At 40.1% G+C, this 144,179-nt stretch overlaps 2 protein-coding genes, 2 long non-coding RNA genes, 1 other non-coding gene and 1 pseudogene across 9 annotated transcripts; 2 read left to right on the top strand and 4 right to left on the bottom strand.

Annotated features, from left to right (window-relative positions):
* Window positions 1–3,482: 3,482 nt before the first annotated feature.
* On the bottom strand, window positions 3,483–5,350 carry LOC144583336 (uncharacterized). The gene is made up of 3 exons (XR_013537076.1): window positions 5,249–5,350; window positions 3,749–3,804; window positions 3,483–3,556 (listed from the first exon to the last, which is right to left on the bottom strand). It is a non-coding gene; the product is annotated as an uncharacterized LOC144583336 (long non-coding RNA).
* A 219-nt stretch (window positions 5,351–5,569) lies between these two features.
* Window positions 5,570–95,298, top strand: CNOT2 (CCR4-NOT transcription complex subunit 2). Of its 5 annotated transcripts, none has more exons than XM_020786002.3 (16): window positions 7,513–7,626; window positions 41,817–41,886; window positions 57,102–57,224; window positions 62,354–62,420; window positions 73,513–73,660; window positions 74,544–74,726; window positions 78,649–78,728; window positions 80,854–80,979; window positions 82,588–82,712; window positions 84,144–84,264; window positions 84,372–84,528; window positions 86,661–86,722; window positions 86,830–86,879; window positions 88,348–88,448; window positions 90,643–90,787; window positions 94,155–95,298. In XM_020786002.3, the coding sequence occupies exons 3-16, from the start codon at window positions 57,114–57,116 to the stop codon at window positions 94,239–94,241; spliced, it is 1,563 nt and encodes a 520-aa protein (XP_020641661.1). In that variant the 5' UTR covers window positions 7,513–7,626; window positions 41,817–41,886; window positions 57,102–57,113; the 3' UTR covers window positions 94,242–95,298. The 5 variants fall into 5 exon arrangements, with proteins under 5 accessions (XP_020641659.2, XP_020641661.1, XP_078233047.1 ...); XM_078376921.1 differs by lacking the exon at window positions 41,817–41,886 and adding an exon at window positions 12,012–12,108 and having other exon boundaries at window positions 7,563–7,626; XM_020786004.3 differs by lacking the exon at window positions 7,513–7,626 and adding an exon at window positions 8,139–8,231.
* LOC140707915 (U6 spliceosomal RNA) lies at window positions 10,085–10,187 on the bottom strand. Its single transcript, XR_012088047.2, has one exon. It is a non-coding gene; the product is annotated as a U6 spliceosomal RNA (small nuclear RNA).
* On the bottom strand, window positions 29,860–30,014 carry LOC140707833 (U1 spliceosomal RNA; annotated as a pseudogene).
* Window positions 95,299–102,813: 7,515 nt separating the features above from the next.
* LOC144583337 (uncharacterized) lies at window positions 102,814–106,130 on the bottom strand. The gene is made up of 2 exons (XR_013537077.1): window positions 106,084–106,130; window positions 102,814–103,004 (listed from the first exon to the last, which is right to left on the bottom strand). It is a non-coding gene; the product is annotated as an uncharacterized LOC144583337 (long non-coding RNA).
* A 10,355-nt stretch (window positions 106,131–116,485) lies between these two features.
* Window positions 116,486–143,317, top strand: KCNMB4 (potassium calcium-activated channel subfamily M regulatory beta subunit 4). Its single transcript, XM_020786063.3, has 3 exons — window positions 116,486–116,928; window positions 138,020–138,147; window positions 142,713–143,317. Exons 1-3 carry the CDS (start codon window positions 116,575–116,577, stop codon window positions 142,879–142,881), a joined length of 651 nt encoding a protein of 216 aa, XP_020641722.1. The 5' UTR covers window positions 116,486–116,574; the 3' UTR covers window positions 142,882–143,317.
* The last annotated feature ends 862 nt before the right edge of the window (window positions 143,318–144,179 follow it).

Consider the following 144,179-nt stretch of genomic DNA (forward strand, 5'->3'; position numbering starts at 1 on the left):
ATTGCAGCTGCTAATAGCCATTGAGACCTGTGCTTCATGATTTAAGACTAATCCTCTTTCAAAGACATTTAGGTTAGAGGCTGTCACACATCTTGTGGTGATTTCGTAACTTAAACGTGTGACATATGGAAAAAAATTAGTTACTTTTGTTTGTCCTCAATCCATTTCATGGGATAAGCCAAAATTCTATTGGTTTTAGGGATAAAGTACAGTTTGTTAAGGTTATTTTAGTTACACAATGGTGGAACTTCTTTATCCATACCATAATCTTGTTCATATGGGGTGATTATAATTGCTCAGCCTCCTACGTGTGGGTGTGCTATAGATTTCTATAATGGCATTGTGTGTTTTAGATTAAACCCCTTTCCAAATAATTTGGAACAATTTTCCTTATAAAATGCCACACCAACCTAAGGTGTAATTTTAACTCTCCATTTTAATGCAATTTTAAAACAATAGCTCTGACCACATCAGCACATACATATATTTAAGGCACATATCATTATTTGGCCAGTTGTCTTGCAGGTGTGTGTTATTTGCTCCTCTGTTTTTTTATTATCACATATTAAGATAACGGAGAATACTCCTTTTACAATTTGTCTGTATATTCCATATTATTAGGAACCAAGGTTGTTTTCAAGGTATTCCTGCAGGCAACGTCTCAGCAATGGCTCTTTCTGGAGCAGGGGTGAGCACCCTTTTTTCCCTTTCCCATCAGCCTCACTGCTGGCTGTGCTAGCTAGTATTAATGGAAAATGCAGTCCAGCATCTATCTGAAAGGCATTTGATGACTGAAAACTATGAGTTCAACTTGCACATATGAACCAAAATCAGTTTGAACATTTTTTAGAAATGTCATGGCATTCTTGTGATTGTGGATAGTGACTGGGATTTCATGATAAAGTATTTTGTTGTGCATTTTAAAATAATTTCCTTAATATTAGTGATCCTGAGTTCACCAGATAAGTTGGATATGGAAAAAATAATTGCTTCTGAACTACAGTATTAACACCAGAACTGTGTAAGAATCTTGATTTATCTTGTCTGGCAACGCTAGTAACAAGCATCAAAAGCCTCCTCAGCCCTATACTGAATTAAATAGAAAAATAAGGTTTGTAAAGGGAACAAATTCTGCTTGTTCTCTTAGCCTCTTTTACACACATTTTTCATTGGCAGAGTTAGCTTTGAAGTTTTAGAGTTACTCACCATATTACAAAAACCCAACCCTTCCTGAATCCCAGTCTCTCTGAGACATTTGGTAATGAATTCTACTGTCCATTATACAGTATAAACACTTTGTGATCAAGCATCTCATTTTATCAGTTTCTGAATGTATATTCATAATCTCCGATACAGTATTTTGTATTGCATATTAAATATGGTTTTTCTCCCTCTTCAAAATATGAATTACCTTATAATGTATGTGTGTTCTATTTCTGGTTTTGTATATTTTCTATATTTAATGAGTTCTGATATCTTTCCCACTGTTTGTAGCAGTAATACTTGTTCTTAACCTTCTTTGTCTCTTCTGATGAATCAGGAAAGTTAATTTCTTAAAAGAAAAATGCTGACACGAAAGTACTGCAGATTATCTTGCAGTTACAACTGTTGGACTACAATATGGTTGCTATTATGTCAGTATACAAAAAGCTGCCAGCACAGTGTATTTATGACAACATAGTGATATTATCAGTTTGAAGAGAAACTCAGATGGAATTTGAAGGCATGACAAAAATCGAGTAGGGCACAGTTAAAACTGTTCACTCAGTGAAGAACCCAACATCCATCTTTATAAACACATTTAGATTTATACTAGATCCTTGAGCTATCCTAAAGCTACCCTTTCAATATATTCTCTTTCTGCATAACCAGCCGGTCCTTTTCTCAGGAGTCATATTTACATGACACAGAGTAAATCTAACTTTGGACATACCTGGACTAGGCATACAAAAATAAATAGGGTTTGTTGGTCCTTCAACAAAAAAATTAGGTCCCATTGATTTCAACGGTTATACTCTAGATAGGTCAATTGAGGCATTCAGTCTATACTATCATTTTTCCTACTAGTTTTTACATCTTCATATTTGGCTGAGTGATTTTTTTATTCTGTGCATCACTCTATTTCTTTTTTTTTTTTGTATCTCAAATATTTCTTTCTCAATGCAACTTATTTATCCAGAGCAGCAGTTAACATGCTGTCCATTTCCTTTTCAAAGATCACATGTGAGAGACACATTTCTGCTACCGAGGAATAAAGGAAGCAAAAATGACCTAGTGTTGTAAAGAGACATGAGGCAGACCAAGACTAATATATGGGGAAAGATAGAGCAAAGAGCCAGAAGACTATATATGTAGATGAACAGTAACTCATTGCAGTTGATATTGTTTATCAGTCATTCTGAAACTATAACATATTTTGACTTCACTGAACATCATAGGTCAGGACTTCAGAAGTGTAATGGGCAACCATAGCTAGTTGTTTCTCTACTGGGCAGCTGAGGAACTATTCCATAATGGAAAAACAGGAAAAGAAACACAACCATATGATCCATACACAAAACCCAGAATCAGGGGAGGACGATGCTGTTTTTTGACCAGTAAAATATCTTAGAGAAAATATCATATTTTCACCAGGCTAGGTGTGGAGGAACAGAAAAGATCAAAAGCCACCTGGCTTCAGGTTGTAGCCACAGGCTGCAGAGTTAAACTGAAGTTCCAAGACAGAGACTACAAACTTGAAGAAACAGGTTAAGGTATATTGGTATCAAATTTTATCTCAGGGAATGTAAAATCAATTGTTGTTCTCTGTATCCATAGACAAAAAGGCACTCAATATGCTCTCCACTGCCTTCTGTCAAAGCATAATGCTCCTGGCTGCAAGCAGAAGCAGCAAGAAATATGGCCATCCCCATATCAAGAAAACTGGAGATAAATTTGAGACGGCACAGCAGGCAAAAGTTCAACTGAAAAAATTCAACTGAAGCAAAATGATGAATATTACATACAGGGTCAAAGCATACGGAGTCTGCAGTGTGGTGCAGTTCTTCTTTAGTGATGGTTAAGTCTCTCTGTGCTAGTGACAGATGTTGCCCTGAGATAGATACTCATGGTAATTTCCACAGCAAAACACAAAAAGAAAAATGTAAACATGTGCTCCATAAGCAAAATCCAAAATAGGGTTGGGCAATATCTCTACTGGTCCACTAAAATATCCGATAATCATATTCCACAGTGAAAGCTGAGTACAAGAAATCACAGATGAGAGGAATAACATTCAACTACTGGAAATGCCTTTTGCCACTGCCGTTGAGCCAAGAGAAAAACTGACAAGCGGGTTGCAGATCCTCTGCCACATGGGATAAAAGCTGTGAAGAAACCATGCCGACCTCCATTGTGTGGCCCAACCTGAAGGCTTCTGAGATGAGTAACATCTGGGTGAAAGGGAGTTGACATCAGAAGAAGAGATATAGAGTCACAACTTTTATTGATCAGCTACTATGGCATCCCAGAAGAAAAGAGGTTGCTACCTTTTCAGAATTCGTCATGTCTCCAAAAGCTGCATAAGAGACAGCAGAATAATATGTTTTTGTAACCACTACAATCTGTTAGAAAATTATGGGTGGAGCATTACTTCCAATGGGTCACTAAAATGTTATAAACATAACCAGTGTTCTTATTCTCCATAACTCTTCTTTGGGCGAAGACCTTATAAATCTGTGACAACTGCAAAAGAAGCAAAGACTCCCACCTGGTCAGATGTAATGGTTATTGTTTTTCCAGGTAGATTGACTTGCAAAATCAAATCTGTAGATTCGGTGAGAAACAATGTGTCAAGGGCAACAGCTTAGAGGCTCTACATTCCTCTCTGTAGACCACTAAGCAAGCCTGGAGTGTTTGAAGACTTTTTAGATTTTCCAGGACCATACTTGCACGGGGACATAGCTGAAGTGGGACAGTATGGTCAAACTGGTTAATTATTTTTGAATAGTTAAATAATAATTTTCATAAAGATAATGTGATTAATTTACTATAATTTTATAAATTTTAACTGTAAGTTAAAAGTTTAAGTTTTTTGTAAAGTGTCATTAAGTTTTCAAATTTTATTAATGATTATATTAATATGGTGGTTAACTAGGGCTTCTTGGTTTCTTCAGGAGCTCTGCATCAGCTTTCCAGTCATCTCTGCAGCTTCCTCACTTCTATTAGTGTTAAGTAAACTTATTTACTTATTAAAAAGAACTTAAACTTTTATTTTGTCTAAAATTATTTGTCTTAGTAATTTTAATTGAACATGGAAGCCTTTAATCACTTCTCTGCTGAGTGGACCATAATTTCTTTTAACAATTTTGCTAGTTAGATTGGTTAGGCATTAGGCAACCACAGCGATTTTCTGATGCTTAATTAATTTCTAACCACGATTACTGTTAAAGTTGAAAATTAACCAAAGTGACAAGGTGCTTGTGTGTTTTGGATGCATGTTTACGTGACTGAGATGCATTCCAGCACTTTCTCAATTAGCCACAATTAGCCATAGCAAGTTATACAAACTTCACACAAACATCAACAGAATTCCAGTCATAAGTTCAAAAAACCCAAAAAGTTAAACAATAAAATTGATCAAATACAACAAATACAAAATAAAGCGTAACAGCAATAAATTCACTATCATTGAAAGAAATGGATCTCCATTCCCTAGATGTCCATCCTTCAGCCTAAACCCAATATTTCACTAATGCTGGAAGCTTGTTCCCCACTCCAGCCTTCTGGTAAAGTTTTTGCCAAGACACAGAGAATTGCTGGTCAGACTATCCTCCCATTCCAAGAGCAGTAACTGGTCCATCAGCAAATCAACCCTGTGGTCCTGGCCTTTATGTCTCAACTGAGCTGTTTTCACATGCACAGTTGATCCCCATAACTGTTTCAACAGCAGTACAGATTAGCAACACGAGTGATTTCCAAATTGTTATTTTTGTTTTCCATCTTGAACCTAACATACTGAAGAGATCTGAAAGCCATAAAATCTAGTTCCCTCACTCAAAACAGCCCATCAATATAGAATCTGAAAAATCAACTTATGCCAGTGCCACCGTCCCACTTCATGCAGTCCCAAGCATATAAAATATGTAAACACAAAAATTAACATTGGTCTGCAAACCTAGATTTATAAGCCAAACATGGAAAAGTAATTTAATTATTTACTTCTGTATTATCCTATGTATAGGCTTTTGGATACAATTCTTTCCTTTACCTTTTACTCACAGTTTAACAGTGCTCATTACTTTTTACTTTAAATCCTGCAACAAGAGAGATCCGAAGCAGCACCAGCTCCATCAGCTGTTGAAACCTAGATCTTATGTAAGTTGAAAAGAATGATATAGCATACTTAATATACTTAAATAAAAATTTTGAAATTAGTCAATAAGAATATTAATATCAAAACTTCAATGAAATTTTATGATGAGCTGTTGTACAAAAGCTGTCATTAGACATGGAAAAAAAATCTAATGCCAAAATATTTCTAATGGCACAGGCCAGACATTCTTAAAATGGTGTGAGTTATTGGTGGGGAGAGATAGCTACAATTATGACACAGTCCTATTCTAGATTCCTTTAAGTAGTGGAAATGTTATTACACATCATCTTTCCAAGTACTATATGAGGAACTGCATCACATTTTACAGTCTAGAAACTGTTGCTACCTTATCTACAGGTTGCCATGGTACTTCCACTCTGATAGGTCACACCAGGCCACGCCAATTACTTGTTTTGTGGAACTCTATAATGCCTTCAAAATATAATAAGGCCTCACACTACATGCACAGCAGGAAAGCCACTCCTTAACAACAACTGTAATTGCCTACAGTAGTTACATGAAGCCTTCCTGCTGAAGAAATGTCTGTATCAGCATGAAGGTCTCTATGTGGTATAAACCTTGTTTTAAATAATTTCATTAATAAAAATTGCCATTACTAATATAGTACACATCTTAAGCAACAGAAGAAAAATGTTGTAACTGAAATGATGGCAGTATTCTGGGTAACAAGTTAGCTAAACCCTATGCCCTCAATAGGGAATTCGAGAGCATGATCACTACTTCTGCGCTCCCCCCCCCCCTTTCATGGGGTGAAACTTTTCTCTTACATTGGCATATATTGGGCCATATATGTATAATTTTTGTTAGCATCTTTCCTTTAATATTATATTAACAAAAGTACCGTATTTTTTCTGTAGGAAAATGACAACATTGAATTTTATTTTTCCTTGACTATAGCTATATATCCCTTTCACAGGGAAAGGTCCCCCAGTTTAAGCATGCTGGCATTCATATACATAGCTGCAAACAGCTGGAGTCTCATTTAAACTGGGTCACCTCATCTGTGTCTAGTGTCACTGTACTATGAACCCACAGCCCAGAGAGCTGTTTTATGGGGATGCTATCATCATAGCATGCGATCTAAGGGGAGGCTCCCCTCCCCATGGACACTGTCTCCCCATGTCTCTTTCAATGGGAAAAAAACAGTTTCACTTTCCTGAAACTTTGAAATGCAAAGTTGGTGCGTCTATGGTGACCAAGTTAAGAACATAAGAGCCCTGCTGGATCAGGGCAAGGGCTCATCTAGTCCAGCTTCCTGTATCTCACAGTGGCCTCACCAGATGCCTCTGGGAGCACATGAGACAACTAGATACGTGTCTCCTGATACCCCTCCCCTGCATCCGACATTTTGATGCCTGGAGAGTATATATCCCCATCATGGCTTGTAACCTGAGATAGACTGTTCCTCCAGGAATCTGTCCAATCCCCTTTTCAGGGCATCTATGTGCCATCACCACATCTTGTGGCAAGGAGTTCCACAGCAGCTCATAGTTCCAAAGTAGTTAATCTTCTCAGAAATGTTTCACATCCCAAGGTACCGGATATATACTGGGAAGCTATTAACCTTGCGTCATAGAAATGGCCAGAAAAACAATCACACTCAACAACGGGCAGGCGAGCGGCTATGAGGATAAAACTTTCCATTCCCGTGTAGGCAAACCCTTAACTTCTGTGGCAGAATAACTGCATACTATAAGGTTTTCCGGCGGCGGGGAGTGGGGAAAGGATGCCTTCCGAGCTTCCAGTTAAAGACTGCCGAAGCCAGAGCTCCCCTTGCTTTGCTCTCTCTCTCAATGGTCCGCGTGTGTAAAAGGTCCCTCCTTCCCACCGGCTAAGAAAAGCCCCCTCCCTCCTTTCCCCGGATGTCTCAGAGTCTCCTCGCTGCTCCCACAAGGCCGCTCTCTCGCAGGCTGAGGCCCGAGGTCCTCAGAGCGCTGACGGCAGAGGCCTCGCCACCTCCTTCGGCCCTCTCGGCACGGGCGAAGCGCTTTAAAAGCGAGGCCCGAGTCCGACTGCGAGAGAAGGAGAAAGGCCGCCGCCACCGCCACCACAGCCAGCGGGGGAGGCCGGCCTACCGCGTCTCTGTGCTCTTGCTTGTCCCGCAGTTCCTACTGACCGACGACGGCGGCGACGGCGTCGTTGAGGTCACGACGACGGCAGCGGCGGGGTCAGAGGGTAAAGGTCGCTCCCCCAGCATCCTTCGTGCGGGGTGCTCAGCCATCTTGGATCCTCGGGACAAGAAAATTCATGCGGTGAGTTCGGCCCTATTATTCTTCCCCACCCACCTTCCTCCTGTTTGCAGCCCAGCGGAGAATCTCCTGGGGGACTCCGCGGGGACCCGAGGGAGGCTTTCCGCCGGGTCCGGTCCGGTTCGAGCTTGCCGAGGCTGGCCTCATCCCGCTCGGTTTCCGTTTGCTTTTGTCTCTCTGAGGAGGAGAAGGAAGGGGGGGGAGATGTGTGAGGGAAAGAGGAGGGGGAGGAAGACGACGACACGGCGGCGGCGGCGGCGCTGCGCCTGAGACCAGAGTGCGAGAGTCCCGAGGCCCGGCCTGTTTCCCCGCTCGCCATCCCTTTCCCCGGACCCGGAGCCAGGGCAGAAGCCCCGCCGCGGGAGGCGGCACAGAGGAGGCCGCGTTCGCCAGTGCCACCGTCCCGCTTCTCCGGCAGCTCCTCCCCTCCGTCCCGCAGCTTCCTTTCCCGCCGTCGGCCGGTTGCTAGCGGCTCTTTCCCCCCCATTCCTGTTCCGGGGCCGACGTCTCGCTTGGCCTTGTTACAGTCGGGCTTGCCCTTAATGCCGCTGGAGTGCGAGCGCAATTCGGGGCCGGTTGCCGCGTCTCCCCGATGCCTGGGGCTCTGGGTAAGAAACTGGCTCAAAGGAAATTGCCCCCCCCCTCGTCGTTTCGTGGTCATTCGGGAAGGGGTCCTGTTAGGCGGGAAACGGTTTTTTGCGGCCTGTTTGCAGGAGCTTTCGACAAGGAAGGCCCGGAATGAAATGGGTCTCCCTGGTTTGCCTGTTGCCTGAGGAGGTCGGGCGCCGCAGCCTTCCGACCTCCAGTGGTGTTGACGGAACAAACTTCCGAAGGAGCGACTGCACTCTATAAAGCGAGGTCTTGCTTGCGTTCGTGTTTTTGTTTTTGTTTTGAAAGCTTTCGCTCAGTACTGTGTACATCCACAGTTCGCCGGCGATAAGCTAGTAACGGGGTATGCATAAATACCGAAACGGCACGTTTTTCTTTCCCGAGGAAGATGCATTCACTGCAATCCTTTGTTTCCTTTGAAGTTGCGTGTATGTACTAATGTGCGCAGGCTTGTCACGCTTTACTTAGCAAAACCCGGACTTTGGTGAAATAGATTACTTGGCCCGTCAAGGCAGTAAAACATTGTAGTGAAATTCTGTTGCATGTGTCGTTTTTGTAAACTTCCGAGGTGATTTGGGTAAGCTCATCCTTGCACCTTATAACTTGTAATGATCTTCTCATAGTAGGACACTGTGGATTTGTTTTCAGTTTCTTTCGCATACTCTCTGACTTTTAAAATAATGCTATGGTTATTTCTTTGAGTGCTAGAAATAACATGTCATTAGTAATGGTGATGTGGCATTCTAGAGTACCGTTTTCTTGATTTTGAACAGTTGAAGTGTTTAGGCAGCAGGTTATTTAGGTCTACTGTGATCTGCTGTTATGCTGAGCCTTCAGACATGGGTGTTAGACTCTAAGAGTTTGTGGTCTCTTTATCTTCCCTAGGGAACATATGGCATAAGTAACACTGAGCATGTACTGTTTTGAACTTGTGAAATGTTCTGCAAAATATTTAGGGAGAGGAACTAAAAGCATTTTCTATTTGGCAGGTAGTTTTAAAGGATCATGTTGAGAAACTCTGAAACCAGCCAGGTGTGCAGGTGAAGTTTCTGGTCATGGGTTTTGGAACTTTTATGTTTCTTTTAAAGCACTCCCAAGTTGTGTAATGCCCAGCCTGATGAAGACTCACATAGAGTCTAAAGCTAGCTAACATTTGTGACTTTCTAATGGTCTAATAAAAGGTATTGGTCACTCTTATCTTCATGTTGTGTACAAGGACCACATAGCGTTTTTTTCTGGGGTAGAAAAGGTTTCCGTAAGATGCGAAACCAAAAATTCCTGATACCAGGCCATGAGTTTCTTAATCTCTCACCACTTTATTTATTCTTTGATAAAAGACAACATGGTTTAATGTTTCTGAAATAGGTATTTGATACTAAATTTGAAAACACTGCTTAAGGATTTCTTTTGAGTATACTGCTTAAGAAGAATCTATTTCAAAATAAAGTTATAGGTACTTAACAGTAATACTTTCCTAGTGACATTATTGAGAGAGAGCTGATTTATGAAGCTGTTTACTACCATCACCAGCTTTATAATGTCAATTGAATCTTGAAGTGAGCTGTTTTCTGTCAAAAACATGTTTTTCTTTTTGTAATTTGTTCTTGGAGTCTGCATAGAATTTGGAGAAATTCATTCAGTGAATATCCCAAATGCTAAAAATGCAGTTGCTATTTGAGAGTTTGAGCTTTTATTTAAAAACATATTTTAATAGTATAATGCCTCTTCTGTCACTTGGTAAAATGTGGGCTTGGGTAGTTTTTTCTTATTTTTAAATATGACAATAAATATCTGTATTGGTTGTTGTGGGTTTTTCGGGCTTCTTGGCTGTGTTCTGAAAGTGGTTCTTCCTAAAAATATGGAACGCTTCACGAATTTGCGTGTCATCCTTGCGCAGGGGCCATGCTAATCTTCTCTGTATGGTTCCAATTTTAGTATATGTGCTGCCGAAGCGTTCTGTTAATCTAAAAGCGTTAATTCGTGAAGCGTTCCATATTTTTAGGAAGAACCACTTTCGGAGCACGGCCAAGAAGCCCGAAAAACTCACGACAACCATTAGATCCTGGCCCTGCACGCCTTTGCGAATACAAATATCTGTATTGTTTATCAACCTAGCACTGCAGAAATTTTTGTCTGGATGCTTCATTAGTCTGTTACTCCACTTAGTATTGTGTTTTCAAGCATTACCAAAGTACTCATGAAGCAAAAGGAAAGCTTACTTAAAAAACAGGTGAAGTTTGTGTGTGGATTGTGTGCATATAAACAACATTTTGAGCTCATTTACTTAAACTTAAAAGTTGAATACAGTTTTTATCAAAATTATGTGGAGGATATGATAGTAATTCCACTAAATACTCAAAAACAGTATAGTATTTATGATGTACTAATGTTAGTATTCATAAGTACATGTGGTTGGATTCAGATTTGAAGTTTGAGAAAACTACTGTAGTATAGTGGAGGCTGCTACAAGAGGAAGTTGGGAGGCAATTTTCACTGTGCAGCCCTCAGTGCCATTTCCTAAGTGATATCATATGCATGTTTAGTCAAAATTAAGGCCTACTCTGTTCAACACAGACAGACAGACAGACAGACAGACAGACAGACACACACACACACACACACACACAAAGTGGTCTTCTTGTTTCCTCCCCAAGTTTTGTGATAGTTTCTAAGGTGCTCTACTTTTTGTTATTTGGAAGCTACATACCGAAAGTAAAGGTTGACTGTATTGACAAAAAGAAAAATTTCAAAAGAACAATCTACATAAGTATAATACGTTTACTGGGCAAACTTGTAGATCACACAGCATTCTAGTTCTTCAGAACACTTTATCATGCTAAAGAATAAACAAAGAAGGTAACAATGAAAAAATAGCTAATGCTGAAACCAGGAAGACAACATCTGATGATGATAGTGATGGTAATTGTCTGCCATCCAGTCACCTCTGACTTATGGCAACTCTTTTCAGGGTTTTCTAGGTAAAGAATACTCAGAAGTCGTTTATCATCCTTATCTTCTGGGGGCATTCTGGGACTGTGCTGCTTGCCCATGATTGCACAGACTGGGCCTTCTGGGATGCACAATAGGGAACTGGGTTCCCACCCTCTGGCTGCACAACCAGATACCTATCTCACTGAGCTAATCAGACAGCTCTGCATCTAATAGCAATCATAAAATAGAAAATAGGAGGGCACTGCAGACATTCATGTCAGTTTTTCCCAGTTTTGGCATGCGTTTTTGGTCCCTCCTAAGTGTTTCTGGGAAAGAGAACTAAGTGATACTGGATTTTCTGTTTTCGAAAATCCAACTTTTTTCAGTTGAATTGCTTGTTGGCAGAAAACATGTAGATATTGACAATAGTTGGAGATAATTTCAGAAGGTGTACTTACCTGTTAATCTAAAAGTAAATACCATTGAATTTAGTTGGATTTATTGCTGAGTGAATGTGTATAGGAATTATCAATGATGCAAGCTATGAGTTCATTTCAATAATTTGGAATAGAATTCTCAAATTTTTCACATTATGGCCACCGCTGTTGTTTATGTGGCCAGCACTGTTTTTTTCTAGACATGTTCAATCATAACAGTAATGTAAAGAATTCTTGCTGGACATGTTAGTATACATAGTTCATTCACACATCTCTGTGTCTGACATTTGACACTTGGATTAAGTGTACTCAGACATGCCAGGATTTGTAAACCAACAACAGTCCTAGATTACAACTGTTGTATGATCCTGCCTTGTTTGGATGCCTTTAATTATAATCTCTTTTTTTCAGACATCATGCAAAATTCACCTTCATGAATAGTCAAGACTGCTTACCTAATAGGATGAGGAAAGAGGAGTTCATCACATAATACCCTGTTTTCCCAAAAGTAAGACCTAACCTGAAAATAAGCCCTAGTATGATTTTTCAGGATGCTCATACAGTAATATAAACCCTAGTTAAGTGAAACTCAACCCTCCACCATTGTGCAGCCACCAGAAGAAGATGACATGACTGTATTTGAATAAATGTAGATTGTTGTGCATCAAAAAACTAAAACATCCCTTGAAAATAAGCCCTAATGTGTTTTTGGAGCAAAAATTAATATAAGACCCTATTTTGGGGGAAACACAGTAGTTTATTAAGCTTGGACTCCTGGTTTAATGTTGCATGAAAATGTTCCTATTATGTTACTTCAAAAAATCATTTATTTCCAACTGTCAGATTTCTGAAGCTTCTCCTCTTGATCTGTGTGCAGTCCATATTCTAACATAGGAGCAATGACATTTGAGGGTTAATGAGGTATAATTGTATATATATATATTGAGATTTCAGAAAATGAGGGGATAACATTAGAATTACATAGAGGGGACTCGTTAACTGGGAAGTACATTCTGATGATTCTAATAGCTTCCATAGAACAGGTCAGTGTACAGATATCAGTGTTTAACGAGTCTCAAGGACCTTGGTATCGTTGTTCCAGCTTCTCAAGTGGTAGTCTCTCTATGGGGGTTCTAGTTTTTCTGTAACTGCAAACTTGCCTTTTCTATACTGTAACATTTTGGTTGATAATATTTTTGTATACTATGTAATCTAAATCAGGGTTTCAGAAAGCTAAACGTCCAGATTTAATCACTTTTTAAAAAAAGAAAAAGCCCCATTGCTATCTGGAAGTTCTTCTTTTAGAAAGTTTAACTTCATGTATTCAGATTTTTAAAAAACTGGGGATGTGCATTTTGATTACTTAAAATACTGAAGCTGTTTATAAGGGTGCAGTGAAGATAGCCCAATGTTCTGATCTGAAAAAGAAAATTTTCTGAATGTGTTCTTATGGAAGCATAAATGGAGAGATGGGCTTCTGTTAAAAAATATGTATATTAGGATTCCTTTTCACAGTGTTATTTTTTAAAACTGTAGAATTTGAATACAACACAGAGATTGATTTGTTAGGTTGCTCTGTCATTGCTGAGACAATGGTCCAGTGCTGTGTTTCTGTTGGATCCCCTTGATTCTACCAGAATCAAGCTCTCCATTTCCTTTTGTACTTCTGAGTAAGGTAAAGGTAAAGGTTCCCCTTGACAAATGTCCATTTGTGTCCTACTCTAGGGAGCACTGCTCATCCCTGTTTCCAAGCCCTAGAGCCAGCGTTTGTAGACAGTTTCTGTGGGTCATGTGGCCAGCATGACTAGACACGGAATGCTGTTACCTTCCCACCATGGTGTTACCTATTTATCTACCCGCATTTTTACATGCTTTAAAATTGCTAGGTTGGCAGGAGCTGGGACAAGCAACTGGAGCTCACTCTGCTGCATAGATTCGAACTGCTGATCTTTCAGTCTTGCAGCCAAGAGGCTTCTGCGGTTTAACCCACAGCGCCAGTTCTGGGTACAAACATGCAAAACCTGTTCTGGAGCTCTTGAAGCCCTTTGGGACAGGCTTTTTGGTGCAACAGAGGGCTGCAGGAGGAGGAAGATCAGAAATTCCTAATTCTGTTGATATTGAATGTTATGTTGTATTTTAGCTGATGACTGTAATTTTTTTTGAAAACTGTTCGCATTGTGGTACTTAAAAATATTAGATGACTCCTTTTATCTTTCTGTTAAAAGTAGCATCTATTTCTAGAACTGAACTGCTGAAAAAGTCTGGCCTATTTTCTAGGCATCTGGCTGTAGAGCCTGAGGTTGGGAATTCAATTCTCCACTGTGCCTCTCTGAGAAGAGGCTGGACTTGATGGTCTGTAGGGTCTCTCTCTTCCAGCTCTGCAGTTCTATGATGATGATGATGATATAAAGATATCAGTAAAGAAAGCTTCTCAAATCATAAGAGATAAGTACTGTCACCTACTGATGTTTTGCACATCAAACTTGCTTTTTAGAAAGAAGTGAGCTCCACATGGATGTATTAGGTAATCCCTTTGTAAGGAAGTATGGAATTCAAATATGTATGGAAATATTTATGTAAAAATAATTGATGGCATTTTATTCTGCCATAAGTTGAACTTCAGATTGCATCTGTGGAATACTATAAACTACAAAAAAGCACAGTTAACATTAATTTTCCAAAACTTTTTCCAGAAAATTAGTGCTGTCCTCTGAAAATGCCGGCCACAGAGACTGGTGAAACATTAGGAAGAACAACCTTCAGAACATGGCCAAAGAGCCCGAAAAACCTACAACAACCGTTAAATCCCGGCTGTGAAAGCCTTCACGAATACAATTTTCCAAAAAATTGCTCTTTAAAGTGATAGTTGAAATCTTGTCGCTCAGTTCTGCATGTGCAGTTCTGATGGTGGCAAATTTTTGCTGATTAAAGACTTCCTTTGGGATTTTAAAGTTGCACATGGCTTTATTGCATTGTGTACAAATCATTTGCACCCAGAAACTACTTATAATCAGCAATGATTTGCCATTGATGTCATCTCTATTGTAGACACAGGGTTTCAGCTAATGTTTTTAAAATTATACGTTGTTACATTGCCTGTTCACATTATTGCAGATCTCTTAGCCATGCAGTAATGAAATGCAAGGAGTGATAGTGTTATTATTTGGCTGTATGAATAAACAAGCAACTCTCTTAGAATTTGATGCTGGGAAAAGTACTACTTTCTGTGTTGCGTAGTGCACACATCTTTGGCTGTTTGATGTAGCGGTACAATCTGGGAATCTGCTGACTTTGCTGTTGCAGTAGCAAGACATTTTTATATACTGTAGCACATCTTCTAGATTCCTCAGGTTTTTCACCTGCCTTGGATTCCTTTGTCATCTGCATTAGGTGAAGAAACTAAACATTTAAAAATAACATGAAAAGCAAACTACTGGATAAAAAAAGAACTGAGGAACTGGTGTCAGTTATTTTTAAAATGTTTTTTGAAGACTGAAGCTTTTTACTGAAGTTCAACATGGGAAGCTAGCAACATTGAATCTCTTTGGAGAAATAAACCTGAGCTGCATGGTTGTATTAACAATAGCATATTATTTCTAGTCTGGAACAGGATATAAATAAGATTTGCTATCTATTTCCAGTTGGCATGACATTTGGTTTGGAGAATAACAGTAAGTTCTGTTATGGGGTGTAACTGAACATTTAGATTTATCAGTACTATTAGTTACATTGTGATAATAGTTTTAAAAGGTTTTTTCCCCAAAAATATGAGTTACCGTATTTTTCTGTTTATAAGACAACCCAATATATAAGACAACCCCCCCTTTTCTTACCCCCAAATTTGAAAATTTGCATGCTCGCACCCCTTTGGTCCTAAAGCCTTTTCATGGCTGCCTCAGGATCAGGGTTGTGATCCTGCTGCCCTTTCATGGCTGTGTTACCCACTTCCTAAGCCCCGCAGGGCTTACAAAGTGGGTAACAGTGGATAACACAGTTGTGAAAGGGCGGCAGGATCGCAGCCCTTTGATGCTAATGCCCTTTCATGGCTGCTTCAGGATCAAAGGGCTGCAAGGGTGCCGCCCTTTCATGGCTGCTTTACCCTGTGGCTTTGCAAAAGGCAGGGAAAGTGGCTGCCTTCCTTGTATAAAATGATCCCCAATTTTTTGTCTAATTATTTAAGTAAAAAGTGTTCTTTTATACAGGAAAAATACGGTAAACGTAAAACTAAACATTTGCACAGTGTTTCTCAGGGTGGATTATATCACTTTCCTATTTCAGTGTTGATTTTCTTTTTCATTTCCCTTTATTTTTCCAATTGGAAAAGATTACTGAAGACTTCATGGTGATATGGCAGTTCTCAGCTAATACTTATTTTAAATAGTTGAGTAATGAAAACAATCATGAATCATAAATATACACAAAGCAAATGAGTTTTTGTTTCCTGTAGTATATAATAAGTTAGATCCAGTCTTAGGATGGTTTATATTTTGTTAATTCTAAATCTGTTTTTAGTAATGCTTTTACCTAACCTTTAAAATATATTATTCATTATTTTTCAGTATTTGAATAATTACTGATTTTGTTTTTAATATTGTGTTTTTAATGATGTAGGACATCTTGGGTTCTATTTTAGGAGAAAGGTCTGGTAAAATATTTCAGTTTAATAAATACATCAGGAAAATGTGTGATGAAGAAGACAACATAACCTACTGATAGGGCTATTGAACACATGTGTATACATTTTACTAGTGGAATTTTTACCTAAAAGAAGTTCTTGGATATATTAGAAAAATAGCTATTGCTACACTTAGTTGGATTGGGATCAATGATTTGTTTCTCTATATGCCATCTTCTTAGTTTCTGACAATCATGGTAGGATGTTTAAAAGACTTTAGAATTAAAAATCACCTGTGGTATGTCAGTACAATTGCATGTACACCAGATAAGTATTTATATGTGAAGAATGAGAGGAAGAAAAAAGACTGTAGGGTGTTCTATAACTAAAGACACTGATCCTAACTGTTTGTGTACTAGTTCTCCTTGCAAAAAATAGACAGTCATCCTTTTCTTGTCGTAATACATATTACGTATCTTTAAAACTTCCAATGTTGTTGAGTTATATGGGAATGTATAGCTTTTATCTTCACATGGAAAATACAAATATTAGATCATTGGTTTCATTCGCAACAAATAGTGGCACAAAGCAGCCTGCATTGTGCCCATCTCAGGAACTGTATCAACCTATCTTGCCTGATTTTCTTAACTTGACTCCAGGGTGCATGTGATTTAAATCAAATCAATTGAGTTTTTTTAAAAAAAAAACTCAGATATTTGATGATTTAAATAAACCATTGCTTTTTAATTTAAATTGTGATTTAAATCAGTTTTTTAAAAATAACTGATTTTTATCCACCCTGCTTGATTTCATATTGAAGCTCTTTTGTTTGCATTTTCTAATCCAGCAATTTGTAGTGCTGATTGAAAAAAGCTAACTTAGGCTTATGTTCTAAGATTTAAATTGAAAGTTTGCCTTTTCAACCTGGAAGATTCAAAGATACATCTGTTTCTGCAACTGTCATCTACTTTTTCAAATACTAAGTAGTATAGCCCTGTACAGGCCTACTGTGTGGTAAGGCCCATTGAGTCCGGGTATATCTTATTCACAGGGAAGAGTGCATTGAATTGCAGTCTTGAAAGCACATGAATAGATTTGTATGTTCCCGTGTACAACAGTTTAAATAATGGAAAACATCAGCATAGAGTTGTCATAAAGCATAGAGTTGTCATCTGTTAGGGTTTTGTACATTCAGTGGAACTATAGATACTCTTTGCAATCTATTCTTTGAAGTCCTTGATATGACTTCACATTGCATTCATTCTGTTTCATTCTCATTAATCTAGGGCAGTGATGGTGAATGTAAGGCATGCGTGCCACAGCTGGCATGCAGAGACCTCTCCCTGGGCATGCGAGTGGAGCACTACCCCACTCCCCTCCACTTCCCCTCACCCCCACAGCTGAACCTCAAATTGCATGATTGTAAGCCAACTATCCCTGCTACCTTCCTTGGTTGCGGCATTTGTAAATCAGTTCTTTTAGAGATTGACTATAAGTCTGCTTTATTGTTTACTGCTATAGAACAGCCCGGGGCAGTCAATCCAGCTTGTGAATGACTACTTCCACTGGAGTGACCGCAAGCAGGAGGGAAAGCTCCAGTTAAGGCGGGAAGGAAGGGACGGGTGGATTCATTAACTTGTTTAAATGTAATAAGAAGAAACAGGGATATACTGAACTCATGGAAATGATTGCTGAAAATTGAGGGAGGGAGGGAGGATGTGTGTATGAGAAACTGATTCTTTCATAAAACCATAAAAAAGGAACCTTCCAGAGTAGGGGTGTGTGTGTGTGTGTGTGTGTGTGTGTGTGTGTGTGTGTGTGTGTGTGTGTGAGAGAGAGAGAGAGAGAGAGAGAGAGAGAGAGAGAGAGAGAGACAGACTTGACTCATAAAACTAAAATTAAAAAGATATCACAAGCTAATCACAATTGGTGGATTGCAGTGCATTCAAAAGTACCCAGTAAAGGATTTCGGTAAGATTGTATTATGGTACACACTTGATTTTTTTCTGGCCAGCCTTACAGATTGCTTTCTGTTGGACAGAGTGGAAGGTTGAAGTAATTTTAAGGCATTTTCCACATAGTTCTATTTTTAATCCAAAATATGGCCCTGCAGTGTCTTTTTCTGGTAAGTAGGGAAATTAACAAAAGAAGCCTAAACATGTTTGTTTTAAAACAGCCTTTGATGAAAAGATTTTTCTGCCCTCTGCATCATTTGAAATATTTAAATATCTAATATTTTATTGTGTGATTATTTAATTGTCGTTATAATTTATGATTTATATGTTGAATTTATTTTGTACTTGTAATTATTTTTTGTTTGATTGTGTTGTGAACTACCCAAGATAGCCTGGCTAGGTGGGTAGCATAAGAAAGAAAGAAAGATTGAAAGAAAGATTGATTGATTGATTTTAACTTGGCAGCATTAATTATAGAAATTATAATAATTATAGAACTATATCAGAAATATATCATTAGAGTTTCACCATATATTATGGGATGGAGCTCTGCAATCCTGTGATGTAACACTTCTAAAATGCAATGCTATCCATGTTTATACAAGCGTAAGTCTCTTGTAGTCAATGGTGCTTATTCCCAGGGTGTTTATAGGAAGACAGGCTTGATAAATGATTATTCATTAATCTTTCTGGATTTTTAAAGGATGACGTAACAGTATGAGTACTTAATCCATTCATTGGTTAAGTATAACATTCAGAATGCCTCCACCTATCTTTAATTGAATTCAGTTATGCCATTTCTCAGGTTCCTTAGGTGATCTTCGTTAAGACACTGGTTAGATCCCGATCATCTGAGGCTTCAGCAAAGTCCCCAGACTCTGTTTTTGATTTCCAGGGTCCCCAAACTGGGAACATTGAGAAACAATGCCATGATAGATGTGACCAGTCACAGGATACTCTGCAAAGCAAACTGGTGAAGTGAAAACAAAAGTAGCTTTTATAAGAAATGCATACAACAGAGATGGGGGTTGAGCTTTAAAAAACACTACTCTTCAGGGAGGCTTTTCAATTCAACCCTGTCTGAGTGCCTCCCATCTGGTCCTCTTTATTGTGAAAATGTGTTGGCGCCATTGGCTTTTATAGTTTTGATTTGTCATTGCTATTTCTGTTACATTTTAGTGTCCATAGTTTGTCCTGGTTTGTAATTGTCTGTAATCCGCCCAGAATAGTGCCTTGGGATTAATGGGGTGGCATATAAATGAAATATAAATAAATATAAATAAAAGTATGAAAAAAATGAACCTTCCAAAGTTCATCTCCACTGCATTTAGCTCTGCAATTTTTGCTGAGAACAGCAAGTACAGTATTTCAAGATTCTGTTTAGACTCTAAATTGAACTGGGCAGAACTGGAATATTTAGCAGAGTCTCACTAACGGCAAACACCTAGTAAAAGACAACCAACACACCTGGGACTATATTTCTGAAGTGTGTAGCAAGCATGTTTCTCTGTTTCTCATCCCCAAAGCAGACAAAAGTATCATAGTTTATTCCCCAAATCTGAATCCCAGTCTCTCTCTGCTCCTGGTCGTGCTTTGACTGCAACCCGAAACAAAAGGTCTTACAAACAAAAGACTGTGGGTTTCTTTATTGAGTCAATCCATCTCATGTGCAGTCTTCCTCTTTTCCTACTGCATTGCACTTTTTCCTGCATTGCTGCCTTTTCCAGTGAGCTTGTCTTCTCATGATGCCACTGCAGTACAATACCCTTTGCTTGGTTATTTTAGCTTCTAGTGAAAGTCCACACTTAATTTGCGTTACTTATCTTTCTGACAAGTCATGATATCTGTAAATCTCTTCTCCAACACTACATTTCAAATGTGTGTATACACTATGTAGTGTATAACATGTAGGTATACACTTTAAAAAATTGCACTCCTATATACAGTATAGCTGTTTTTCTGAGGGTGGTTTAAGTTGGAGGAAACAAGTTCAGGATTTCAATGTACTTAATACAGTAAGCTTTTTAAATAGGGTGTATTTAATTCAGTGTAGCATTTTGCACTTGACTTTTTTCTAAAAGAGCTATCAGTTGGGGGAATCAATAAAGAACCAGACAGACAAAATGTGTAAATAACATTAATTGTTTTTTCTAAACTAAAACCTCAGTATTCAGGTTTAATTGCAGTCTTGGCACTTTAAAATAAATAATTTGGTTTTGTGTTGCCATTTGGACACTCGGGCTCAAATAGGTTCACCATCACTGATCTAGGGGAAAGGAAGGCGCTTAGACACCAGCATAATGCATCTGACATCTTCTGACAGCAAGGGAAATTCATAAGATATTAATCTTGCATCCCTGGTATATCAGCACTAGAGTGATTTTAAAAAATGTGGACAGTTTGGGGAGTAAAATATTTGCTTTCATAGATTGTACAGGAAGTTGTGCTGGGGATCTGTGGGTGGCTTTTAGTGTCTATGAGAAAATGAAGAAAGAAGGAAAACCTTTGTTGACATGTTAGAACTACAGCTCTTTTGATACCCAGTTATGGAATGTCTAACACTTTATGTGCTCATTGTTTATACGAGAACAAGTATTGTACTTAAATCATTAATAAATTTAGGTGGGATTATTCCTAATCATTTTTCTTATTGTTGATGTGAAATGTTTGCAGATTCTTTTTTCTTTATATATAAAATAATGACAGTTAAATTTAACTTTGAGAAAAACGTGCAACTGATTTTTTCTTCTTCTGAAAATACTTTGCTTATTATAAAACACCTGTACAGATGGGTTCCCTTAATGCTGTTAAAAGAAAGCTTGTTGTTTATTTAATATTTTAGTGGTCAAATAAAACCTATTCTTCCATTTGTTAAAAGACCTAGCACTAATTTGTCTAATAGAAAATGTTCTGTAAACACCTGAAAGGTTAGGAGCATAATTCTGCTATAGTAGATTGTCTGTCTTGTTCTTCTGTTTGCTTCTTCTGCTGTTTTTAATGAACCATACAAATCAGTTGTGTAGAAATCAGAATATCTTGCACAAGGGAACTAAAATTACATTTTAGTTTGTGCTTTTCTGAAAGTAAGGACATAAATATTTTTGTCTTTGTGCTGTTCCACATAGTAATTCAAAATAGAACCAGTTAGACTAGTTGGTTTGGTATTGTTTTCATGTGCTTTCTCGCACTTTAAGATATTTCAGTCCTTGATTGTCTTTGTCATAAAAGAGCAAATGTTGTTTACTTGCAGGAAACCACACTAGTCCTTTGGGTATGCCTTGGAATATCTCAAAGCAACTGAGCTTTTTTTATTGCAGGCACCAGCTTGAGAAGTACACATTCAGAAATATTTTCAGTACACGGCCATTGTACATGGAACCTAGATCCCAGTTAACACAACACAAACAGTACCGGAAGGGGGAACAAATGTTGACATTTTGTTCTTTGAATTTTGCCTAACTATAAGTGAAACAACTTTAAACTTTCACATGCTGGTTTCAAATTAATACTATTATACCATTTGCCAAAATCCTCTTGAGTAAAGTTATGTCCGTTAAGACTGACAATGTCATTAGCAGTGGGCTTTTATTGCTTATAAAAAATTTCCTATATCACTTGCTGCTACCTAGGTTTTGAGGCTCCCATGGGACCTCTTTTGACCCAGGGAAGCCTTTGGGAGTTTTAAGATTGAAAATTGCCACCAACAGCCTCAGTCCTTTTGGCAGGGCCGTTGGTAGCAATTTTCAGGTATTAAAGGCTCCTCCCCCACCTTGAGGCTCACATACCTCCGTATTTGGCAATACGTGAAACAAAAAAACGTTGGGAAAACAGCAAAAGCAGAGAATCCCAATAATGGTTAGTAAATCAGGCTGAAACTGGTGTTGGTAAAATAAAAATGCGCTTATCTTTTTTGATGTGAAGTATTTTTGTTCTAAGGAGCAAAACCCTAAAAAGGAGATGGCCTCTTTTCCCTGCTCCCTAAACCTCTAAATAAAAATGTTGTTTTTCACTCATATTTCCTAATTTTCTTTTGATATTTGGATTATTGTGGTACATAAGAACCATTTTTCATAGATATGAGTATGCTCCTGATTCTTACTTTTTTGCCTTGTAATCTATGGACAGTATTCTGAATTGGATTATATAATTTTTGGTTCAGTATATACTTTGTCCTTAGACATGTTGAAAACAGTATATCATGTTTCCCCTTCTGCCATTTATAAATGTGCTATTGTGTTAGGACAATATGGGCATGGGACAGTTACACAGCTGTATTGTTCTCCATTTCTAAAACAGAATTTTTATTGGGTGATCATCGATAATCAGATTTTAAACTATACATTCACAATGGTGTGGAGTCCCAGTCTATAGTTATCCTTGGATATGCAGATGTTCCAAAGGGATAGCAAGTAATTATAATGGATGGCACCCTTTGATCTATTGTCTAGTTACTTGCTTGGTTCACCTTGGAGCTCTGGCTAGAAAAAACAAACAAACCTCAGCTTAGTTTTATGTTTGCCCTGATAAAAATAATGTCACTTACAACTGGAAGTTTTAAAATTGTTCATATTCAGGATTAGGTATGGGTATAATGTCAAAAAGTGTGCATTTACAATAGGTATTAAAGCACTTTTTCATATTGTGGAGTCCATAGTCTTGTACAGATTTCTGCAAGTGCCATAGTTAAGCTGATATTAGCAGCTAGGAATTACTGCCAGATACCCAGCAGACTAATTTTGATATAACATGACACCATCCTCTCAGAGGTGGGTATTATGTGCACATTTCAAAATTTGGAGAAGGGAATGAAAGTTTTACTTAGTAAGAAGGCAGGCTGTTTATTTGTTGACATCCACAGATGACTGAAAGAAAAGTTCAGTTCTCAGTTTGCACTAGGGTTTGCAGGTGAAGAATTCTGTTCCTGTTTCAACTGATGAAGTATAAGGAATGAAGGAGTTTCTTTTGTGCTGTGTTTTGAAAACCATCAGAGACACTGAGGATTATTGCAAGTGCTAAAAGCAGAAAAATCTCTATGTGCTAGAGAAGGCAGATATGAACACAACTAATGCCCTGACCAGTCATAATTCTGTGGGACACCTGGCTTGTAATATATGTAGTGAGTTGAATGAACAGGAATATTTTGTCAGCTTCAGTAATATTTGGCAGATTGCCTTAGTTTTTACTTAATTGCGAAAACTCTTGTAGACCTTTACATTTTTCTTGCTTCTCTCCCCTTAACTTTGATGCCTCCCCTCTGATCTCTTTAAACCAGCCACAGTTTTGTGCTATACAGCAGTGGTTCTTAACCTTTTTGAAAGAAACGCCCCCTTGAGCCATTGAGGAAGTTATCATCGCCCCCCTCCCCGCGGTGATGATATCTTATTTGTTTGTTTGTTTGTTTGTTTATTTAAGACACTTAAATCCAATGACCCCTGAAAACAAAATTAAATTCCAAGAAAATGAAATGCCCCCCAAAAAGTAACATTTAATGATTTAGTTGCAAGTGAATTTTAAGACGCAAAAAGAAATATAAAAAGGGCATAAAAACAAATGCAGGAACTAAAAATTTCAAGACAAAAAGTCTGAAACTAAATTAAAATTGGAGGAAAATATATATTCATGCACACTGTAAAAAGGCTGCAGCCATCTTCACAGGTTTGGCTTGCTCCAGCGCCCCCCTACTGCCCCCTTCTGCTCCAGCGCCCCCACGCCGCCCCTTTTCGTTCTACCGCCCCCCTGAAAAATGAAAATGCCCCCTGGGGGGCATTATCGCCCACGTTAAGAACCACTGCTATACAGTATCTAAAAACAGGATCATGGTTAAATGTTGGTTTTTCAGCTAGGATGTGAAACCAACACCAAGTTTGTTTCATATTTTGATTAGTAAAGCAATGGGTTCACTGTTAGAAGTAAGACTGGTTTAGAGAAATGAGGATCAAGTGCTGAAATTCAAGCAGGGGAAGTATCTGGCCCTTACACTTAAATTTGGGAGACTGTTAGGAGTGTTGTGTATATTTTAACTTTTTTTGTAGTGGTGTTGTCCAGTTCTACCTTGGGGAAGAGCACCTCATTTCGTTGCACCCACTTGTGAGTGCAATGACAAATAAATATCTTATCTTATCATATCTAAACTGACAGTATAGAATATATAAATTATAAGTGTAAAAATACTGTTTTATGAGTCATGGTAGAAGTTGCTTTGTCATTCAGCAGCAGCATTAATTAAAATATCCTCATAAGCAGCATCAATTAAAATATGTAAACCCTGTAGTGAACTCTTTAATATACAGTAGAAACATAAGCATGTCTAGATTTTTTAGTCAATGGAGAACCACAGATTGTTTCCACCCATCACAGTATACTGTCTCAAATAAAAATCCAACAACTTTTATTGTCAATACTCTCTTGTCATTTTAAATTACTTTGTTCTTTGTTGTGTCAGAATACTTGTAATAATACAGTTTTGATTTCCCAATCAGGTGCATGAGTATCAAAGTGACAGTAAAGGTGACAGCAAGCTGTAAATACCCCCCTAGGCTGATTATTTTAAGCTTGCTTGCTGATTCCAGCATCATAGGCAGTTTTAAAAATTAGGTTAGCCATTTGGCAAGCTGATTACAGATCCACGCTAACATTCTTCCTCAAGGATCACTTATTGTGTCTGTGTGTCTAATGCCATTCTTATAATTTAAGCTACCCTAGATGATCTCAGGATGGAAAAAAATTGAATGTCTTGAAAATGTTACTTTTAATATGTACCGCATATACATTATGTAGTATTCTTTTTTTAATTTTTGTTTTGTAGTTGATTTACTGCCAGTGCTGCCTCTAATTTTTCATGGGTACTGAGTGGAAGCCCTGTGCTGCACATGCAAAGTTTTGGCCACAAGCAGAACCAAATGAGCAGCAACACTAACTGCGGGTATGCTGCACCAATATTTTGCTGTGCAGCCATGCACCTACACAGCTTAGAGTGAATGTTGTTTACCCCATATACTCTAGAATTAGGAATTATTTAAATATGAATGCAAAGAAATCTCTGCCTCTAGAATGTAATTTGTTTCCATTTAGTTCCTGGGTGTAAAAAGCTAGCTGGAAATTAGTGTTTCTTCTCCATATGCATGGAATGTTTGATTCTTTCCACCTTCTAACTGTGCCTTGTATTATTGAAATGTATCAACATTCAGCATATCTGTGACTTAAATGATAATTTTGTTTATACTTATATTGTCTGTTATATATTATATATGCTGCTATTAGCAGAATCAAGGTGGCTCACAATTAGTTAGAACAGCACAATTTGTTGTTTAGTTAAGTCATGTCCAACTCTTCATGACCCCATAGACCAGAGCACGCCAGGCCCTCCTGTTTTCCACTACCTCCCAGAGTTTGGTCAAATTCATGTTGCTGGCTTCGATGACACCGTCCATCCATCTCGTCCTCTGTTGTCCCCTTCTCTTGCCTTCACACTTTCCCAACATCAGGGTCTTTTCCAGGACAGCACAATAGTCACAAGTAAAAGCACAAAAAAGCAAAGTGTGGTGCTTATATACTGCCCCATAGTGCTTAAAGGTCTCTGTGGGTGGTTTACACAATTTAATTATGCTGGCTACCCATTGCCCCTCTAGCAAGCTGGGCACTCAGTGAACTGCCTCAGAAGGATGGAAGGCTGAGTCAATCCTGAGCTGGCTATTTAAGCCCAGGATCAAACTCAGGTCATGGGCAGAATCTTCACTGCAGTACTACTGTTTAACCACTGCGCCACAAGAGTCTTACAGTAACGTTGTGTGTGTGTGTGTGTGTGTGTGTGTACACATGTTTTAAAGAGTTTTTAATGATGGTTTTTAATACTGCTATATCTATCTATATAGATATATATAAGTATTAAAAACTCTTTAAAACATGTATCAAAATGGCAGAATTCAGCAAATGCATCCACTTAGCCAAACAATTTAAAACTTTTCCTGGAAATGAAGGTATTTACCTCCCACAAGCTAGACAAGAAGGAAGCTTCTCGTGGAAGTACATTGTCAGCAGCTATGAAAAAAGCTCGCTCTTGCATCCTCGTAAAATGAGCTTCTGAGGGTGGTGTAACTGAGAGAAAGGCCTCCCTGAAAGATCTTAGAAGCCAAAAAGGCACATATGGAGTAATACAGGCCAGCTGGGTCTGAATACTTTTAATCCCCATGCACCAAGATTTAAGAAGAAAAACTTGTTTTGAATTTGGGGATATTTTATATTCCAGTATACTGATGGTGAGCATTCGGATTAGAGTTGTGTTTAGGGTTCCAAGTACATGTCTTCTATTTCTCAAACCCAGTGAGAATTCCAGTGTCTTTTTCAAATAGGACCATCCTGCTTATAAAGAGAGTAAGTCGCTCTGGCTTATTAGGATGATAGTTTACAGAAGAATGGCATGGGACACATTTTGGGGCAATAACAAAACATTAAGTGTGTTAGGATAAGTTTTCCTGGCTGTTCTTTTAGTTTGTGCATTTGCAGCTGTTCAAATGGTGATTTTGCGTAATGCACAATGGTAGGTTTGATTTTACAGTGAAATGTTGTGACTACTGGAGGGGGTGCCCCATTAATCTTCCCCTTTCCAACTTCTTCAAAGAAAAGTTGCTTTCCACAAACATAGTACTTCTACCCATATAAAACCTGTGTATTGTGTACACATATGTTTAGTAATAGAAGAGATTTCTAGGCATCATCTTAACCATTGTGCACCTATTACCAGTTTTGCTTCTTTCACTCCTACAAGTGTAGGATGAGAGAGATGCACATTTGGGTACATCCTTCCCTGCATAGCAGGGTGGATAAAGATCAATGATTTTTAAAAATCCAAATTGATTTAAATCATGATTTAAATTTAAAAAATAGATTTTTAAAATGTAAATTGTCAAAAAGCTAAGTTTTTAAAACGCTAGCTGTGTAGTATTGATACATTGTTATCCCATCTACAGCAGTTAGTGAGCTTTTTTGCATTAATGTTGGGAAAGTTCTGGCTCTTTATTTCATGCTTATTTGCTTGCAGGAAACATCTTGTTGGGCTCTGGGGAACAGATAGATAGACTTTAATTTGTTTATTTGATGCCCCTCTGTTCTTCCAATAGAGACACGCAAGGTAGCTCACAATTCATTTTAAAAGAAAGGTAAAACAATTGAAAATAAATTACAGTATTTTTAACAACAGAAAGAAATGTCAAATATTTATCCAGTCCTGGAACACCAAAGGATCTTAAAATCCTAGAAGACTCGTATGGTCTATCAGATAGCCTGGAGCCAAGTTGTCTTTATAGGTCAAAACCAACACTTTTCATTGAGTCCTGAAATGGGTCACTGGCTAGTGAAGGTGCTGTTTACAAGGTATTTCTGTAGTTTCAAATTAAATGAATTTTTTCTATGATCTGGTTATAAGCAATTTAAATAGACAATTAATTTGCATAAATAATTGTTAATGATGGACCAGGCTTTGGGATATCTTCTCTACTTTGCCATTCTATCTGAATGTATTTTATGCTTATGAATGCCAGCAACTCACAGTTGGTAATCACTTGGCCTTTATTTTGTGGATACAATATAACTGAAAGTTCAGATGGATTCAACCATTGAAGGTCACATGAACAAGAAATCCTAGAAAATTACTGATAGGCAAGTGCTTGAAGTAAATAAGCTGTTTCAGTATGTATAACAAGAATGACAAAACTCTCACGATGCCTTTAATGCTAACAAATTTATTGTGTGATCCTTCATGGATTGCAGTCCCATGTCTTGAAACTGAAACTGTAGAATCTGGTCCATGAAAGCTCACTGCAACAGACTTTTTTTGACTGAAAGGTATCATAACACTTTCCCTTTCTTTTTAGTTTGTTGTGTTCTGTTTTCTTTTGTTATTCACACTTCTGTGTTGGGGAAGAGGCAAGAAGCAAAGTTATTTCCTGGTTGCCATGCTAGACTTTTGTTTATAACATCAAAGCTCTGTGTTGTAGGTAATCAGTGGACAGTTCTAGCTTAATATTAAAGAAATTGGCCAGTATCCTGGTGAACAATTCCACAGTTGTGGTGGGAATTACATTACCAACAGCAGTGAGTTGCCCCAAATTACAGTGGGCCCTCGACCTATGGAATTAATCCGTATTGGAACAGTGTCTGTAGGTTGAAACGTCCATAGGTTGAAAATGCATTTCCCATAGGAACGCATTGAAAACTATTTAATCCGTAACCAGCCCAAGAACACCCCCCCCTACAAAAAATGAAAATAACTACCTTACCTTTCTGATGCCTTCCAGGGGTCCTCCACTGCTGCCATTGCTGCTGCCAGAGGCCTTGAAGGGCTTCCCCACCGCTGCCCGAAGCTTCTTGGAAGTCCCTCGCTGCCGCCATCGCTGCTGCCCGAGGCCTCTGAGGGCTTCGCCGCCGCTGACGGAGGCCTCTCTGTGGTCCCCCACCCCCACTGACGTAGGCTTTCCCAGGCTTTCCTAGGGGGTAAACGAAGCCTACTGGGGGAAGCTCTCCCCTGGTAGGCCCGGTTTACCAGGCTTTCCTGGGGAGTAGATCAGGCCTACCGGGAGAAGCCCTCCCCTGGTAGACCCGGTCCACCCTGGGAAAGCCTGTGTTGGCGGGTTTGGGCGGCCTCCAAGAGGCCTCCCATGGCAGCGAGGACGGCCTGCGGAGGTCCCTCTTGCCGCCGATTGTGCTTTGGAGGCTCGATCGGCGGGGGGACCTCCGAGAGGCCTCCCATGGCGGTGGAGAAGCCCTGGAAGGCATCTGGAGGCACGGTGGCCTGTGGACTAGAAAGGGGAGGTGGGGAAAGTGCCACATTTGAATTTAGCATTTTCCCCGCCTCCCCCTTCCGGTCCATAGGTCAGTTCTCCGGCCGCAAGTCTATTGGAAATCTTGCAGCCGGAGAAGTCCGTGCCTCGGAAAGTACGCACGTTAGCCGTATGTACATCAAGGGTCCACAGTAAAGTGTTCCTTCTCCATTTTCACAGTTCTGTGCAACACAGAATTGAACAGGAACTCTTTAGTTAGTGGCAGTCTGCCACTGCTGGTGATGTCATTCCCAGTGTGCTTGCAGAGTTATGCAACGGGATTTTGGATACTGAGTCTTTGGTTTGACAGCATTTTTAAGGGGATAGGCACAATTTGGCTAGGCTTTTGTGATCTCACTATACCGTACATATTTAATGAATGGCTCTGTGAATATGGATTGGGCACAGTGTGACCCATTCAGAATTTCTAGTTTATTTTATGTATTTACTTGTCATACCTTCTGCTGCTGGGTGCTACGTGCCATGGACCATCATTACCAGCATCTGTTCTCTCCCCATTGCAGGAGTGTGGCCTGGTATGATGAGGCATTGACTTGGAAGTTCTATTACCGTATTTTTTTGCTCAATAAGATGCACTCCCCCCTCAAATAGTGGGGGAGAAAGTATGTGCGTCTTATGGAACGAATATAGCAAAAAGGGGGTTCAACCACCACCACCCAGAAGCCCCCCACTACTATGCTGGGAGGCCTCTGAACTAGCACCAGAGACTGCTTGCTGTTTGGAACTCACCATTCTGCACTGCTGGCTTTCTAGTATCTGCTTCCTGGAGCCCACCTGGAAAACCAGCAAGGCCAACAGGCCTATGGCAGCAGGCAGTGAAAACAGCCAAGGACAAAGAGTAATTCTAGAAAAATCAGGGGAAACCACAAACACTGTCCCCCAATTAGGCAGTTGATTTCCCCACATTTAGGGAAATCACAGAGGTCAGCACATCCAAAGTGCAATAGATGAGCCTCACCCTGGGAAAACCACTTTAATGATCACGGTATCTCCCCTGCTAGGTATGAGTTGGAAAGGCCTCTGAACCTCCTGCCCCTTTCTGTGCCCTATCCCCCAAAGGCATGGTGACCCCCTGGCTGCACCTCCTGATCAGAACAGGGCTGTGCAGCCCCAGTCCCGAAAGAGGCCAAGAGAGCTACTCAGTGTTTTGGGGTGCCCCACAGGACCCCCATCAGGGGCTGGATGTTCCTCCCACAATCCTCCAGTGCACAGATATTAGCATACCTAATATGGAGGGAAAGCGGGGAAATTCAAACTTTCAGTTAGTGAAGAGGCTGCTTGTCTGCTTCCTTGCTAGTCCAAGCAGTTAGAGAGCTGGGAGAGAGACCTGGGACTGCCTGGTATTGTCATTTTAAAATGTAAAATTTAGTTTAAAAGCTGTTTGTTTGGGGTTAGTGCTTGGGTGAAAAGGTGCTCCGTTTGAGTTGAAACCTGCTTGTGTAGAAACGTGCATACTTGCTTTAAAAGCTGCCTAGGAAGTGTTCAGACCAGCACCGATCAGCTGTTAGGTGGGGAGGGGAGGGGAAAGGAGCAGGAGCAGAGAAGAGCACAAAATGGCTGCCGGCTGCCTGCTGGCTTTTAGCTGTTTGGGGCTCTTTTTTTGCTGTTTTGGGGTCTACCAAGGCACTGTGAAGAGCAAGGCTCAGTCTACAGTACCTGGTAAGTGACTTTGTTTACTTTCTTTAAAGTTTCTGACCTTTTCCCCCCTATAAAAATGCATTAATTAATTTTCAATGCATTTCTATGGGAAATCTGGATTCAACTTGCAAACTTTTCAATTAGTTTTGGCATCTAATAGAGAATGTATTTCCAAAGGGTGTTGCAGCAAGGAAACTAACTGTGCCTCGTGACTTCTAACTGGATTACAGTACCTGCTTCCTGATTTCAGCTGCTATAGTTTGTATTCAGTGTTTTTGGCTCATCAAGAACATTGTTCATGTCTTTGTGTGGCCTAACCTGTTGTGCCTTGCATGCTATAAATATTCAATTGTGTCAGAAAATGGAGATTTGGTCTTATGCTGAGCATGTGCTACTCCTGGTGAATGGGATCAGGTTAAGCTTTGTGTTGCTGTTCTTTTGCATAGCCTAAAGTAAATAAGGAAAACCAGCTGTTAAATAGTTTAATTCCACTATTTATCCTCCACACAACTAAAAGGGACCCCTCAATGCAGTGCCAGATCAGACAAACCATTTCTAACAATATAGGCTTGAGCTGTAACTGGGCAGAGTTGCACAACAATCTCATCTGTCATTGAGACATTTCTCTAAGCATGGGGAGGAGGTGGATGAAAGGAAATGTAAAATATAGGTAGAGTGGTATAGGTCTTATCACTGGCTGATAATGGTCTATATTAATGCCACTGTTGACTGCTGTTCACTTTACATGGTTCAAATGTTATTCTGTTATAGTTTATTAAATATTTTATTACACTATTTGGTTCAGAATATATTTTCCCTGTGTTCCACCTCTAAAAATTAAGTGCGTCTTAAGGTAAGGTGCGTCTTATGGAGCAAAAAATACGGTATATCATTTTCCTTCCCTGTGGAATACAACTGCTGCTAAAGTACCACAGTATCCAGCTCACTTCCTGTTACTGCATGGTGAGGTTGAGGAAGCTATACTTTTGACGGCAATTTACTCTCTTACAAGAACTCTCAGAAACAATGCTGTGTTTAAGAAGCAACATGTGCTTTGAATTGTGTCCAGCTTTGGTAGTAGATTGAATTATTGCATTTGTATCCAGAAATCAGTTCTGTCTGCTGCTGCTTAGGGAAGCCCCACTACCATAATTTCTCATATTGTAATGATAAGATTCTGTATCCAGTAGAAGAGAGGGATTGCACATGGGGCTGCTTATGACATTTTTGCTATTGCAAAAAATTAATCCTCTTCAGTACCATTGATCAATAGCATTTAAATTGCTTGAAATTGAAATATTGCAACTTAGTGGGCATTTTGAGCGAAAGATGTAATTACACTTTGGTGGGTAACTAAGAATTGTTAAAGCTGCAGTCCAGTTCATAATTAATATGGGAATGTCCTAATGAATTTACTAATACATACATGCAATTTGTATCTTTCTTTCAAGTAGATTTTGAGTATTGGAACTCTACATCGGATTGTGGTCTTTTTCTGTGCAATGTTAACTTGCATGTTCCTCACCTGACTAGGATGTGTTAGGCCCTGTGTGTGCTGTCAAAGAATGACAGATTAAAGAAAGAAATCTGGGTCACTTGCTTATAATAAAAGAAGGCTCAACCCTGTAGCAGCTGGACTGAGTCAAGAGAGTTATTCTCACTTGTGAGAAAACGTCATTTCCTGTGAACTGTTAAATTAAGAATGTATTTCACCTTTCATTTCATTTAATATTATTTCCTTTGTGTATGCCCTTGTCAGGCAGGGTGAAGTTTTTAAGGCAAGCAAGGAACCCTGTAACACCTTTCAATATCCACTGTCACCCCACAATGAGACTATTAATTACTTCTCTTAGATGTTGAAATCATAGTCTTTGTTGTCAAATAGTGAGTGAGAGTTATAGCTGTACAAGAATCCATCTATGATATTGTGCAGTAGAGCAAATAATTCTATAAGGCAATTCTGAAAATGGGAGCAGACCAAAAGAAAATGTGTATCTTTGACACTGGGCTTTGGATTAGCACCAAATTTTCCATAGTTCTAGCAAAAACTATTTTCTTTAATGTGTGCCAAAATTGGGAAAGTCTGGACAAAGGATTTTTGCATGGTGTTTTTTTTAAACATAAAACTGTTCCCCTGTTCAGAAATAGGTGACCCCAAATGACCCCATAATTTTAAAAAAATCACATAAATTGAAATGACCCATATTCCTTATCTTATAAGAGAATGGTTGGCCCACCTGCTTTTTTGATTTGGAAAAGGTCCAATCTACAGGAGCTGAAATGTTGATCCTCAAAAGGGCCTTTCAAAAGAGAAAAAACAGTGTGTTTGTTATAAACCTGAGCATGCATGGTAGAGGCTTCCCAGGAAGAGCTTTGTGAAATGATACATTGTATACATTTCTGGGGGGAAGGGATATATTTGGGGAGCTGCAAGACAAGTAAATGCTACAGAAACAGTTTAAAATGTTTTCTTTAAAGAGTAAAAACAACAACCCATAAAATAATAGATTGACAGTCTTCTAGAAAGCGGGACATTAAGCCATTTATCTTCACAGACTTAGCAATTTTGTAAGGCATATTCAAAGTATATTCCCTTACCTTAGAAAAACAGACAGCAATTGTGCTTTACTTTCAGCAAACATTCTCTCAGGATTTCTGAGATCAAGGTCTCCTCGCATAGGTTTTCAAAGGGGAAATTTGTTCTAGGTGGGAGGGGGAGTAATTTGAACGTTTGACCCTGTCAGCCTAATTATCTGACTCTATCTTTTTTTTTTTAAAGCTTTTTAACCGCTTCCTGGCCAAACAGGCTTATGAGATTCTTGCTTCCAATGGGATTTTGTGTCTGGTTGTAAAAATTGAGACAGAAAAAGAATATTTTCATTAAAAAATACAATATTATTTTAAAAATACGTTGGGAAATGAAAAAACTGTTCAGAAGTTCATCTGTTTGAGCTGTGAAATTAATATTTTTTCTTTTTTTTGGCTGGGCATGATCTTGATGTTAGCAGAGCTTTGGTGCATATAACGTGTCCTAGTATCCTATTGGTACTTGGTACTTCAGCCATTCCACCCATCTTGTCATTATACAATTAATTTATAATAATTTTTTAAAAATCCAAAGATGTTATGTGCCATTAAATCACTTTGGATGTGTGCTAACTATGTGGGTTAATGACCTCCAAAGTGCACTGTCATTAACAGCTCTTCTCTGATCTTGCAAACCAAGAACATCTCATGTTTGTTCTCTCTTCCTACTCCCCCGCCCACCAGCAGTATTGTCTTTTCCAATAAGTTCTGCTCAGATCTTACAAACTAACAGCTGTGGATTTTTCTGTCGAGTCAACCCATCTTATGTTAGGTCTTCCTCTTTTCCTACTGCTCCCATCCCACATCACTCTTGCCAGCAATATTGGTTGTTTTATGGTCCGTTCTGCATTCTCATTATATGTGCAAGGTAAGATAGCCTTAATTTGCTCATTTTTGTTCTAGTGAGATTTCAGATTTGATGGCACACCCACTTACTTGCCTTTCTGGTTGGTCTGCGGTATCTGTAAGGGTCACCTCTTAACACCTCTAACAAATGAGGTGATTTTCCCAACCTGTGCATCTCTGACATAATAAAACATAATTTGAACTTGGTTTTGAGGTTTTTTTCTAACTCCAACCCCTCTTTATTTAAATTCCAGAAGGCGAGGGGATATGTTTTGGAAAACATGCAGGCAAGGTGATTGTATAGAAGGATTTTGGAAACTGGAAAATATATTTCTATTCTTTATTCTGTGGAGTGAACATGACATTAGTTTAGCTCAGGGGTGAAAGGGTATGTAAGTTTATCTGCCAAATGTGTTGCACCCATCCACAATAAGGCAACTGCTACAAATGGCATATTAAGATCTATGTCAGTATTTGACTGCGGGATTAGAAAGAGAGAGACAGGTGGAGGGTAAGGAGGCAGGGAGGGAGGGAGCTGTGACTTGTCAAGCAGTGTTTTTCACTCATCACAGACAAGTGGACGAGTGCATTTTTCAAGCCCTGCCACTTTTTGGCAGTATTGGTTGCTTTGAGAGCATTATTAATTCTTGCATTTCTATAGTGATAATGCTTTTCCTGTTAGATATTGTCCTCTACGTTGAGGAGCCAAAAGGTTTAGTGCTGAATTATCTGAATGAGAGCAGAACTCAGATTTACAGATATTTTGTTTTAATATTATTCCCTTTTTTGGGGGGGGATAGAGGTGAAGAAAGCAAAAACTTGGTTAAACTTTCAGATATCTGAATATTTTAGGAATATTTGAAAGGTTTGATGTGTCTCATAGTTCTTGCTAGTAAAAAATTCATTGTCAAAAGCCTGCTTCTGAATGTGTACAGAAATAACCTTTGATGCTGTGCCATTGATTGAAGTACAGTACACTATAAGCAATTCTTGGTGTGCAATAAACTCTAAACTGTAGTTGAGCCTCATTTAGTTTCTGCTGACAATAAAAGTGCACTCTCCTTTCCCTGCTTATCTTTCTGCAGTTTCTTCAGAGTCTAATTGGCAACATGGTGATTGTTGAATACCTTCACTATTGCTTTGCAATTTGTAAATACAGTATTCTTTTCATTGTATTCACACAATATATCCTTTGGCAGGAGATTCAGCCTGTGAACAAGGCAACCAAACATTATTAAATGAAGATACTTTCTCTTTAACATTTGCCATGCAGCTTTCATATTACTTGCATTGTCTGTTTCAGGGCTTATAACCTAGAGAAATACTTCCAGTCTCTTTGGTCGATACATTGACTATACATTCATTTATACGACAGGATTATTTGAAAACAATTGTTTTTAGGAATGTATAGAAAGGTGTAGAGTGCATAGAGGAAACTCCTGTTGGCATAAAGTTATACCAAATAAACCAAATGACATTATTATCTGGTAAAGGGGATTTTTAATTTAAATTAATTGAAAGCTTTCTAATTCTCTTAAGCTTCTGAGGTTCCCTAGACCTCCCTTTTGCTCTGGAGAAGCCTTGGGAGCTCTGGGATGGAGGAATGGGAATCTTTAATAGTCAAAAATTGTTGCCTGCAGTCCTGATATTGGCAGAGGCAATTTGATGGTGATTTTTGGTTGCTAAAAGTTCCTTTCCCTATCCTGAGGTTCCTAAAGGACAAAAGGGAGCTCTAGGCAGCCTTGAAACCTGAAAGCAAGGGATAGGAAACTTTCAATTAATTTAAACAAAAAATAAGTAATGGCAGATAGTGATATCATCCAATTTGCACAGAGTAACATTATGCTAGTTGGAGTTTGCCATAGACTTTCTACATCTGAACTAACATTCTTGGAAGTAATTGTCAAACCTTGTTCTTGCGCAGATGAATACATAACCAAGGTATTGACCAAAGAGACTGAAAGTATAGGTCCCTCCAGGGTACAAGCCCTTATAACAGATAATGTGAGTAACATGAAAGTTGCACAATCACTTTACACAAGAAGATTTTGCCATAGTGTTTAATAAAGGCTTTACCTTTATATCGGTCCATCCATCTGCCATTGGTGTCAGTTTGCTTGACCAGTCCTTAGAACAGACCTGGGCAAAGTGCGGCCCTCCAAATGTTCCTGAACTGCAAATCCCAACATTCCTCACTGTGTGGGCTAGGCCCAAATCTCCTCACTATTGGCTGTGTGGGCTAGGCCCAAATCTCCTCACTATTGGCTGTGTGGGCTAGGAATTATGGGAGTTGCAGTTCAGCAACATCTGGAGGGCCGCATTTTGCCCACCCCTGCCTTAGAACAACCACTGTTTGAACTCTGTCATACTCTTTACTTAAGAGAAAATATGATAAACAATAAGGTGAGGGTATATTAGATTACGGCTGAATATGTTTGTAATATTCCTTCTAGTACAGTAAGTAGGGTCTTGACTTGAGAACTTAATCCGTATTGGAAGGCGGTTCTCAAGTCAAAAAGTCTGTAGGTCAAGTCTCCATTGACCTACAGTGCATTGAAAACCGATTAATCCCATAACAGGCCGTTTTGTTCCATTTTGGTTTTTTTCTGGTCTGTAAGTCAATTCTCAGGCTGCAAGTCAAACCTAAATTTTGCGGCCAGAGAAGTCTGTAACTCAAAAAGTCTGTAAGTCAAGCCGTCTGTAAGTCAAGGGTCCACTGTATTGGTTTTCAGTTATGGAAACCATAATTTGCAAGCATATCACTTGCAAATATAGCTCAGGCCAATGTCTCGTGTTTTTTCTTGTTCTTCTTTTGGCATTTTTTCCCCACAGAGCTAGAGGAAGGCTTTGACTGTCTTGAACAGCAATGTGCAGATTGCAAATCTGGTTTCACTTGTCTTGTTTTTCTGTTCCTCATACATGGCAGCTCAATATTTTCATCTTTCATTTTTGTCAAACTTTCTACTTCTCTTGAGCTGTAAAGTTCCTGAAACAAAAAGGGTGAAATATTTTATTTCCCTATTCTAGTCTGGCCAGAGAAGAAAAAAGGGCAGAGAGCTTTTTTTGTTCCTCCCTGGCAAAAAAACAATGTTCTGTTGGTCAACTACCAACTGCTGTTTGGTGGGATTACAGGAGAAGGGGAACATACATCTTTGGCATTGCCCCCACATTTGCTTTGCTGTACAGTGGTGCCTCGCTTAACAACGATAATCTGTTTCAGGAAAATCGCCGTTAAGCGAAAACACCATAAAGGGCAAAAAAAACCCCATTGAAATGCATTGAAACCCCTTCAGTGCGTTCCAGTGGGGTCAAAACTCACCGTCCAGCGAAGATCCTCCATAGGGGAGCCGTTTTCGCTGCCTGTCTTGTGAGGAATCCGCCCCAGAAAACAATGGGGAGCCATTTTGTTTACCCTGTGGCCATTTTGAAACCACCGATCAGCTGTTTTAAAATTGTTTTGTGAAGAATCGGTTCCCGAAGCAGGGAACTAATCTTTGCAAAGCGAAAAAAACCCATTTAGACCATTGTTTTGCGATTGCAATTGCGATCGCATAAAGATCGTTGTAATGCAGTTTTGTCGTAATGCGGGGCAATCGTAAAGCGAGGCACGACTGTACTGCAGTGGTTATTAACTACATCTGTGGTTTTTTTAACTGTAAGAAACTGACAGTAGTGCAAACAGAATATATACTTTATTTTAACACAAGAGTTAAATAACCAGATTTAGCGTTGCAGGAACAATTTTAAAAATACTTTATAGTATTTTTATAATATTTACATTTACCTACCTTTTTTTCTTAGAGTGTTTTCACTGTAGGGATGCCACACACTGCTTTTCTTGTGTTTAGCATTTTGACATAGCTCAAAATAACCATACACACTCATTGATTAACAAATCTTATGCAAACACAACTTCTTGAGCAAGAAAGAAACAGTAACAAAGGTTCTTCCTTAAGGGAAGTGAAATAAACAGTTAACACATTCTTAGTTTCCATTTTACTTTTCCTTTGGTTGATTACTGAAGAATGATAGCAATAGATGACAAGTGCAGAGTGTATAAATCTGGTGCAGCCCCAGTCACAAGCCAGCTGCATTGCGCACAGGAAGATACCATACATTATTTTTCAGTTCCCACATGGGCAACTGAGCACTAGGGATTGTCAGTGCTTGTCCCCTTGGAAGAATAACTTATAGAACTTCATGTCCTGTGTTTAGCCATCTAACATGCTAGATTGCAGTACAACAATTGAGACAAGTATGGATAAATGTAGATACAGATGATGTGGAAAATGTTCGACTGAAAAATGCAGCCTTTGAGAATTTTTGACGCCATATCTTTGCATTTCTGTGGTGTAGGCAATGTTCTTTAGCAGTTTGTTTTCCTCTCATCTTCAAAGCTTTCGTAAAGATACAGATTCATAGCTTCTGTTCTCTCTGCGATGTCATCTGAGCACAGACTGAACTATGAAACATACAAGAGTAGATCATGTTGACTTTTTGGCCTACAGTGGTGCCTCGCTTAACAATTACCTTGTTAAACGACAAATCCGCTTGACAGTGAGGTTTTTGCGATCGCTTTTGCAAAATGATTGCGATCGCAAAATGATGTTTCAATGGCCAAAAATTGCTTTACGATGATCGGTTCCTTGCTTCGGGAACCGATTCTTAGCATTATGATGATCTGAAAACAGCTGATTGTTGGGTTTCAAAATGGCCACCCGCTGTGCAAAATGGCTCCCCACTGTTTTAGGAGGCATTTTTCACTTTACAGGCACCGGAAAATGACTGCCCTATGGAGGATCTTCGCTGGACGATTAGGTATTTAGCCCATTGGAATGCATTGAACCGGTTTTCAATGCATTTCAATGGGTTTTTTAATTTTCGCTTGACGAGGATTTCATTCTACAGCGATTTTGCTGGAACAGAATATCCTCGTCAAGCGAGGCACCACTGTATATTTATGGAAAACTGTTTTGCTTCGGTCTTTATCTGTTGCAAATTATAGTAAGTGCTTTGTGAGGCAACAAGCCACCTTGCCCAGGATCAGGAGAATGTACCGTCCGCCTCTCAAGTAAAGGAAGAAGCACAAGAGATAGGAGTGACAGAAAAGAAATTAAGTAAACTAGAATTAAGAGGCTAAAGGGGCACAAATCAGGTGGGAAAGGAAGAGGATAAGAAGGAGGGGAGGACACAGAAGCATGTTGGGGTAGAGAGGAGAAAGGAGAGAAAAAGGAAGAGCTAGTAGAGTTGATCCAGGAAGATCCTTGGACAGGAGAATGGGTAGAGTTCAAGGTACCACATGAGTACACCAAAAGGGAATGGAGGTGACAAATGTATAGAAAGCCACCATACTGTGGGGAGACTGAGGAGTGAAAGCAAAGGAAGGAATATAGGGCATGGGTGAAGAGAGAAGAACAAAGGAGAGAAAGGCAAAAATGTATAGTGATTCCCGAGAATTCCCGTGGGAACAGCCCCTTCAAACCCCGACAGAGAAAGGTATGTGGTTCGACAAATGGGGGACTGCAGAGAACTACAACGTCCCATCTACAAACTTGAAGTGGGTTGAGAACACACCAGAGTTGATGGGTGCCATACCCAAATGGACCCAAGAAGTTAACAGTTGTTCCCCATTTTCTTACCATGAAGAGATACTGTACCCAGTTTTAATAATGTAAAGACTTATGATTTGTTGTTGAAGTTGGATGATGACAAACAAGACAAAAAAATCAGTGAAGCCATGTTAAACAATAAACCGGTTTTATTAGAAGAATTGGGTGTGACACCTTCTTCTTTGGACAAAGTAGAGAAAAGAGAGGTAGATGATAAGCGGGACGATCACAGTGTTGTATGCAGAAGTGTACTGGGTTGTAATGCTAGCAGCTTTGTTTTGAACTCTCCTTTTAATAAGTTTTCATGCTTTTTCAATAATTTACATCTGAGAGAGCAGTGCCGATTGCTGTCACCACTTTGGAACATGGGTCAGAGCCAACTATCGATGACAAAACCAGTTTAGTTTTGGGGCTGGGTAAATTGATGGGATATGCAGTGTGGTATGGTGATTAGATTACTGATCTAGGGCTTAGGAGGCCTGTGTTTAAATTCCTGCTGAGCCATAGAAACTAAATGGTGGATCGGGCACTAGTAAAACCACTTCTTAAATATCTTGCTTACCTTAAAAGTCCTATTAAGATAATTGTAAGTGGGTTCGAGATTGATGGCACACAGCACACACAGATTGATGGGAAGTATACAGGATAGTGTTGAACACTTCCCCCCCTGAAACTGTTGAAACCAACCCCTTTAATTTATTCACAAATTAGAGTCAGCATGAAAAGTGAAGCAGTTGGATTTGCAGATAACACAAATCAGAATTAGAAAAATCCTAAATTGGTTATTAAACACTTTGAAGACATCTCTCCAAATTGGGTGACTGGTAACAGATGGGAGATAAGAGTCATTATAAATATATACAGCACATAGGAGAGGAATTGCATCTCTCCATGGATGGATCACTAGGACAAGTAATAGAACATTTGAACTTAGATGACTTTAAAATGATCTGATGAACTTATGAGGTGTTTGTTAATTCTTGCAATTGCAATTTGAGGCCAAAATCCAGTGATATACTTCTCTCCACTCTTTTGATTAGGATTGGTTAGGGATTTTCTCTCTCTTGCAGTTGCCTATATACCTTAAAATCGGCTTCAAGGGGCTGGGAAAGCCCCTGGAGCAGATATTTGGCCCCATGCAGCATGAAGGGGAGGGAAAGGAAGTCCCACTGCTGACATTGAATGTCATTGAATTGGCATTGAATGTTGACTGGTGGTTGAATTTTGGCTGGAATCCCTTTTTTTGGGTGCAGCATTTCTCTGAATGTCAGATACTTATGAAAATGATGAGAAACTGCTCTTCCATGCCTTGTTTGTGAACTTTTAAAACATTTAGCTGCTGATTAGGGAGTACTAGAAACAGAGTTGTAGACAATATGTTTTTCTTGTCTGATCTGTCAATAAATTTGTTATACAGTGGTGCCCCGCATAGCGATGATAATCCATTCTGGAAAAATCGTCACTATACGGATTCGTCACTATGTGGAACAGAAAAGCCTATAGGAATGCATTAAAACACGTTTAATGTGTTCCTATGGGCAAAAAACTCGCAGTTCTGCGAAAATCCTGCATACGGCTGCCATTTTCGCTGCCCGGTAAGCGAGGAATGGGCATGAAAACACTGCGGGCGGCCATTTTTTTACCCGGTGGCCATTTTGGAACCACTGATCAGCTGTTAGGAAAACATCGCTATGCGAAAATCGGTAAGCAAAACAGCTTACTGATCATCGCAAAGCAATGTTTTACCATTTAAAACATCGCAATGCGATTGCAAAAATGATCGCAAAAAACCATCGCTATGCGATTCTTCGTTACACAGAGTGCCCGTTATGCGGGGCACCACTGTAATTTGGAAGTAGTGTTTAATTTTAAATTCTGAATAAAGAGCAAATAAGATTCAAGAACTGTAAAATGCAACTATTGGCAACAGTGTCATCCAAAATTTGTATTTGCATTCCATTTCATTTGTATTTTTAAATTATTTGTAACCATAATTTTTTGTACGTAATATATAAATGGATTGTCTCTGCAGCATGACTTTTTTAACTTCATAGTGAAATTAAAATCATTGTATTTGTTGATGTTACTGAGTTGTACAGATTTTCTAACAACTTAATCTACTTCATTTACAGGCAGTGTCCATCAAAGCTTGCTTGCTTCAACAGACACAAAAAAATTAATGGGCAAAAGTACAGTTTTTAGGTAGGTAGATATTTTGTAGAATGTGTAGGCTTTTTAAGGAAAAGATTAAGTGTTTGTAAATACATGATACAATTGAAGTAAAAACGAAATAACATTTGTAGCTAGTGTTGTGATCTTTTAAAAAAACTGCATACAATAGTAATTCAGGATTTTGTGACTACGTGTAGATTGAATAGCTTGAGAATTTTCTGGGATTATAGTTTGTACAAGGCAGTGACATCTGTAACCTTTTAATGTTTCTAGGCTTTAATCAGTAATATAGTATTTCCTGTTTAGTAGCTTCTGATTTTAATAATTCATTATTGTGATGCCTTTTTTGCTGTTTAGAATGTGATTATTTTTAGTACAGTGGTGCCTCGCAAGACGATTTTTATTTGTTCCGTGGAAATCGTCGCCTTGCGAAAAAAATCATCTAATTTATTTGTCTTGCAAGGCATCAGTCTCAAAAAAAAGTCTTGCGAAACACGGCCATAGAAAAAACCATCTTGCGAGGCACTATAGGGGATCGCAAAAACCAATCATCTTGTGGGTTTTTCGTCCCCCGAGGCAATCGTCTTGTGAGGCACCAGTGTAGTTTCATTGTTGGCATTATATAAGCCACCTTAAGTACCAATTGGACCAATTATCAAGATGTAAATCTTGTATTTTATTGTATTTCTTTTAACCACAACATTCAAATGTTCATCTTTTGAATTCTTAGCTCAAATATGTTGACTATCAATACTTAACTTTGTATTGTGTCTAGCACATTCCCTTTAGATATGGAGCCTATTTTCTATGAAGCTCTGGTAGCATTATGGATAAAGTTAATTACTGGTGGATGGAACCAGAGCCAGGAGGTAGTAGAGTTAGCCTTTTTAAATTTATCTGTCTGACTGCCCCTCTTCCAGTTTCTTTCACTTTTCCCCAAAAGGAAAGCAGCTCCATGTGTGCATATCTTCAGGCAGAGGGAAATTATAGAAGAGTAGAATGTGAACACTGCATGAGCTGTGTATGTTGCCTTTAGTTTATTGAAGGAGAGGCAGGATGAAAGAATGGATTGATAGAATCTGCACACATAAACACAATCCATGCTCCAGTTTCAATCTGGGCTTTTTGCTTTTCTCATCAGATGCTTTTAGTGCATTAAAATCCACTATGCATGTCACACCCACCAGACACTCTGTTCACACACACATCTCATGATACTGTATCTAGTTTGACTTTTAGTTTAATGAGAGGAGGGGAACATTTTCCCTCATCCCTTCATACTGCTTATAATTCTGTAGATATTCATTCCCTGCCTTGCCCCTGATATCTTATTCTTACACAAAAAGACACTGCATGCTTTTCATCACTCCTGAGAAAAGGAGAACCATCTTCTACCACTGTTTCTCCTTTTATAACTAGTTGTGGACCTGCAATTATAAAGAACTCTGCTGTTCATGCTGAAGTAAAAAATGAGACATGTCTTCCTTCTGGGCATTCTTTTCAATGAACTGATTCAGCTGCATCCCACATTTTGAAGGCATTCTGGTTTTACTACCTAGGCGAGGAATGGACTGTGACGCTATACTAATCTAGTGTTTTGGGCTGCATGAAATTGAATTCGAGATTCACTGCTGCTGCTTTGGATTAGGAGTGAGCAACTGTGGCTCTCCCAATGGTTTTGGCATGCAACTTGCGTCAGTGCTGATCACTGCCAGTGTAGAGGTATTATGTGAGTTGTGGTATAGAAGATATGTTTGGCTGCTGTTGACCGCCTTTGCCTTAGATATTGTAGGACTGCAACTCTCATGTTTCTCTGGTAATATTGCTAATCTTGAAGGACAATGAGAACTACAGTATAACATTGCCTGTGTTTCCCAACCATGGTAAATATGATCGAAATAAAAATAAAAATCTGGAAGTTTAGGAAAGCTGTGGTATTTCTGTTCTTCTAATTTTTACAATTCTAATAAATAGCAGTGTCTTGATATTGCCCAACTAACCAAAACCATGGAGGTATTTTCTGTAGGATTTAGAGGGAAATTATAGTTTCTCAAGTGAAAGTTGCATTGACTTACTAAAAAGGTTACGGTTTTGGAACAGTGGAGACATTTTTCAAGAAACAAAAATTACTTGGTCACAAAGTTATAAGAAATAGAGTGGGGGGGAAAGAGGCTTTGGTTGTTCCTATATGTTTGTCTGAGCCTGGTCCAGTAAGTGCCTGATTTGATATAAATACTCAGGTATTCTGTGACATGAGCCTGTTGATGTCTCATGCCCATACAATGTCCTAATATCATTCAAATGAGACTTTGGTTTCAGGCAAATTGTAATTATTGTTACATTCTTGTATTGTGCAACAAAGGAAATCAGCATTCCATAAAGCAATTCAAAATGTGGGCACCTCAAATAAAAACTTTCAACTTTGAAACTATGATTTGACCTTGTTGAAAAACAATGCCTGAGAGTTGCTTTGAGTTTCGATCAGTGGTTAATTGATGAAAAAAGGAGTCAGTTTTTGGGGATTTCCCTTGCATGGTGTGAATAGTAGTGAGCAGAAGAGGATATCCTAGACCAGAGGTCCACAACACCTGGTCCACGACCTGGCAACGATCTGCGGCCTATCCAGGATTGGGCCGTGGACACAGATCTCCTGCCCCCTGCAAGCGCCATCACGTGTGTTCTGCCTCTTGCAAGCACGCTGTACTCATGCACGCGAGCACTCCTGCGAGCTGCTGTGCATATGCGTGTGAGCTAGCTCCGCCCCCTGTGGGTGGGCCACACACTCCCAACCGTGGACTGGGTTGTCCTAGACCATCTTGACTGCTGACATTGGTGCATTTAGATCATGCTTTGGTATGTGAAACTTGGCATCCTTTTTCTTGCTGGTAACGTGGGCCTGATATTCTTCAACAATATTGGGCTATTTCCTGGCTTTTAGAATTTTGGGTACAGAAGCACAATATCCCAATTCATAAATGTGTGGTTAAGAATAATAAATTATTTACATGCTGACAAGTCAATTCCAAGTTGTTACAGCCACCCTTCTCAGAGGTTTCTAGATGAAATAGAAGTAGTATATGAATGTCTCTTTGTCTGGGAGTAGTCTGGGACCATGCAGCTTGCTCAGGCACACATGGGTTGGTGCTTTTGAGAGGCACAATGTGGAATTAACTGTGGACCCTTGATTCTGGTGTTCTGACTCGTGAAACTATCCAGCCGGCCATGGCAAAACAAAACTTGTTACCATCTCAGCATTATCCAGTTGTCCACGTAGCCTTGTGCACTGTTCTTAAATAATTTGGAGATGAAAATAGCTGTCTCTTATTTCTGCCAACTTGTTTGGAGTTGGAAGAGATATCCAGTTTTAAAGATTCTCTGAAAAATGGAGAAATCAAAGCAAAACATTAAAATATTACATTAGTCATTAATCAGCTTTAAAAGCTCTTATTAAATAACATGTTGAAAAGGGGACGGTGATATTTAGATAACTTCATTACCCTTGTGAGCTGCTGCCTAAATAAAAACCGTGCTTAAAAACCTACACTGTTGGGGGTTTATTTAAATTTGTAATCCTTTTGGATTATTGTTAGCTACCCAGAGTAGACTTTTGTCTAAATGGGTGGGATATAAATTAAATAACTAAATAAATTCTCACCACTAACGATGTCAATTTCTGTCAGTTGAAATTGTCCACTTATATCCAACTTAAAGCAAGTCTCTTGGCGTGGATGGATGGATGGATGGATGGATGGATGGATGGATGGATGGATGGATGGATGGATGGATGGATGGATGGATGGATGGATGGATGGATGGATGGATGGATGGATGGATGGATGGATGGATGGATGGATGGATGGATGGATGGATGGATGGATGGATGGATGGATGGATGGATGGATGGATGGATGGATGGATGGATAAGATCTACTGATCTTTTTGCTGACTGGAAAGTCCCATGTGTAGTGATGAGGGATCACACTGCTTGCATACAGGTGGTGATCTCTACTGAGAGATCCTTCTACCTGCACAGTGTCAGTACTTGTACAAGTAGCACCGTCTGCTGTCACTGTACTTCTGGGGCCTTTTGCTCTCTAAAAGTTCAGTAGGATACTAGCCAAGGCCATTATTCAAAAGATCTTGGAAATCTGTAACAGCTTTATCTTTGAGTTACTGATAAACACATGTTACAGGTACATTTAATGAAAGCTTGAAATCAAGGTTCCCTCTAAGGTGTGGGCCTGCACCTATGTGACTCTACCCATCTCCACGTAGTGTTCCTCCTCCTCCGTGCACCAACAGTGATTGTTTTCAGCTCCTTTGATTCTGGTTGTGATGGAACCCCACCCAGTGGGGCTGAAAATTAGCAGAAATGTTGATTGATATCCAAGAGCAAATACTGATTTTGCATTGGCATTCAGTGGGCTGTGATAACAGATGTTTACATTTACTGCCAGCCAGTACTTTGAGACCGAATAGACAGCTTTTAGTGTATCAATTCATAAATCATAGAATAAAGGAGTTGGAAGGAGCCTATAAGACCATCGAGTCCAACCCCCTGCTCAGTGTAGGAACCCAAATCAAAGTATGTCTGACAGTTGATTGTCTAATTTTCTCTTGAATGCCTCCAACATTGGAATGCTCACCACCTCCAGGGTAGCTGGCTCCATTGTTGTATTGCTCTGCTCTTATGAATTTGTTCCACATTGTTAGCACCTTTCTTAAGGTGTGTTGTCCAGAACTGTCAAGATGAGGTCAAACCAGTGCTGAATAAAGGGCAACTGCATTGTTTTCAAGATGCTTCCAAAGTGGCCTCTTCATAATCTGCTCCAGAATTTTCCCTGTGATTGATGTCTAGCTGTATGATTTCCCAGTTTCCTCCCACCCCCCCTTTTAAAAGACAGGGATAATGTTAGCTTTCCACCATGATTTTATCTGGCACTTCACCCATCTTACATAATTACAAGAAATAATAGACAGTGATTCTCAGCATTCTTCATCCAGTTCCTTCAGTACTCTTGGATGCATTATATCCAGCTCTGGAGATTTGAACATGTTCAAAATAATAAGGTATTATTTGACTATTTATTTATCAATCTCAGGTTGCAATCCTGTCTCCTTCACTTGTACTTCACATTTGCTAGAAGGGTTATAAACGATCTTTTGGGGAAAGACCAAGCTAAAGTAGGAATTGAGCACTTCTGCCTACAATTACCTACAGAATACGAGGGGGGAGGTGTTTTGGAGTACAAAGAAAGTTTCCCCAAGATGCATTGTGCCTGGCGATTTGTAGCTCCACTATCATTCCTATTGCAGCCCGCGTTTTGGTTTACGAATACTTCGCTTTAATTAAGTCCCGTAGAACGTTTTAAATTCGTAAACTGAGATACCACTGTATGTCTTTAGGCTTTCCTTTCAAAGAAACTCCCACCCATCTTGGACTACTGTTCCAATAAAGCTTTCTTGCTCTGTGACCTTATTTACCATTGATTTGACTTTTAAAAAATTGGCTTTCCTAAAATCCATCATATACGTGCTGCTACATTCTGCTTTTGTTCCTTTGAAATCAAGAACTCAAGGAGAACTTATTAATCTTTTAGTTTCCCATTACTACTACATCGTATCTGTTTGAAATTCTTGCAGTTTGTCTTTCAAATATTTCATCCACATATTCTCCTTGATTGGGTGTTGATAGTAGATTCCAGTTGCCATGTTCCTTTTGTTTTTCACACTAGTTATATTAATCCAGGTGCTCTTGATGGGATATTCAAGCTCATCCTCCAGTATTTCTGTGCAGGAGTATGTATTTTTGATACATACTACTACTCCACTTCCACTTTTATTCTTTCTGTTCTTCTTTATTAATTTATATCCTTTAATTGCTGTATTCTAGTCATGGGAGTCATACCACCAAGTTTCAGTAATCTCTATCAAATCATATTTATCCTCCTGAAGTAAGATTTCCAGCATTCACACCAGAACAAAGAACATGAGAGACACTTCAGACTAAAACAACCGGAAAAATCGGCAATAGCTAAAGATGCCCTAAAGCAAGCTGGACATGAAATTCTATTTCAAAATACTGAAGTACTGGACAACACCAATCATTATGTTAGACTGCACAGGGAAGCCATTGAAATCCTCAAATGCCAGCAAAGCTTCAACAAAAAAGTTTTAAACTCAACAAAGCTTGGCTCCCAGCACTAAAAAATACAGCCTGCTAAAGGTCAATGAACTCTACTCAGCCACAAGGACCAGTGATCACTTCACACAAAAGACCAGCTAATGGCACCCATCAATCAGAGTGACAGATCATCTCTCCCCCTTATCTCAACAATACACCCACAATAAATACATGCTGATCACCATAATCACCCAATCTCCTGAAAAGTACAGAAGCTGTTCCCACAGCTATAAATACTCAACTATCCAACAAACTGCAACAGAGCACAGACAGAGTTCTGACTCCTGTCCTCTGAACTTGCCGGCCTGGTGAAACTTTAGGAAAAAAACGGCCAGACAGTCCGGAAAACCCACAACAATCATTTCCAGTTCTTCTTGTTTTCCATAACCTTAGCATTTGTATATAGACACTAGAGATAGTGTGATTTGTGCTTTCCTTTCCTTTGTATATTCTAATTACAATTATTGTTGGGCCCCATTAAAGCTCCTCATTCTGTTCCTCTCATTGTGCATAACCCTTCATTTTTTTTTTACTTCTGAGCTTATATCTCCCTCCCTTCTCCAATTCAGTTAAAAAACTACCTGATGGTTCTTTATCCTTTGACCAAACACATTCTTTCCAGTCTTTCCTTGTGAGGTGCAACCCATCCCTTGCCAGCAGTCTTATCTTCCAGGAAGCATGGCCTATGGTCCCAAAATCCAAATCCCTCATGTTGGCATCACCTTTGGAGTGAGTCCTGGAGTATTTTTCCTTTCCCTTTCTATTCCTCTTCTGAGTACTTGTAGGATGGATGAGAAGAGTATCTGGGTCCCAAAGTCCTTGAGATTCCTTCTGATTTGATTCCTTTGTAGTTCCTCTTGGATCTTGGCTGAGTCATTTTTCCCATGTGGAAGAAAGGGATATGCACCCATGAGTTTTATGAGTGATGGAAATCCTTCTGTCACATTTCTCATCCGTACTCAGGGAGACAGCATACCTGGCAGGTCCATGGATCTTCCTGGAATATTTCAGTTTCAGTCCCATTCAGTAGGGAGCCCTCCTAGTACAACTCTTCTCCTTTTTGTAGGGCATGGGTTCAATGGCTTTGCTTGGCTGAGTTTCAGCATCTTTCATGCCCTCCTGCAGGGTCTCCTGCATGTCTTTCTCTGCATGCTATCTGCCAGACTCTTCTTCAAGAATCTGAAAGCTTTTTTTGCAGTTCCACTGGCAAAGAGTGTATTCTCATTCTTTTGCTCCTAATTGTGCCTCTTTTCCATGGTGCTTCCTTCACTATGTTTGTTCTCTCTTCAGCATTTTCCTCTCCTTTGCCTTGCTGTTCTTCTGTGTGGCTACTGCTACTCAAGATTTCTGTTTATGTTCTCTTATCACTTTAAGTGTGGGCACTCACTGCTCTGGTTCTTTAACCTTTTGTTCCAACAGTGCTACTAGTTTGCACATGCTGTGTTGTTCTCAGGCACAAACTTACTTACTTACTTACTTACTTACTTACTTACTTACTTACTTACTTACTTACTTACTTACTTACTTACAGTACTTACAGTACTTACAGTACTTACAGTACTTACAGTACTTACTTATTTTTATACTGCCTTTCTCCTTAAAATGACCCAAGGTAGCTTGATAAAGACAAACACTGCACACATTTTGTAGGTCATCACCAATGAAGTGTCTCTTCCCTCACAAATCCCTGTTACCATTGTATTTTTGTTTGTTTGTTTATGAGTGTCCTTTCCTTTGTCTTAGCTGTTTTGAGAGAAGCTGGGAAGATCCACTAATATATAATTATATCCAGAAATCAAAAATATTGTTAGAGGCTTCCACTTTCAAACTGTAAGCAGTCCCTCGTCTCTTGCTCCCTGGAGTCTGTCTCAGTTTTACTCCTCTGTTGTGCTCTGTTGTTGTTGTTGTTGTTGCTGTTGTTGTTTAGTCATTAAGTCATGTCTGACTCTTTGTGACCCTATGGACCAGAGTACACCAGACCCTCCTGTCTTCCACTGCCTCCCGGAATTTGGTCAAATTCATGTTGCAATTTCCCAAAGTCGGTGTTTTCCAAGGAGTCTTCTCTTTTCACGAGATGGCCAAAGTATTGGAGCCTCAGCTTCAGGATCTGTCCTTCCAGTGAGCACTCAGGGTTGATTTCCTTAAGAACAGATAGGTTTGATCTCCTTGTATTCCAGGGGACTTTCAAGAGTCTCCTCCAGCACTACAGTTAAAAAGCATCAGTTCTTTGGTGGTCAGCATTCTTTATGGTCCAGCTCTCACTTCCATTTAACACTACTGGAAAAACCATAGCTTAGACCTTTTTGGGCAAGGTGATGTCTCTGCTTTTTAATATGCTGTCTAGGTTTGTCATTGCTTTCCTCCCAAGGAGCAGGTGTCTTTTAATTTCATGGCTGCTGTCACCATTTGCAGTGATCATGGAGCCCAAGAAGCTAAAATCTGTCACTGCCTCTTCCCCTTCTGTTTGCCAGGAGGTGACAGGACCAGTGGCCATGATCTTAGTTTGTTTTTTATGTTGAGCTTCAGACTTTTTTTTGCTCTCTTCTCATTCACCCTCATTAAGAGGTTCTTTAATTCTTCCTCACTTTCTGCCATCAGTGGTAGTATCATCTGCATATTTGAAGTTGTTGATATTTCTTCTGGCAATCTTAATTCCGGTTTGGGATTCATCCAGTCCAGCCTTCCGCATGATGTATTCTGCATATAAGTTAAATAAGCAGGGGGACAATATACAGCGTTGTCGTACTCCTTTCCCAATTTTGAACCAATCAGTTGTTCCGTATCCAGTTCTAACTGTTGCTTCCTGTCCCACATATAGATTTCTCAGGAGATAGATAAGCTGGTCAGGCACTCCCATTTCTTTAAGAACGTGCCATTGCTTGTTGTGGTCCACACAGTCAAGGGCTTTTGTGTAGTCGATGAAGCAGAAGTAGATATTTTTCTGGAACTCTCTGGCTTTCTCCATAATCCAGCGCATGTTAGCAATTTGGTCTCTAGTTCCTCTGCCCTTTCGGAATCCAGCTTGTACTTCTGGGACTTCTTGGTCCACATACTGCTGAAGCCTACCTTTTAGGGTTTTGAGCATAACCTTGCTAGCATGTGAAATGAGTGCAATTGTACGGTAGTTGGAGCATTCTTTGGCACTGCCCTTCTTTGTGCTCTATTAGGAGTCAGCAAATGGAACAGGAGAGTCACTTTTAAATTATTAGAAGAAAGAAGTTGACCTAAAGCAGTAATGTTATGGGAGGCCCTTCTTGCAGCGGAAAGGATTTAAGAGCAGTTTTAAAAAAAACGGTTCTTCTTTAATAAGCTTTTCATGAATATACTAAAGCAATGCTTATAGCTTAATGATCTCCAAGTATATCTTGCAGCACTAAGTACCAGGAACAAAACAGATTCCTTGACAAATAAAGAAGCTAATGTCTTCCAAGATTTCAGCAGTCAGCAACCTTCAAGTTGTGCCCAAAAGGAAACTTAGAACTGAGACTCCTTATTCAAGTCTGAAACAGAACTTAAAATATATGCTTTAATGATAAGTTTGAAAAATGCAAAGAATTGAACTCGTATTCTGTAGGTAATTGTAGTTTATGTAATACAGATATGGGAGGCTGTCCTTGCCAAAGAAAATTGCGAGATGACTTACAGATTATGTACTTGGAATGACAATGAAATAGGTAGAGATAAAACATGTTTTAGAAATCTATCTTTTAAAATATAGATCAGCTTCAGACTTGAATTAATCCAGTTATATTTATTTTACTCAAATACTAACAGATATTATAGACCATCTATCTAAATCATAATTGCTGTGTACTAGAAACCTTGGTGAATGTAAAGTGTCTGAGAAAGTATCCTGGGATCTATTACATCATTTTAGGAGAGTACACATTATGTACCCACCACATCCTATTCATATCAGCAGTGCTTTTGGAACCCAGTGGCATCAAATCTATTTGCCCCAGTTCAAAGAGTAACTTGATAAATTGGCTGGTTTTAGTTTTAAATATCAGGGTGGAAGTTTCAGGCTCATGAATAAACACATTAGATGCTATCTACATACAAAATGATTGTATATTCTGGTTAATTTGCTACCTTTGATAGCACTGACATATGGCTCTTAGACTAAAATAAAGAAAGGGAATAAGGGACATCAGGAGTCCTGGGTTTAATTCCCCACTTGGCCATGGAAACACACTGGGGTGAGTGTAACTGATAAAACCACTTCCACACTTATCTGGAAAGCTCTGTTAGAGTCGCTATAAATCTGTTCCAACTAGATGGCACATAGCAACAACAACAGAAGAATGACATTTTGTATGAATACTACTGAGATTTCAAATAACTATGTAGGTTCTTTCTCCTCTTCCTATGCAGTCTGATGTTCTTGGAAGTGTCATCCAGAGGAAATTACATTTTTACTCTGTGGGTACAGGCATCAATGATGCTTCCTCCTGAGTACAGTTAATGACAGATGACAATTCCTCCTACATTGTAAATTTAACAGGTTTTTTGGGGGGGGCATTTTTCTTGTTTTCTCAGCCTTCACCACATGCAAGACACTTAATGTGGTGGACTGTTCCTCTTCATCTTGTTAGGAGCAGGTGCCTTCAATAATTTCTCCTCTCATCCTCACTTTGCTCAGCCCAAGTAAAAGAAGAGATACATCCCTTAGTCTGCTACATGCTGCATTCCATTTTGTAGGTGATAATTATATTCTCAAGATTTGTGCAGTGGGGTATGCCAGCTAAAAATCACTAGTTAAATATATGGGGGGATGTATTAAATGATTTTGTGTAAAATTGAAGCTAATACTGAATTAAATATAGTTGGTGATTGGTTACAAAAGAAGTGGACCTAATATGGACATCACATGTATGATTGTGTTTTCGGGCCATCTGGAGGTTGCGGTTCTACAATACTAGAGATATGTAGCTACTTTGGTAAAGTGTTAAGAATGCCTTGACTGAGGAAAGCATTCAAGAGGATTCATTTTTGCCCATCAGCAGAGTATATATAAATAGTTTACAAGGTTGTTATCAGGGCACATAGATAATGTAATACTTCAGACATACTTGTTCTTTATCGTATTTGTTAGTGGCTAAATAACCTTGGTTCTCTAGATGGCAGTTGAACAATTTAAAACAATTAAAGCATAAAATCTGTAAACTACAATAAAAATGCAAAAAAAAAAAATTAACCACACAGAAATCAGAACCAAAACAAACAAAAATTGCACAGAATAGTATTTTTCCTTCATGGATTGCTGCCTTGTCGTGGCGAAGGGGCTTGAGTAACTCAGAGAAGCTATGGGCTATGCCATGCAGGGACACCCAAGACGGACAGGCCATAGTGGAGAGTTCCGACTAAACGCAATCCACCTGGAGTAGGAAATGGCAATGCCACTCCAGTATCTTTGCCAAGAATGCTCCATGATCAGAAACAAAAGGCTAAAAGATATGACGCTGGAAGATGGGCCCCTCAGGTCGAAAGGCATCCAACATGCTACTGAGGAAGAGCGGAGGACAAGTACAAGTAGCTCCAGAGCGAATGAAGTGCCAAAGCCGAAAGGACACTCAGCTGTGGACGTGCCTGGAAGTGAAAGGAAAGTCCAATGCTGGAAAGAAAAATACTGCATAGGAACCTGGAATGTAAGATCTATGAACCTTGGGAAGCTGGAGGTGGTCAAACAGGAGATGGCAAGAATAAACATCGACATCCTGGGCATCAGTGAACTAAAATGGACAGGAATGGGCGAATTCAATTCAGATGATTATCATATCTACTATTGTGGGCAAGAATCCTGTAGAAGGAATGGAGTAGCCTTCAAAGTCAACAAAAGAGTGGAAAAAGCTGTAATGGGATACAATCTCAAAAATGATAGAATGATTTCAGTACAAATCCAAGGCAGACCTTTCAACATCACAATAATCCAAGTTTATGCACCAACCAGCATTGCTGAGGAGACTGAAATTGAACAATTTTATGAAGATTTACAACACCTTCTAGAACTGACACTAAAGAAAGATTTTCTTCTCATTCTAGGGGACTGGAATGCTAAAGTAGGGAGCCAAGAGATAAAAGGAACAACAGGGAAGTTTGGCCTGGGAGTTCAGAACGAAGCAGGGCAAAGGCTAATAGAGTTTTGTCAAGAGAACAAGCTGGTCATCACAAACACTCTTTTCCAACAACACGAGGTGACTCTATACATGGAAATCACCAGATGGGCAATATCGAAATCAGATTGATTATATTCTCTGCAGCCAAAGATGGAGAAGCTCTATACAGTCAGCAAAAACAAGACCTGGAGCTGACTGCGGCTCTGATCATCAGCTTCTCATAGCAAAATTCAAGCTTAAACTGAAGAGAGTAGGAAAAACCACTGGGCTACTCAGGTATAATCTAAACCAAATCCCTTATGAATACACAGTGGAAGTAAAGAACAGATTTAAGGAACTCTCTTTGGTGGACAGAGTGCCTGAAGAACTTTGGATAGAGGCTTGTAACATTGTACAGGAGGCAGCAACAAAAAGCATCCCAAAGAAAAGGAAATGCAAGAAAGCAAAGTGGCTGTCCAACGAGGCCTTAGAAATAGCAGAGAGGAGAAGGGAAACAAAATGCAAGGGAGATAGGGAAAGCTACAGAAACTTGAATGCAGACTTCCAAAGAATAGCAAGGAGAGACAAGAGGGCCTTCTTAAATGAACAATGCAAAGAAATAGAGGAAAATAACATAAAAGGAAAAGCCAGAGATCTCTTCAGGAAAATTGGAGGTATTAGAGGAACATTTTGTGCAAAGATGAACATGATAAAGGACAAAAATGGGAGGGACCTAACAGAAGCAGAAGACATTAAGAAGAGGTGGCAAGAATACACAGAGGAATTATATCAGAAAGATTTGGATATCCCGGACAACCCAGACAATGTAGTTGCTGACCTTGAGCCAAACATCCTGGAGAGTGAGGTCAAGTGGGCCTTAGAAAGCCTGGCTAACAACAAGGCCAGTGGAGGTGATGATATTCCAGTGGAACTATTTAAAAACTTGAAAGATGATGCTGTTAAGGTTCTACATTCAATATGCCAGCAAGTTGGATAACTCAGCAGTGGCCAGAGGATTGGAAAAGATCAGTCTACATCCCAATCCCAAAGAAAGGCAGTGCCAAAGAATGCTCCAACTACCGTACAGTTGCACTCATTTCACACGCTAGCAAGGTTATGCTCAAAATCCTACAAGGTAGGCTTCAGCAGTATGTGGACCGAGAACTCCCAGAAGTACAAGCTGGATTCCGAAAGGGCAAAGGAACTCGAGACCAAATTGCTAACATGCGCTGGATTATGGAGAAAGCCAGAGAGTTCCAGAAAAATATCTACTTCTGCTTCATCGACTACACAAAAGCCCTTGACTGTGTGGACCACAACAAGCAATGGCACATTCTTAAAGAAATGGGAGTGCCTGACCAGCTTATCTATCTCCTGAGAAATCTATATGTGGGACAGGAAGCAACAGTTAGAACTGGATATGGAACAACTGATTGGTTCAAAATTGGGAAAAGAGTGCGACAAGGCTGTATATTGTCCCCTGGCCTATTTAACTTATATGCAGAATACATCATGCGGAAGGCTGGACTGGAGGAATCCCAAGCCGGAATTAAGATTGCCGGAACAACCTCCGATATGCAGATGATACTACCACTGATGGCAGAAAGTGAGGAGGAATTAAAGAACCTTGCAATGAGGGTGAAAGAGGAGAGTGGAAAAAACGGCCTGAAACTCAACATCAGAAAAACTAAGATCATGGCCACTGGTCCCATCACCTCCTGGGAAATAGAAGGGGAAGATATGGAGGTATTGACAGATTTTACTTTCTTGGGCTCCATGATCACTGCAGATGGAGACAGCAGCCATGAAATTAAAAGACAACTGCTTCTTGGGAGGAAAGCAATGACAAACCTTGACAGCATCTTAAAAAGCAGAGACATCACCTTGCCAACAAAAGTCTGAATAGTCAAAGCTATGGTTTTCCCTGTCGTGATGTATGGAAGTGAGAGCTGGACCATAAAGAAAGCAGACCGCCGAAGAATTGATACCTTTGAATTGTGGTGCTGGAGGAGGCTCCTGAAAGTCCCCTGGAATGCAAGGAGAACAAACCTATCAATTCTAAAGGAAATCAACCCTGAGTGCTCACTGGAAGGACAGATCCTGAAGCTGAGGCTCCAGTACTTTGGCCATCTCATGAGAAGAGAAGACTCCCTGAAAAGACCCTGATGTTGGGAAAGTGTGAGGGCAAGAGGAGAAGGGGACGACAGAGGATGAGATGGCTGGACAGTGTCTGCGAAGCAACCAACATGAAATTGACACAACTACGGGAGGCAGTGGAAGATAGGAGGGCCTGTCGTGCTCTGGTCCATGGGGCCAAGGAGAGTCGGACACAACTAAATGACGACAACGAGTATTTTTCCTAAGTGTTACATAACTTTTTAAAGTAGATATACAGAGCTGCAAATCGCTGTTTAAACTTGCAATTATGGAATTGGGTTGCAGTCATATTGTGAATTTTTAAGAGAAACCATATATACATTGAATTTAGCTATTCTCCCATAGTGGAGAATGAGCAGTTTTTAAATAAAATAGTGTTAGCAGGTTATACTAAACTGAATTGGTACTAAGTACAGAAGTCTTAGTATTGTGAATTTCCCTTACCTCTCTTTCTTTCCCCATCTCATACTCTGAAGTGTGACGTTAAGGAGATTTCTGCTTCCATCTTCATTTTATGTTTGAAACTGGAATTCAAGTTAATCGTACCTTTGGTTAGAGAAATGTGGCAGGATAATAAACAGCAGTTGGACTGTTTTCTTAACACTGCATAGTTTATACATGCTCAGACACAGCAACTGTGATTAGATTAAAGTGAGGAGATTGAGCCCAAGGCTTGTTCCCATAATGCTAAAATATACCTTTTAACCAGAGTAAGTCTTAAAATTATTTTTAAAACAGGGAAATGCTTTGATATTATTTCTCGTCCAAAATAACTGTACAGATAATAATGCTATATTCTTTTTATCTAGGTGACAAACAGCATGTTTGGTGCTTCAAGAAAGAAGTTTGTAGAGGGGGTCGACAGCGACTACCACGATGAAAATATGTACTACAGCCAGTCTTCGATGTTCCCACATCGATCAGAAAAAGATGTAAGTTTTTGTGACCACTAAAACCTTTTTTAAAACTGGCTAGAAACATGCAATTTTTAAAAATCCAGAATATGGAACTAAAGTTGTGTCTAATTTTCAAGGCTTTTTCATATATTTGTAATGTAATGAAAGGACCATGTTGCATGTGTGTGTGTGTGTGTGTGTGTATGTTTAATGATTTTACTCTTTTAAATATACTTTATAGATGACGATTCAATTTTTTTCATGTTTAATAACTTTTTAATGGTATACGTTTATTTTGTTTTAATTTTAATTTAATTTTACTTTAATGATCTGTGAGCTGCCTTCAGTCCACCATTGAGTAGAAAGGTGGCATACATGTGCAATGAACAGATAAATAAATAGACCCAAATTTTGACTTGGCTGGAATTGATTGACTTGAAGTAATTGCTTATTGCAGGTTCTGTATGTGTGTGTATAAAACTACCCCCCCTCCTGATAGGCTGAAGAGCTCGGGTTGTTTTTGCTGTGTTTTATTTGTATTCCACCATTTCTCAAGAAAGTTCAAGATAGCGTGCTACACTAATAAGCATACTTTCTTAAATGAACAAGGAGCTGGAAAACTTAGGTTGTTTTGGTACCACGTTTGGGCATTAAGATGATGCTTGAAAAGTGATAGCAATCTGAACATTAAGCAGGATATGTTGCTAGAGACATACCAGTCATAGTCTTGTTTGTGTGAATTTATGCCAGCATAATCTGGATCAGGTGCTGGAAATATTTAATTTAAATGAATGGAAAACCTTCTACAGTATCACCCCTTTTCAGATTCAAATGCTCACTATGGCTACTGTTTGCCTTGGGAAAACCTTTGGGAGCTTCTGGACAATGGGGAGATGGGGAGTTTTTAAGAGTTAAAAAATTGTTCTAGATTGGTTCTGGCTGTCCTGATTCTAATGGTGCCAATCCAGTATTATTTTTAATATTTTTTTTTTTTTTACTGTTAAAAGCGTCCACCAACTCCATTCAAGTCTACTAAAGGTTTCTCCAGAGCAAAAGGGAGCTTTAGGAGCTTGGGAACCTGAAGGGCTTGTGTGTGAAATACGTTTTCCATTAATTTAAATTAAATATTTCAACCCTCATTCCGGGTTATGTTGGGGTAACAAGATTTTACACAATAAGACTTTGCCCACGGTGTTTAAATCTGGGGACACCATTTTACTGTCGTTTAATGGCCAGTTATTTGCTCATAATTTATTAATTTCTGTTCCACATTACAAAAACTTATTTATATCAAGCCTTTTTTTTATATGTATAGTTTGAAATGCTGTCAAACCTACAGTTCACTGCATTCCAATGGGGGGGGGGAATTCACCAAAAATTAATGAAGACTCAGAACAAAGCCAAATTAAGTTTGCAAAGGTTTTACAAGGTGCACTAACGATCCCAAGCATTTAAAACAGTTTTTGAACATTTTAAGAAGACTTAAAATAGTGAAAACGGACATCGCTATACGAAATTCGCCCATAGGGAACATCGCTAAACGGAGCGCAAAATCGCTCCAAAAACCTCATCGCTAAGCGAATACATCATTTAACGAGGCAGTCGCTAAGCGAGGCACCACTGTAGTTAAAAACAAATATCACTAAACCTACAATGAACTATAAGTATTAAAATATGAGTAAATGTGTCATAATATGAAAATGTAAGATTTAAATCCTTTTCAAACATCCCAGTTAAAATAATAATACAAATTTCCATTAAAATGAAAGGCAGTCAGCAAAACTGCTTAAAACTTTTAAGGTCTTAAAACTTTTAAGGAAGGTCTTCACCTGCCATCAGGAGAATGATGAAGGGGCCAATATACCCTATTGTGGCAGAGGGTCCCAAAGTCTGGAAGCAGCCATTGTGAAGGCTGTTCCTGGTCTTCCCATTTGAATGTTACTTAGTGTGGGTGACAAGATATAGCCCTGATGAATCCCACAGGCTAATGGCTGGCATAGCAGACAGGAATTCCACAACAGTTCTTTCTAATGGTATCCCTCTGAGAGGGATGAAGGGCTATGCAGAACAATGTCTCCAAGTCCTGTACCAGAGAGATAGCCCAGAAGAATACCATGATTGGTTGTATCAGAAGTTACAAAGAGACTTATCAGATCTAACTGACACAGACAAGCTTTCCTTGCTAGTTCAGGTTGCCAGCAAGATTACCAAAGCTCTCTTGGTCTCATTTTCAGTCTTGAAACCAGATTTAGATAGATCTAGCCAATCCATTCCATCTAGGAATCTGTAGTGCTGAGAAGCTACCACATGCTGTAGCATCTTCTTTAAGTGGAATATTAAAGTTTGACTGGTAGTTATCCAGGTTGATGGAGTTTAGGGAGAAATTTTCCAGAAGGTGTAATGCAGCTGCCTCTTTTAGGTGTGGAACCTTGCCTTCCTGAAACTACCCCTTCTCTTAACACTTTTTAGACAGCCCTCCCCCTCTTATGATTCAGAAAGGCAAGGGTCCTATCTTCATTTTCTGGCTGTACAAATGAAAATGTATCCATTGTTACTGGATAAATTGGGTCCAAAGCACAGTCTACTATAATTGTGTTAACTGCGGCATCCAAGTCAGAGTGGATCTGATCAGTTTTATCTGCAAAAAGGCTACACAAATTGTTCTTAGGGTGCTGTTGAGTTGTCTCTGTTCTCTCATAAACTGGATCATAAGAAATCACTTGAAACAGCTGAGTTTCACAACTCTGAGCAAACTCAGTCCTGGCAGTGAAAAATTTTGCTGCAAGCAGTGTCTAAGACTAGGCCTTCCAAAGGATTATAGTCTGCATCACTATTGCTACTGTATTAGCTGTTCATATTTCATCACTGCCAATTTACTTTAAATGAGAGGACTAGTTTGAATCTCCTTTGTGAGGGGAATACTTAGGAGCAACTATATTGACTGACTTGGCCATTTCACTTTTCCAGAGGTCAACTAGGGTTTCAACAGTATGATGTGCCAAGCCAACAGCAGCTTATCCAAAATCTGTGACAAAAATATTCTGATCCATCAGCCTCTTGGTGTGGACTATCTTACTTCTTCACAGAGTACCAGTGATTCTGAGCTCCATCAGGCAGTGAGCTATCCATTAAAATGAAATTGCAAGGAACTTTTCGACACCCAATCCCCATTATATAAATCTTGCACCATGAGCTATGGCTAGATACCACTTAGGACAAAACCATTGTTGTGTTGGAGGACAAGTCCTGAGCCACTCCAGATAATGCAAGTCTGAACTTGTGTATTTAAATCTATAAACATAACAGAACAGAGGATTCTAGCAGCATCTCTAAGACTTGCTAAGGAAGAGAGTCTGGTGAGCAGTAGGATAGGAAGTATACCAATGGAGTTGCTCCTGTGTTTTGAGCACCTCTACCTTCAGGTGTACTCATACAAGCCTGGTAGACTTGGACCAGGGAGATGAAGTCATGTATGACCACTGCAACACCACCTCTCCAGTCTTGTCTCCAGCTATAGAAAAATCTGAGAGAGATTGGCCTTCCTCTCACTTCCTTGAACCAGATCTCTGTAATACAGGCCAGATTGGCATGCTCATGGCCACTATTTTTCCTTTCACCAGCCTAGTAGCATTTAATAGCAGTAGTTTTAGCCCAGGGGACCTTGTGCTAAGGCTGTCCAGTCCATTTAAAATGAAGACAACCAACACTCTGTTAGAATTTTGGTCACTATAGTGCTATTAAAACTGCCCTTTCCATATTGAAAACTTGATCACTGATATTTGGTCCATTCGGTTCATTGTCTGCTTAATGGCCACAATCCTATTGAGTACTTGTGCAGAGGTAACCTGCACTTAAGCTTGTGTTGAAGCCCTTCTTTCCTGAAACCACAGCTACAATTGCTCCAAGACAAAAGTGCTGTCCACAAAGCAGTTCCTCAGGTGCAACAGGCTTCCAGGATTTCCTGGCTAAAGTGAGCCAACAAATATTTTTACTTCTCTGCCACACTGCCTTCTCCATCTTTCCCTTCCCTCAGTTGGCAGTTTTTATTGTTCCATCACATTGTGTGTGTGTGTGTGTGTGTGTGTGTGTGTGTGTGTCTGTCTGTCTGTCTGTCTGTCTGTCTGTCTGTCTCTGGCAGGCTTTTGCTGCAGTATCTTTACGTTGCCCAAAGATGAACAAGATTTCTGTCAATAAACCAAAGTGTTTATGTGTAACCACACTAAAACCATAGGACAGTGTAAATTTTTCTCTTTCTGAATGGAATTTTATTACATAAATACACTGAAGTATTTATCAGTACCTTTTTTCTGGTCATCTGCCAAGTCATGCAAGTCCTGTGTGATGAGAAAGTAATACCAGTTAAGTTCTGCTGGTGGATGTAACTAGGAGATAAAGGATTCTGGTCTGTGTTTTGCAGTAACAATCGTGGACAATAACAATTGGGATAATTAATTTTGAGTGCTACTATACCCTGTATTAGCCTCTCCATTCTGAATATCATATTGAGAAATTATTCCCCTTAACCTTTAAAATTAGGTTGTTTTATTAAGATGGATGTGTCTAAATATTTCATAAAATTTATTTTCTTTCTGTTCCCCTGTTTACTCAGATATTTTAGGGACTCATAGCCCAAGAAAATACGCATATACATTAAGGCTCCTTCGGTTTCCAGTTACTCAAACTCCTTGTAGTGCATTTGAATCTGCTCTTCATGTAGTGATCAGTTTTATTGTAGCAGCTTCTCTGCACAAGGAGCTCTGGTACCAGGGTGGATTTGATTTAAATAAAATTGATTTAACCTTTAAAAATTGGAATTTTTTTAACAGTTTAAATTTTTAAAAATCAGTTTTTTATTTAAATCAAGATTTAGATCACAATTAAAATCATGATTTAAATCAAATTGATTTTTATTCCCTCTGTCCGGTATGCATCTTTTGATGATACTTTTTCTATCTGACCCACTGTATTCCATCACCATAGCATCTTCATTCTTCATCTGAGTTTTCAAGCGCTCAGAGTGTCTATTTACAGTATAGTGGTGTACTGTATGGTACAGCTTTGTTACAGTAGATGAATATATCAATATTATGATAGCCTTCAAAGAATTTACATGTGAAAACATTTAACTATCAAATCCTTGACTGACTTTATATTTTCTAATTTAGATGCTGGCATCACCATCAACATCAGGTCAGCTGTCTCAGTTTGGGGCAAGTTTATATGGGCAACAAAGTAAGAATTTTGCTTGTTACTATAGACCCCTTTATTGGTGTGTGTGTGCATGGCAGAAAGAGAGAGAGAGATAGACTGGGTGATTATTTGTTTATCAATATTTGAGTGTATTTGTATCTTAGAAATATGATGTAATATTTTCTTTCCTGGAACATTTTGAAAACTTAAATGTTGTAAAAAGTTTAACGTTTACTTATAATAAATTTATAAGTAAATGTTAAACTTTTTTCAACATAGTCCCACATATAGTATCAGATTCTTACTATTAGTTTACTTATACTCTTCACTGTATAAGTTATATTGTTGGTTCAGGTCACAAGCAACTTACCTACCTCCTAAATTAAACTAGAAATCTTCTGTCATCTGAAGCAGGTATTATATTGTTTTGTGAAACTTCATATATTACCAAAGGGGAATTGGTGGCCACCTCTTTCAGGCCTCTTTCTACTTCCCGTTTAATAGTAAGATTAAATAGGAAGTGGTTTTTCTTACCTTGTCTATTAGGTATTTAACTACTTCTGTCCATTTTAGCAGTCTTCAACAAATAGTTATGAAACATCAGCTTTAGGAGGGGGAATCTTCCTTTGGGTATGGAAAACTCCTGTGTTTATCATAGTATTTTGCTGGACATAATTCCATAGGTCATGATTATTCCCAGACTTAGGTATAACTAAAACTATCAACTGGAACAAGAACTGAAGCAAGATAAAAATGACCCATTTGTAGTAGGCTAACATCAGCAAGTTTTCACCTGCCCATAATAGGTACTGTGCATGACATAATATGGGTTAGTGCTCTTTCCTCCCGTGGTACTGCTTCATCCTTCATTGAATGATGCAATCAAAATTGCTAATTTCTCATTCTTGCAATGTCCGCAACTAATGTCTCAGGATCCTATCCCATAAGACCATTCATGTTGGAACCCAGAATTAATATTTATCTCCTTCCACATATCTTGTGTATTAGAATATTTGTAGTAGAAAGAAACCCTCTCTTTTTCTTTCAGAGTTATGAAATGAATGAAGACATTAGAGAGTTTGGCCAATCCATTCAGATATAATTGATAGTTTTGGCACATGAAGTGAGAGCTCCCAGAGCTTTCTCTAACAAAGGATAATCACAGGTCTAGCAGCTGCATATAACATCCCTGAACTGTTGGGGCCTGAAGTTCTAGACATATATAAGTGAATTCGTCCCTAAAGTCAGTATTATTGACAATATTTTCTGCTGTTTCAGCAAGGTGGTGATATGCATACCTGCTAAGTTCTTTGTGGCCTCTGTGAATCACATCCTGGGTAATCTGTGCATGTGTGGAATCTCGTTGGAATATTCTAGAGCTTCTGCGGTATTAAAAAAAACATTGTGTAGACTCCTCCCCCTCAGTATATGTACCTTGGCTCCAAGACTCTCCCTTCATTATATTCGCAAAGGCTTTCACGGCTGGGATCTAAGGGTTGTTGTGGGTTTTTCGGGCTCTTTGGCCGTGTTCTGAAGGTTGTTCTTCCTAACGTTTCGCCAGTCTCTGTGGCCGGCATTTTCAGACGACAGTACTCTGTTGTCCTCAGAGTGCTGTCCTCTGAAGATGCCGGCCACAAAGACTGGCAAAACGTTAGGAAGAACAACCTTCAGAACACGGCCAAAGAGCCTGAAAAACCCACAACAACCACTCTCCCTTCAGTTTCTTTCAACTGCTGCATTGAGAGCCTCATTCGTTGCTTCTGTGAATTATCTAAAACAAAAGTCAACTCTTGAAATCTTTAATCTTTCATTATTATTTCTCCGTTATAGTATTCAAAAAAAGAAAGAAAGAAAAAGATTGCTCCGGCCTTCGGGCCGAAGCCCCCCTTCCCTAAACCATTTTTACTTTGTTTCATGGCCCTTGTAGGCCCATTTAAATGCTGAGTGGTCTATGAGAACAAAATCCCAGCAATCCCTTCAACTCGCTGAACCTGTGACTCAACCTGCTTGCAAATCCACCTTGCTAGCTAAAGCCATGGACAAAGCTATTTCTGAAGCGGCAAAACAGCGTCCTTCTGCCACTCCATCTTGTTCTGATACTCCCTTGACATCGACCAAAAACCACTGAAGAAGCCTAAATCTTCCAAGGCCAAATCTTCCAAGGTCACTTCTTCAACTCCACAGCTACCAGAGTCTGGAGATCTCAGATGCGTGGGCTCGCCCTTGGATGAAGAGGAACTTTCATCCCACCAACCATCACTATCACAGACGCCAGAATGGGAGCAGCGAGTTGATAAACTCACGTCCTCTCCTGCTAGCCCTCAACACTCTGGCTCTTCTGGTGAGTCCTCCTTGGTTGCTTCACCTGAGTCCATGGAAAAGAAATGCAACCTGACACTGTGCCCTACTCTGTTCCAGTAGGCCTATCACCTTGGCCTCTGACATGCAGTCAAGGGCACCAAACACACAAGAGCGTCCGCTTGCCCTTGTGTGCAGCATTGATTCACACTCAGCACCGTCATTGGGTAGCCACTTGCCCTGATCAGTGCCCAAACGAAAGGTGTGCCAAGCAGTATCAACTGGCGGTTTTGCCTGTTTCATCAGCAGTGCCACAACAGTTATCTCACTCACAAGAACCCTCGGTGTTGAAATGATCTTAATATCAAGATCGTCATGGACTGCATACCACCTATTACCAGCTGGCACCTAAAAAACCCAGAGCAGCTGATCATTGTCCTTCAGCTCAGGATGCATTTGCAGCACTGACAAGCCATTATTTTGCGGCCCATCAGGATGATTGGGATCACCCATCCTGGTCAGCGTCACCAGCCTCTGTTTATTCCACTGTCATCCAGTGTGGTCCATCAACACACTTACCATTTCAACAGTCCTCTCGACAGCAACCTCCATTTTGTCACCATTTGGATATTGGCTCTGATATGGACAATCCTCGATATCAACCACTGTCCATGCACCCACCCTCAATGCCCACAGCTGTTGACAATCCTTGATATTGACCTCTGTCCATGGATGCTCCATCAGTGTTGGTACTGGTTCTTGATCCTTGATACCAACCACTGTCCATGGTCGACATTGACAACTAGACGCTGACACCAGTATTTAGAGACTCATCCCCCCAATGTCAACATAGATCATCAATCGATTGATTCACAATACAAAGCTGAACAGTCTGAACAGCTGAACACCCCAAACACCATCCATTTTGATAACGTCTCCAGATTCTGATTTAGCAAATGCAGCCCCTCCATCTCCAGCAGAGGACTTTCAAACTTATGCCCAATTGATGGTTCGCATGGCTAAATCTCTGGATCTCCAAATCCATAGACCCACAACTGAACCGGTGGATCATCTTTAGAACTTTACAAAAGTTCACATTTCCATGCTCCCATCTTTACTCATCACAGCCAGGCACTCCTGGACAAAACCAGGGTTATCTCACTGGATGTCGAAGTGCATCGATAATCTTCATTGAGTGCACAACCCGGGAGCTAGCTGTCTTTCTACAAAAACAACCAGTTCCCAATTCTTTTTTTGTTGAAGCTTTGTAATCTCACCCCCGATACTTACATGCTCTCATACCACCTAACAAGGATAGCAGGCGGATTGACTCCATGGGCAGATGGCTATATTCTTCTGCTGCCTTTATCATGAGAGTTGCCAACTACCAAGGAGCCATGGGTGCTTACCAGCGTTTCCTCTGGGAGAATATGTCCACCTTCCTCTGGGACAGTATGTCCATTGAGGACAAAAAAGCGCTGGCACAAACCTTTCAACAGGAAAGGCTCTTGGTTGCCAAACAACAAATGTTGTCTGCCAGACACACTGTCGATGCCAGTTGATGCCTAAGTGCCTCTGAACCGCTGGCCTCGCTAAAGATGCGCATGCACGTATTGAAAATCTCCTGTTCAACAGGGTGGGTTTTTTAAATGCAGAAACAGATGACATCCTCAAAAACATCCAAAAGGAAAGAACGGCTGCTAAATGTTGGGAAGTCTACCCCACATACCAGCAACGTCCTCAGTGCACTCAATGGTGCCGCCCTTATAACTCCTATCAAAAATTCCAGCATGAACCCCAAGTCAAACATGTTACACGCCTCACTACAAACGACAACCTTACCGGGCCAAACCTCACCAGCAAGCCACAACCAGGTGCAATGACCACAAGCCCAAACATAATGTTTGATGCCCAGCCAGCCAAGATCCCAACACACTCTCATATTCCTCCTCTGACCCTTTGGAAGCAGTTACCTGTATGGGAAAACATCACTACACATTCTTGGGTCCTTTCCATTGTCCAAAGCGGATACTGCGCACAGTTTCACCAGCTCCCTCTTCCATCGCATACCATCACACCTCTAAAAAATCCTAGAGGATGAAATTTAATCACTGCTACTCAAGGATGCCATAGAACCAGTACACCTGTCAAGCAAAATTTCTCTCTCTCGTTATTTTACCATTCCCAGAAAAGACAGAGGCCTCTGCCCCATCCTCAACCTCAGGCAGCTAAATCAATACATCATTACTACCAAATTCCATATGGTTACCCTCAAATCCATCCTCCCCCTACTCCACAAGAAGGACTGGTTCACAGTCATAGATGTAAGGGATGGCTATTTCCATGTATCCATCCATCCCTCTCACAGGACTTACCTTCATTGCCAACTCGGAACCCAAGCCTATCAATTCAAAAGGCTCCCATTCTGACTTGCAACAGCTCCCAGCATCTTTACCAAATGCATGGCTCCCACAGAGCTTACCTCAGACTTCCCAAAATTCATATTTTCCCGTACATTGATGACTGGCTCCTTGTAACTTGTTCCTGTCACAAGGCACAATGAGACATGCACTTTACACTGTCTTTTCTCCATTATCTCGGCTTCACTGTAAACACACAAAAGTCCAAGTTGAAGCCTACAAGGCTAGTTCACTACATAGGAACACCCATCGATTCCAAACACACACAAGCATTCCTCCCAACAGACAAGCATTTCAAATTGGTATCCCTGCTTCGCAGCTTTACCCCTCATGCACTTGTGCCTGCATTGACAGTGCAACGTGTCTTAGGCACTATGGCATCAGTGACCTCTGTAGTAGAACATGTACACGTCAAAATGAGGTCGCTCCAAGCATGGTTCCTGGCTTTGTTCAATCCGGTAACCGACCTACCTCATATTCTGTTATGGGTCACCCCAGAACCTGCCGCCCAGCTTTCCTGGTGGTGCTCCACTCAAAACCTTACAGTGGGTTAACCACCGACATCAGCCTCACAGGATGGGGTGCTCATTGTAATTCCCTACAGATTCATGTACAATGGTCAGAAAGAGTAAAGTTGCTCCATATCAACGAGCTGGAACTTTTAGCGGTGATAAAGGCTTGCAAAGCTTTCAGAGACCATCTTGCTGGCAAAATGGTTCAAATCACCACTGACAACACTACCACGATGTACTACATTCTCAAACAAGGAGGCACTCACTCTCCAAGCCTCCTTTATCTCACAGTCGACCTATGGTGCCTATCCCATCATATCTGCCTCAAAGTGGTACACATAGCCAGCCAGGACAACAATCTAGCAGATCTTCTCAGTCGCAGGCAATCCCAGGCCCACGTGGAAACTGGACCAAGCTGGCTTTCTCCTTCGTTGCACACACTGGACCACACCCACTATTAACCTTTTTGCTTCTTGGAGAAACCGGAAGTACAAAGGCTATTGCTGAAGCGCAGGAGTAAGCAAACACTCCTGTGGCAACGCATTCGTAGGCCATTGTCCCAGGTCACTCACCTGTTTCCACTCCACCAAAAAGTTGTAGTTCGCCTCCAACAGGACAAACCCAGTGATATCCTGATAGCTCCATGATGGCCGGGACAACCTTGGTTCCCAGTTCTCCACCAACTCTCATCCGACACCTATCACCTGCCCCGCCTGCCTCACCTGCTTACACAGAACAAAAGTCAAATTCTCCACCCAGACCTACCTGCCCTTCATCTGACAGCATGGAGGATTCTGCCTCCCTGATACATGTTCTCCATCAGGCGAAGAAACTCTCAACTAGGAGGGCTTACATGTACAAATGGAAGAAATTTCAGTCCTTTACTACAGCATCTTCACTATTATTAGTCAATCCTTACCTAGCCACTGTGTGTTTTTCACTTCATCTAAAAATGAAAGGTCTTTCTCTTTCATCCCTAAAGGTTTATCATACTGCAGTCGTCTCTTATCAGTCACCAACTTCTCCAGCAGCTCAATTCTTCAGACACCCTACTCTGAAGCGTTTCTTTAAAGGGCTATCACACATGTACTCAGACGTGCGTCCACCATCACCTCAATGGTCCCTGACAGTAGTCCTTCAACAACTTACAAGGGCCCTGTGTGAGCCCTTAGCGTTAACTGATCTCAGACCACTCACCTTTAAGACAGTGTTCCTCATTGCTATTACATCCACTCATCGTGCTAGTTAACTCGCAGCCCTACGATATTACCCTTATCTCCAATTTTATCCAGATACAGTGGTGCCTCGCTAGGTAGTTACCCCGCATGACAGTTTTTTCGCTAGACATTGACTTTTTGCAATCGCTATAGTGATTCGCAGAACAGTGATTCCCATGGGGGAATTTCGCTGGACAATGTTTGGTCCCTGCTTCGCAAACTGATTTTCGCTAGACAACGATTTTGACAGCTCCCTCTGCGCTCGCAAAATGGGTGTTTTCGGGACCTAAGCTTTGCAAGACAGCTATTTAAACAGCTGATCGGCGGTTCACAAAGCGGCTTTCCTATGGCCGATCTTCGCTAGACAACGACAATTCTTCCCCATTGGAACGCATTAAACAGGTTTCAATGCATTCCAATAGAGAAATGCTTTTCGCTAGACAATGATTTCGCTAAACAGCGATTTCAGTGGAAGGGATTATCATCGTCTAGCGAGGCACCACTGTAAAGTCAAACTGTTCGTAGATATTTCTATTTTGTGCAGAGTTGTCTCCCAGTTTCATCTGTCCCAACCATTAATTCTTCTATCCTTTTTACTGTCTCCATCTGCTCAGGAAAGGATCCTTCATACTTTGGATGTACGAAGGGCTCTCACTTTCTACTTGCCCTACACGCAGCCCTTCAGGCATTCAACTCAACTTTTTGTCAGCTACCAACTCCCTACTAAAGGTCTTCAAATAACCTTGCAGAGGATATCTAAATGGGTTGTTTCCACCATTTACCTAGCTTACCAGCTTGCGCAACTGCCTGCTTCACAATCTGTTTACTCTAATTCTATCAGGACAGTGGCAACATCTATGGTGTTTCTTTGTGGCGTTCCCCTTCTGGATGTCTGAGCCTCTGCCACATGGTCACAGCCATCCACGTTCATCAAACACTACAGATTGGACATTCAGCAGAAATCTGATGTGGCCTTTGGACATGCTGTGTTATCCTCTATCTTGGCGTGACACCCTTCTCTGGGTAAGACAGCTTGTTAGTCACCCAGGGTGTGATTCACAGAGACCACGAAGAAGGACAGGTTACTCACCTGTAATTGTGGTTCTTCGAGTGGACCTCTGTGATTCACACATCCAGAACCCAACCTCCCCACTGTCACACCGTGCTTATTTATACAGCAGTTGACCTAACTGAAGAGAGTGTCTTGGCACCAAGGTACATATACTGAGGGAGAGGGGTCTACACTAATGTGGAGTTTTTTTGCTATTGCAGAAGCTCTAGGATATTCCAACGAGGCTCTGCACAAGCGTGGATTACCCAGGGTGTGAATCACAGAGGTCCATTCGAAGAACCACAATTACGGGTGAGTAACCTGTCGTTCTGCTATAGGTCTCTGTGGCAAAAGAAAAGGCACATATGCGCTGCTGCTAATTAACTATTTATCGTATCATGTAATCAGTCATTTCAGAACTATATTACAGAGTTTGAGAATAGGTTTTTGTAACTTTTTAGGTATTTGTTTATTTATTAGATTTATGCCACACACCATCTGACAGCCAGGCCACTCTGGACAGCTAATAACAAGATAAACAACACAGTATTCAAATGCAATAAGAATAAAATAATACAAACATTCAACAGATACAATAACTAGTAGGATAAATTAAAACAGCTGTCTATAAAGATCGTAGAAATTGTGATAAAAGGGAAGCAGAGATATCAACAACAATATTCAGGGAAAGCCTGATGGAAGAGCCAAGTTTTCAATACTCATTTAAACCCACCCAACAGGGTGCCAGGCATATCTCCATGGGCAGATTGTTCTACAGGCGGGAGAGCATTGCTGAGAAGGCCAGGCTTCTTGTTCTTTCCCTCCAGGCCTCCTTCGGGGTCAAGGCCCTCAACTGCCTTGCCTGTGAAGAACAGGTATTATGGACAGATATGGCTGAGAGCAGGCGTTCTGCTATGTACCGAGATCCTAAACCGTCTAGGGCTTTGAACATTATCATCATAACCTTGAAGTCGATGTGGAAACATGCTAGAATTTCTTCACCCCAGTTATTAATCTAACCACCGAATTCTGAACCATTTGTGGTCTCCACATCAATCTCAAAGTTAGCCCCACATAGAGAGCACTGCAGTAGTCTATTCTTGAGATTATGAGTGCATGAATCAAAATCATGAGTGCCCCTGTGTCTAGACATGGATGCAGCTGGGCAGTCCTCCGAAGATGGAAATGGGTTGCGCGGACCACAGATGTCACCTGGGTTTCCATGGTGAGATCTGGGTCCAGACAGATGCCCAAGCTGCGAACCTCATTCTTTGTGCGAAAAGTCACTCCCCCAAAGGAAAGGGAGTTTCCCAACCCACTGATGCCAGGGCCGCCCACGCACAAGATTTCCGTCTTTTCTGGATTCAACCTCAGTCCATTTACCCTCATCCACCCCAGAACATTCCCCAAGCAGCGTTCAAGGGACGGAACAGCATCCTCTGCAGTTAGAGAAAAGGAGAAGTAGAGCTGGGTATTATCAGTGTACTGATGACACCAAGCCCCACAACTCCAGATGACCTCACCCAGTGGCCTCATATAGATATTAAATAGCATTGGCAAGATGATCGACCCCTGCGGAACTCCATAATTGAGGATCCACAGGATGGAAGTCTATCTCACCAAGCTGCACTCTCTGGGGACAGTCCCCCAAGAAGGAACGGATCCATGCCAAAGTGAGGCCACTGATGCCCAGCTCGGAGAGCCACCCTAGGAGGACACTGTGGGTGATGGTATCAAAGGCTGCTGAGATACTGAGGAGGACCAACAAGGACATATTGCCCCTGTTGGCCTTCCTCAAGAGGTAATCTTGCAGGGCGCCCAATGCTGTTTCCGTATCATGCCGTGGCCTGAAGCCTGACTGGAATGGATCAAGGGCGTCAGTTTCCTCCAGGAGTGCCTGGAGCTGGTCATCCACGACTTTCTCAACAACTTAAGAAAGAAACATTGGCGACGGGCCTATAATTACCAATTTTGTCTGCCACCAAATTAGGTTTCTTTCGAATAGGCCTAATGAGCGTCTCCTTGAGGATAGGGGGAACCATGCCCTTCTGGAGAGACCCATTAATTATTGCAGTGACGCGTTCTGTTGTTACTGGCTTGGCTGTTTTAATGAGCCAAGCCAGGCAAGGGTCTAAGGAGGAGGTGGTGGCACGACAGCGCAGAAGCACCCCGTCCACCTCATTGGATGTCACAGGTTGAAAGCAGGTTAACATCTGTGGACAAGATAATGCACTGGACATCTCAACTCAGTCTACTTTCTGTAAAAAGGGATAAAGGTCCTGGCGGATGGCCTCCACTTTAGATTTTAAAAATGCCACAGATTGGTCACAGGAAATACTAGTGGGAGGCCTATCACTGTGGCCAACTCCAGGTAGATTGTGCATGGTATACTGTACATTTTTCAGATCAAGGGGATGATTGAGGTTTCTAAGGATTTTTTCATAGATAGATAGATAGATAGATAGATAGATAGATAGATAGATAGATAGATAGATAGATAGATAGATAGATAGATAGATAGATAGATAGATAGATAGATAGATAGATAGATATAAAATTATAGATATACTTTTACATATGTAACAAACACGATTTTGTCACAGAGATGAAGAAATTTATAAAACAACTCTTCTTGCTTGAGAAAAAAATCACCAGTATGGCAAGCAAGAAACAAGTAAACCACAAATTCCTAATTTGATACCTGTTAGGACTTTGATCTATATTAAGAGTTTAATAATCTTAATTTGGTCTTTTAAAAGTGAGATTTTGAAGTCATTGTGGATTTCATTGAATATATATTCTTAAGATTCTGGCTAGAATGTTTTAAATGATGTAAAATCTAAGTCTATGTGTTTACTCAGTGGTAAGGTCAACTTATTTAGTGGTACACAGAACTACATAAGTATAGTTCTGTTCATGCAGTAACAGCGAGGAAGTGGACTTGTCCATGAAAACTCAGATTAAAATATAGCAGTTAGTCTTTAAGGTTTTTGTAATCTTTATTTTTCTTTTGTTTTTACCTGATACTCATACAATAAAATACCTTCCTTTCCCCCCTATTGTCAGACTGTCTCCAGACCTAAATCTTCTCTGGAAGTTCCCCAGATCTGGAGCAGATTTCAGAAGCATGTAAATGAGGGGGGAAAATCCCCTGGTAGGCAGACACGAAATCCATTCCATCAGTATCAGTGAGGAAAGGGTTTGATATAACCAGTACTGGCAGCATCTGCTAAGTCAGCAATGGAATGTAGTCCTGTATACTTACAGTATTGTGTAGGTGATACAGCTGTATTTTAATAAATATTGAAAATGGCATGATACAGCCTTCAGAATATCCAGTTTTTTAAAAAAAGTTAAACATTTTCTGTTGAATTTTTTTGAAGCAAATAATTGAATTGTGAACCCATAGTAGTTTTTAAATTTAAAACTTGCCATAGCATGGATTCATCTAGAAATACTTGCTAATAAAGTCAGTTAAAATTTTTGATATTGCATATTTAATCCATGGAGCTCCCAAATAAAAGCCCAATAATAACATTTTGACTGCCAAATCAAAGTAGATCCCCATCTTCACAGATTAGCTAAAACTGTTCCTTAATTCTCTACGTTCCCATGCCTCTGAATTTTTTTCAATAGGTGCACTAGGCCTTCCAATGAGGGGGATGAGCAACAATACCCCTCAGTTAAATCGCAGCTTATCACAAGGCACTCAGTTACCGAGCCACGTAACGCCAACAACAGGGGTACCAACAATGTCACTTCACACGCCTCCATCTCCGAGCAGGTATTTATTGACAACAGATATTTTCTGCAGAGCCTTTTCAAATATGCTGCTTTAAAAAAACTTGAACATTATTATGTATTCTGGATAACTTTATTAGAAGAGGAAAATATTTTAATTTTCTAGGTCGTTACGCTTGGGAGTGTTTGAGAAAATACTGTTTTGCAAGAGTGATCTGTGCTGCAAAAAATACTCAAATTTTGCTGTGCTGAATTGTTAAAATGGTAGATGTTAGACAGCAGTTCAACATATGTTATGAACACTGTACTAGTTGTATGGTTTCAGTACATTTTCAGGTTTAAATGACATTTGAATATAAGCTAATGTGTGACATTTGGTTTTTCAGTTCTTGGGTAAAATCTAGTTTCCATAACTTAGGCTGGTAAGGCTGATGACATCAGTGGCAGGTTTGTGTGTGTGTTTTGGAAATTAAACATTTCTGACTCCTCACTCTAAACTCTTAAGGAAATGGTGGAAACTGTAAGATGAAAGTCTTTAATTACAGTCCTGAAAATCATCATTAGTATGACATAAGGAGAAGAACTGCAAATGTTTAATTTTTGAAAAATCATTGTTGCTGATGATGTAATCAGTCTTACAAGAGTGGTGTATAATTTTGATCAGGTATCCCAGGCTTCAATAATTGTTTTTGAAATTTGCACATGATAGAATGTCAAAAGCTGGAATGTGAATGAAACATTGGGAAACATTGCTAGTCAAGGTGAATGGTAGCAAATCTGGTGGATCATTAGTTTTAGAAGAAAAGCATATTTTTCTATATGGATACAAGCAAATGGACCTGTTGCTTAGAAACAGTTCTGAGAACTGGTTTTTTGCAAAACCTTTGGCAGCTGAACATCTTTTTTCCCCCCTTTTCTTTTTTAAGGGGTATATTGCCTATGAATCCTAGGAATATGATGAACCACTCCCAGGTCGGTCAGGGCATTGGAATTCCCAGCAGGACAAACAGCATGAGCAGTTCAGGATTAGGCAGCCCTAATCGAAGCTCGCCCAGCATAATCTGTATGCCAAAGCAACAACCCTCTCGACAACCTTTTACTGTGAACAGGTAAGATAAGGACTACTATTTGTCACTCTAGGCTAGGTAATAGATACTGTATTTTTAACTGATAAAACAAGTTGAAGTAGGTAAATATTTTTTGTGTGGAAGCAAAGGAGTCTATTTTGAAATGTTCTTAATTTTGCAGTTGCACAGATGAAACATGCCTGTCAAATACATGTTTAAATCAAAGCATAGTTATTTTATATAAGATTACTTTCAGCAAATTTACTTTAGGATTAGCGAGTTGTCATAGCCAACTAGAATGTAATGACTGTCCCAGTCCAAAGAGCTGTATGGTGAGTTTCATATACACTTGTATAGTGCAGTGTATGTCTTAGCCCTGTTCAGATGTTTTTCTGCCCAGTGCCATGCATATGCTTAGGCACAGAGCACACCCCCTCTGCCAGCATGTTCTTCATGGCTGCAGGGCTGAAACTGAAAAATCCTGTCAGGGCTACACCTTCTATCGGAGTTCGATTGAGAGCATATTATCCTACTGTCTCTGTGTATGGTTCACGAGCTGCACAGTGGCAGAGAAAAAGGCAATTCAAAGGGTGATTAAGATGGCCCAAAACATCATTGGCTGTTCACTCCCCTCTTTGGAAGAATTGTATAAGAACAGATGTAAGAGGAAGATATCTAACATACTGAAAGACTCCTCTCATCCGGGATATCAGCTCTTTAAACTATTACCATCAGGAAGGAGATTCAGGGTATTGAAAGCAAGGACAAGCAGATTCAAGAACAGTTTTTACCCAAGTGCAGTATTGAGTTTAAATGTGGGGCCATAGGTTTTTGGTGGATTTCAATTGCTGAGAGAAAACGGGGTATCTATATTTGGATGGTGAAAGTTGTGTATATTTTAACTTTTTTTTGTAGTGTTGTCCAGTTTTACCTTGGGGAAGAGCACCTCATTTCGTTGCACCCACTTGTGAGCGCAATGACAAATAAATTTCTTATGTCTTATGTCTTATGTCTTAAATGAGCATGAACTTGGATTTCCAGGGAGAAGGTTTGGTTCCTTGTCTATAAAGTCTACATGTGAGCAAGCATCTTTCACTCTTCAGACTTAGCATTGTAATCATGAAGAACAGGATGGCGGGAGAAAGCTAGGTGCTCCTCTCCAAGCATGTTCACAGTGCTGAACTGAGGAATGCCTGAATCAGGCTTCTCTCCTTCAGACATAAAGTCCATATGTTGGAAAAGCTGCCTTTTTACTGAAGCCTTTTAGGAAAATAAAATGTTCACTCTAACAGAGCGTTTGCATGAATGTTACAGGATCCTTTGGATCAGATAGCTACTATCCTCTGCTTTTGTAAGCTTTTCTAAAAGCAAGGATATGAGAATGCATCTCATTTAAACAAACACTTTCTGGTCCTCTGTCTTGTCCTCATCTCTTCCATTTCTTTGAGGGACAGATTTTTCCCTTCAACCATAGACAACTTAGATTGAAATTTTCTACTTGTTAACCAGAAACAGCATATCACATTGCAGGTTTCAAATCTCTTTTGTCCTGAGAAAAAATTATGTGAAATCAATGGTAAAAGTAAGATAAATACTTTTGTATTAAGTATTTAAGTTGCTTAGTATGTATTTAAATCCTCAGAAGTGGAAGCAGATATGTAATAAATGCATTCACTTTCAATAAGCAGGTTCCCAATTTTTGAGCAGAGACTGTCAAAAATTATGACATTCAGTTAATTTTTTCCCCATGTTCCCTTTTATTGCTCTGAAAATAATGTCATCCAGGTCTCTGTAATGGTTGAGTAATCTGTTGGAGGCCACCTTCTTCTCCTCAAACCACAGAGGATGAGAACAATTGGCTTTGATAGTTCTCACTAACTATGCAATTAGTTTCCTACAAAATTTTCTTTCAGGTTGATTTTCTTAACCAATATAAAAGCTGGTTGCTGGACATTTTTAGTTCTAATGAAGCCATATTGGTATTAGTTTTTCTTAGTACCTTATTAATAGAAACTTAACTTCTTGGGTCTGCTGCGTTTTAGAATACTAGCCTCAGACCTTATAGAATCTGTTTCATTTTTTCCTGGAGTCATGAGAGCCTTCAATGGAAACTTATGAAGTGTTCAAAAGACATGCAAGTACAGTTAAGGAATTGTAGCTCAAGAATTTTGCTTAGAGTCCCAGAACTGAATACAGAACTCATTCCTGTTTACTCCAAGCCTTTTTAATTTCAGAAATATTCTTCCAGGGATGGGCATACAGGAAAGAGTCATTTTGTTGGCAAAAATGTGGAATCACAAATTCTGGCAGATCAAGGAAAGTTTCCCAGAGACCTATCATTAGATCCAGATACGATAGGGAAACTTGTGTATGTGTAATTCAGCCTCATTTGATTTTAAATTAGGACTGTTCAAGTAGAAGTCCATTCAGCCATCATTTTATGCCTCTGGCAAGCAATACTAAACACGATAATATGTTCCAAAATGCAGGGAGAAGGGGCTAAAATGGTATCTGATTTGTTATTTCCAACGTACCCTCTAATTTTCAGACCCACTAGGCAGGGCTTTGCCTCTCTCTCACACGCGGTTTTGCCCCTCCGTGTGCATGCAGCTCGGGGGGGGGGGGCACATGCAGGGTTCCATTGTGACCAGAACCTGAGGGGTTGAATGTGATCACTGTGCAGAGGAGGAAGAAAGCAGTGTGGGAGGAGATGCAGTTGTGTGCTCAGCTTAGAGGGAACATTGGTTAGTTCTGTTTCTGTCAGTTCCAATTCATTTACAAAACCCTTAATTTTGATTACCATCACAATATTACAAACAGGTGTTGAACAACAAAATAAAATGGCTTTCTGGCTGCATCTTATATTTAATGGAGAAAAAGTTAGTATACTTTCTGAATGGAGAAAAAGTTAGTATACTTTCTGTTATACTCAGAGCTGTGATTCCCCCAAAGGCACATGGTGTGGGTAAACTAAATGGGCACGATCCCTGCAGACTGTTTGAAGTGTAAATGAAAAAGCAGCTAAAAGGAAAAATAGACGGCTAATGAAAGACTGAAAAGCAGAAAGAGGACACGGCATTATTATAATATTTTGGCTTATGAGCCTAAAGTTTCTTGAGCCTCAAATAATCAAGACACATTTTAAAAATACATACTGATTTGTTTTCAGAATGATATGTGATATCACTGCTTCTTGGTAAGGTTTTCAATTTCCTTTGTTGTTTTGAAGGTTTGCTTGGGTGGCTTTGCTTTGCATATTCTCAGACTTGCACCTCTGTTCCATTTTGGGAGTTCTGTTTTATCAGCAGTGGCAGCCTCACATTTTTCATAACAGAGTTTGTTCCAAGCAAAGTAACCTTGGAATAACCCATGCTACATTTTTATTTCTTGGAACTGTTCGATGCAAGGATTCATCCGTTTTAAAAATTGTTCATGGAAAGTTGATACCAACTAGTTCTTTAACATTTTCAACTTGTATTCCATATAATGATGCACAGTTACATCAGAAGATTTGGGTTTGGTATTTTTTACTTGATTGTTTTCCTGGGCTGAGGTAGTTCATGTAATCTTGTCTGTCATTATGTGTTCTTTAAGCATTCACGGGTGGATTGACAAGTTAGATTCCTTCCAGGTGTTTTGTTTTGATTTTTTAATGTCTTCGGTGTTTGACTGATTTCCTAGTTAGAAGCATTTAGATCTAGCAATTTTAACTATTGTATTTATTTGCAGGAAACACTTGATTGCTTCAGTCGGTGTTACTAGTGCATACTGCTCTGTCAACAGTTAAATTTAAAAATCTCAAAATTTTACTTATGCATAGTGGTTCTTTAAAAAGGCAAAACATTTTGACTGTAGTGCTGAATATGTGCTATTTTCATTATTCATTTCTATAGGTTGAGATTTATTTTAAATATGTTACATTCCCCCCTCCCTTTTTCTTTGTTCTTTTTAATGTTTATACCAGTATGTCTGGATTTGGAATGAACAGGAATCCGGCATTTGGAATGAATAACTCTTTATCAAGTAACATTTTTAATGGAACAGGTAAGATTTAAGTTAAGTTTCTGAAGTTTGGAGCTTTCTTGATAAACATGATTTGTTATGCATGTTTTGATTTGTGTCTGTAATGACAACGTTTGTGTAGGAATTTCTGTCATCATGGGCTTGGACCTAGACCTTACGTCCACCGATAGAAGTGGGAAAATAACTTTTGCCCCATATCCTTTCATGCCTTCTGAAAATATATTTGGAAATTTAGGGTACCCTCCAGAGTGGTATGTGCGGTACTGTGAGGGGAGGGAAAAGGGTGGTCAAACCATGATGTTTGCTCATGAATAGTTTAAAATCGCATCTGAATGTTTCTTAGAATGCAGATTATTTTATATTTACAAAGTCACTTCAACACTGTAGGTTAAATGTTCTCCATATAATTATGGGCCAAATCTACAAAAGTCCTCTGCTGCATTTGGAACCCTACTCTAACGTCGTGGGAAATTCAGGGGAAGCAAAATACCACAGTGCTGGAATTATAAGTGTTTCCCCATTTCCAACTAGTAGATGTTCCCAGGACCATGGAAATGAATGACATAATCTAAGCCATGGATTTGGCTCTCAGGTATTAATTGGCTTTCTTGGGACTCAGCAACTGATGCTTGGATGCACAGTTGGTGTTCTACCCCCTACTTAAATGTTGTTCCCTCTAGGATGTATTGAATTGCTACTGGATCACCTATGGGTGATGCCACACCAAACATATAACAGTAAAACATAAACTCTATTGTGATGTGAGAGATTCATTGTCTGTACTTCTGGTAGTAAACCACAAGAGGAAATGCATCTTTTCCAGTGTATTGTCAGTTACGTTGATTCTTCATCTTCCCTATCAACTGACTCCAGCAATAGATTTTCAGCCCTGCTACTTTTATTTGTTCCTTTTCCAGAATTAATATATTAGATGGTTATAGTTGCAGTCCTGTATGCTTATTCAGGAGTCCCATTGACTTCAGTGAGTTTTATTTCTGAGTAAATACACATCAGATTATACTGATGTGTGAATCTGCGAGCAGCCTCTGTGCCCCCTTCCATGACAGCACCAAGAGTAGCTGGAGAAACAGGCTCTTTTATTGAGCAACATAACTTTTAAAGGGCCAACAGGGCCATTAATATAAAACATGTAATTCTGGGAGTAAATTTCATTCCCTCAGTCCTCAGGGCACTGCCCTGTATAGTATTTACCTGGAGGAGTGTAGCCCTGCCTCTTCTACCAGGTCAAAGACCTCTCACAGGTGGATCAGGCACAGGGTCCCACAAAAAGTGTGCTGCATGCATGTTGTTAAATGTCCCTGGCGCAAGCAGCAAAGGCTCCCTTCCCTGCTACTTCTCCTAAGGCCCTGCCAGCCACCAGCAGTATGCTAATCCCTTGGGTGGTTTGTCCAAACTCCATGTGGACTTGGCTGGTGTGTCCTGTGGAGTAGAGTGGAGGGTGGGAAGGAATGGGATACTGATATACTGAGACTTAGGAGGCTGGTTGCAGGGCTTCTCTATTGGTGCTGCTAGACCCTGGAGCTCTTCTACTGGCAGCAAGCCTGCTATTGGTTCTTAAGCCTCTCAGCATTTCATCTGGTCCCAATGGACCCAGGAGGCTTCCTCCAATGGCACCAGCAGCTCTACTTCATAGGTGGTTTCAGGATTATATCTGCATACCATCTCTCAGCTCGCCTCCAACTTCGGCGGTAGTCGCAGCACCTCCTGGGCGTCGTACACCTCCCAATCTATGGCATCTACACAACAATTCTCCTCTCTCTCCTTCTCCATCTTAAGTCCAAGTTCCACCATGACCACACCTGTGCCCTTGAGAACATCATCTGTCTCCACCTTGCCAGACAGAGGAGCTGTGAGTAGCGAATCCAGCTGGCATTCTCTGAGAGGTGGAGAGCTCACTCTCATGGTTGAGGGGACCTTCACCAGTCCAACAGAATATTTCTGTTTAACATGTGAGATCCACATTACCTTGGTCCCTCTATTTTAGGATGTTTACTTAATGATACAACAAAAAGGGAATAAAATACCCTTCTGGTTCAAAGGTGATTTACTAATTATTACACAGTATATTATGTTTGCTGGGAAATGATACTGTAAAGAGTTATACATTTTGTGTGTTTTCTTCTAGATGGCAGTGAAAATGTGACAGGGTTGGACCTTTCAGATTTTCCAGCACTAGCAGACAGAAACAGAAGGGAAGGAAGTGGCAATCCAACTCCATTAATAAACCCTCTAGCTGGAAGGGCACCATACGGTGAGTGTATAACATTTTAATTGCTATATTTATAACATACTTTCTTAAAGGCATCCTTGACACTTAAACATAGATTGTATTGATTTTGCAACTCAGAATCTTGAAGAAAAATGTACAGTAGTCTTTTGATTTTTAGACTGAAGTCCTATAATAAACATCTATCTGAGAATCCACTCCCATAGAACTCAATGAGACTTATGGCTGAGCTGGCATATTTAGATTTGTATTATGAAAATTTGTTGTGTGCAATATATCCTTTTTGTCCATAAGCATAATTTTTTTGGTCAAGGGGCTGTCTTTCTATGTGATCCTTGAAAATTTTAGTATCTTTAATAAAGGTCCACATTTTAATTTAATAAGTAGAAGACTTTTATTAAAAAATAGCCAATGGTTTTGTGAAAATAGTTTAAAATGTAAAGAATCAAATATTGTAAACAACTTGGCACATTACAGAGAACAAAGAGATCAAGTTGTTAAAATTGAGACAGTCCTCATTTGAGAGCAGTTTAGAGAAGTCAGTTACTAGATTATCTATACCAGTGGTTCTTAACCTTTATTACTCGGATGTTTTTGAACTGCAACTCCCAGAAACCCCAGCCAGCACAGTTGGTGGTGAAGGCTTCTGGGAATTGTAGTCCAAAACTCCTGAGTAACCCAAGGTTAAGAACCAGTGATGTCTATAGCTTTTTTGTTTTTCACCTCCCCAGCTTGTTCCACTTGCATAGTAAACTGCTAGTAGTTAGCTATTTTTAAAAAAAAAAAAATCTGTGAGAAAGCAAAACGTTTGTTTCAGATGTAGTTATTACAATTCTAGTGAAGATTGCAGCCCTTTAGCCCTAGAATTTCACATTTTGAATTTTGGCCAACTTTTTTGACAAGCATTCGACAAAGGCCAGATTTACCAGTTAAGTGCTAGCAGTTTTTCTTCTGCACTTGTTGTGTCCCTGATTATTTGCATCTCTTATATTACTGAATGAATGTAATTAAACAATTTTGAAAAGTTTTCTTTTTAAAAATTGGTCTATGGTATTTCTTTTTAAGGAGTAATTCACTAGAAGAGCATTTGATCATATGTCATATTTTATTTAATGTGCATCTTTGCATTTACGGTATATAAACAGTTTCATGGTGGCTTAAAATATAAACAGTAAAATAAGAAATGGCAACAATAAAAATTGTATTTGAAAAAGTGGATTTTAACCAAGAAACAGTTCACAGTGAAATAAATTTATTGATCTTTAAAGTGCCACAGTATTTCTAGTTTGTTTTTGTTTCAACATTAGCCACTGGAAGCACAAAAATATATTAGTCAGAATTCTAGTTTTTATACCTGCCACTGAAACTTAATTTGTGTAAACTTCAGAGGTCAGTTGTCACCTTTTTAAAAATTTGCCATAGGCATTTGCTATCAGAAATGAGTTATGTTGGACTTGATGACCTCATTAGGCCTCTTCCAACTTCACTATTCTATGATTTAGTGTGGTAGTAAATGCCTGTGCTGACTTCTTAATTTTACTGCTGAAATTTGTTCTGATGGAGTTAAGCTGGCATGAATGTTTAGTGGGCCACTCTTTATTACTCAGCCTCATACATTTATCTTTAATACAGTTGGAATGGTAACAAAACCAGCAAGTGAGCAAACCCAGGACTTCTCAATACACAACGAAGATTTTCCAGCATTACCAGGCTCCAACTACAAAGATCCAACATCAAGTAATGATGACAGTAAATCTGTAAGTGTGCTGCTTTAAGGGATTTTATTAAAAACGGACATTTTTAAAAATAAGGCAAATTGTTCATAATATGTATTTTATTTTATCCGTATATAGCCCACCCTTCAGAGAAAAAGCAAGGTTTACAGTTGTGTACTGCGGAAGAGCCAATAAAAACACCAACAACCTGATAGTAATTATTATCGGGAATATTGGGAATGATCTGACTGATATTCAAGGAATTAAATCCAGCCAACATTTGGTGGGCTGTAGGAAGCACTACTGCTACTAATGGTCACCATCATCGTCATCCCATTATTATCATGTTCAGGCAATCATAGAGGTCACAGCAGCAAATTGTTGCTAATTAATGAGATCTCAGGTGCATTTCTGGTTACATTACAGTTTTGTGAGCAGAAGTGCGTTTATTTGTTTGTTTGTTTATTTACTTATTTAAAATATCTCTATGCCGCCTTTCTCCCCAAAAGGACCCAGGAAGGCTTACATCACTAAAACAGTATTTAAAAGCTAAAACAGTAAATATACAAACATTAAAAGAGAATTAAACAAGTGCTATATTAAAATGGTAACTAAGATCAGTATTAAAACACATTTAAAACAACAGAGCACAACAGTGCATTTAAAACTCCTCTCAGCCCAACTGGCACTTCATTAATTAGCTGCAGTTTCATTGCCTCAATTTCTGTGATTTCACTTATTTAGACATAAATTGCCAATAGGTGGGAGGCAGTTTGTTCCCTAGAGGCCACTTGGGCCTCTGTTGATAAAAATTGTATCAAAGAACACCAAGGGACTGCAAACATATTCCCCTAGAAGTTGGGAGTGAACCACAGCCCCCATGTCATCAGAATGGAACGTCAGTTTTTGGCCCGTATCAAGTCTATTATTGACCTTACATATAAATTCTGCATGCTAATTACCTTTCTTCAGCCTTATGTAAAAACTAAACAGAAGTGATTGTCACCACCTATTGTTAGCACTTCAAATCTCTGAATGATATAATCAGTTTCACATGGATGATGCATAGACTAAAAGGACCCCTGCAGGAGTCCATATCACAAAAGTAAGATGGATAATGAAGTGGATACTTCTGTCTAGGATTTAAGTTTAGATTTATTCTGTTATTTTAAATCCCTGATATAAACAAAGGACAGTATTGCCAAATCTGTGTACACTCCTGGTCTTCTTGCATGTTTTCAGTAGTAATCTAGATGTTGCATCCAATTCAGTGGAGCTTCAGAATACATCTGTAACATATAAACTTGTCCTTAGAAAGAAAAAAGGGTGAAATCAGTATGCATGAACACATGTCCTTGTAAAGAGACTTTGTAGATTACTGTATAAGTGTCCTTGTAAAGAGACTTTGTAGATTACTGTATAAGTGTGTGTGTGGTCTTTTTTTTTAATACTTATCTTTTATTTTCTTAACAGAATTTGAATACATCAGGTAAAACATCATCTAGTGCAGATGGACCGAAGTTTCCTGGAGATAAAAGTTCCACAACGCAAAACAACAACCAGCAGAAAAAAGGGATCCAAGTGTTACCTGATGGTATGCATGTTTGTCTGTCCACTCCTCTCCCCCTCCCCATATGTTTTCAATTTTTTAAAAAAAAAATCGGTACACTTTGAGATTAATGTGGTGATGCGTTTGCCTAGGTCGGGTTACCAATATTCCTCAAGGGATGGTGACAGATCAGTTTGGAATGATTGGCTTGTTAACATTCATCAGGGCAGCAGAGACAGATCCTGGCATGGTACATCTCGCATTAGGAAGTGACTTGACAACTCTAGGTCTCAATCTCAACTCTCCTGAGTAAGTTGATTTTAGCTTTACAGCTGCTCATGCTTTTTAAAATAATAGCTTTGCTTACCTTGAACATCAGAACTTTAAAGGTGTTTTGCTAAGGTAAACTGAAAATGTAATTACAGTAAAGCAAATCTTAATAATACAGGTAGCTTCAGGGTGTTGAAGTTCAAATTTATGAACTTGCAATAAATCAGAATCCTTTTTTATTCCCTTTCAGTTTCAGAGTATTGTTCATCATAAATAAACTCCACATATTATTTTTTTAAAATACATCTTGAGGATGCCTATATGCTTTTGTAAATACCTTATTTTTTAATGTATCAGTTGTATTGCAAGGAACATTATAAATATGTTGTATTCACGAAGGCTTTCACGGCCAGGATCTAATGGTTGTTGTGGGTTTTTCGGGCTCTTTGGACAGTGCTGTCCTCTGAAGATGCCGGCCACAGAGACTGGCGAAACGTTACGAAGAACAACCTTCAGAACACAGCCAAAGACCCCGAAAAACCCGCAACAATCATAAAAATGTTGCTTTATATAGCAACATGTTTGTAAGGATTTATTTTTTATTTTATTATATATGTTACTTGAGCTTCACAAAACATGGAAAAGTAGTCAGATTTGACTCCTGCTTGAGGATGTATGTATTATGTTAAGTTTCCGGTAACAGTATAAGAGATGTGGAATATTTCTACCATCTAATTTTCACTGCTTAGACAGACCTTTTTCGCTTCTCATCCGTTAAGAATAAGATCCCTGGGGCCTATCACTCCTCCTTATCCTGCTGCAGGCCTACCATTCTCATCATATCCCTTTATATTTTCCTTCTGAAAAACCAAGGCACCTTTTAGAGTCGTGTGTGAGAGCCTGCAACCAAGATTTGAAAAATTATGCTTCATGTCTACACAGAATGAGTGGATTCTTACTACAGAGGCCCAGGATGGGTGGGATGGATTATGTTTGAAGCAATTACAGTGGAGCAATGAAATTCAATGATTATGTTTATATATAGAAAAACTTAATATCCAAATCCTTTATGGAACTAAGACTATAATCCTGTATAAATGTAACTAGAGGAACTCCTTCCTGCTGAATCAGTGGGACCTACCTCTGAGTGGGCATATATGGGATTGCATTGTAAAAGTTGTTTATTTTATGAATAACAGAAGAAAGGAAAATAGTTTGCATATTTAATTAATTTTCTGGAGTTCTGTTAATTCAATACTACGGTCAATGAGGGTGATAACATTCTGTGTTATCTTCACTTTTGCTATGTGGTATTGCAGATTTCTTTTGAAAATCTGTGAAAACAATGTATGTTGGATGGAACACGCTGATGAACAAAATACTTGCAGAACAGGAGATAATTTATTGTGGCACTCCCTTTGTGAAATTGTTATTCCATTATTTAAAAGCATGTCAAATACTCACCCATAGGGGAGAGCTCTGCCCCCTCCATCCCATGTTTCATTGCTCTTGTGTTTGTCAGATGCATATATTACCACTATAATGTGGAGCCAACCTATACAAAGTCAGTTTTCAATGGCTGATTTTTTTTATTTTATCCAGAGCATCAGATGAGTTAGAGATCAGTTCCCTAAGGAAGATTTCTTTATTTGAATAAAAAGTATTTATGATCAGAGACATCAACTGAGCAATTACTGCCTGAAAGGCAAAGGTCTCCACCTCTTCCTCCATTGAGTGATCATGTGTCTGCACCTCCTCAGGCATCTTGGCGGCATGACGATCACTGGCAAAGACCTCGCTTGGCTGCCCTAGAAACCCACGCTAGTCTAACATCTCACAAACTGCACTGCACAGTTTTCAATGGCTGTTGTATTGCTTAGATAGTGTCCCAGTTCCACCATGACATTAGCAGAAATCATTTGTAGAGTTGTGTTGGGCTTAACTGTTGTGCTAGTTAGTGGTAATACAAGAGGAAGCATATCCATGCAGTCCCTGTTGCACAACCATGGATCTCTCTCTCTCTCTCTTTTGCACTAATGTATGACACTGCTAGATTCAGCCCATTATGTGAATCTGGACTCAGTAAAATGTGTAATGCAATTATTAAACATAACAGAAATGTTGGGAGAAAGATGGATCTTAATCAGTTCAGTCACCTTTTCTCTGTGCAGAAATCTTTATCCAAAATTTGCATCGCCGTGGGCTTCTTCACCTTGTCGACCTCAAGATATAGGTAAGGTTGACTGCTAAATGAGTGTTTGTGTAAAACATATTAACATTCTTAAGTGAGGATCAGTGTCGTGGGTTTAAAATTAAATCATTTCTCATTTCTGTGTTTAGACTTCCATGTTCCATCTGAATACTTAACGAACATTCACATTAGGGATAAGGTGGGTATACTTTCTTATAGAATAAGAGTCTGTTTTCAAAAGATGTTATATTTGCAAATAAGAACATGAACCATGAAGTCCTTAGTTCAGACCTTGGCTGTGCCAGGTGGCCTAAGGCAAAGGATTTCTTTAGCCTCACAGCTATCACTGCAAAATCTGTAAGTTAAGGATGGTGTTACTGGCTTAAAAGGCATTTTTATTATTCAGTTTTGATACATTTTCATAAATATAATACATATCTCCATCACTGTTCTTAAATAGGAAGAATTATTTTAAAATATTAAGTTTTGGATCGAGCAATATCTTTATTGGATATGAAGGCACATTTTGCATTCTCAGAATTAAAAGCTTACCTAATTGGTAACTAGCTATCCAGCAAATGTATTGCCTAATCCAAAAATTTGTTTGTGATGAATCACATGGTAGTTGTTCGTGTTTAAAATGTTAGGCATCTCATTGTATAGTTTTGGTCATTTTTCTTCAGCTTGATTTTTTTATATGTATAAAAAAGATAAATAATAGTAATAATGAAATGGATCTCATCTGTTTTTAGTTTACATTTCAGGAGTTCTTGCCAGTAGCAAAGATACTATTTTGCTGCTATTGTAACTACTACAGTGCATGGAAAATAAAGTAAATAATGTAAAAGTAGTGTTGTTTTATATTTTCTGCGCAAAAGCCTTATTGTATCATAATAATATATATAATGGCTAAATTAAATTAGTAATGCCTGAAATTTCAAAACAGCTATAATTTGAATCAATTGAATTATAACTGCATAAGCTGAACCAGCTGTAATTTCAACTGACAGTGCAGTTGTAACTCAAAAAATGTGCAGGCTGTAGTGAATTTGATATGGACAGAAATTCCAGATCCAGAGATGCAGCTACCATGATGGTAAAGAATAATGGTAAGTTGAAGGTGATCCTAAGTGAATCCCAATATTTTCTGGATTCTGCACTGCCTCAGCTGGCTGGTATCACCTCATCCAGTCCTTAGCCATCTTGGCTTTTTAGGATTTTGTCCTAAATGAGTTTTCTGAGTTATGGATTAAAATTTTAACTCACCTCCTAATTAATATATTTCAGCAAAGTTCTTTATTTTGACAGATAGAGGCAGCATATCATTTGAGATTGAGAAATGTAATAACATATGTGACTAAGTTGGATAGTATGACTGCAAATGTGTAAGGAACAAGAACACTGTAAGACTACCTCATTAATCAGTGATATTAAATAGGTAAATTGAAATAGGTGCTGGAAGGAGAAATTACTGTAGCGTTAAAAAGTTACTGCAACATACTTGAAAGACTTGTTCCAGCTATTTTGTTGAAGCCAGCTTTAATTATGCTGCAGTCATTTGTGTCTGAATAGTGACCTCAGTGACATAAACAAACACATTACGTATTGGATTTAATGCCTTTATGCAAACCATTTTTTAAAAAGTGTTCATTTCTTTTCCTTTATAGTTGGCTGCAATAAAGCTTGGCCGCTACGGGGAAGACCTTCTGTTCTATCTCTATTACATGAATGGAGGAGATGTATTACAGCTATTAGCAGCAGTAGAGCTGTATGTTTGGACATCATTGGATTTTATACTAGGAGAGAGGGAAAGATAATAGTCTTGATTTTATTTAATCAGTTTTATAATTTTATGTATATAATGTAAAGTTATATACCAAATTATGGTATATAATTTTATAGACCATATGTAGGGGAATTTCATTCCAGAGGAAATACTTTTGAGTTGAAACTGTGTTCTGCAAGTAGATTTTTCTACCCCTTGTGCTTGTGTGCTGATAAGCCCTACATTATCCAGCATACGTCCTTGTACATGTTGTTTGTTGTTTAGTTGTTAAGTCGTGTCTGACTTTTCGTGACCCCATGGACCAGAGCACGCCAGGTTTTCCTGTCTTCCACTGCCTTCCACAGTTGGGTCAGATTCATGTTGGTAGCTTTGATGACACTGTCCAACCATCTCTTCCTCTGTCGTCCCCTTCTCCTCTTGCCTTCAAACTTTCCCAACATCAGGGTTTTTTTCCAGGGAGTCTTCTCTTCTCATGAGATGGCCAAAGTATTGGAGCCTCAGCTTCAGGATCTGTCCTTCCAGTGAGCACTCAGGGTTGATTTCCTTCAGAATTGATAGGTTTGTTCTCTTTGCAGTCCAGGGGACTCTCAAGAGTCTCCTCCAGCACCACAACTCAAAAGCATCAGTTCTTCGGCGATCAGCTTTCTTTATGGTCCAGCTCTCATTTCCATACACTGCTACTGGAAAAACCATAGCTTTGACTATGTGGACCTTTGTCGGCAAGGTGATGTCTCTGCTTTTTAGGATGCTTAGGTTTGTCATCACTTTCCTCCCAAGAAGCAGACATTTTTAATTTCATGGCTGCTGTCACCATCTGCAGTGATCATGGAGCCCAAGAAAGTGAAATCTGTCACTGCCTTCATATCTTCCTCTTCTATTTGCCAGGAAGTGATGGGACCAGTGGCCATGATCTTAGTTCTTTTTAATGTTGAGCTTCAGACCATTTTTGTGCTGTCCTCTTTCACCCTGATTAAGAGGTTCTTTAAGTCCTCCTCACTTTCTGCAATCAGAGTGGTATCTGCATATCGGAGGTTGTTGATATTTCTTCCGGCAGTCTTAATTCTAGCTTGGGATTCCTCCATTCCAGCCTTCCGCATGATGTATTCTCCATATAAGTTAAATAAGCAGGGGGACAATATACAGCCTTGTCATACTCCTTTCCCAATTTTGAACCAATCAGTTGTTCCGTATCCAGTTCTAGCTGTTGCTTCCTATCCCACATATAGATTTCTCAGGAGATAGATAAGGTGGTCAGGCACTTCCATTTCTTTAAGTACTTGACATAGTTTGTTCATCCACACAGTCAAAGGCTTTAGCGTAGTCAATGAAGCAGAAGTGGATGTTTTTCTGGAACTCTGGCTTTCTCCATAATCCAGTGCATGTTAGCAATTTGGTCTCTAGTTCCTCTGTCTCTTCAAAATCTAACTTGTACTTCTGGGAGTTCTTGGTCCACGTACTGCTGAAGCCTACCTTGTAGGATTTTGAGCATAACCTTCTTAGCATGTGAAATGAGTGCAATTGTAGGGTAGTTGGAGCATTCATGGGAAGGTAGAATATTCTATTTGTGTCTATGCACATCTAAATTTGCATGTGTATATGTATACTAAGTGTCAGTCAGTATTCAGCCACCTATCTACCTTATTCCCTGGATTGATCAGAATTATAACTAGTAAAATCTCTAATGAAATCTTTAAATCAGTGGTTCCCAACCTTGGCTCCCAACCTTGGTTCCCAACTGTTCTCAGGCTAAAGCTAACACTAGCTGTTTTGGCCTTGATTTTTGAGAGTTGTAATCCAAAAATATCTGGGGACCCAAAGTTGGGAACCACTGCTTTAAAATGATAATCTGTTTTGTAAACGGTAATAAGATTTGCCTGTTTTGTAAGAGGGTTGAATTACTTACATGGGATTGTGGAGTAAGATATTTTATTAATGTATTTTAATACTTCCTAAAATTAATTCACCCTCTTGTATAAGAGAGTATCCTCGAAAGTATAGTTGGGTTTTCAAAACTGTGTTTGTTGATAGATGAAGAAGTTGTCATTTTGTAGCATCAACAATAAAATATTTAAAGTATCAGGAAAAAGTATCATTAATTGTATTTTATTTTTATTTTTTTACGAGCTGGAAAAAAGTAGCTAACATCATCCTTTTCTTTCTGGCTGGATGACAATAGATTTAACCGAGATTGGAGATACCACAAAGAAGAGAGAGTATGGATTACCAGGGCACCAGGCATGGAACCAACAATGAAAACCAATACATACGAGAGGGGAACATATTACTTCTTTGACTGTCTTAACTGGAGAAAAGTAGCTAAGGTATTATTCCTTTAGCTAAATCTTTAAAATCTGCACGCAAAACTTGTAGGCATGTTTCTCCTAAATATGTGTTTTCTTTGTGGCATCTTTTGATTAATAATTGCATTATAAACCAAGAACATTCAAAGTTACATTTAAAAGGTGTGAGTTGCTTTGGCAGCCCACTCTGTGGCAACAAAATGGGATGATCAAAATCAAATTGTTTATTTAATGAGATAACTGAAAATGGGCATGACCAACACGACCTTGTCAACGATGATAGTGTCCTAATTCTAAATATGGTCTTTCTCTGTAGTCCTCATGGGTAGCATTGTCATTGAGGGGAAAAGCCTCTTTCTTTCTGCGCAGGTACTTCCAACCATTTTCCAGAGCCTCCTTGGTGCGTTTCTCACTGGTCTGCACCTCGTCCACCTGGCATGCCTCCCAATCCATAACATCTATTCATAATTCCTCCTCCTCCATGGTTGAGTCCTCCTTATGTAGAGCCCCTGCCACCGCCATGATCCCCGCCTCCAAGGCTCACCCTGCTGGTGGGTCCTCACCTCCTCAGTCTATTTGGGAGCTGCCGGTTGGGATTGTCCCTGCTGTCTGAGGTGGGGAACCCACACACAGGGGGGACCAGCCCGAGAGGTTAGGCCCTTGCTGGTCCACACAAGGTTTCCATTCCAAATCCAGTTAAAGGATAGAGGTTATTTGGGGCATGGAGGCAGGGGAAGGTAGATACATTAAATGCTAAGCAGCATTTGTTATCTTGAGTCACTTCAGTTTATTGTGTCTGTATTTTGACTGTTACCCCTATTTTGAACACCTCAGTTAATATCTGTGTTATTTTTTACACAAAACATATTGTATGATGAACAAGATTTATGTCAAGATCCCCTCCCTAAATGGGAGCTTTTTTTCTTCCCTTTCAGTTTACTTCATCTTTTGACTAACGTTTATTGTGTAAGTGATTGAAACACACTTAGTCTGTTGTCATTGGGATAGCTAATTATGTAATTATGACATCCTTGAAGCATTTTTAAAAGTTTTTGTTTTTACTTAATTCCATTCTGGAATATACATCTTAAAAGTTCATTCTAATTTCTTTGGAGGTAGAAAATGTATGATTTGCACCTTCCTGTGAATTTTGATGTTTAAATATGAATTGGGAAGTAGCACTATTTTTTGTTATCACAATTTATTGAATTGTGGCACCTTAGAAAAGACTGATTGGACTGTGGGCATGTGGGTGAGATCTGTGCTTAGGAAATGCCTTTTCTCCATATCCTTGGAGTTATGGCATAAGATTTCAACTTCTACCTTGGATTATATATATTATGTATGCATTGTGAGTGAGAAAAACTTGTCTTAAAGCATTTCATTTACTGTAATGTGAAAGAAAAGCATTTAATAAGGTGTCTTCATCAGTGTTCCTCAAATTTTCAGTTTTTCTGTTTTGGAAGGGGAGGTTCTTTTTCGGGGCAGGATGGATGGATACAGGAGATTTTTCCTCCATTTTTATACCTGTACACATGTACATATATCTGAAAATACCTGTACTTGTGGCAGTAGTGGGGCAGTTTGGGAATATAGTGGAGCTGTACACCTGCAAACCTATATCTGATTTTGAGGTAGAGGGAGAACCATTGCTTTCAGAAGAGCTTTGACTTTGATCCATAGAACTTTAAGAGCTTAAAATCTGCAGTGATTTTGTTTGGCGTGGCACCTATTATTTCTTTAGCAAGGCACTGTTTGGACATTAAAAATCTGGTTGCTTGCACTTTTGGTGCTATTAGATTTGACTGTCCACCTCCTCTATCTGTCATTTCTATCTGTTGGACATTTACCTTTTATTTTGTGTGTTTGTCATTATTTTAATGGATCATATTGTTAATGGACTTAGATAACTGTCTAAGGTATAAAGGTGGGATATACATAATTTGAATAAATGTGCAAATGAACAGGAGGCTGTTGTACTCTTCCTCCTTACTGATTTCCCTAGAAAATTGCCCCGGGGAAATTTGCGTATATGAAAAAAAGAGGGGTAATTGGTATGCCACACCACCACTACCACCCCTATGCTAAGCCAAGGTTTCTTCTCTTTGGTCATGAGTAATTTGGATAAAACACTTTGGATACAAACTGCCGTTCACTTTGCAATCTTGTCTTGGATATACAAGTTGTTGTTAGATTATAGGGAGCTACTGTTAAAAGCATCTGGAATAGAGGAACGTTTCTTCCTTGTTCCTTATATCTTTGATTTAAAATGGTTGCTGTAAATCAAAACTTCTGTCTTTAATTTTTCAATCTATAAAGTCTTCCCCTTGTTTTTACTTGTTAATTTGGAACAAAGAATCTGGAAGTATTGATGATGAAAAAGAATATGGATCCTTGGCAAAGAATCATTTATTTTAAACAGTAAAACACATTGTACTGCACAAACCATGTCACTAGCTAAGATTATGTGAAGAATAAATTGTTAAATAAAATTAAATGGTAGCTTCATTTTTACCTCACAACTATGTCTTTATTATCAAGAATTCTTTTACTTTCCTATAACAACTTTATGAAAAAAATGATGCCAAATTTTAATTCACCTAGGACACTCAGTCAGACACATACCCAAGCTTTTAACTCAAATGCACTTCAGCAGGTCATGTTAGTCACAAAGAGCTTATCCAGACAAAATAAAATAAAAACAGAACAACAACAAGAATCTGAAACAAAAATGTGGCACCTTAAAGATTATTACATTTCAGCATGAGTTTTCATGGATACACTCACTTCTTCAGACTGGTGTTGATATGCTTCCACAGACTAACACAGCTGGCTACTTCTTTGAAAATCACAGACAGCATTATCAGCCATAATAATGCTGATTCTGCATTAGATCTAGGTAGAGATCTAACGCATAATCTAGGTAGACATGGGAACAAAGCTTGGTTGAGAGTTTTGTGCTGGTTCAATTAATTCCTTTCCCTGCCTCCCCAGGTGAATCCTCTGCCCATCTCTTATTCTAGTGAGGAAAAGGTAGACAGACAGCATGTCCCTAAAAGCAGTATATTAAATGCTTTAAATACTGAAAGAAACAATATAATATATGAAGATCATAAGTTTTGTTTTACAATGCTTCTCATTTTTCACTGGCTGCTGGAAAAACTTTATAGGCAATTTCATTTTGAAAAATGAGTACTATTGTTGCTATACTATTATTTATTTTCTTCCCTTCGCTGATAAAATAAACTGAGAAATTGTAAGATCCATTGCATTTATTTATGAGAGAAAACATTTTTTCTTTGGGTTAGCTATGCATCAGCTTGAGTGTGTAGAATTTAATTAGCCATCAGCCGGTACTGCAATGATCACCTTTTTGCTTTATTGGTAGGAGTTCCATCTGGAATATGACAAACTAGAAGAAAGGCCTCATCTGCCATCCACCTTCAACTACAACCCTGCTCAGCAAGCCTTCTAAAGACTTCCCTTGTCTTGGGGTATGGCTGTCTCAGCACAATACTCAACATAACTGCAAAACTGATGTGGCTCAGGCATCCTGGTTTTAATTCTTTTTGAGGATCTGGCAATTGGCTCATGCAAAAGGGTCACCATTTGAATTCCTGCCTTACTAATTATGTGCTGCCCAACAACTAAATTTATAATTTGTTTTTCTTTAGTTTGAGCAGGGTCAGATTTCTTTTTATTTTAATTTTTTGCCAGCAGACAAGCTTGGGTCTGTAAAGACAAGCAAGTACACTGACAAAAGTTTACCACTTAGTTTCCAAAATGTGTAAAAAATATAAAAAAGGAAAAAAAGCAGAAATAGACAATAAAATTTACATTGTTCATTGTAGCACTCTTGGTAATAAAAAAAAATGTTTGTGCATTTTTATGTGAAGATCCTTCTCGTATTTCATTTGGAAAGATGAGCAAGGTCTGCTTCCTTCATTTTACTTCCCCTTCAGTTTTCGAAAAGGCAGTTTTCGCCAACTTAATGCAAGAATATCTGACTGTTTAGAAGAAAGATAATGCCACAGCCTTTGGTTCATTTCCAAGGTTGTGTGTTACTGAGCTTCATCTTTCCAGAATGAGCAAAACACTGTCCAGTCTTTGTTACGATTTTGTAATAAATGTGTACATTTTTTTTAAATTTTTGGACATCACATGAATAAAGGTATGTATGTACGAATGTGTATATATTATATATATGACATCTATTTTGGAAAATGTTTGCCCTGCTGTACCTCATTTTTAGGAGGTGTGCATGGATGCAATATATGAAAACGGGACATTCTGGAACCGCTGGTCAGGGGACGTCTTTGTCGCCCTGTGCACTAAAGGGCCAGATTTCAGCAGCCAAGGACATCCATACCCAAGTGAATGTGATGGGACTTAACAAAGTGAACTGAGACAATTCACTCTGGCTGTTTGAACAGCAGCGTTTCATAGGAAGAGAAAAAAAAAAGATCAATCTTGTATTTTCTGACCACATAAAGGCTTCTTCTCTTTGTAATAAAGTAGAAAAGCTCTCCTCACTGCAGTGTTGACTTTGATTTGAGATTGTGATATCACTCCTTCAGCAATGAAAAAATCGAAAAAGTTGAAGTATTAAAATACAAGGATATAAAGTAATTGTGGCACTTAAAATTAAGAGTCTTTTTGCTGCTGACACTTCATTGAATAAGACTTGCGTACCTTTTCACTGTAGACCTGACCAAACATGTTGTCATGTCAAAACAGGCTAACATAATGAAGCAATGTATTTTTAGCAGTGGGGTTGGGTAAAATGGGCAATCATGGAAGATGGTCCAAAAATTCACATTGAAATAATCTACTTTCTGTTATAAATATGTTGTTTTAAACTTTTGGCAAAAGAAGTTACATTTCATTTTGATGCCTACTTTTTTCTCATGAGGTTCAATAAACCAACATGAATAACCTTTTGTTTGTGAAAGGCACTGTAACTATTCTCTCAAAAAGAGATAGTGTGTGTCCCTTTTTATTAACACATTTCATTCAGTCTACTGTATATTGCAATAGGACGTTATAAGTTAGTACATCATACTGGAAATTACCAAAGTGAGAAAAGACAGCAAAATAATGTCAGTGAAATGTTTAGCTTACACTTTTTTCTGTGTAGTTGAAAAGATATTTGTTGGCTTTTTTCTTGAGTGACATTGGGGAATCAGCTGCTAATGACCTTGCTATATTTCTATATCAGATGTACAGCAAATAAAAATCCTAAATTTTTATATGTATTTTCAGTTAAATGCCAGACATAAAAATGTAAAATTATTATTATTATTATTATTATTATTATTATTATTATTATTATTATTATTATTATTATTATTATTATTATTATTATTATTATTATTATTATTATTATTATTATTATTATTATTAAGAAAACTGCTTTCTCTACTTGAGTAGAGTTAATGCTGATAATGTATATAATGATTAATACTGCTAAGTTACCTTATTTTGTTCCTCAGTTATTGAAATACATTTTTCTATTTACAAAGATTTTAAATGGAATGACACTGAAGATATTCCTCACAGTGTATTAATTCATGAAACACTGACCATCAGCACAGGATATCCATGAAAAAAATCCTGTAACTACAGCTTTTACCATATTTTTGGTGTCTCAGATGCCTATTCTCATTTTGTGCTTAAACAATGCATTGAATCGCTCTGTGAAATTATTTGTGGGATGGTTGCAGGAACCTAGTCTGCATCCAGCGGTGTACACTTAATTCAAAATGTTGTTTGAAATTTTTCTTCTTTTTTAAAAAATATTTTTAGAAGTATTATTTTAGATGCACTTTATTGTGGCCTAATCTTCAATACTGTACATGGTCAAACCTTTGAGATGAATAAAGCAAGAACAGGATCAATAATACGTTGATGCGAATGCTAAAAACAATAATAATAATAAAGCATTACATGCTACTAAGAACAGAATTCTATTTTAGACTGTCATTGATACATAGCTGAGAGTAGACAGTGGTGATTTTAAAAAGACTGGTGATTTATAAAGCCATTCTGCCACTCAAATTAGTAAGTTTGATTTCACTAAGTTAATATTAAATTTCAGATAATAGAAAATACTTGAATTTTATAAAAATAGACAACTTGAACAAGTCTAGCCTTTTAGGCGAAATTGGAAGAAATGCAGGTTTTTGCACACAGACTAAAATAAATCTGGAAATATTCCTTAAAGCCATATAGTAAGCTAAAATAGACGTGTGGCTTTGTTTTAAAAATAGAGGTCATATCATAGTCCTGATCACTGAACTGAAATTCTGTTACTCCATTGACATTAAATGTTGGAATCAATGACTTGCACAGTACCAACTAGGTATGAGATTACAGATTCCATAATTCTCCTTTCTGGTGGGAGTACTGCTTGACAGGCAGATGCCTTACAGGCAGCAAAATGTTACTTATCTGGGAACAACTGGAAGGCTTTGAGGCCAGCTAGGCCAAGCTCTGCCAAAGCTTTCTGTTCAGAAGGAAAGCTCCTAGCAAGACTGGGACAAGAACACAACACTTGGGCACAAGTAGATCTAGCTAAGCATTAAAGCCTTCCATTTGAGGCCTTTCTCTCAAGTGAGCCACCCAACGTGATAGAACTTCCAAACTGGGGAATTATGGGATTTGTAGTCAAATCTGAACGTCACATCCCTACTACCAGTTATGCTACTTTCATATTAGCAGATAAACAGTAGCAATTTCATAATAACTCGCTTAATCCCATACACTTCATTGTTACTCAAGTTTTAATAGCAACATAATTTTATTAGTGTTATAATACATAAGGTAAGTTTTAAAAGAGTGGGAGGGAGAATTGAATCAAAATGTTCCAATTCCCCATTTAGTTTTTCTATTCATGTATCTCATTATTCCGGGTCTAGTTGCACTGGCCACGTGACCACGGAAACTGTCTACGGACAAGCGCTGGCTCTACAGCTTGGAGACGGGAATGAGCACTGCGGCCTAGAGTTGGACACAACTGGACTAAATGTCAAGGGGAACCTTTACCTTACCTCATTGTTGCAGAGTACAGATGGAAACTTCTTTTGACTGTGGAATTCTGCGTGCTGTGGAGTTCACATAAATGTCCTATAAAATGCATACAAGGTGGCACTATGCTTTACTACATAGACTGGCATACCCAATTATGTTTGAATTGTTTTTTGGGAAAAGGAATTGACAGCACATTAGTAGTAGGAAAACTATTTAGGTTAAAGGTAATATTGAGTAGATTTATGTATTCTACACTTTTATAAAGGCTCTGCACTTCTCAGAATCTTTGAACACTTTGCATGTAGTTCCAGGCAGTTTCCAATCCAGGCTGGACATTAGTAATTTCAGCAGAACTACTGTTATGTGTCCTTGTTGTCCATATAATAGTATGCCCAAAGTCATTAGGAGGTTTTAAGGTAAATTTAATTACATCAAAGTAATAAAAATAGCTTCTCAAATAGCTTGCTGTTCTGAAAACAAGAATTGGCTAAATATATAAAGGCTGCTTGATGATTCATTGCTGCACCCCTGCAGCCCCACATTGGAAACTTCCTCACAAAAATGGAGGAAAGTACTGTAGCTCTGGAATGGTTTCCTTCATGGTACTTATCTTTGGTTTCAAGCTATCAAGCTTGTTGAGCTGGTTAGAAAACTCTGATGCTAATTTCCTTTTCTGAAGGCATTAAACACATGAACATATTAACAGCAATTAATATGTTGCTAAAACTGAATAATTTGGTAGTGCCTACTGCTAGGGCCTATTAATATGCAAGTTTCAGGTGTCGTATATTTTATAATATTCATCTCTCTGTCTTTCACACACACTTCCTTTTTAATGATTATAAGTAGGTATTTGCTGTTCTGTACACATTTTTCCCATGTTGAAGATAGGAAGTGAGTGTGTTTGTTCTTCCCTGTTAGATTCATGTGGTTTTCCTTTCCTTGGCTGAATAACAGCAATACAGAGATTCTGCTTTCCTTCTGCATCAATCTGGATTAAAATGTAGGAGGGTGGTGGTTGACATTTCTGCTTTGTGGTATTGAAATATTTTCTTTATTATTCATTGAAAGAAGTGATTGATTGATTTTTCTGGGCACCAGAGGGTAATGTACAGTTGCTTCGGGGGTAGCATTGATAAGAACTGCAGTCTGAATCTATTGAAGGAAATCATGTTCAGGATCGGTAGGCTACATGAACCAGAAATTGTGTCATTCCTGCACTGTGGCCTACCATCTCCCATACCTACAGAAAATTATAATTTACTTGAAATTTCAGTGAATTCATGCTTTTGAAATTTCTTCCTATGTACACTTGGGTTTGATGAACTCTCAGATCTTCATATCTTACTTAATCATTGTAAATTAAAGGGGGGGGAGAAATAATAGAAGAAAGCAAAGGACGCCTTAAAGACTAATGCAAGCTGTCATGGATCAAAATTCACTTCCTCAGACACATGAAGAGCTCATACTCTGTCATCTGTATTTATATGTATCCTCATGGTGATAAAAATCATGGCTACATAAAGACAGAAGTAGAAGACAGAATGACAAGGCTTCATTAACACAGAAATGGGACTGTCGGATTTAATTACTTCATCTTTAAAAGGGATGGAACCCCAGGAAAGTTTAGGCCCTGGTCAAATGGAAAACTGAATTCCTTCAAATTCACTTAAGTTATGTAATAGAGTTGGCAGAACTAAGGTGAACCTAAGAAAATGAGGCTTTTGCACCAACACAGTCCTTTGTGAGTGTGGAGGTGCACAAGTACTTTCACATCTATGTCAGTGTGCTCTATGCCGCTCAACATGTCCTATGGTAGATTTGCTATTACATGCCCCCAATGCTGTTTATGTTGTTCAGTATTGGGTGAAAAGTCTCTGACAGGTTCTTCATGGTCTGTGTGAATCACTCATTTGGGTTTGTTCTGCACCTGTGTGAAAACCTTTGGAACATTCTAGAGTCCAAAAGTTAGTCCACCTCCTTTGTATTGCACATGCTCTTTACCTTGTAAATAATCCTCAGTTCCCTTCCAGCCACCACTAAACTAGCACCTTGAGAACCTTCTTAGAGCCTTCTTTTTCTTCAAACGTTTGCATATAGTTCTTGTAGTTTTTACCTATATCTGGATGTTGATCCATTCAACTCCCTCCCTTTTCCTGTGTTCTTCGTCTTCTTTTAAAAATTGTATTATGTGTTAATTGTTGTTTGCAGCCTTCCGACCTTTTTTATGACTTCAGCAGGCTCATTCTTGAGGTGCATCACTTTTTACCACAAGATTGCTGCCACCAACAGTCCCTCTATTAACACATTTATTGTTTTGATGAGGGGCACCAGACTCTCTCTCACACACGTATAAGTTTATTGCATGGCACACAGTGCAAAGTGCAGCAAATAAAAGCAATACCATAGAGTACAATTCAATGCACTATGGTATGAGGGGGGAAACTGAAATCAAGTTAGATTTCTATCACAGCTAAAAACCTGTTTTTTTTAAAAAAAGAACCCTAAGGAAAACTAATACGCAAATCTGTTTTGTTTTACTTCTAATGGGTATAAGTTTCCAATTCCCCATATTTCAGCACCATACAGAATTTGGGGGAGTAACTTGGTTTTATAAATTTCACGAGTGGGAAGGATCAAATGTCCTCCTTTAGTTCTACAGAATCGTAAGTATACCAAAGATAGATTTTTTGAATTTCTGCTTTGTAAAATCAATCTGAAATGCCTAGGAACCTGACTGATAAAACATCGTGCCTAAATATTTAAAGTGAGTTACTGTATTTTTTGCTCCATAAGACGCAGTTTTCACCCAAAAAAGTGGAGGGAGAAGTGTGTGTGTCTTTTGGAGCAAATACTCTCCCCCCTCGCCCCCTTCGCTGCCTTCCCAGGCCTCCGGAGGCCTCAGAAGGCCCCACCCTCACCAACACCCTTAGAAGCTTCCCCTGCTTACAAAGCACCAGGCACCTGGCCGCTTCTCCTTCCTCCTGCTGCTGCATGCCCTGCCCACGGAGCTCCTCCGACCTGTGCGCCCCACCCAGGGTGTTCGGTGGCGCTTGCTCACGAGTAGACCCATGCCTCCTGAGGTTCTTGTGAGTAGACCCATGACTTTTGCAGCCTTTGCTCATTAGTAAACTTGCGCTGTTGGCAGCCCTTACTCATGAGTAAACCCACACCTTCGGGCCCACCCTCACTGACACCCTCCTACCTTAATCGCCGCTGCTGAGGGCTTCTGGCCTCGAAGCCACGCATGTAGAAATGGAGACTGCCTGCCCTTTGCAAAGATGGTGGCTGTGGCTTCATTTAGGGTAGGGAAGCTGCAGCTGCCATCTTTGCAAAGGGCAGTCAGGATTCCATTAAGGCAGGCAGTCTCCATTTCTACATAAGTGGCTCCGAGGCCAGAAGCCTCAGCAGCAGCAATTAAGATTATGGGGGGGACCCCTGCAGTGCCTTCTGAGGCCTCCAGAGGCTTGGGAAGGCAGTGATGGCAGGGGGGCAGGAGGCTTTGGACTGGTAAGGTGCTGCTTTTTACTTTTCAAAAGTTCTGGGTGGGTTTGTGAGGGTAGGTTTGGGTTGGGGGGTATGTTTCTATGTTGTTTTGTTTTTTGGTGAGGTTTTTTTTTTTTCAGTCCCAGCGTGGGTCTTGCTCTGTTTATTTAATTGCCCACCCTGATACAGAGGAGTATTTTTTTCTGTTTTCCTCTTCTAAAAATTATGTGCGTCTTATAGTGAGGTGCATCTTATGGAATGAAAAATACGGTACCTGTTCCAATATTCTCCCATCCATTGTCCATTTATGTGCCTGAGGTCTTCTACTGAAAACCATGATTTTGGTTTTATCATAATTAACATTAAGAGAGTTCTCCTTGCAATAATTACTAAATTGTTTTAATAGTCTAAGACCTATTTGTGTGTGGGATATTAACAAGGTATTGTCTACATAGAGTAATATTGAAATAAACTTTTCATCTACTCTTACATGGAAAAATTGCAGTCCAGTTAATCTGGCTACCATATCATTGATGTACAAATTGAAAAGCAATGGAGCTAGGATACAGCCTTGATGGACACCTTTGGATATTTTGACTATGTTATATAGTTGACCAGAAATGCTGGCTCTGACCTTTAGGGAAGTATCAGTATGGAGGTCTTGGATTCTTTGTAGTAATCTAGGATCTATTTTAAGATGTATAAGTTTTTCCCCACAAACAACCTCTTGGGATGGAATCAAAAGCAGCTTTTAGGTCAATAAATGCCACATATAATTGTCCTGAAGATGCAATAGTATATTTGTTAATTAGATGGTTAACCAGAAAAATACGGTCCAATGTTGAATGCCCCTCCCTAAAATCAATCTGTTCAGGAGCTAAAAGATTATATTCTATCACCCAGCCTTCCAATTTTAAAAGGAGATGTCTTGCGTAAAGTTTGCCTGTTACAACAAGCAAACGTATAGGTCTAATTGGCTGGGTCCTTTCACTCGCCTTTCTTATAGATGGGCATGACAAATAAAGATGACCATTCTCTAGGGGTGCCACCCACCATATCTATATAAGTAAATAAAGTACCTAGGGTTGGGGCCCACCAGTCCTGAAAAGATTTAAGTATATCCGGGGGATGAAATTTTCCCCGGGAGCTTTATTGCTCTTGATTATTGAAATCAATGATTTTATTTCCTTAATTGTGACTGGAGGCCACGTTGTTAGATCACTGAGGGATGATATTAGAGGTAGAGATATTTTGCTAGTAGAGGGTGGATCACTGAATATTTTGAAGTAATACTCTTCCCAACTGTGAGGGTTCACTGTTAGCCTCCACATTTTTTCCAAATAAACCAGGAGTCGTAATTAAACAAAAGTCTGAAGTTTTATTTATTTCTCTTGTCAAAGGTAACGTCTCTTTAAAAGTGTGAATTGGCATAACCACTTTAACTACAGTTGGTAAACAACTTGTCCTTTTATTTATTTATTTAGTAATTTATTTGTATTATGAATGTATTAATAAAGCAGGCTATTGCCTGATTTTGTATTGCATTCTATTAATTGTATCGTGTTGCTTCTGATACGAAGAAGAACAAGAAGAAGATTTCAGGCCATAGCCCTCGTGGGTAGTCTTTTAACAGGTTGGTTTGGCTGTCAGATAAATGTGAGTAGATATTTCCAGGGCAGGAGTTAAAGTATCCTTCAGGAGACTACTGTTTTATATATAAAACCTGTTTCAAAAGAAAAAGAAAGAAAAAAAACACAACACAACCAGGCATATTAATATATGTAGTGTGCTAAAATACCTTGATTTTTATTTAAGCCTTGAAATAGACTTTGAAATTTGTGTATGTAGTCTGCCTATGCTGTCTCCCTCTTCAGCCTCCCTTTGTAATTCCTTTTTCCTAAAATAACCACTTTGAGAACAATAGCAGAATGTCCTGGGAGACTTAAATGAGTGTTCTGGCTTCTTTGTGTTGCCATTTTTCATGTCAGATTTGTGTCCATTCTTTTGTGCAGAGTTTGTTCTGTTTATCTTATGTAAAATACAGAAAGCACTGTTGACAGAAGATAGCATAAAAATAGTGAAGGATCACTAGTGACCTGCAGCACATTCTGTACAATAATACTTCCCTCTCCCAGGCTTTGGGTGGCAGCCCTGTACTCAACTATAGACAGTCCCCTAATCTTAACTGCTGACATACAAATGTTGACAAACATCATGGAGATAGAGGCAGGAACAAGACCTTGCCACAAACTCAGATGCCAGTTGTGACCTCATATCTGGCAGCACTGTCAATGGTCCTAACAATGTCGGGCACAACAGTGGGTGCTTATTTACATGTTAATCATCTAATGTGATTTATGTTCAAAGCTGTCTTTATGGAAATTAATCTATGTCGACCATCACAAGGGGAATACATATAAATAAAGGTGGCATAGTATGAGCATTCCATGTGTCCAAGCAAGTAGCTTTTGGTCCACATAATTTCACATTGAAATCTGTTAGTCATTCAGATGCCACAATATTTTGTCTCAGTGTTTCACACTCCTTTTAGCCCTGCCTTTAATTTTGTCAATATGCTGAAACAGACTACATGGCCAACTCTTTGGAAATTAATCCATGGATTGTGACTAGCAGCTAATCCTCTGGACCTTTTCACAATATCTTTGCCTTAACAGAAACCAGTTTCATAAAACAAGAAGGAACTGGCATATTGTAACTGCTGCTTCTCAGGAATTTCACTTAATCTGATTAAGGCTACTTTCCAATATTTGGTTAAAGACTAATTCTTCTTAAAATAACATTCACTAACGGTAGTTATCTCTGTCCCCTAAATTGAAAGTGGTGGCTTCTTTCCTAATAAAGAACTTCCCAGATGTTTTGTCTTAAATTTGGTTGTTGGTGCTTTGTGTTTTTCCCTCTTTTTTGCAAGATCCAGCTTCCTAATTTATCTAGTTAAGATTTCCCAAACCTGCCACCCTTCAGTTGTAGTGCAAACAAACAACTATCATAATCACTAATGGGACAGTGCAGGTGGAGGAGGATGGGAGCGATTGTATGAAAGATATGGAGGGCAAGAAGATGGGGATACATCTCGTGTCCACTCTTGAGTCAAACATCCAAAAGGCAGATTACAGCTAGTCATTTTCATAGCCATCGCAGAACTTTGATTTTAAAGATTTCCGATACTAAGCGTATTTGAAAGGATATTGCAACTTGAAAAACATTCAGGTATTTAGTTGTCAATATTTAATATGGTGTCATTTCTAGATTCAGGAAATTGTTGGATAAGGCTGATGTAATTATGTTGTATTATTGAGAAACTGAACATTTGTGTTATAAACATAATGTACTTGCTTCACAGAGGTATAATTAATGCCCCAAATAACCTCACAAATGGTTGTATGCAAAGTTGCATTGTAGATTGGAGTTTGCAAAAGGTACCTCCACTCAGTTTTGAGAGATTCTTCCATTCCCTTCAGCACTTTGTGCCACAGCCTGCCCATCAGAGAGGTGGTGGGTATTTTGGCTTTTGCAGGAAAGAAGGGCTAGGAAATCAGCTATCGTTTAACTTCCATTGGCAGTTAATTGTTTTTAGGAAACATATTTGGCTGAGATAGATCTTTTTCTTGCTAAAGGTGTATAGGATTGCAGCATGACAACCCTATTGTAAAATTGCACTGGCCAGATGATGCAATTGCTGCTAAATCCCCTGTACTGGTGCAATTTGAGAGGCTAACACATGTTGACTTAATGTAATGCTATCACAACAGTTGTCAAAGCTACATGTACTCCTGTTTAAACTAGTGGATAACTCAAGGTTACAGGCTTTCTTTTGCAAATAAGGTAAGGTCTCAACTGTAGTCAATCATGATACAACTAGAATGTACGAACTCCACAGCTCAGAGGTGAAGCCATGCATGCTCATGGTTTCATGTTCAGTCCTTGCGATCTCAAGTTGAAAAGTCTGGGTAGTAGAGGAGACATTTCTGCCTGAAATCCAGTCAGGGTAGATCAGTGATGGTGAACCATTTTGAGCCCGAGTGCCCAAACAGCAACACAAAATCAAATTATTTGTTTCAAAGTGCCAACACTGCAATTAAAACCCAAATACTGAGGTTTTAGTTTTGGAAAAAAACAACAACTGCTCCTGCACTGCAAGGGTTAAATGCTTGTGTTTTTTTCCCTATGGGTGGTTTTAAAGAAATACATACTGGTCCCCACTGGGCTAGACCACCATTGGTCACCCCCTCCACTGGACCACTGCACCACCGTACCACCAGAGGGGAGTGCCAAAATCCAGGATTGGGGGACAGGTAAGTATTTCTCTATGGTGACTTATGGCTCGTATGCCCACAGAGAGGGCTCTGTGTGCCAGCCGTGTCACGCCTGCCATAGGTTCGCCATTGCTGGGGTAGATAGTCCTCAGATTGAGGGATAAGATGGCTTTCTAAGTTCCCAAGCACCAATAAGGGAGGGCATGGATTGAATATCAAGATGCACAACAGGAAGGACCATCATGCCATGTTTCTGAGCTCACATGTGGTCTCAGTGTTGGGATACATTGAGAAAAAGAAGAGAGAAAATTTACAGATGCCTTCCCTGAAACCTTATCTGTCTGGAATCCCACCCAAGAGGCTTCCAGGGCAAAAGAAGGACAAAGCATGCCACACAGGTAAGCCTGAAAAAGAGGCTGAGTGAGCCTCAGAGCAGGACAACCCATTTGATGCAGACCATACAAAATACCTATGGTTACAGGGTATCATCCACCCTCCCCGGAAAGTGGAGGAAGTTCACTGGCTTACCTCCCTCAGTCCAACAGATTGTAACTAGGGATGTGTCATTCATTGGTGGTGGTGGATTTAATTACAAATCCCAGAATTCTGTATTTTTAGAATTTAGCCCGATAAGGACCTAAATGCAGTTCACCTGAGAGACAGACTTGAATTGGAAGGCTTTATCTCCAAATGTAGACCTGGCTCTGTCTCCCTTCCTGTTTTAAAAGGAAACATTAATGAGGCTAGCTGAGAAACTTCCCCCCCCCCCCCCAAAACAAGAAGGTAGATGAACCTAGACCTTTGCTAAGCCATGTGGCCTTCCAACTTAGGCCTTTCTCTCAGGTGAGCCATATTTAGTCTGTAGGTTGCTGACTCACCAAATCCCCTTTGATTTAATGAGCCTACTCTAGTATGCCTTATTGTGCTAAGCAACAGAATTTCAGCCTATGCCTAGAAAACCATGGAAAGGGTTGCTATAAGTCAGAATCATCTTAACAGCAATTATTTGCTATAAAGATGCTCATAAATAGTAAAAGGGAAAGCCACACATACTCAAGAGTCCTGAGTTTAATATAAAAAATGAGTTTTAAAGGTAAGTTTTTGGCCACACAAATATGTAGAATCAGAGTTTAGGACAAGATATGCAGGTTATTTCCCAGAAATGAGGCTTCTAGGACTACAAAGTAATTGCTCTTGCATGGTAAGCTACAAGTGGAATGGTAAATTACTATCCATACTATTCTATTCTATTTTGTTTTACATGTATATCCTCTTGTGCTTGACTCAAACCATTAATTCCTAAACAGCTGCTTTGAAATTCAGCATACTTTCACTATAACCCTGGAAGTGGGTTTCACGTGATTATCCTATTTATTCTTTTAATTAGCTTTTGACATTGCAGTAAAATGTTATTTTATTTTTTATTTCTCTGTAATGTTTATATCCTGCCTTTCCATTGGGGACGTCAAGGTGGCATAGATGGCTGTCCTCCTTCCCATTTTATCCTCAAACTGCCTTGTGAGGTAGATCAGGTTAAGAGAGTGTGACTGACCCAAGGACATCTTGCGTATTTTGTTGCTAAGTCTCTTCACTTAAGCCTTCTTTAAAAATGAAATACAGAAATTGTCTTATAACTTCATAGCACCATGCTCTTAATTTAATACACCATTATGGTGGAATGCCCACGTCACTCCTGTCCATCCTATGGAACTCAAGTGCAGGAGCCTATGATAGGACAGGAGGGGCAGAGTTAAAGTGACAGTTGGACAGTTAGCAACAGTTAGAGAGAAAAGGGAGAGAGAGGGAATGGATGTGGGAGAGTCAGGAATTTAAATTGAGAGAGTTAAGACAGAGATTGGAAAGTTGGAGTGTTATAGAGAATAGGAAAGAGTTAAAAGGAATAGAGAATAGATAGATGGTCAAAGAATATTGTTAAAGTGGTTACTGTGAATAAAAGCACACACATACAGTGGTGCCCCGCTAGATGCTTACCCCAGTAAACGATGAAATCGCTTGACAATGACTTTTTTGCGATCGCTACTGTGATCGCAAAACAATGGTTCCTATGGGGGAAATCCACTTTATGTTGATTAGGTCCCTGCTTCGCGAACCATTTGTTCACTAAACAATGATTTTTCCGACTCCGCAAAATGGCTTCCCTCCCTTCGCAAAATGACTGTTTTTCGGACAGAATCTTCGGAAGACAGAGATTTTAAACAGCTGATCTATGGGCGATCTTCGCTGGACGAGGAGGTATTTCCCCATTGGAATGCATTAACCGGTTTTCAGTGCATTCCAATGGGTTTTTTCCGCATGACAATGATTTAGCTTAACAGCGATTTTAACGTAACGGATTATCGTCGTCATGCGGGGTACCACTGTACAAGTAAACGTGTAATCAAATCCAATTTAATGAATGATCCTTAACTGTGATTTACATCTGTGATTAAAAATCAACGAACCTCTTGCATTGGCAGCACGTATCTGAGCTATATTTGGTATAGTGTGGACTAAATCCACTGGTGGCAGCGTAAAAAGAGGCAACGCATCCTGAGGGTGGACCTGAGTTTGGGGAGAACAAACAAGGGACACTAGGGGAACACGACAAAGTGGTGGCAAGCAGTGGGATGCGATTAAAAGTCCAGTAAACCAAAGAAAAAAGGGAATTTTCTGAGCCTAAGGGACCTGTTAGTCTGGGACTGTCAAGGAGTGGGAAACCCTCTAGAGTTCTTAGTGAAAAGCTTAGAAAGGACTCCTGATCGCAGACCTGGGAAAAGACTAAGGACAGGAAAAGGCTCTGAGGAAAATTCAGTGGTTTAAGATTACATCACGCTTTAAGTAAAAGACCAGTAGACTAGCTTGAGATCCCAAGCTCTAAGAAGGGAGCACTGAGGGGACAAGTGGAAGCCAGGGTAATCAATATAGCTAAAGTGACTGGAACCAACAGAGGCTTGAATAAAGTAAATACTTCTGAACAATTTTGGTGTGGAGGCAAAAAGAGAAACAGTGTCTTAGACCAAGGGAGTGGTTGGGTGCCAGAAGAAAAATAGTAACAATCCGTGGCTGCCAGCGGAGAGCTACAGAATAACTCTCTCTCTAACTCAGAAAAGGGGGAGAGAGCATTTTAAGCTGAGGCTTGACTATTTATAGCAGTAGAATGTACCAACTTATCCAAATAAATTACAAATAAACATGCGTTCTAAAAGAGGAAAGAACATAGCAATGGGGGGTATCAGATCCTCTAGCGTTACCTCACGAGGAGGGGAGCCCTCTTGAAATAACTGAGCAAGATGAGACTCAGGAGGAGGATGGTTCAAGGGGCGAAACTGGGTTAACCTCTCAAGAATTTGAAAGATGGAGGTTGCAACAAGAATTTAAATTAAAGGAGTTAGAATTAAGAACTAGGGCTGAGGCTGAACCCAGACAAAGAGAAATGGCAATGGAACAAGAAAAGAGACAAATGGATTACCAATTAGAAATGAAAAGATTAGAATTGGTGTCTCTAAATAATAATAACAATAATAATGAAAATGGAAAAATATATCTTAAGAAATTCCCTCAATTAAGAAAGCGTGATTGCCCAGAAGCATTCCTGATCTCTTTTGAACGAATGTGTTGGGATTTTAATGTTAAAGCAGAAGAACATATGGTTGTATTAAGGTCCCAGATAAGTGGGGATTTAGCAGATATTTACGCCCAAATGCCCTTAGATCAAGCCAGAGACTATGAGGCTTATAGGAAATTCGTTTTCTTGAAGTTTGAGATCAATGCTGAACATCTGAGACAAAATTTTCGAGCATTGATTAAAAAGCCTGAGGAATCATATTCTCAATTGGGGGCAAATCTAGTCAGATATTTGAAGAAATAGCTAGAGCAGGATAATGTCAAGACATTAGAAGATATGAAAAATCTTATAGGATTAGAACAATTTTATTTGGTTCTGCCCGGAGAACGGAGGTACTTAATAAGAGGAAAAAAAGCCCAAGAATGTACAGGAGGCAAGTGAAACTGCTGACTATATAACAGATATCAAAACCCCCAAATTCTCTGAGGTAAATTTTGGCAGGAAAACTTGGGACAACAAAAAGAAAGAGCCCAGGGATTACCTCAAGCACAATCAGGCAACTGGAAGCCATTTTACAGGCAAGCCCTCAGAGCAGAGCCAACAGAGATATAAGAGCTATGAAGGGAAGGGAGACAAGTCTCCATATTTTGAACAAAGAGTCCCTAAAACCTGCTATAGGTGTGGAGAAAAATGACATTTTATTGCCCAATGCCAGACCTCAAGAAATAAAGAGATTGGTCAGCAAAGAGGCAGGGGAAGTCAGCCCAAGAAAGTGTACTATGTACAATAAAAGAGAGCAATTACTGAGGCAGTGTAAATGAGTGCCATAACCCCAGTAACTGCTAGAGCAGAGAGCGAGGAACAATAACAATCACTTCCTTTGGCAAAAGTTCTCTGATGCTATTTTATTAAAATAACCAGGAGCTTCTTCACTGTTCTTGTGAAGTTATTTATGTGAATCATACTAAATATCTGGTTCTAAGAGACTCATGCTCTCAGGTGACATTGTGCCATCCTGATATATACCCTCAAGAAAATATTTTTAAGGAATGAAAGCATCACCATAAATGGGATTGGGTCAGAGCTAATTACCAGTGGCTAAAATACAAATAAAATACTGTATCAAGGGTGGAATGGAATGTAGAAAATAGGCATTACAGATCAAATTCTTATCCCATGTTTGATAGGGCTGGATCTCTCTGAACATGTTAAGAGGGTTCTTGTAACTATTCGTTCCCAGAAAGAAAAAAAGGAAGCATCTGAGGAAAAATATGGTATAGTGTGGACTAAATCCACTGGTGGCAGCATAAAAAGAGGCAACGTATCCTGAGGGTGGACCTCTGTTTGGGGAGAACAAACAAGGGACACTAGGGGGATGCGACAATGATGCTATAATATACTAGGAGCTAAATCCAGTATTATTGTCAAAGAGAATAGAGCAGCTAAAATGATTGGGATCTGCGAGTCACAAATCAAGTTCCATTGATTTTAACAGCTGGTAGTGGTACAGGGTTTATTTTTAATGACAGAGTAATAAAATGGTCAGCATCTTAAAGAGCTCTACCAGTGTAGCAGGAGTGACATCATCAGAGTGACATACTAAGTGAAAGATAGAGATAATGCAGGCTGACTGCAGCTGAATTAATTATGATCCAGAAGCACCGGGTCCTGTAAAAACAGAGTAAAGGAAACATGGCAGTTCCTGTGCCAACACCCACTCATACTCCTGAAGCTTGACTAGTTTTCTGACCTTGGTGGTGGTTATTGGTTATAACTCATTAATGAATCACAATAAATGTAATCATCTAATCTGGAGATGTTCAATCAATTTTGTGCAAAGCCATTTTGGTTTGACTACCTGACTATAGGTGTAGTCCTGTGGACACTCACCTGCAGATGAGCCCACTCAATAAAACATGGATTTCTTTCTGAATAAAGATACAAAGGACTGCGGTGAAGATGCTGTTCTTCCAGACTTCTCTTCATGCCTCCCAAAGGTGGCTGCCTTTGTGTGTACCTTTCACATAAAAGCAACATGCAACTCACAGGACAGCCTTTTAGCAATTCAGTTGGATGTAAAGTGTAAGGAAAATGTGGTGGACCTCTAAAACCTCCTGGGCTGCAATTCCTATAATCCCTCAGCATGGGTTCTACTAAGTGGAGCTGATAGGAGGCTGCCCTTTCTGGACCCCTGACTTGATGTCTGAGAGATGTTTGGAAATAGATGAGGACTTGCTCAAAGCCAGCTTTGTCACTGTGCAGCCTAATTAGTGGTGGGTTATTTATTTATTTATTCCATTTTTTTTTTGAACTTCTTCCCTGCCCATCTAGTGGGCAAGCCACTACTCTGGGTGGCTACCAAGGAAATAGCATAGATATACAAACAAAGTTGAAATAATAAACTTACAAAGCAAGATCCCATCCTAACCCCTGCCCTATTCTAACAAGTATTCCAAAACTCAGAATGGCAAACCATGGGGCTTCAAAATTAAGATTTAAAAGGGGAAAGGTTCATTCGAACAAGTGTGAATGTTTGATTGCCTGACATCTCAGCATGTATCTTTGCATGTATGAAATACTCACTTTTGCCCTGACTCTGTCACCCCTTACTCTGCCTACATGGGATATGCTTTTCATACCACCAACCACAATGGACACCAGCCACCATTGGTAATAAACTACATTTTTGCATGGCTTTTAAAAGCAGCTGTCTGATGCTTACTTTCTTTTGTTTTTCTCAAGTCAGCTTGCATCTCAAACGCCTAGACTGCCATATAATCCCCCCCCCCCAGCCCTCTTAGGTTTTACTGCTTCCGTGTTCTTTGGAATGGATTTTCTTCAACAAACTATCAACATTCTTCATCCTTAACAACTAAGGCGGGGACAGTTAATTTTTCATTCCCAGAGTCCAGCAGTGCACTAAGGGAATCAATTACCAATCTATCACTGGAGCTGGCCGTTTTATAGATCCCTTGCTATGAGCTTAGCTGACCACTGCAATTTGGGGGAGTAGAAATAACTTTTCTGCTTGAACTGCAGTTATTGGGCATACATTGAGAATGTATGGGCCAAGGTGGAATTCAGCCCCAGATTCAAAAACTAAGATGTTTATAAAAACAAAAGTCTTGCACTCAGTATATATGTAACTAGACAGGTTGCTATCACCTAAAGGTTTGACTAAACAGGACACAAGTGGAAAATGGAGGCTCTGCTATGGTTATGCTGCTGAGTCTATGAAGTCAGAAGAGTGGGAGCAGTTAAACTCCATGGAAGCTGCAAGGCTTTAGGTGGCTGGAAGTCTCCCTGCCGATTATTCTCTGTTCAGGGTGCCACTCAAAGAATTACCAGCCCTCTAATGCATTGAAGCTTCCACAGAGTTTATCCCCTCTTAGCCATTTCCATCATCTTTATGGAGTCAGCAGCATAGCTGAGGGAGAGCCTCTGTAAATGAATAAAAACAGCTATGAGGATTCTGATTTATTGGCTAAACTGGAAATCTGGGTAGGAGAATTTCTGGGGATTGTAGTTCAAAAATTCTAAAAGTCCTGTGCCTGGTGACTTGTCCATCATTTCATGACCTTTAGGTCTTCCTGAAGGAGTCCTGAGGGGTCTATAATCCTATAAAGTTCCTCTATGGAGTGCTATAAACTTCTACTGTATAAGAGTATAAAATCCTGTATACAGTAATGTTATAATATACTTTTTATATATACCGTAAAAATATGTACTTTTCTTATACATTCTCTTCCTCTCAGGCTGTTGAGAAGGTACAGAACAGATGCCTCCTACTGGTCAACTGCACTGGTTGCTGGTAGAGGGCTTTTGAATCAAGACCAAGCCTTACCCAAGCGACTCCCAAGAATGACAAATTCTTCAGATCCTTCAAAGCAGAAGCGAGAAGTTTGTGACCCTTTGGATCTTTTTGGCCTGCAACTCCTAGAAGCCCCAGCCACCACAGTCAACAGGGATCATGGAAGCCTTCAGATATGTGGAGGGCCACTGCTGCTCACAGTGGGAACAGTGGCTGGGGAACCAAGTATATAGTGCAGGTTTCCAGCCATTGGAGCAGGAGGAAATTCTATTTTCAACATAGAGGCTACCGGAAACAAAACTGCTCTATAGCAGTTCCTAGAACATAAGGAAAGAGGGAAGTGCCAAAGATTAAGCAAACAAAGCTAATGGGAGTAATGAAATATGCCCAGGCACAACCAACAGAGAAGCCAGCATGGTGATTTCTGTGTACAGGTATTAGTCTGTGTAGGGGCTGGTCTGCTACAGCAAATAGGGCACTGCCCCATTACAGCCAGACTTAAGCATTCCCACCAGCCACATTAAAGATTTGAACTTCTAGCTGCACACTTTGTGATAAGTACGCATGGAAGTGGTAGCGGAGAGCCATAACTAAGTATTTCATACCTGGTGCAAGTAATGCAAAATGTGTCCCCCAAATGAACTTTGCAATTCATAACATGAAAATAATATAATTGCAGCGCTGAACATCTTGCCAGTATCTCCACTCCTCCGCAGGGGATCAGCAGCACTGTCAGAGCTACAAAAGGTAATTTAATATGCCATACATTTTATTAAAACCACTTTCCTCACTTTCTGACTTGTCCAGACTGAGGGAGTTCTGCTCTACCCACAATCCAGTCAAGCTGGCCCTCTGTGAATCCTTTTCTAATCTGGGCCAGAGGCTTGGTCTTCTAAGATCTGGATGGATTTTCCCTTCACTGCTTCTACAGTACCTAATATCTGGACCATCTTTGCTTTGCTTTTTCCTGGAGAAATGATCTACTGTCATATTTTCGTATGACAATAGAGCCTTGTCTGGGGGGGGAGTGTCCGCTCTTTAAATCTGGCATCCTGGGGCAAAGCCCTGGTGGTCCTGCCCTTGTTATGGCCCTGAGTGGAGGGAAAAGAGGGAAGTAGGAATTGGAGAGAACATTTCTGATCTGGCGGGTGGCGGTGGTTCAAGGTGTATTTTTCAGCTCCTCAGCTAAATTGTGGCGTGAATGAGCAGCATTGGGGTTGGGGTGCAAGGGTCTGATGTCGTGTCTGAATGCCTGTCTGCTACTTTGTGTGTTTGTGCTGTGTGTGTGAGAGAATGAGAGATGACTTGGCTGTCTGCTTATGCCTGTCCTTTTGCTCCTGGCTCTGCCAGTTACTTGGAGGTCAATCATTCATAGGGTTGCCATAAGTTGGGAGTCAAACTGATGGTATGTAACAACAATAGCTGCCTATCATCTCCCACTCAGTACCTTCCACTTCACCAGTTGCAATGGCCATCAGCCACCCCTGGATGCTAAGAAACAAATAGTTTGTTCTAGGCCCCATCCTTGCATCCTTTTCCCTGGCTGAATCTTAAGGCGGGGATGCACCTGTGTGAATGTATCAAACGGGACAGCATAAATACGTAGCTCATATTGGGCTTTGTTTGGGGATATTGTTCTGGTTGTAATCATTGTTCTGACTTGCAGGCAATGTTGGGCAAGACTTGTTTACGGCCACAGCATTAACAATTAGAAGTTCCAGTGGGGGCAACGGAGAAAAGTGCCTTATGAAAGTACCAAGTAACGTTATTTTATTAATATGTGCCCTTCAAGTCTCATGACAGATATGTGGATACCATGGACTGCCAGAACGTTGGGCAACCTAAATCAAATCAAGCTTGAACTCTTTAGAAACAAAAATGACAAAACTGAGACTGCACATCCTGGGGAGAGAAAACCCCTGGGAATAGACAATGGAAGTAAAAGCTGAAGGCAAAAGGAAAAGCCGATGAAAGTTGACTCCATAAAGGCAGCTACAGGCGTGAGTTCCCAAGAGCTGAGCAGGATTATTGCAGATAGGACATTTTAGAGGTCACTCATTCATAGGATCGCCATGGATCGGAGGCGACTTGACTGCACATCGCAACAACCGTAACCCGGAGGGATTGTAACGTGATTCCCTGGCAATCCCCCTCGTGGACTTCTGCTACTCGGGCTGATACAGCTGCTGAATCGGATCAAAAACTGGCTGCTTGCACGACCACGTGCGGGCCTGTGTGTAAGCATGGGTGTGTATATGTGTGTGTGTGTGGGGGGGGGAGCCGGATTCCTGCACAAGAACCACCCACCCAGATGCGCCGCCGCCACCGCTCGGTAGACAACACCCTTCGTTCGCGAGAAACACATCTTTATTTGATTTAATGAAAACACACACACAAAAAAAACATCAACATCGCTGTTCCTTCAGCATCTCTTTCTTCCCGCCAGTCTTGGCCTTTGAGACTTGGGTGGGGTGGGGGACTGTGGCAAACGTTCCTTGAGAGCGAGCAAGCGAATTCGGAGTCGGGCCCTTTTCCTTGCCAGCGAATTGTGACGGAGGGGGTAGCGGGTGGGAGAGGCGACAGAAACGGCTGAATGAACCGTCCGTCCGTCCGCTTCCGGAGATGAAGGCGCTAACCCTTCGCCGCTCCGAGGACGAAGAGGAGTGCCCGGCCGACACGTGCCGCCGCGCCGGTGTCCAGCGGGACTAATAATCTCCACCCCCTTGGAGGCCCTTGAATGAGCTCGCACGTGGCACTTGCCCCCATTCAAGATTTCTCCTCCTCTTAATCAGAACGAGTAATCAAGCGCTTCCGGGATTTAAACCGCCGGGGACAGATAATCCTGGGCCAAGCTGTCCCCTTCGCTCCCAAGGCCGAGCCGCCCCAGCGAGCGACACGCGGTGGGGCTGCTGCTGCTGCCGCCGCCCGCCTGCCTGCCCGCCCGCCTGGCTGCCGATCCACGGGGTCACTCCCTCCTGATTGTCAATGGCGAGCGCCCCACGCGGCCGTCAATGGGGGGGCGGGGGCCGCGAAGGCGTACGGGAAAGAGGGGAGGGGGCGGGGAGCGCCCCGTCTCTCGCCCCCTCCGCCCGCTAAGGAGCTTACCTCGTGGCAGATGTTGACAGCCTCCCAGCCCGCTCCGCTCGTTTGAGGGGAGGCCAGTCGGGAGGCAGCCAGCAAGCGAGGCAAAAGCGGCGAGGGGGGCGGGCTGGCTGGCGGGAAGGGCGGGAAGCCCCCTCGCCTTGCCGTAGATTAAGGAGGCGCCCACGCAGGAGCCGCCCGCCGTGACTTGCAAGCCCTCGCCTGGACCCGACTTCTTCTTCGCCGCCGCCGCCGCCTTCCAGCCGGACTCCAGCCTTGAAGGGGTGGCTTTCCCGGGCTGGCGCCCAGCCACGACTCCAGCGCCCGCAGCTCCGCTCGCCCAGGGCGGCTGGAGAGTTGGCTTCGCGGGCTCCCGAGCCTTCCCTGCCGCTGCTCTCTTCCCCACCCCACGCACCCACCCCGCGTCCTTTGGCTCTCCCGGGCATAACTCGGGCGCTGTCGCGGTCGCTGCTCGTGCCTCCCCCCCCCCCCCCGCTCGCCTTTGTCTTCCTTCCTCGCGTCCCGCGACTCCTTCCTTGCCGGTCCGCCGCCCCCCCCCCCCATGCTCTTAGGCGGGGCGATGGCGAAGATCAGGGTGGCTTACGAGTACACCGAAGCGGAAGACAAAAGCATCCGCCTGGGCTTGTTCCTCATCGTCTCCGGCATCGTCTCGCTCTTCATCCTGGGCTTCTGCTGGCTCAACCCGGCCCTGCAGGACTTGCAAGGCAAGGCGGCCAACTGCACGGTGCTCTCGGTCCAGCAGATCGGCGAGTTCTTCGAGTGCACGTTCACGTGCGGCGCCGACTGCAAGGGCACCTCCCTGTACCCCTGCCTCCAGATCTACGTCAACAACTCCGAGTCCAACGCCCGGGCGCTGCTCCACCAGGACGAGCACCAGCTCCTCACCAACCCCAAGGTAAGCGACCCCAGAGCCCCGCAACCCGCGGCCGCGGCCGAAGAGCGGGACGGGTCGGGAACTTCCTTCCTCGGCGCTGCCGCTGGGCGTGGACAGAGGCACCGGCCGCCCCGGAGGCTCGGGAGCGGCTGGCCTGCTGGTACTAAATAAAGCCGTCGGAGACTCGCGTGGCCCCTTTGAAGACAAAGAAGCCCCGATTAAACGGGGGACATCGCGCTCGGCGGTACTCTCTGCCGAATGAAGAGCGCACGTCGTCTTCAGGGTACCACAAGACTCTGCGTTGAAGTCGCCCTCGGTCCGGATAGCTGAAAGATAAGAGCCCCGTGGCTCTCGGCGGGGAAGAGAGCAGGTCCAGGCCGCCTGGGCGGTCGAGGGCGGACCGAAGGAGGGTACGGGGAACCACCAGAGACGAGACTGGGTTGTTGCGCCCAGCCCCGACGAGGAAGAATTTGGTCAGTAGCGCCCTGTTCCCGCGGGCCGGGCCAAGTGGCCTCCGGTACGGTTTGGGAAAGTAGCATTCTTCCGCTGTGTTGGGACTTCATGGCGGCCCCATAGTAGAGTTTTCGAGGTGAACCTTCAGAAGGTTCAGTGGCTGGTTTGCCCTCGCCCTCACCAAGTGATTTCCATGGCCCAGGGGTAACCAGTCCTCGCCCAACGGGCCGGCCACCATATCACACTGGTGCTCACCTTGACTGGAGCTTCCCAGACTGAGGAGTCAGCAGGCTCCATGGTTATATTGCTTGGGAGAGCCTAGGAATTGCAAGCCCCAAGGGATTTTCCCCCTACATAGTTCCTAGTTAGAGGAAAGACTCCTGTTTCTTTTATTAGCCTCAAGGGCCAGGGATCTTAAGGTGTGTGTGTGTGGGGGGGGAGGGGGGTAGATGAAACTGCTGTGGCAATGGTAGCTTGCCATAGGGCCTTTCCGTCTTTCTGGAACGGAAAGACCACTGGCAACTCTGGTGATTTCTCCCGAGTCCAAGAAGCTGGCCAGGTGTGCCCTTTGTCCAGAACACAACGTACTCTCTCCATATTAATGTGTGCTCTTCTGCTTAATAAAACCTCCTCACCATTGAGGGTCTGAAACCAACAGAATATCGGTAGAGTAGTTCATCTTGGAGAAAGGCCTCTTTCTGAGGGACTCTGCGGGCATGTTGGCGGTTCTGAGCATTCTCGCCCAGGACAGAAACTTTGGCAAGCTCTGGAAAACAAGCTGCACACATGTAAATTGCAGCAAGTACAACTTGTCCCAAGCAGGGTTCTGAGGATTTTTAAAAAAAGGGGGGGGATGGGGGAGGTATTTCCTGAAATTCTATGCCAGTTATATTCAGTGTCTGCCCCACCTTTCCTTCATTGAGCTCAAGCAGGTATGCAGGGCTCTCCAGCTCCGTGTTTTATCCTCAGAGCCTCCCCCTGTCTGTCTGATCATGAAATGTGTGGAGGAGGGAGATTTGTGTCTAGTGACATGCGGCTACCTATGCTGCAACCTAGTCTTGGGGGAAAATCTTCTCTTTAGTATCAGAGAGTATGCAGTAAGAAGGGTGCTCCTGAGAATGTGCAGAATATGCTTCTTTTGAAGGTTAAAATTGTGCAAGCTCCAGGACCGTATATTCTGTTCGTATATACCTTGCTATAAATGACAAACTCCAGGATATTGAACACCTTGTGTTTGACCCAGGTTCAGGCTGGATATCGGCAAGAGATACTGATACTTCTGTTCCAAGCCCTCAGAAATAAAGCTCAGGAGACTGCCTTGGTCCACTAGCTCTTCACTCCCTAAACTACTTTGCAGTAGAATTCTGAGAATAATCTTTTTACGATGCAGCGCTCAGTAGAGCCAAAGGACACATGAGGTAAAACATACGGTTTGGAGCTCCATGTTTTACGAAACGAATAAATAGCCAGGTTTGTATGGAGTTTGCTAAAAATGGGGCTGCAATACAGAGAGGAGTTTTAAAAACCTTTTTCTTTTCCTGCTTTGGTTTGGACAAGAATCACCCCCTCCTAGCTCCTGTTTGGTCCATTGAGAAATGGATACAAATAGCCTGTAAAAGAACTTCTGGCTATTTCCCTTTTATGGAGCAGGGACCTCTCAGGGAGTCCTCCTCTAGTCTCCTTTCACATTTCTCCTGGTCTTTTCCCACCATGGTGTATGCTGAAAGATTCTCCTAAATCCTTTGTTGTCTACATTTTATTAGTTCACCCAGAGAATCGGTGTGCTGCTAAGAGTTTGGCAAAGAACCACGGCCACACTTTGGGAGAGGAAAGTGGGTAGAGTTTGATCAAAGAAGCAAGATAGTTACTAACTGACTGAAGGGAATGAGCCAAATGTTGATGCATGGGAGCCTGGAGCGGTGGGATCCCTTAAAGGTAACGGAGTCCACAGTGGCAGATTGTCGCTATGCCACTCAAATACGGAGACATCTCTCAGGAAATTAGATGCAGTAGTTGATCTGCTCCCCCCCCCCCAAGAAGCAAGAGAAGCTTGAAACACAAGCCTACCGAGAGCTGGTCACACAGAGTAAGGGGAAGAGAAGGAAGGTTGGGAACCAGAAAGTTTTCTGGTGCAAACTGAGCACCTATCATGTAGCTTTTAAATGGCCTGGGGAAGCCATTCTGTCGGAGACTCAGCCACCGCCTCTTCCCTCTGCAGGGACAATAAATTACCTTGTAGACTTGTGGCAAAGAATTACAACTAAACACTGCATATAAAACACTTTGAATAGTATAAATTGCTAGAAGAAATCCTTTTTCTTATTATTGTAGCTGTTTCTTGTACATACAATTAAGTAAGTAAAGTTGGGCTCCTCAGATCAGTTCATATGTTTGCACGACTGTGAATTCTAGTTTGCAAGAATGTATGCTTGACAGGGAACAGTAAGCAGTGGCAATTCTTCTGGTAAATTATTCTATGTGATATGTTTATTTTCGAATTGTGTTGTATTTCCAGTTTTTGGGTAGTGTATTTGAAGGAGTTTCTGTATATGTCTTTTCTTTTTTGTTTAATAAAGTTTTAAAATTAAAAGAAAAGAAAATGCCACGAGTTTGTTAGCTGTACAATATATTTTTCTTTAATGATGGCAGTGAACAGATGTGATGAGTTTCTTTCTTCTTCTTTGTTGGTAGAAATACCTCTGTCTCCTAATTCATTGTAGGACAGTAGTAAACATATTACAGCAAATTACTCTGGCTTTCAAAAAACATCTTTAGCAGCTATACGCAGTTGGAAAGCTGAGTGATAAAGTCATGTCTTTGGCCATCATGAACCAGTCTCTAAACCAACACTTAAGCAGGCTGTTCATGCTACAATAAACTTGTTAGACTGGTGATGAAGGTACAACAATTCTCTTTGTAGGGGGAGCTTCGTGTCACAATGGTTAAACTGCAGCATTGCAGTCAAGATTCTGCTCACGAACTGAGTTTGTTCCCAATGGACTTAGGTAGCCAGCTCAAGGCTGACTCAGCCTTCCATCCTTCCATGGTCGGTAAATTGAACTTGCTGGGAGGCAATGTGTAGCTTGCATAATTAAACTGTAAACTTCCTAGCGAGTGCTTTAGGTAGTATGGGGTGGGACATAAATCTCTGTTTTGTAAATGTCCACTTTCAGACTGGAGCTGGGAAAAGCATGGCAGTTGACTATGCTGCGGCTAAGGGGGAGATTTTTGAGAGTTGTAGTTCATCAAAATAAACTTCTGAGAAATAAAATAAACTTCCCGAAGCCCTCCTACTAGCCGGTATTTGCCTCTTAATCAAATTCTCAAAAGAAGGCTTTCGGGGTTTCATGGGCGGGCTCTTGAACAGTGGCACGGAATTTTAACAGCAATAAACCATAAACATTCAGAGCTGCCAGGAAAATAAGGATTGTATAGAAGCATTGTTGTCTCCCGCCTGAAGGGCTAGTGACCAATGAGCTATTTAGCTGAAATATAGTAATAGTGGCCTGGTGATTCTACCCCCTCTGCTTTCCTTCCTCTAGGCTTTGATTTTTGACCCTAACTTTCCTTTGTATTAAATCTTCCTTGGCTGCTTCTTGCTTCACTTTTTCCTGCTCTTCAGTTAAAATGTCCTAGTGGCACAAACAGGTGGTTTTGGATGTATCACTGAAGCACCCATCCTGTTACTGTAGATGAATAAGGGAGAGAGTGGTGGAAGAATCCAGCTGTTGAATGCTGTTTGGTGTGAATCATGCATGATTATTGGCTCATGACAGAGAGCTACTGGTAAACTGTAAGGTTCAGGAAGTTGGAACAGCAATGTACTGCGGATAGCGTGTGTAGGCAAAGTGATCTCGAAAAGATACTATCACTATTTTGTACAAATGCCCTAAATTTCTTTTCTTCCTCTTTTTTGTCCTTCGTATTTGGCTCAGCTGAATGTTCCTCATTTGAATGCTGGAATGGTTGTGTTGTGATTTATTATAACGTACTAGAGTTCCAGGAGCAGCATCTTGTTCATAAGCATACCCTTCAGAAACAAAAAGGAAGTGCTAAATATAATCATGGTCAGATATAAGTAAGCCTACCAATTTGGAGAGCAAAAAAGAAAAACTTTAGGGAAGACAGCGGAGAGAGTGTATGAGACGAAAGTGAAAGAGGGTGACTCCGTGACACAGATGGTCAGGGGACCGTTATTCCGGGGAATAGGGAGAGACGCATGTCATGGCTGGGTAGGGCCCAGAGATTCTGGAAGCAAAAAAAGGATCTAAGTTCTGGAAGGGCCAGAACTGGCAGTGAAGCTGCAAGTGGTCAAAGGTGAATTTGATGGCAAGTCATCCATTTTCTTGCTGTAATTCTCTTCTGCCAATTTCCATTTCTCCTTATCTCATTTTCCTTCTCTCTCTCTCTCTTGCTCTCTCATTTCCTTCCCTTTCCTAAATCCTCACCCACCCCCAAGGAGATAATTGGAGTTCTAGTGGGGAAAAAGATCCTTTTTTGTGTAAATAGGTTTCCCCTCCTTTTGGCGAGTCTTAATTTTTGGGTGGGGGCAAGGAAGGGGAGGCAAGGGCCATATCTGGCCCCAAAGCCATCAGTTTCCCACTTCTGACTTAGTAGATGCAGGACTGGCCTTACTCTGAAGTAGGATGAACCATCTGAGTTGTTTAGACATTTGTAGACAGAGCTCCCTTCTTCCAGCCATTGCAAATCACTTCTGTCAAATAAGAGGAGGCCATTGCCTTCACATCCAGTTTATGGGATTCCCAAGGAACACCCATAGGCTGAAATTGTCTTGCTTAACGTAGATTGCTTAACGTAGAGCAAGCCCATTGAATCAGTGGAGCTTACAGAGGACTTGACTTATGAAATCCTCTGTTAAGCAACAGGATTTCAGTCATTGTGTGAGGCAGAAGACTAGGTGGTTTTTAAAAAATATTGTTATATCTGTCTTTCAAAGAAGGAATTCCAGTGTAAATATAAAGGTAGATTAGGGTCTGTAGTAGTGGAGATCCACCGGCAGATCTCAAGGAATTTTGAAGTCCATTGAAAAATGTGTTCAGTCCTCATTTGTTTAACAGTTGCAAGAATAAAATTAAGACCCTCTCCTTTCTTCTAAATTAGGTTGCTGAAGTGAAGAAGGCTCTAGAATTTCCAAGAGTGCATTTTCAAGCAGTGCAGAAGGACTCTAAGCTCCGTGAAGATACACAATTGAATGTCTGAGCAATTGCTTAGAGGCACCACATTCTTTAACTTAATATATGTCTGGCTCTGTCTGATCCACCATTATTTTCATCTGGCTTCAATTGCTGCTGGTAAACCAAAAAACAAAGTCAGTCCTTCAAACCTTAAGTCTGCCTAGCCTACTTTTCTTTGCAAATCAAAGGTGGAGATGTCATTCTGATTTTTCCCCCCCAAAGTGAAATATTTTTAAGGCTAGCATTGTGAAAATCCACCCTTTTCGTTTTCGCTTCATTACTTATAAACCAAAGCAATGTTCTAATTCCAGTGAAGTTTGTGAGATATAATAACAACAGAAGCAGCAGCACCAACAACAATAATATTAATTTTCTAGGTCCTATCACAAACCCAAAGAAACATTTCATTATATTATGCCCTATACTAACATAAATGAATATATCTAGGCATGTTGCAAACATTATTTTCCAGCAGTTGTCTAAATTTTGTTGATTACGTGCATCTTTTTCTCCATATTATAAATTCTAGCCACCTCCGGTTTTAAAAAATGAAACCATTCTCTAGTGGGACAAGCATGTTCTTACTGATAAAACATTGGCTTTAAGTATCCAATCTTATACTTCTGGATCATCAACAAAGAAAACTTAGAGCACGGTTACAGTAAGAAAAGAAAATGATATTTAAATCAGGTTTTGTATGTTTTAAATCAATTTTTAAAACATGATTACATGATGCATGTGGAGCACAGATTGTATTGAGAGCGAATCATTTTATTTTGATCAGAAGCAAGGTATTTTACTCTTCCCCAGAGGACCATTTAGTTTAACTGAGGTGTAGAAGCAATTTAATTTACATTCATTCAGCATATATGAATGCCTCTGTCAGTGTTAATTTTTAATGAGCCTTTGCAGTGGCTGCCACTCACAGCCATGTGTCTCTGTTGTTGTGGTGGTGGCATATATATATATATATATATATATATATATATATATATATATATATATATATATATATATATATATATATATATATATATTCTTGCTGTCTGGTTTAGTACTATACCAGATAATAGCAAAAATTTTAAAAATTAAAAGGGAACTTTTCCCTGCTCAGCCCTCCAGCAGGATCCGGGCCTCTGCACCTGGCTGCCTGACCATCTGCTCCACAGTTTGTAGGGTGCGCTGGTCAGCTGTTCAACAGCACCCGGTCAGCTATTCAGTGGGCTTATTTGCCTGCGTATTTGCTTGGTGGAGCAGCCAAAGCCACCTCCTTTCCTTGGCAGCATACTCATCAGCTGTTCAGCTACTCAGCCAGCCTGCTTGCCTGCTCCCAGCCAGTTGCAGTGCACTGCAGTGCATCAGCTGTCTGGTGGGTTTGCCTGCTCTTAGATTGTTTTAGCGCTATGCCACTTTGAAATATTAAACCAAAAAAGAAGGGAAGATGCTCGTTATATAAATTTCTTGATTCTTCTCCCAGGAGGGGAGGATGTGTTACAGAATGAACACCAAGAACATCCACACTCTTGTATTCCTGATCACTATGTGAAGGTGGCTGCACAGCTCAGTGGTTTAGATATCTGGCCGCACAACCAGAGCTTGGTGTTTTGATGCTATACAGTGCCTCCCATGAGCAGAGCCAGCCTGTGTGGCTTTGGGCAAGCTGCACAGTCCTAGGATGCCCCCAGAAGAAGGGAATGATAGACCATTTCTGAGTATTCTTTACCTAGAAAACCATGGAAAAGGTTGCCATAGGTTGACATTGACTTGATAGCATGCAATTATTATTACTGCCATGCCTAGGTGTGCCTAGTTCTCTCTCCCTTTTGGGGGACTTTCTTTCTTTCTTTCTTTCTTTCTTTCTTTCTTTCTTTCTTTCTTTCTTTCTTTCTTTCTTTCTTTCTTTCTTTCTTTCTTTATTTATTTATTTATTTATTTATTTATTTATTTATTTATTTATTTATTTATTTATTTATTTATTTGTATTTATACCCCGCCTATCTAGTCGTTTCGACCACTCTAGACTTTGTTCTTCAACTAGGCTTATTTTAATAATAATAATTAATTACATTGTCAAATTAAAGTTAGGAGACTGACGTGCATCAGAATTTTTTTTGGTAAAACATTATCTTCCTCATTTTGGTTATAGGGACAATTTTAGAACTGCCCATATTGGAAAAGTCCAGTTCTTTAGGTACCTTTGTAGCTTGCCATGCCTGGCTGAAACTAGATTCTACTGTTTGCTTAGTGATAATTGCTTTTCATTCTCCCCCCCACGCCCCCCCTCTTTGTTGGTTTGCATTGTAGTTCACCAATCTGTGTACTGTTCACCTTCCAATTAGTTAAATGTTTCATCTGCTTTGTTTTTGGTTTTTACTAGTAGAAATGAAATGTGTGTGTGTGTGTGTGTGGGAAGCATCTTCTTTGGTTGAAGAAGAAAACAAGGAAGGGACCACTTTGGATGTAACTGAGGTTGTATCCTGTGGTTGCTTGGCAACCAAAAATTGCTTCTCTCTTTATTGTTTACACAAGATGGAAGAAACAAGAGGTGAGCTGCTGGGAAAAGAGACAGTAGGTTGAGGTGGCAAACTGCCTGGGGCAGTAGTATGGTTGCAGAATGAAGGAGGAAGAGGAAGAACAAGGAGATGTTCTCTCATGGTACACGTCTTACAGTCTTATAACATGCTTCCAAGTGATTCTTTTTTTAAAAAATTGCACAAATGCCCTGTCTCTTTGGAGTTGTGAGGGGTTCAGATATCATAATCACTGCCCATTTGTAGCCTTCCTATGTTTCCTCTTTCTCCACTGTTTTATATTTATTTTCTTACTATAGAGAAGTGTCAAATGCCTTTTGGTAGCACTGGGATCTTTTCATTTGTAATACATTGGTTAATAGCGGTTATAGCCATTCATTGGACAACTCGTTTGTCCGTTTTCTGGCACGCGAGAGGAGGAATAGTTGTAGCCGCATGGTATAATCCAAAGTTGGAGCTTAGAAAAATGACATTTTTGACCTACCACTGCTAGAAACGTCCAACCAGTATGGCTGCTGCCACTGTTAGATGGGGAATTCTTGGAGTTGTAGGCCAAATCATAACTTTTCTGAGCAATGTCTGAAGTACTATTTAACCATAATGTGAAGGTTTTGACCAGACTCTGGGGGGCAGCGGAAGACAGGAGGGCCTGGCATGCTCTGGTCCATGGGGTCACGAAGAGTCAGACAGGACTTAACGACTAAACAACAAGAAGAAGGTTAAATCTAGGAAGAGACTAGCCTGCACTGGAGTTACTATAAAGCTGAAAGATAGACTACTGAACAGACTCAGAAACTCAAAGAAAGATCAGTTCAAATCTTACCTCAAGATGCTCAGGAACTGCTGTCTGACTTTGTACACTCACAGCTAGTGAGGACATTTTTTCAGTGGAAAGGCTGAGGATGTTGTTTCTGCAACATTAAGTATCCCACGTATTGTAAAAATGACATCGTGAATGTGAGTGAAAATATGGCACTGACCTTCTTTTGTGCGTGCTTGAATTGTTCTCAGTACAGGGGCATTCACTCATAAAAGACTGTATTTGTAATTACAATAGAAGATTGAGGAAGGCTTGGGTGATCCAGTTTGTAGAATAGAAGAGGCATATATAATCATGTGTTTGCCTTACCTCTTTGGAATACAAAAATTGGGTAAGCGCTAGCAAAGTTATGAGTTTAATTAAACAAACATTGATAGAATTTGTCTTTGTTCTCCTGTAAGAGCTAATGTCTCTTGGCTGAATTAGAGACACCACAATATTTGCTTTGAAAATAGATCCCATTACTTAAGTCAGTGGGGGAGTGTGTGTGTAGGGGGAGAACAGTCTTCTGAATATTATTACTAATTCAAGTGTGCCGTCTGTATGTTTAATGGTTCACTGTTTAAAATGGATCAAGCACCTAAATCAACTAACCTTGTGTATTAGATTTTTGGGATGATGGCAATGATAAGGTATGCTGATTCAGGATCAGAAAAGAGAATAATTAAAATAGATTTTTCCCCAATTTACTGGCTTTACTACATGTGGAAAGGGGTTTGAATAGTTAGTTTGTGCTCCTAAAGGAACTTTATAATCATAAATACTTACACGAGCTGCTTGCATTAAATCAATTAAGACACAATGAACTTAATCCCACTTTAGCTATAGACTAAAACCTATCCAGCTTTTAAAGATAGCCCAAGTGAGGGTCACGCTGTGGAGCAGAGGGGCAGATACCTAAGAGGTTGGAAAAGTTATTTGCTTAGAATTCAGCTGCCAGAATCCCTGTGTTGTTTGGGGATTTCTGGGGGTTGGGGTAGCTGAAAAAAGGTAACTTTTCCAGGTTCTGAATCAAGACACACATCAATATTTAAATTTCTCAGATGTGCATGAGAATCTTCTGCCTGTGGATTTCATGAGAAATTTTAAACTTTAACTACACTTCAAGGAAATTGCCTTGTAAATTTTGCTGGTTTGTTTGTCTAATAGCTCAGTTTTCTTCTGCAAATAGAACTGGAGGCTGTTCGCAACAAGATTATGAAAATAGGCATAGATAAAACCAGAAGTTATAATGTTAAAAAGCAATAGGCAAATGACAATATTAACATCTCCTGGATAAAAAATAATTTACAGTACATTGGTAAAACGATACAGCAGAGCCCCTTGTTCAGCAGCCAATCAGTGGCTTAAAACCTGTATGAACAAAAAGATCTTTGCTAGTTGACAGGACAGTAAGCAAGGAGTGGGGGGTTGGCCAGCCCGAAAAAAGAGTTGCATGTTATAGAGGGCCCTGTATGCTTGGGATACAAAGGTCTGTGGTATGTGCATACATCAGTATTTTTCAGGCTTCATTTCCATAGGCAGTACTGAACCTAAGGAAACTGCCCTACGAGCTTGAGGATGTTGCTTGTTTTTTAAGACTACCGTTCCAGAATTGATGGTTGTTGTGGGTTTTCCGGGCTGTTTGGCCGTGTTCTTAAGGTTTTTCTTCCTAACATTTCACCAGTCTCTGTGGCCGGCATCTTCAGAGGACAGGACTCAGAACTCTGTTTGTACTCTGGTGCAGTTTGCTTGGATAGTTGAGTATTTATAGCTGTGGGATCAGCTTTTGTCCTGGTCAGGAGATTGAGTGATTATGGTGATTAGCATGTTTTTTGTTGTGGGTGTATTGTTGTGATGAGGGGGAGAGATTATCTGTCACTGTGATTGATGGGTGCCGTTAGCTCGTCTTTTGTGTGCAGTGATCACCGGTCCTTGTGGCTGGGTAGAGTTCCTTGACCTTTTGCAGGCTGTATTTTTCAGTGGTGGGAGCCAGGCTTTGTTGAGTTTTAAACTTTCTTCCATTTTGTTGAAGTTCTGCTGGTGTTTGTGAATTTCAGTGGTTCCCAGAATTCCTTAGCCATTATAATCTCTGGCTGTACTAGCTATGGAATTTTGTGAGTTGTAGTCTACAAAGTAATGTTTCCAAGCTCTGCTGTTCTAAAAGCACTTGGAAGATGTCTCATTTCCTACAGTGCTGTTTGGGTAAAAAAAAAAAGATATATGAAACAATCAACACATAATAAAACAGAACTGGTTGACCCTTGTGGTCCCTTCTGATTATACTGTGGTATAAAAACAATAATAAAGAAAGCAGATTTTAAAAAAACCCACCAGGAACATAAAATATGTCACTGGGTCAGAAGATCTGAAAAGAGAAAAAGTACTGCAAAGATTTTATTAGAGGAGGAGCTGGGAATGTTCTGTAACTGGGCTGTTACCACTGAGAAGATGCTCTTCCCCAGTTGCCTTCCATGTCACTTAAAGAGGCATCCAGAAGGCCAACTCTAAAGGTAAACTGAGTGGGCAGGCAGACAAATATGGCAGTGTGTGTGTGTGTGTGTGTGTGTGTGTGTGTGTGTGTGTGTGTGTGTGTGTGTGTGTGTGTTGTCAATGATGAGGAAAATAAAAATATATTGTTTAGGTAAAATCACATACTATCAGATAATACTGAATGACATTGGACAAGACATGTCACCATCAATGCACTGTATGGCTCTTTAAGACATTAAAGTTAAGAAAGAAGTTCGAAGTTAGCCAGCAGCATTAGAGGATATAAAGCTTTTAAAACATCACACCATCTACATAATATAAAATAAAATTAAAAGACACATATAACCATCAGTATGCCACTCCAACGCATCTAGAAAGTAAAATTAACAAGAAATCTCTAACAAATCTCTTGTAATGCCAGGATAGCTGAAAACAGCAATATGGCAGAGTAAATTAGAGCAAGGTGACATAATTTGTAACCTTGATGGAAATAGCAGAAGGTGTTAGAGCAGACAACGGTGGCATGCAGCCAGTGCTATGTTCCCTATGCTACTCTGCTGCCTTAAAGTGAAGTGGCAGACATGGTCCCTATGCCAGTAATAAGAGAAAAAAAAATCAGCTACCATGTACATGGACTGAGAGGGGGCATCTCTCACTCTTCACTCCTTGTTACTCACTTTAGGTTGGAAAAGTGCCCTGAGCAAACCCTGGAGTAGATAGTCTTTCATATACCCCAGTGCCCAGTCGTACTTATCTTTGATGGTAAGCACCAGAACTTTGAACCATGCCCTGAAATGGGAAGGGAGCCCACATAGATTTCTAAGCACTGATGAGGTGCACTCACAGTTACATAAGGTATAATTGTCCTGCACAGTTTGATAACACTTTAAATGTCATGATTCTATTTTAAGGAATTCTGGGATTTGTAGTTTGGTTAGGTGCTTCAGAATTCTCTGCTGTTGTTCAGGGACTGCACTAGAGCTCCCTAGTGGATAATGTTAGCTACCTACAACAACATTAAATTTCAGGGTTCTTTCATAGAGAACAAGTGTGCAGATTTCAGTTTTTGGATCCAATTCCCAGAATTCCTTAGGCAGCAGAAACAAATCTGAACATGTCTTGTATAGAGCTATGATGCTTATAGTGATATCAGACTGATAGGACTATGTTGTGCAGCCACCTCCACATTTTAGTGTAGCAGCAGCACTTTAACTGCAGTTTCTAAGAAGTCTTCAAAAGCAGACTTAAATTCAACATATTTCAGTTTTCTAACTGGGAAGGTGACCAGCAGTGTGGATAACCATGGTGGATTTTTAAAAGTTGATTTTCTTTCCAAAAAAAGCCCATTTAAATAATGATTTAAAATTAAAAAGTTAGTTTTTAAATTTTAAATTGTCAATAAATCTGATATTTTTATTTAAACTGTGATTTAAATTGCTTTGATTTAAATCAAATCCACCCTGTGGATAACTGTTATATCCTCTACAATTATTAAGAAATTTTAAGGCAGCTGACATGGTGTTGACAAATACTCAAAAGAATGCAAATATTGCAACAACAAAAAAGACAAAAATGACAGTATGTAGTACAATACTGGGATTTAAACTGAAAACTTACACTCTTCCTCAGTAGTGTTCTGAAGAATAGACCTTTTACAGAATAGAATCCCATACAAGTTGATTGTTCTTTCATGACAGTGGTGCCTTGACTTACGAACTTAATCCGTTCCGCAATGGTGTTTGTAAGTCAAAACGTTTGTAAGTCAAATCAGCATTTCCCATAGGAATACACTGAAACCCAATTAATTTGTTCTGGCTGTTTTTTGTTCTTATGTCAAGGCATGGTTTGTAAGTCAAAGCATTAGTTCCCATAGGAAATAATGCAAAACCAGTTAATCCATCCTCTACCACTAAGATGATTTAGGTTTTAAAAAGGGGCAGGAAAGGAGGGAGACAGAGAGAGAGAAGACAATGGGGGAGGGAGAGAGTTTGGAGTCTAAAACACATGCCAACACATTTTAAACCAAGCCAGCACAGACCCTTGCAAAAACTTTTCTGATTTGCAAGGGAAGCATGCAAGAACTATTGCAAAAGCAAAGAAAAGAAATGGAGCAGATTAGAAATGCAAAGAGAATGAAACAAGAAAGCAAGGGAAGCATGCAAGGCACATTGAAAATGGGGGAAAAGCCCCCCAAAAACAAACAAACCCCCAACTCTAAATGTTTCCATAGATAGAATTTCCATGAAATATTACCTGTCTGCGCATAACAACTGTCCGGTGAAGAGATATTTCCCATGAGTGTAGCAGTGAATTTTTTTTTACTCATTTTATTCTGGTTTTTCTTTCTTGATTCTAATGTATTCCTTAGCTGTACTTCAACCAAAGGTCTCAGCATAAGAATAACAATGCTAAAACATCATAAAGCAATGCACAATAACACACACAAGCAATGTGGATAACATTCTAGCACTTCCAGGATTTGTTTGCTTGCCATGGTGAATTGTGGTTTATGGTCCTGTGTATGAGGCTCAGGTCTTGGGCACTTCATCATCGTTTCACTGGCACTTCCCTGGAAGTGACTGGAAACCTTTGCTTCCATTTTCAACTAGCAATTTCTCTACAGCTGAACTCAGATAATGGTTCAGCTTTTTCATTTCCCCCCTTTTAATTAAATTCATGACTTGCAAAAAATAAAGAAAATATACAACATTTTCAGTTACATCTGACACCAAATGAATTCATGTCTTCCAGGGACTGTAACTGGACACGAAGCATTATTTATTTGTTTTTATTTATTTATTGAATGTTCATACTGTTCACGCTGGCCACATGGCAACGGAAACTGTTTTCTGACAAGCACTGGCTCTACAGCTTGAAAATGGGATGAGCACCGCCCCCTAGAGTCGGAAACAACTGGACTAAAAATGTCAAGGGGAACTTTTACCTTTACCTTTAAGCATCTTTATACAGCATAGCGTGACTGAAAAAAGTAACTCCATAAGGACACTTTGGGAGACATATGGTCAAATGTATGGCTCTGAACATCTGCACCTGGATGGGTGTTTTATTAATGGCTTGACCTAAAAAGCTATGTTTCCATCTCTTTCTGTTTGTTCTGTGGTTAGAGGAACACTTAACACACAAGGGTGTTGTGAGGATTAGCTTGTGTTTGTTTCAGAGCACTGAAGTGTTGCAGAGCTACATTTTATTGTTCTTTCATAAACCCCCTAAATGTCAACCTGAAGGAAGTCATTGAGCCAGGATGTCACTTGGATTTTGTTATTGGTTTAGAGCTACACCTCAAGGATGAAATTGTACTGAAGTTATTATGTGCATCTCTGTTACATTAACTACAGTAGCTGAGTGGAGGTCGGGAGTGTTGTTAAAAAGCCACAGTGGTTTGGAGGACAACAGAACAAAACAAAAGTAAGTGCAGTTATGAAATGTGAAAAATAGCTGATCATAAGGAAAGCTAAAGTTAGAGGCCATCTTGTTATATATGGGTTTATGGACACATGTGGACTTGCTCATCCCCAGGAACTGCTGTACTTTTCTGCACCAGAGTTACTTCAGTTTTCCTCCTTTATAGCCATTTTTAAAAAAAAGCAATGATAGTGAAAGAGTCGACTGCCCCCCATAAGAGATGCAAATTTAAACTGATGCACAAATATGCGAAACATCTAACAATAATAAATATACACTAATATTAAATATTCTGATGATAATAGCTGAAATCCAAAGCTCTTGCAGAACTCACAGCCAGGTGGTCTTTATGCATCTTCAGCAGCCATCTTTATAACCATAGTTAGCTTGGGTCCTTTCACAGGCCATGGCTTTTGGGACTCATTTGGGTTGCTTTTTGTCTGTTCATCCTTATGATGGGGGAAAATGAACTGAACTGATGAAAAGGCTGAGAAAGTATTGGGGAAGGGAAAAGGAGAAGTCGTGGTCACATCAAAGGCAATGCGGTCATTGCTGTGAAGAACAAAAATCCAGTTGCTAAATCAAAACAACTCTTCAGGCACATTGAGGGGAGCTCCCCTGACACCCTGTGACCCACACTGTCAGTTCCAGGCAGGGACTCTTTGCAGCCTGCCTAGCTTCTCTAAACATTGGCTGAAATCCAGTAGCATGCCATAACTAGAGTAGGCCTGTTGAACCAGTGGAGCTTACAAAGGAATTAACTCACCAAATCCCCACTGATTCAATGGGCCTAGGCTAGTTGTGACTTGCTACTGGATTTCAGCCAGTATGGCCTACTGGGATCTTACATCTAGCATCTTGGAACTGCTAAGATGGTCTTTAATTTTAAAAACTATCTTCACGTTCTTCTTGCAGAATGTTGAAGACCTATAGTGGAAGAGGACAATTTGTCCAGTCATGTCCAACTCTAGGGGGCAGTGCTCATCTCCGTTTCCAACCCATAGAGCTAGTGTTTTGTCCGAAGACAAGCTTATGTGGTCACGTGGCCAGCGAGACTAGACATGGAACACTGTTACCTTCCCACTGTGGTGGTATCTATTTATCTACTCGTATTTTGCATTTTGCATGCTTTCGAACTGCTAGGTTGGTGGGAGCTGGGACAAGCGACGGGGGCTCACTCCGACCCGTGGATTTGATCTTACGACTGCAGGTCTTCTGACCTTGCAGCACAGAGGCTTCTGCGGTTTAACTCGCAGCAGCACCATGTCCCTTAGGAGGACGAGGAAGCTTTCAGTGCTATTGTGGTGCAGATAGTTTAGTGCCTTCAGGTAACATTTTCTTTGTCAGCTGATGCTGCTTAGATCTTGCACAGCACAAAATAAGTAATATAGAGCTCAAAATGCGTCAACAAATACATATGTCTGTGCTAAAAAATATATACAGGGCCACAGACCTTGCTTTCTTATTAAGAACTCTGTTCATAAACCAGTAGGAAGGTTATAAAAAGAATCAGTAATAATGAGGGCCCAGCACTGAGGTTTAATATAGCCCAAACATAGTTCAGGTTAGGACACAGTGGTTTATTAATTATGTAACTTAACCATGATATGTCTGTGATAGAAACAAACATCAAGGGACCAAGGTGGAGATCATTACAGGAAAGAAACTGGGCCCTAATTCTTGAGCATTGATATCAGAGAACAAAATAGCCACTTTTTTAGACTACTATTCCCATCGTATCTGAGCCCATGTAAATTTGTTTGCAGGAGGATTCAGGTAGTTCCAAAAGTAACCTGGCAAAACATCGGGTGCTAGATGTAGTACATAAATTAGGATGGTCACCTCATATAGATGAATGTGAAACTGTCCATCAGGTACTAGAAGCCTTACTCAGTCATTATCGCCCCCCCACACACACACACAAATGTTCATCAGAGCTAGAGGAGAGTTCTGTAACCCATCTTTCTCCACTTCTGGTTTTATCACCCTTGTACATATGGAGGGTTTCAAGTCAAAGGTGTGAGAGAGTTCCATTATCCATTGAGGCTCTTCATCTGAAGTGGGATCTAGTCTCATAATGTGCCACATGAAATGGACAACACAACTGGAAATGGCAGGAGCAGGGATAGAGTGAATGTTTACAGATAGATGACGACTGAATAAATCTTTGATGTTTATAAAGAGTTAGTAGAATCATCCATCCTATTGGCTTGTTCTATTCTAATTAACTGGATGAGTGAAGAACATAGGCTATATCTGCTTTGGTAAATACATTATCTGAGGTTAATTAGCCGGAAGCTGGAAGAACTAACTGACAGGGGGGAAAAACATGATTATTTTACTAAAGAAGAAACACAAAAAACATAGGCCAAAGCCTCAAAGATGCTCGGTTTTGCATAACAAACCTCTTTGGGAGACAATATTTTGTAACTATTATTAGATTATCAGGGACTTCAAAAGATATGTATACAGTGCAAATATATATATTTGCTCTGTTAACAATAATGGGCAATTGTGTAATTATTTGTCAAAATTAGCTTTATTGCCAGAAACTGCTTAGACCACAAAACTTCACTGAAGTGAAGTGATTTAAACCACATTTAAATTTAAATCAGAGTGAAGTGATTTAAATCACATTCCCTATTGTCCTTAATGAACCAACAGGCCTGAAATGTCAACAACTCTAATCTTGGCATGCAGAAATGTTGAGGAAAGGAGGTTGCATTATTGGAGCTCAGCTGAGCTGTTGGAAAACTTGATTTATATTACCAGAAGATGGTGTGCTTCAGTGAGGCATTCTTTGACATGCCATGGTGCCTGCACACCTGCTTCTTTTTAGATTTTGTATGTTTAGCTGAATTTGGAAAAGACACTTTTGGGGGTGGCTTGAATTCCCTGAATCTCCCGACCACACAGCCATGCTGGTTGATGGTTTGTGGGCATTGTAGTTCTAAAAAAGTAACTTTCCCGAGCACTGGGAAAGCACTGATGAGTTCCTATCAGATCCTGGGTAAATGTATAATTCATGGTGTTAGAATGGCAGGAACCAATGCAGGAAGGACTTCTGCTATAGATATTTGTTAATTTCAGAGATTTTTGATTGGACTTCTCCTGTGAGACTCATTGAAACAATGGCGGTTCAAAAGCAGAGGTGATATTGACAATTCCTTATTCATCCTTCAATTGTTCACCACTTGATCTGTTTGCTTTGCATTTAAGATCTTACACCAAGCTACTTCCAGTGAAAAGCATTATGCTGGAGTTTGCATGCAAGCTGGTGTTATGAAATGCCAGATCTTTGATTACCTTTTTGCATATGCAAATCAAATGATGAATGTGCATTGGTGAATCAGTGTCATGTGTGTCTAGATGGATCATCAGCTATTTAGCTGTGTTCAATCAGATATACAGTGGTGCCTTGCAAGACAAATGCCTCGCAGGACAAAAATCTCGCAAGACAAATGGTTTTGGCAAGGGGGGGGTTGTCGATGACTCGCAAGACAAATGTTCCTATGGCCGTGCTTCGCAAGACGAATGTTTTCCATTTTTTGTTCCTGCCTCATGTTTGCTGATTTTTAAATGTTTTTCTATGATGTCTAAAAAGTTTTTTTATTGGAATTTTTGAAATTATCTGCACAATATGTAAGGCTTTAAAGAGCACTTAATAAACCCTTTGTAAACCAAATATGATTTTGTTTTGCACATAGGAACGCATTAATTAGATTTCAATGCCATTCCTATGGGAAAATGCGTTTCTCAAGATGAATTTTTCGCAAGACAACATTAACTGCGGAATGAATTAAATTCGTCCTGCGAGGCACCACTGTATTCTGATTATTCAAAGAGGAAACAATGAATTAATTGTTGGGGTTTTGTTTTGGTTTTTTTGCCATGTTGAAGTTTACTGAAACTCCATCTTCTTCCTATTATGTGGGGTTATTTACCATCTGCTAAACCAATAATTTTTTTTAAGTGTACTTTGGGCTCATTAAAACTTCCTACACAACAAAACCAAATTAGCTTTCATTTGAAATAGTCTCAAAACAGTGCCCTGAGCTGTGAAAATGTTTCCCAGTTTCTATAGTATCACAGTTTGATTTAGATCCCTGGCTCGCAGTTGGTTTATTCATGCGCTCAAACAAGAACTGCAGATGTGAAAGCCTGAAAGTTGCCCCCAAGTCCATAAAAGTTTCTTGTGGGCAATTGGGATACATTGGTGCAAACTGCAGTTTGTTTGTGGTCCTTAAAAAAATGAAACCTGGAAAGAGAGAAAAAAACCACCCACAATATTAATCAGGGACAAAAATACTCAGCAGGGTTAGAACAGACTCAGGACATTAAAATTCAACATTGTGACCTTTCTCTAGCAGGAACAAAGTGGCCCAAATCCTGTTGTTTTGTGTGGTAAATTGCACTAGAGTGGGCACATTGAATCGGTGAGGATTTGCTGACTCATCTTCTCTACAAGTTCCCTTGATTCCCATGAAGTTAATGTAACTGTGACATAATTCAGAATATTAAATCATAGAGGAGGTCTATTTGAATCAAGGAACTTGCAGAGGAGTTGACACACGGAATCGCCTTTGATTCAGTGGGTGTGCTGGGCCGTGATTTACTAAATCTTCATTGATTCAATTAGTGTATTCTACTGCAATTTACAACTGCAACAAGATTTTAGCCATCTTTTTGGACCTTCTTTCAAATAAAGAGAACAGGTAGCTTTGGGAAATGTGGAGACTGATGTCTTCCTTGTTATCCAGAGAGGCTGATGCAACATTCTTGGTGGACAGCCTTGATGCAGAAGGCTTCCACTTGAAGATCCTTCTTCAAGTGAAAGGATTTAAATTTTCAGGGCTGGGAATGACCTCTCCCTTTGGCCACCTGTTGAAGTAGAGGATGTGCCTAGTTAGGTCTGGGGCAGCTTTATATACTCACATGAACGTAGTTCTTAGCACCAGAAATCAGTGTTGTTATGGATGAACATGTATACTTTTGAGGCTTGTTGCTACTACCGTACACATGTCAGAATACCAACCACCTTACAGGGTGGAATGGGAATTGTAACCAGATGTTTGATGGAAAAATATATAAGATATTATTGTTTCTTTACAATGCTTTATATTCTGTTCAGATGTTTCAGTTTGGTCCTATGTTCCCCAGCCCACCATATGAAGAGTTTCTCACAAATTCTATATACACCCCCCCCCCCGGGTCAACACTGACCTTTGTGCAGCCTATTACTACTCATCTTCATTCAGATTTTATTTTTGGTGCTCTGAGACATCCAGCAACATAATTCTCATCCAGCATACTCTTTAATATTTATGGTTAGATGTCTTCAGGGTGAATTCTGGTGGAGAAGACTTTGATATTGTTGTTGATTTTTCATTTGTTGCTGAATTAGGTATGACCCATAAGTGGGTGTTGCAGGCTGGTGATTAACTTCAGCCTATTGCTCGTTAAATTGCAGTTTTGCATAAAGAGACTACTGTGCTTGGTAAACACACAATCCACTTTTCAAGACATCAGTTTTGAGCAAAACTAAAATGCCTTCATTGACACACACACACAGACACCCATTTAACATGACATCATGGAGGTGAAGGACACTAGTGACTAATGGTCATGATAGCTATATACTTCCTTCAGGATCATGGGCCATATGTCTCTGGATGCCAGTGGCTGGGGAAGATGAGTGGGAAAGTGATGCGGGTCTTATGTCCCGCTGATGGGTCACAGTTGGCATCTGATTGGTCAGAATGCTGGACTAAATAGCAGGGGCAGCTCTTCATCAAAGAGGGGTGGGGCTTGATCTCAAAGTGGTGAGATGAGGTCCCTTGCAAGGACTGCTCCCCTGGTACTAGATAGATTTTGGGTTTGATCTAGTAGAGCAGGTCTTATGATAACATATTTATCGTATTGTGCTGCACCCATGTTATATGTCTGTCTAAAATTAGAGGTTAGGCTGTGACACTGGGAAGGGGGGCTACTGTTTCAGATCAGAGCATCTTAGCATTTATTAACAATTGTTAAAAAGCAGTGCCACCAGTAAAACAGTATTCCATGAAACCTCTCTTTTTATCTTTTTGCCCAGCTTTCAAGCATATGCTTTGATTTTAATTATGAAAACTGTTGAGGGAGGGTCAAATAAAAATGCTTGTTTATTTTTTTCCTGCATTAGAATGATGTCATTTAAGTGACCATTTTTCCCCCAACAGTGTTCATATATCCCTCCCTGTGAAAGAGAAAATGAGAAGAACTCTGACATCGTAGCACACTGGCAGGTCTACTGGGAAGATGAAGTTGGCTCTCAGCCCTTCACATGTTACTTTAATCAACACCTTAGGTGAGTTGTCTCCAGTACTTTGGCTTTGTCAGAAGCAAAAAACAAAACAAAACAAAAAAAAAACACACACAAAAAACACCTTGGTATAGGCAAGTACAGACCTAAAGAAAAAATGAATTCCCATTCTGGCTAGATTTTGAACAGCATTGATACATTCCTGATGTACTGAACTGACTAAATAGGCACTTTAAAAGGAATGTTTAGATTCCCTCCCACGTATACCAAAGCTTTGTGTCAAATTACTACAAAGAACCATTCAAAACAGTGCTGCTTTCAGCATAACTAATGGTTCAATTCTAACTGGCCAAAACGACCAAGAGCGCTGCTGACACAAGACCAGATGAAGCCGTGCCGATTCCAAACTCTGCTAGCTAAAGGCTGCTGGCATAGCCTGAGATCTACCCTTGAGCAGATCTAATTCTGTGACACTTGCTTTGGCTGTGCCTCTGGTCTGGAGGAGCTGGTAGAACCCAGTCCTGCCCTCTGTTCTGCTCTTCTGCCACCAGGTCTCTGAGATCAGTGTTCTGTTTGCAGAAGAGCCTTTCTGCTGACACAAGATTGTGCCTAGTGCAGACCCTCTACAGCGGCTGCATCTGTAAGGCAGAATTGCATTACAGTGGTGCCTCGCATTATGACGTTAATTCGTTCCAGCAAAATCGCTGTAGAACGAAAACGTCGTAATGCGAAAATAAAAAGCCCATTGAAACGCATTGAAACCACTTCAATGCATCCCAATGGGCTTGAAACTCACCGTCCAGTGAAGATCCTCCATACGGCGGCCATTTTCGATGGCTGTCTTGCGAGGAATCCGTCCCAGAAAACAGCGGGGGGCCATTTTATTTACCCAGCGGCCATTTTGAAACAGCCGATCAGCTGTAGGAAAATTGTCGTTTTGCGAAGAATCGGTTCCTGAAGCAGGGAACCGATCATTGCAAAGTGAAAAAAACCCATTCAGACCATCGTTTTGCGATCGCAAAAAGATCGTCGTAATGCGGTTTCGTCGTAATGCGGGGCAATCGTAAAGTGAGGCACCACTGTATAGCTCCAATCTAATTGATTGTAGTAAGCCTATACTAAGTATGACCTGGGATCCAATCTTCTGTACATGTAGTGCCACTGAGTTCTGCCCTGAAGTTGAGTCCCAAAATAAATGTGCAGCTGCCTTTTGCTTTTGTAATACATAGTACAATGCAGTGTCCGAAATCTTATTGCTAAGGATAGTAAATTACAATAGAGCAGTGGTTCTTAACATTTGGTACTTGGATGTTTTTGAACTGCAACTCCCAGAAACCCCAGCCAGCACAGTTGGTGGTGAAGGCTTCTGGGAGCTGCAGTCCAAAACTCCTGAGTAACCCAAGGTTAAGAAAGAGTGCAATAGAGTAGGCCCACTGAATCAATGGGGATTTGGTGATCATCTTTTCTGTAGGTCCCACTGATTCAAGTGGGCCTAATCAAACTGCAACTTACTTTAGTGCAATTTACTATACTAAACAACGGCATTTTGACCAGTGGTTCCCCGGCAGTTTTTATCTGCTCATCTCTCTTCAAGGAAAAATAAAGTTTGAAGTACTGAGACCCTCTTTTCAGGATATCTGCCTCTAGTGACTAGCAACAGGCAGGAATACAAAAGCTGATACCTCCACCAAAAAAAAGCACCTTACACATGGATATTATGCTGACTCACTGTGCCAGACTTAATTGCTTTCACCGTCAGCAATGCTTTAATTGATTACTCGGCCCCTTGGGTTTGTTTTCTCTGGAAATGCTTGTGTTTTCTATTACGGAACTAAATTTGATTGGCAAACACAGGCTTGGCATTTGAACATTATAACTTTAGCCGTGTTTCCTTCTGAACGGCATGAAGAATTGTCTCCCCATACACCTGCTGTTTTCAAAGTTATGCAAGCTGGATATTTCACACTTCAGTGTTACATTGCTGTTTGAATTCTGTAATAGTATTCTCCTCTGAGCTTTGAAAAACACCCCCAGATCCCAATATCTGACAGAATCTCTTACCTAGTACAAGGAGGCTTTATTTGCTTGGGTTGCTGTAAACAAGCTCTGTGTGAGGCAGCTTTTGAAAAGTGTTCAGTAACTTCAGCTGATCCAAAATGCTTCAGTCAAACTGTTGGCTTGGGCTGGTTACAGGGACTTCCATATTACAGCAGCTCTCCTGGTGACCAGTCTGTTTCTGGACTGAGTTCAAAGACTAGGTATGTCCTATAAAGCCCTATACTGCTTCAGTCCAAGCTTTCTGAACAGTTCCATGTCTGCACCTGAAACTCACCAGGCCAGTATCTCAATCCCATTACTTTTACAGGCACATTTGGTGAGGATTCAAGGCAGGGTCTTCTCAGTGGCTGCTACCAGATTGTGCAATGCCCTTCCCAGGACCTATGCTGTCCTCCTCATTGGTAGGCAAAGTCCTTTCTAATGCTTGTTGTGGGTTTTTCATGCTCTTTGGCCGTGTTCTGAAGGTTGTTCTTCCTAACGTTTCGCCAGTCTCTGTGGCCGGCATCTTCAGAGGACAGCACTCTGTGCACAGAGAGTACAGAGTGCTGTCCTCTGAAGATGCCGGCCTCAGAGACTGGTGAAACGTTAGGAAGAACAACCTTCAGAACACGGCCAAAGAGCCCGAAAAAACCACAACAAGCATTAGATCCCAGCCGTGAAGGCCTTCGCGAATACAAAGTCCTTTCTCTTCATGAAACCTTTTGGCTGGAGAAAATAAGTCTTTAACATGTGTTGCTGTTTTTTTCCTTTTCTAATAACTTTTAAATTGCATATGTGTCTTTGCTTTTTCATGGTTTTAAATTGTTTCATGTTAATGGTTTTTAATATTACTGTGTGTTTAACTGTGCTTTATTTTTTATAGTTTCACATCTCTTCTTTCCCCTTTTGTAAGCTGCATTTGGTCCCTGAATTGGGAGAAAGGCGAGATATAGATAAAATGAAATAATACATACATATACACTGTAGTTACCTTTCATAGCTCTGGCCCTGCTCCTGCTTGAGTTGATGGTGAAGTCTTTGCTACATAGTGTCACTTAAATTAGAAAACCTTGTTAGTGAAAAAGACAGAGTATAGAGAAAAACATGCTTCAAGCTCATGCTACTATTTTTTGGAGTAACAGATGATAGACAGGCAATAGACCCCTGGAACATACAATACAAATATATTATGCAAAATATTTGTATGAATTGGTCTAGTGGGGAAAAATTGCTGTATTAATTCAGTGGGTACTGGATGAAAGTGGTATCCTGATGTTCCCCTTCACACATCTGTTTCTTTAGGAGAAATTATCTGGCAAGTGCTGGTTTTGCCCTTTTCAAGGAAAAATACTGTAGATGATTGGAACTATCATTGGGGTTTCTGTCTACCTCCTCACTCTTTGTGCTAAAACAAGCCCAGTGTTTATTTTCCATTTTGCCCTGGCAGCTGTACCACGCATGAGTGGCACCTTTATTTTGTGCTGGGATAAAAGTGCAACATGCAAATGTTTACTTAGAATTTAGCAAATGAAAGCATGCAACAGATAATAACCATCTGTGGAGCGCTAGGCTGTACCCTGGGGTCATCTGTCATGCAGTAATTACTTGTAGGAGCAAGGGAGCCTCTTTCAATGAGACTGTTCTGTTTTATAAAACAGAACATCTGTTAGCTTTCTTTTGTCGCCTTAGTTGGATCTGCCCTATTAGGAATGACAAACAAATGGTGGATCCAAATTGAAACAGGGACCCAGTGGTGAAAAAAAGCGATACTGTGCACGGCAGTTACTCTGTGCTCTCAATATGTATATACCTTATATATCACAGATCTTCCGTTGTCTTTTGTCTAGTTAAGGAACTAGAACAGTATATGGACTTACCAGAGAGTAAAGTTCATTGAACTTAGATGTGCTTGCTTCTGAGTTGGCATCCATAGGGTCACACTGTGGTGAGATGTATACAGGTCTTTCCCCCCCTCCTCACATGGAGCTCCTCGAAGGCTTCCATGTTTTCTTCAGTAGAGGAAAACTACATCATTTGGCTGCTCACGTCTTCTGTGTGCCTGTTTCATGTGCATCAGTTGATGGCATTAAAACAGAGTTGGCAAATGTTGCTTTTACAACTTCCAGAATCCCACAGTGGGCCTGGTGGAGGTTACTGCAATTCCTGTAGCGGCACTTGCTGACACAGTTGGCTATGGATGTTTGGGCAAGTATCTCAGCACTGCCATTTGCATGAGGATTTCTGTTGTTAGATCCTCAACAAAACCCCCAAATCATGTGCAGTGAGTTTGTTTTTTTTATACAGGGAAATCAAAAGCTGGTTGATAATTTCTAGAAGAACTTCAGGCCATCTTTCTTCAAATTGGTGCCTTCTCCATATGATGAAAACAAACCCTATTATTGCAGCTGTGGCCTAGTGCTGGTTGGGGACAGTAATTCAACATATCTGGAGGTATTAAGCTTGGGGCCCCCATGTAGACGATATGACCTTTATGGTTTTGTGTCACGTGCACCTTTTAGTAGCAATGTGTGTATTTTTTCTACTCTTGTATATTGTTTCCTTTCCTGTTGCAGACCAGATGATGTCCTGTTACGACGCACTCATGACGAATCGGTTCTCTTGCACTGCTTCCTGTGGCCAGTGGTGACGTTTCTGGTTGGTGTCCTCATTGTCCTTCTGACCATCTGTGCAAAGAGCTTGGCTGTCAAAGCAGAAGCAATCAAGAAGAGGAAGCACTCCTAAAGGGGAGTCTCTTGAACGGAACTGGAGGGAACTCACAGGAAAGCTTGAGGTGGCAAATGCAGCAGACGGGCGCTTCGGTGAAGCTTCCTAGCAATGCCCATTCCCAGTGTATTGCCAGCCGTTGGTCTTGCCAATGCCTGAAGATTAATTGTAGGTGACCACGCTGTGAAATGTTAACTAGCTGCTTCTGCCACTCTGAAACGCCAACATGTCTGTTTCACCAAATGATCCTAAGCTGCACCAACTGGGTAATACCGCATTACTGTAATCCAAACGATGGACTGAAGGACAGTTTGTGAAAACTCAAAGTCTGGTTGACTTCATCTTAGCAAAAGATGACATTTATTTCTTAACATTTATTATTTAGTACTGGGTATTTATTATTTCTTTTCTCATAGACTGTATTTCTGAAAATAAAAAAAGTAGTTGGTTTTTATTAGTGTGCATTCCTAATTTGTGAATGTGGTTTGCTTTCTGAATCAAGAACAAAATATGGCCTGCCATTCTGAGTATTCTCAAGAGTGTCATGTTATAATGGAATTTTTAAATGCAGTTATATTCAAAAGTTTGGTGTTCGGTTCCCACGCTCTTCACATCCTTGTACACTACTCAGCCAGTGTTGCTGCCTTTTTTACTCAATCACCACCATGAGTGAAGAACACTTACAGTCAAGGAGACACTAGGCTGGTTGTGTCACTCTCTTATTTACCAGCTAACTAATAATCTTATAATAATTACAATCTTAGAACTGTAGAGCTGGAAGGAGCCTTCTGGATCATTGAGTCCAGCCCCTGCCAAGGAGGCACAGTAGGGAATCAAATTCCCAACCAGATCCCTAAGCCACTGAGCTATCCAGCAATACTATAGGTCCAGTGCTATTTACCCCTCCACATTACAACTGGCATATCCAATATCCACAGGTGCAACCTTTTCCTGTCAAGCATTTCACAGAAGAAGATGACTAATGAGAAGAAGAAGGAAAAGAAGACGACAGTAAAGGGAAGAGAGGAATGGAAGCACTGGTACACCAAGATATTCTGATAGGTTATCCTTCTGGGAGTATGCTCCCTACATCTCGCTTCTCTGCTTGATGAATGGGGCCAGGCTGTTCTCTCACTTGCAGTGGTGATCTGTCTGGATAGCAGAGAGCAACCTCACAGTAGTCTCTCATTTCTCTGTCTGATAGATCAGGCTAGAATGTGTTTCCCCGTTGACTATCCAATTCCATAGAGCTTATATTTATCCTTCATGAGTGAAAAATACTGCACACTGCAGTGAAGCTAAATTTACTTCCTGTT

Source organism: Pogona vitticeps, chromosome 5 (genome assembly GCF_051106095.1).
Source record: "Pogona vitticeps strain Pit_001003342236 chromosome 5, PviZW2.1, whole genome shotgun sequence".
Classification (NCBI taxonomy): domain Eukaryota; kingdom Metazoa; phylum Chordata; class Lepidosauria; order Squamata; family Agamidae; genus Pogona; species Pogona vitticeps.

Coding starts and splice junctions, on each gene's coding strand:
- CNOT2 (XM_020786000.3), top strand. CDS start 7,237: ATGTCTCAGAGTCTCCTCGCTGCTCCCACAAGGCCGCTCTCTCGCAGG. Junction 7,627..57,101: donor GGGACAAGAAAATTCATGCG/GTGAGTTCGGCC, acceptor CTTTTTATCTAG/GTGACAAACAGCATGTTTGG. Junction 57,225..62,353: donor CACATCGATCAGAAAAAGAT/GTAAGTTTTTGT, acceptor TTTCTAATTTAG/ATGCTGGCATCACCATCAAC.
- KCNMB4 (XM_020786063.3), top strand. CDS start 116,575: ATGCTCTTAGGCGGGGCGATGGCGAAGATCAGGGTGGCTTACGAGTAC. Junction 116,929..138,019: donor AGCTCCTCACCAACCCCAAG/GTAAGCGACCCC, acceptor TTCCCCCAACAG/TGTTCATATATCCCTCCCTG. Junction 138,148..142,712: donor TACTTTAATCAACACCTTAG/GTGAGTTGTCTC, acceptor TTCCTGTTGCAG/ACCAGATGATGTCCTGTTAC.